The sequence below is a fragment of the Cryptomeria japonica genome, chromosome 10 (genome assembly GCF_030272615.1).
Source record: "Cryptomeria japonica chromosome 10, Sugi_1.0, whole genome shotgun sequence".
NCBI classification, from domain to species: domain Eukaryota; kingdom Viridiplantae; phylum Streptophyta; class Pinopsida; order Cupressales; family Cupressaceae; genus Cryptomeria; species Cryptomeria japonica.
This window is the reverse complement of record NC_081414.1, coordinates 334,503,930-334,648,108: the sequence shown is the minus strand read 5'-3', so window position 1 is coordinate 334,648,108 and position 144,179 is coordinate 334,503,930. Positions and strand designations below refer to the sequence as shown.

The 144,179-nt window shown below is 36.8% G+C and overlaps 1 protein-coding gene across 1 annotated transcript; it reads right to left on the bottom strand.

The window, feature by feature from the left end:
* Positions 1 to 73,967: 73,967 nt before the first annotated feature.
* On the bottom strand, positions 73,968 to 142,314 carry LOC131076138 (protein TORMOZ EMBRYO DEFECTIVE). The gene is made up of 14 exons (XM_058013201.2): positions 141,858 to 142,314; positions 141,297 to 141,482; positions 140,939 to 141,088; positions 114,792 to 115,012; positions 114,318 to 114,603; positions 113,794 to 113,925; positions 104,320 to 104,438; positions 77,269 to 77,431; positions 76,893 to 77,139; positions 76,671 to 76,747; positions 75,732 to 75,851; positions 75,334 to 75,464; positions 75,071 to 75,245; positions 73,968 to 74,935 (listed from the first exon to the last, which is right to left on the bottom strand). The coding sequence occupies exons 1-14, from the start codon at positions 142,155 to 142,157 to the stop codon at positions 74,414 to 74,416; spliced, it is 2,829 nt and encodes a 942-aa protein (XP_057869184.2). The 5' UTR covers positions 142,158 to 142,314; the 3' UTR covers positions 73,968 to 74,413.
* Positions 142,315 to 144,179: the final 1,865 nt, after the last annotated feature.

Genomic DNA, 144,179 nt, shown 5'->3' with positions numbered 1-144,179 from the left:
AAGGGATGTTTGCATCAGATTGCTATTGGGTTGTTGATATATTAATAATGATGTTTCAAAAAAATTGATAGTTTTAGATGGACGTCTCTTTCTTTTCTGCAACGTCTGCTTTCCAACATTCATATCCTCTCTATTTCATTGGATGACAATGTGGTCTGAGTTGATTCTCTAGATGGTCACTTCTCTGTGTCTAATTATTTTAAACTTAAATTTGAGGTGTGTGTGCCCTCTCTTTTTTGGGTGGTGTTGTGGAACCCTAAGCTTTTTCCTAAAATCAACATCTTTTTCTTATTGCTAGTGTAGAACAAAGTGTCGACCATTCATAATTTATGCAAGAGGGATTTTCTAATTCCTAACAAATGTTTTTTGTGTGAGGTAGATGCGGAAAATTCCTTCCATATCCATGTAAATATGATTTGAATATTTATATAGAACTAACAAAGAGGAAGAGGATAGGGGCGAAAAATGACAATCTTAGAGGAGGAGCAAAAAGGGGTAAGCGACTTGGAAGGCAGAGGATGGAGCAACGTAGCAGACATTGAACTACCAACTGGAAACCACAATCGGCCAAAACACAGTGCAACAAAACATGGGCATATCTCACAATGGGTATTCGAACAGGGTCGCTGGATGGACAATTGCCTTCCAAGGAATCAACCGCAAGATGCATGGACAACTGGAAATAGGAGAGGGCAACACATGCGATGAAATTTTCAGTGCAATAGACTAAGGCAACAAGGGTTTGTTCGTGGGTACAACAAAATCCAACGATGGGAAAAATCAAGACTAATGGATCACCAGAATTGGACAAACCCTAGTTCAAGGGTGAGGAGGGTGAAGAAAAGGTATGGCCGGTTGGGTCAAAAGGATCAAAACAACGCAGACTCATCCAAAAATTGGAGAATCAAGACCCTAAAGAAACGAGGAGGCGATGTATCAGATCACTAGTTTGCAACCGAACTTTGGGCAACACAATGGTGAGTCAAATGCAACACATAAGCCCTCAAATAAGAGCATTCCATTTTTTTAAGAAAAGGAATGAATTAAGAATTTTATAAATAGATTGAAAGATGTTGGGATCGTTGTCAAATGGGAGGCAGGGGGTCGGCCAACAGATGGTAAAATGAAAAGATGGTGTGAAAAGCAGTGGGGACCTATCATTAAATTGAAATAATTACCCAATGGCTTATTCATAGTAGAATTCCCTTCACAAAATGAAAGATACATTGTCCTCAATCATGGACCCTACATGCTAGACAACACATGGACCTACATGCTAGAACACAAATAATTTTGACCCCTACAAACAAAGATAAAGGCATGCTCAGTTTTGGTTAGGCTATATAATCTACCTGCAAAATAATAGGAAGAGGGAATACTCAAGGAGATTGGACAAAATATAGGACCTCTCATTCAAGTAGATATGAAGTTGGAAGAAAGAAGCTTTGGTACTTATGCACAGATGTGTCTAAATTTAATGTTATTTCCCTTGATACCACAACAACTAGAGATATACCTGGAATGGGGAGAGTGGAAACAAAAGGTAGAAAGAGAGGACTAATTGGTACTATGTCTAAAATGCAAGTCTAAAGGACATGGGCAAATGGAATGTTAGATCTCTGTATCAACCAACAATGATGAAACATATGGAGATGTTAAAATGGGGTAGCCAGAAGAAACAAAAGGTGATGTGGTGATTGGGGATCCCTCTTCTAACAAAAATAAAGAGCAAATAGGAAAGGAAGGTGAGTTAGGACTAGCAAAGGTAGAAACATGGCATATAGATGTAAGAATGACTACTTCCAATAGAAGCAAGGAGATAGAGAGCTTAGAGAATGATCAAAGTGTTGGGATTTCAAAGATATCTAAGATACATCCAACACAAAATGTAAAGGAGCCGAACTAGGATGCTACCGTGATGCATATAGAATTGTAGGAATAGAGAAAGGACACAAAAAGAGAGGATGAGGCAATCAAGGCCAATGATACTTATAATTCACCAAACTATGAGATGGTAATAGTAAACACAAAGATGCAAGAATTAGGGGATGTTATTTAAAACATAGAGGATGGGATTTGTGACATGATACCAATCCCATAGAATAATGACCCAAATCTAGTATTTGAAGGGGAAATGGTAGAAGAAGACTCTGATTTAGGAGAGAAAGAAGGGTGGGAAGATGAGGAGGGTGATATTTTGGAGGAAAGAATGTTAGAAAAAACTAAATCAAAATTGAAAAAGGCAAATATTAAAAAGAAAGGCAAACTAGGTCCCAAAACAAACAAAGAAAAAATGGAGATAGTAGATAATACGACTAGACAAAGAAAACTAAGATTAGGGAAGGATATCCTCCTTCTTGAGGGACAATGAGGCTCCTAACGTCGAATGTTAGGGGCATATCCTCCTTCTTGAGGGACAATGAGGCTCCTAACGTCGAATGTTAGGGGCATATGCCCCTAACAAATGGTGCTTGGTCAAGCATCAAATAGATCAAGCAAAAACTAGTATTGTTCTAATACATGGAATCAAGTGTTGTAAGGAGGAAAGTGATAAGAGAATGAGAAATTAGAGACAATGGTGTAGACATTTCGTAAGCTTGGAAGGAGCTTTGAGGGGACTGAGAGTCTTGTGGAACCCACTCAAGATTGAGGTTTGTTTGATTGCAGACAATAGGAATTGGATCATGCTAGGGTGCAAGTCATTACAAAAAAATGAAAAGTTTTACATAGTTAATATGTATGGACCAATATCTAAGAGTGGTAAGAGGGAGACTTGGCAACAAATATCCAGTATTCTAATAAGATTAAGAAAAAAGTGATCATTGAGGGAGATTTCAATGCCACTCTAAATAATGGAGAAAAGAGAGGGGCATAACAAACATGTTGAACATTTAGATGGATTTTTTAGGCATTCGTGTATGGCAATCAGTTAAAGGATATAAGGACAAAGAATGGGTTTTTCACCTCAACCAATAGGAGAAAAGGATTTACCAACATTATAGAAAGACTTGACAATTTTTTTATTGCTAGTGAGTGGGATAGTCAAGTTGGCATATAGGAGGCTGAGATACTTCCTTTCAATAGCTCAGACCACTACCCAGTGGGACTAACCATCAACCTAGAAGAGCCTTCGACTGGTAGCCCATTCAAATTCAAAAACATGTGGCTTAGAGACATCAAGTTGAAGGATCTTATTGAAGGATGTGTTGGCAAGAGACATTGCACAAGTCATTTGGTGTTGTCATTGATGGCAACCCAAGTCAGTGATCCCATTCGCAGTACATGATGTACTTATACCAGAAGTCTGAGTGAAGATTTGGTTAAGTCCGGCAAGCTAGAACAAAGCATTTGGCAAAATTCAGTATTTTGGTCTGGATTACTTTTCAGGTTAAGATTTTGTGTTGCGGATCTAAGGGAAGGTAGTTGGATGTCTGGGACATCTTATTTCCACAGTTTTGGTATCCGGTGATACTTTTTGTGCAAGCTAGAAGATCCAATGTACTAGTTTTTGGGTTGAATAGTGAAGGATGGCCGACTTGTGTAGTTGATCATTGTGAAGATTTGATGGAGCAGTTTTGGTGATTATTATTTTTTATCGAGGATGTTTAGCCAACATTTGGGAAGCGTGTGGACAATTCTTTTTGGTTCGCATTGGTATTTGAGATCGGATTTTGCCGACGGGGTGTACACGTTTGGAAAATGTGTCAAGTCTTGATGAGCTAACTAGTGATGGATATGATTTCATGTTGCAGATATATAAGATCAATTTAATTGATCATTTTGAGTATGGAAAAAGTGTTAGCGATTGATTATGTGCAGTTTCATGTGTGTAGGGCAGAGATCTATGCTCCAAATTTGTGACAGAACAGTGGGATAGAGCAGAATGAGATAAGTGTGAAAAGTGTGATTAGTGAGCTTAACCAGAACTATTATCAAACATTTGTAGATGCTAATTTTTAGTTCATATACTTCAGTAATCTATTGTAATATATTTTTAGGCAGTGAACCTTCTTTGTTTGAGAAGTGAGCTGTAGGTAGTGTGCTTGAATGCATGTGCATTCCCCATTGTAATATTTCTATACTTCTACGAAGTATATTTATATTGTGGGTTCATCCCTACTATGGTTTTTGGACCTTAATCGGGTTTCCATGAACACAATCTTGGTGTTATGGTGTTGTGGCTTTTGCTTTATGTTCCCGCATCTTTCTTTTGCTCATATGCATTAAGTGGTTGAATGAACAATTTAATAAAGTTAAAGATTGCATAACACTGATTCAACTCCCCACCCCACCATCCTCTCAATGTTCCTTGATTCGAGTAGGATGGTAGATAGAGATTGATGTTGGAAATCATTCCAAACTTTATCAAATAATAAAAAAGCTCAAGAACATCAAGAACAATTTGAAAGTTTAGAACAAACAACATTTTAAGGACCTATTTGCCGAAAGAGAAAGTGTGGAAAAGGAGTTCGTCGCCCTTAATGAAATTACCATTGAAAGAGGCATGAGGGTAGAAGAATGAAATTATCATTGAAAGAGGCATGAGGGTAGAAGAATATGAAGCAAAAAATTATTTGAGGGAGGAGCTTATGGGGTTGTAGGACATAGAAGAATGCAATTGGAGGGAAAATTCAAGGGAAATATGGTTAAAGGAAGGAGATAGAAACACCAAATTTTTCCATAAAATTGCGATATAAATTAGAAACAGAAAAAAGATTTGTGAAAATTAGAAAGGAGGATAGTGTTTTGGTGTAATCAATTGAAGAGGTCAACATAGAAGTGGTGAGATACTTTGAGTCTATCCTCAATAAAGATGTGTAAGGACATGGGGAAGAAAAAGAACATATACTCAGTGCCATTCCGTCCCTAGTTAATGAAGAACAAAACAATGCCTCATACATGCAAGTTTCCAAGGAGGAGGTTAAGATTGCAGTATTACAGTTAAATCCCGACAAGGCACTTGAACCTGATGGACTCTCCATTAGCTTCTTTCAAAAAATTTAGGATATTGTGGGGGATGACCTAACTAGTGTTGCAAAGGAATCAATAAGGAAGATGACTATGTTGGGAACTATGAATCACACTTTTTAGGCCCTCATTCCTAAGAAGGAAACATTGACCATGGGTGAATTTTGATCCATTTCCCTATGCATTAATGTTTATACCGTCATCATAAATATTATTGCAAATAGGCTAAAGCACATATTGAAGACTATCATTTCTTAAGAGCAAAGTGGTTTCTCTCAGAGGAGGTCAATTGTGGAAGGTATCATTGTAGCTCATGAGACAATCCATTCAACAAATAAATCAAGATCCACCAATATGATTCTCAAATTATATATTCTCAAGGCTATGATTCGTTTGATAGACAATTCCTTGTAGAAATTTTTGAAAGATTTGGTTTCGATGATAGATGGATTAGTTGGGTCAGAAGTTGCATTTCTTCACCAAAATTCTCAGTCCTAATGAATGGTGTGGCACATAGAATTTTCCCACAAGAGGAATTAAACAAGGCGATCCCCTCTCACCATTCCTATTCATAATTATGGAAAAAGCAATGGGATGGGATATCAAACAGGTAATAAAATTAGGAAGATGGAAAGAAATGATTATAGTGGATGGGCTGGAACGTGTTAAACATCAACAATTTGTGGATGAAACCATACTATTTCGCAAAGGCAAGAACAATCAAAAACTACCTAGATAGGTACTACAAAGGTTTGGGACAAGATACAAACTGGAATCAATCAGAGGTATTCTTATTGAACACGTAGATAAGATTGTAGAGAGACATAACTAGAATTCTTGACCTTCATAATGCTTCCCTTTCGGGAAGATTTTTGGGAATGCCTTTGTTTGCAAAGATAAATAAAAAATGTTACTAGGAGAGCCTAATCAATAATTGAAAAAACAAGATGGATACGTGGAAAGGGAAATGGATCATCTCTCTAGATTCAGATGAACCGACAAGAATTTTGAACACAAGGGACCCCCTAGAGGATCGTCCATTTGAAATTACATTCTAGAATATAGATATATCATGTCACATCATGTAATGTGGGAGGTTTGAAATGGTTGTAGGGTCTCATTTTGGTCAAACTTATGTGAAGGGGAGAAATCAATAGATAGTCACCCCATCTTGGAAATCATCAAACAAGAAATGATCAAATTATGGGGAAGGAAGATTTATGACTATGGAATGCATATTGAATAGAATGGGGTAAAGTAGTTGATATGGAGATCCTTTTGAGAAATCAACGCTCAAAATAAACAAACAGAAGCTCTAATTGAAATACTGAGACAAAGACACTTCTCACCTTTAGATGAGGAAGACGCTATTCATTGGTGTGGGTCAAAGACAAGAGTATATAAAGTAAAGATGGGATACTAGGTGAAGGAAGCTACTCTTGCTAAAAAGGATTGGCCTACCAAGATACTTTGGAATAAATATCTCTTACCCAAGGCTGGAGTTTTTTCTTGGATAACAGTCCAAAAGAAAATCCTAACTGAGGATCGTCTACATAAAATGGGAATCCAAGGATCGGGTAGGTGTATCCTTTGTCAGTTAGATTGTGAAACTGTCAACCACATACTTTTAAGCTGTCCATATATGGAGAGATGCTAGGAATTCTTCATGACAAAACTAAACCTTCAATGCCCATTGCCATGTGACATTGGGGACTGGTTTAACATGTAGCCTGTTGTCAGAAGAAAGACCTTGTTTGACAGTCTATGGAGTATACTCCTATCAACAATTATCTGGGAGCTATGGAAATAAATAAATAGAAGAATATTTCAAGGAAAATCAATGTAACACGAGAACTTATGTTAGAAAATGGAGGAGATGACCATAGAATTGGTCAATAATGCGACTTGAAACAAGAATTGAAGCACAACATATATACAAGCTGGAACAATGAGATGATGAACGTCTTTCAGTATCTCAAGTTGCCCCTGTTAATGGGATTCAGAAGGTTGATCTTCCCAACAACCCAAAAGAGGTGGTGTAGTGTGTTGCCCTAGGTAGTGGATGAATAAAGGTCAATTTTGATGGATCTTGTAAAGGAAATCTGAGACCATGTGGGATTAGATGTGTGGCTCGATATCATAGTGGAAAATTCCTTGTAAAGAAGTCTATACACATTGGAGAGGCAACAAACAAATGGCAGAATTTAGGGCGGCATTGACAGGGCTGCAAATGGGGAAGGAATTGGATGCTAGGTAGATTTACCTTGAAGGGAACTCACCAATAACTGCTAATGCCATTATATAGAACTACATGCCTGATTGAATCTTGACTCATTGGCTTCGGTTGATCAGGGAGGTAATTGCAAAACTAGGAGAATTCAAAATTTTACATATCTACAGAAAGGGCAATACTGAGGCAGAGAGACTTGCCAAGCTTGTAGCTAATGCAAAAGATGGAATTGATACCCTGGAAGGGGATCTGTAGATTTAAGGGGGGATAGTCAGTGAAAGATACAGATCTCCACCTTCCTTGAAGAATAATCATGCAGAGGTGATATAGGGCTTGAAGCACAATTCACCTAAGGAAGAATAGTTTGCGACAGAGGGAAAAGTTTCACCAAATGGATGTTTCGTATGAAGGATATGATTCGCACCATCAAAATGAGGTCTAGATAACATCATAAAAAAACACGAGGGGATGTATTCAAGGGATTGAAGGTGTGAGGACACTTGGGAACCGAAGAGGAGAAGAGAGTTAGATGCATAATGGGTGGCTGATACGCACCCTTATGCGTTGGCATGGCCCGATATGGAGGCAAAATAGCAGTACCAAATTCCATGAGTTGCACGTAGAAGTGTGTGAACCTTTAATTAGAATAAATGAATATCTAAGAGATGGATTTAGTACTGTCTGGTTGCATCATCATTAATTAGAAATGCCTTGATATAAATGATGAGGATGAATGGCGTGCGAGTACATACAGGCTTTGGTAGCATGGTGTGACTCATTATGTTATGACACAACACTTCTGATAATGAAGGTTGCAATGAACACACCGCTTTTGCTTGAGTCCACCAAGAGTCAAATGTCAATCTTTGGCGAAGTCACTGATAAGCGGACGACAACCATACTTGCAGTGGGTCATCCTTTGGTCTCTCATGCTTTCAAGGTTGTGCTAGGACAAGAATTTCTCATGGCGTATAACCAATACAGGATCAACAGAGATAGAACAAAAATGTTTCTGGCTATGGTGTTGTATATGGGAGTGTCAAAGGCTAAAGCTAAAAAGATTTACCAAATGATATTCAAGAACTCGTTCCTAGGGGAGATTGATTTAGCTTTGGACAATGTAGACAAAAGTTTTCTTGTTCCTCTACTGCATAACTACTACATTTTGAGGAGATGAGAAGAGGAAGTTAGGAAATTTCCTATCGTGTAAACCTTGGAACTGGAAATGCTCACGGGAAGGGAATGACATTGAGTGGAGCATTGTATTTCTACAATGCTTGACTAGGATAATGGAGCTCCTGGGTGAAGGTTGGGTAAAGGAGTATATGCAAGAGGAAGAATTGTTGGAAGAAGGAGAAGAGGATGAGATAAGGCTAGTGACCTGGGTTGGGGACCCTTTGCGCAAGGAGAAGAGTGGATTGAGGATGATGGACGAGACATTGAAGAAATTGCAAAGAGCTTTGCCCATGATGCCTACAGCTCGAAGTGTCCAATGGTGGAAAAGGCACTAGAAATTAAAAGGCTATGGAAGATGGAGAAGGATGGGGTAGAGGATGGAGAATATGAAGGTGTCATGGACTTCAAAGAGGGACTAGTTGTGGAGGACATTGTGGTGGATGACGATGGTGTTACAAATCTGAACTGTGGTCCTAGCCGCCTAGTGGGCAAAAAGGCAAAACATTTTTTATATTTTTTGTTATGTTAATATTTTGTTGATAGAAGTCATGGATTCACACTGAGCCAGTAGGAATATCAATGGTCAGATAAAGAATGATATGATAGAAGTTTGAATATAATTCTTTGGTGTATGTTTTGTTCGTTGCTATGGGACCACCAATTTTGGGGTTTTGGTGGCACATTTTGATGTATATGAGTAGATAGGTCTGGGTATGCATCATCTTCTCTTTTGAACTTGGTTATCAGAATGGTTAAAGTTGACAATGTATACAAACGTTTTGAGATTAATACAATGGGCGCTGGTCCTACTAGCTATTAGTTTACCAAAAAAATAAATGTTTTGAGGATTTGGTCACTTTTTTAAATCTCTAGAACCTTTGTTGGGTCTTTCTGGACTCTTTTTGTGAGGGTTGGTTGCAATGGGTGGCTCCTACTCTTAACCCCTCTCCATGTATTTTGTGGTCTCTTTTCATGTCTCATATCACCTAGGGTGTGTGGAAAGAAAGAAACAATAGAATTTTTAGAGGTGTGGCCTATCCCACTCACAAATTGGCCTTCAAAATTTGTTTGGTCATTAAGGAGAACTTTCTTGCTAGTCTACCCATTGTGCTCCATTCTATTCCTAAGGTGGTTGTTTTCAATTATGATAGGTAGGTTTCTAGAAACTGGCACCTTCCATGTGATATTTCAATTCCTCTAGGGCATTGTTGTTTGGAAAGCCCCTCCTAGGGGCCGGATTAAAATTAACTTAGATGGGGCAGCCAAGGGTAATTAGAAGTCGGCTTTTTGTGTGGGAGTGGCTTGTGATCACAATGGTAGGTTTGTTTCAACGGTGGCCATCCCCTTGGACAACCAGACAAAATATTTTGCCGAAGATAGAGCTACCTACATTGTTCTCAAATTGGCTCTCTCTAAGGGTTGTAGAAAGGTGTGGATTGGGCGACTCCATGAACGTCATCAATTGTCTAAGAGGGATTCAAAAACCTAGCTAGACAATTAAAGGTATGATTTTGGATTGTTTAAAAAATTATAAATTCTTAAAATGAATGTTTGGGAGGGAAACCATGTGGTAGCCTATTTTCCCAATGTTGCTTTAATGTTTTTTGAGGCTCATGAACGCTAAGGTGGTGGCATTATGGCTAAGTATGATTACTCATTACCCCCTAGATTTTGTTTTAGAGAATTGGGGTATTGGGGAGTCTTCTCGATCCTACAATCATCTATTGTTTGGATGTTTAGATGGCATTGCCTTTACTATGCATGATTATCACTTATCATTTTAACCTTTATTCCACACAAATTGTGGGTATTTTATTTATTTCTTTCCTTCTGCCCACCACCGTTCTAGGTCACTTTCTCCTCAACTTTTTATTGCCTTTCTTTCCCTATTGCAGTGTCATTTTTCTTTTTGGGTGATCCCCTTCAACCCATGGGTGGGGACAAGTATAGAATGAAACCAAATTCTTGTGAGAAGTGGTAGAAAGACCCCATTATTTAGGATAATCTCTATACGAGAGGGGTTACTCCTTTTTTGGATAAGGTCCATGGTCATGATCCGCTAGTTACCAAGTCCTTTCGAAAAAGGTTGGAACAATGACACTATCCACATAACAAATCCATTATGGTCTCTAATACTTCCTACCAATCATTTCTTGATTATGTTTAAAGATTTGTTAATCTATAAATTATAAAAAAATGGTTTCAATTTAAATTATTATTTGATCATAACAATTCATTGAGGGCAAATGTGTCTTTCTACCTTATTTATGTGATCAATTTATTTTATAATTTTTAAAAATAATATTATATGAATATTTTACAGTACAAGGATTCCCTAATTTCTTTTTCTTTTTCTAAATATTTAATATAATAGAGAAGAACACATGTTCCTTAATCCGCCAATATGAACTTCTTTTATTCCTCGTACATAATAATTATATCACATTGCTTAAACTTTATCCAATGCATGCATGACTACCAAGGGAAAAAACTATGAATATGATATAAAGAATTATCATTTGGAGCCAATTCTTCTTGAAATATCTTAATTTAAAATATTCCAAAATAAAAAATACACAAAAATTTAGAAAAACATTATTTATCAATCTATATATAATTTTACTAATCCAAAAAGTGATAAATGATTACTCTATTTTGAATTAGGAAAATATTACTTTTGATGATTTAAAATCTCTAAAATAACTTTTGAGTGACCAAACCTTTTGTAAGATTTATGATGGAGCTTGGAAACCACCTAACAAATTTTATGTATCCTTTATTTATATAGTAATCTACTAGAATATAGAAGTTTGATTTTAAAGTATTCTCATTTATTTATGTAGATATTGGTTGGGAAACTAACACATCTATAAAAATACCTTAAAGTTGTGGTCTGAAATCATATTAGTTATCAAATAAATTCAAAGAATTTTTTCTGAGTTGGTTAATAGTATACGACAATATGATATTTAGAATTATTATATAAAAAGATATAAATAAAATAATTATTTGAAAGGTTCTTATTCAACATATTCCTATTATTTTATGTATTTCCTAAAAAAATAATAGCTCAAAAAAATTATGTAAAGAAAAATAGGACATACTATCACCACACACTTTAAATCAACACCAATTGTTATCCATGTTGAAAAACAAGGTGAAAAAATCTTGCAATATTAACTTTATAATGTGATTACAAATATACAAAGATTATCCAATCTTAAACTAAATCTAAAATGAACATTTGATTGCACCATTCAACATAAACATAAAAATCAATCATACCAAAAGAGACACCAGATTTACGTGGATAAATCCTTTCAGTAAAAAACTCCACTAGAGAACGAGGGCAAGTACATTATTAATCTTCAAAAGTGAGACTACAATAATAATACACTTCACTTTAGTTCTCCAAATGATCCTGGAACTACTTGGAAACTTTAACGAAACTATGATGAAAAAACTATGCCTTGGCTCCAATTTATAACCAAATGGGAGAGGAAAAATCATTGTTGTTTTCCCAAAACAAGGGGCCAAAAACCCACACCTTGGAGAATGAATAACCAATAGACTTAATAAAATAATAAAACTCTTTTAAGTGAGTCATCTTTGGTAGCCAAACTCAAATCTCTTAGACTTTAGACATTTCAAGTGCTCTATAACTTTCGGTGACTATTCAGATCCCCAAATGGACACCTTTTCTCTTCCCAAACTTGATCCCTTTATGCGTAACCCTTTGTGTATCAATATGGACGTGGGAAAGAGTGTATTTTATTTATTTTAATTTATATTTATCACCTCTTCATGTTCACCTCTTGAAAATGCAATCACAAATAGCCATAAAGTATAAATATTTCATATTTTTCTCACATGTCATAGGGAACACTTTCCAAGGAATATGGAGACATATGAATGACTTGGGATTGCAAGGTTAATGTCACCTTATCCTATCATTCTCCCACCTGACATATTCATTTCAATTACATCCATGAGATACAATAGTGCACATCCTTTGTCAACTGAACCAAAGATGCCAAACTCTCACTTCAATCTAAAGGTAGAATCCAAGAGCTCCACATAACACCAACACCAATTGCAAAAGATCATCCATCTTCTAATCATATATTTTTCATGGCTCACCACACACTACAACCATAACAACTTGTAGACACCTAAAATTAATATTTAATTAATTTAAGCCTATCAATATAATTATTTAACTTAATTGTGTTATCCTCATTCCTCTCAGAATCAATTAAATCTAATTTAATTAATCCTATCACTATTGTCCAATAATTAATTTATCAAATTAATTATTCCCCTATTCTTCCAAAGTCCCCTCCAATAATTATTTCCTCTAAACCCACTCAGTTAATTAATTCTAATTAATTAATCTAGTCATGTGATTCCTACAAATCACTTTTCCTAATCCCACTCAACCTAATTAATCCTTCTAGAATCTCTCATAATCATGCTTATCATTATCCCTCAATTTTTAATTCCCACTCATGTCACATCAACATTGAGTCTCTCAAAGAAATTCAAATTTCTTTGAATCCCTCAATGCATCCAAGTATTTTGGAATTTTTAATTCTTCATATTTGAAATTCAAATTTCTCCCCCCTTTTTCCAAGGAATTTAATATTCCTATTTATTTTCCCAAGGCACCCTTGATCCATGCCTTCTATCTAAAATCAATCTCAACCCTTCATGATCAAATCAATCTTGGCCCTCCGTTGACCTTCTCCAATCTATAAATTGGAGCCTATTATCCTCACAAATCATCCACTTCTCATGCATTGTCATGTTGCGCTTTTCTCCTCTCTCTTCTTTCTTCAATATTTCAATTCAAATCAATCCAAAATCCATACAATAATCCTATCAAATCCATTATTCTTGTTGAGCAAACGAGATCAATCCACATCCAAATCAAGTGGAGCATCAAGGGCGCATCCTCATCATCCATCCACTTCATCAAGCTCAATCTAAGGAAGAGGTAAAATAACAAGGTATAAATGGTTATTCTTTGTATTTTATGTGTTTGAATGTTTCATTTGAATACTAACCATTAATCCCGCATTGCACGTTTCCCCCTCTTCATAACTTAGAACCAAAATTCTGAAACAAATAAGATGAAACATATTATGTAGCTATATAAAGCTACCACTAAAAGTGATATCAAGTTATACATGGCATCGTGAACAATATCATTACCAAAACTCCACTAAAAGTGAATAGAGCTTCTCGTGCACCAAAATATACTACTAAGAATCAATGAGAAACTTCTAAGTATCCATGCAAACCTACAATTGTCTTCATCTTTGTAAATCTAAAATCCACTTAAACATCTAGACATTCACATCATACATGTCATTTGGACAATAGAATAAGAACAAATCTACAAACATTCAATTAAAAAACCAACCCAATATGTAAACTAATTTATCCAGGAGCTTATAACATATGAAAGATAACAACTCCACAACTCACAAACAGGTTAGTGACTTATCTTCCAATGCTTTCATGTAACTATGGGCTAGAATCATGAATCCAATATAAGCACTGCAATATGTAGTCAAAAGATCAAGTTTTTCTCCATGTATCCGGGATGTCAAAAACCATCCAACATGAATACCTTTTTAGTGCACATGACCACAAGATAAAGAAACAAAACCACCAAACAAGAGGATACACATATATATTATCAAATGATAGCTCTAGGTTACCAAACCATAACCAACTCCATTTAGATCCACAATCATGAGCTTCAAATTCCCAACAAAGATCACATTGACAATATCCATGGATTCCAATCATTTTCTCAAATCTGCAAAACTAAACAACAAAATCTCTCACTCCAATAAAAAACCTATAACACTCAAAGAGAAAGGTGTCCCCCTCTCAGCAGAACCATTAGCTTTGATACCAAATGTTGACAAAAAAGGTGAATAAATCTTGCAATATTAACTTTCTTATGTGATTAAAAATCTGAAACTAAATCTAAGATTAACTTTTGATTGCACAAATTCAACATAAATATAAAATCAATCATGTTAAAAGAGACACCAAATTTATGTGGAGAAATCCTTTCGAGAAAAAAATCCACTAGAGGGTGAGGGTGTTTATATTATTAATCTTCAAAAGAGAGACTACAACAATAATACACTTCACTTCACTTATCCAGATGGTATTAAAACTACTTGAAAACCTCAAATAAAATATGATGAAACAACTATGCTTTGGATCCAATTTATAATCAAATGGGGGAGGAAAAACCATTGCTATTTTCCCAAAACAAGGGACCAAAACCACTTGCCAAAAACCCACACCTTGGAGAATGAATGAACAATAGACATAATAAAATAATAAAATAATAAAACTATCCAAGTGACTCCTCTTTGGTAGCCAAACCCAAAGCCTCTTAGACTTTAGACATTCTAAGTGCTATGTAATTTCGGTGACTGTTCAGATCCCCAAAGGGACACCTTTTCTCTTCCCAAACTTGGTCCCTTTATGCATGACCCTTCATGTCTCAATATAGATGTGGGAAAGAGTGTATTTTATCAATTTTAATTTTCCTATCACCTCTTCATGTTCACCTCTTGAAAATGCAATTACATATAGCCATAAAGTACAAATCATTAATATTTTTCTCACATGTCCTAGGGAACACTATCAAAGGAACATGGAGGCATATGAATGGCTTACGAATGAAAAATTAATGACACCTTATGCTAACAATATATTTTCTTGTAGGCGACATCATCACATATGCTATTGCAAAAAAACTGATGCAAAGATTCTCCTCATGGTGCACAAAATTACCTTGTTAAACAAGAAAATGTTATTTGTACAAAAGGGTCACAATCCCAAGAATCACAACTATTATAGAAGCAAAGAAAGCCACATTATCTACCACAAAAAATAAATTGAAAACAAAGGTTTACCCCTTAACGACAATTCCTTTATTTTGACCATGATCTAGGTATCATATAAGAGATTATGTTAAGTGTGATGAGCTCAAGTGTGATAAGAAAAGATAGAACCAAGGGACCATTAGGATTAAAGTGACATCTACCTTGTAAATCCTATGGCATGGTTCCAACATCCATGAAAAGTGTCCTAAGACATTTAGGGTGTATTGGGAAAATGTTTTGTATCATTTATTCTCATTATTGTTTGTAATACATTCATAAGGGGTCATGGGTTCCACTAGCAATAGTAAAAGGTGGGTTGTGAACACAATCATTTAATATTATTTTTCCCACATATGGATGCCTAGAATAGGATAATTGATGACATGGGAAGTGGATAAATGAGTGACATTTGGGATTTTCCAAGTGGGCACTTGGAAGAGGAAACAAGCGTCTTGGTATTTTGTCATTATTACATTGAATGGAATGTTTATATTCCATGTTTGGGCACCCAATTAGGGGAGAAAGTATTCGAGCCAAAAGAGATAATCCAAGGGTTGAGGATATTTTGAATAAAGAGCCTTTGAGGATATTTTGAATAAAGAGGCTTCTTTAGACGCCTTCTTGGTGGTTTTGGAGCTCTTGTCATTCTATATTGTAGATCAACTAGAAAAGATTTAGGAGGTTAGACAAAATCAAACCAAAGCATAATCTAAAAGAAAATTGGAAACTTCTAAAACAATTATGCTGCTCTATCCTAATCCTACCAATAGAGACGCTGAAACAAAATGTAAATAACATGGAAAATTAAATGTAAATATCACCATTCTTTCAGCGTGGCTCCATTGTTCTTTCTTTCTCCTCTAATTGATGTCGCTCTCATTGTTTAGGTGTAAGGATGACTCGAAAGTGTGATTTATTAAGATAGATGATTAAGATGATTCAAAAGTTAGTTAATTAAACAATTTGATAGAATAAGATTACTTGAAAGTTAGATGTTTTGACAAAGAAAGAGATCTCAATTTATAGAAAACTCGGAATTCAATGATTGAAAAGATTTTTGATTAGATGGATGGACTTGATTAAGCGCACGACAAAGCTATCATTCGAAGAAGGATGAACATAACAGAGATAAAGAAGAGGAAATGGAAAAAAGCAGGTTTTCAAATGTGCTTATCTCATTTTTGAATTTAAAACTTACAATTAAAGAGATATTTCCAAAAAGATTGATTTTCAAAAAACAAAGAAAGATATTTGTTTCCAAATTCAAAAATTAGGAGGATATTATGAGAAGATTTAATAATTAAAAAATTATTAAATATCTCCACATAAGAGGATAAAACAAAAGAATAAAAAAATTAAGAAAAAACAGGAAACATCCTCACATGAGAGGATACATAGAGATAATTAATAAATAAGATTTTATTAATTATCTCCTCACAAAAAGAAAATAAAGATGAATTAATAAATATTAATTATCTTTATTTTGGAGGAAGATTAATATGATTTATTAATTTATTATTCACATTTATGAATTAGTTAATTAAATAAAATGGATTTATTTAATTAATTGACAAAGGGGACAAATAAATAAATTACTTAAAAGAATTGTTAGTAAAAGGGGGTTTAATTAAGTAATTAAATCTAAGAGGCCAAATTAGTCAAACTGATATCCAAAAACCTCAATTTGGTCAAATTAAGTCAAATTAGGTCAAATTGGGTCAAATTTGGAGGAATTGAGAAAATTGGGTCAGTAAAGACCGCACACAATATGTTAAAAATAAGAGACACATGCGTTGACAAATTTTTAGTGTCTACATATATAAATAGCTCTTTGGATGTAGAATGTACTAGGAACATTTGAATGCATAGTTACTTTACAGGAACAAGGACAATTGGGAGGCATAAAAGGGTTGTTCATACATACTTGGCCTCTCGTCTTGGAAGAGTTTTTCTCTACAAGATTCTCTCCACTTAGATCTTGTGTTATGTGATGTTATTATGTTGTTGATTTGTGCCTCTTTGCTTCTATCTTATGGTGATGTTATGCATGAATTATTCCTATTATAATTAACATAAGGTAGTGTTAATAAACATGATATGAAGTTTGATTTGTAGCATCATAAAGAAGAAGGATCTAAGCATGGATTTTCTACATTAAGAGAACTTAATTTCAGATTTGCATATAAGTTTTAGATTTTCATGTTGTAATAGTCCAAGAATTCTATCATATTCTTTGATTAGTTATTTGGATATAGATTAAATTTTATAACCTTTGGTATTAGAACATGTATATTTATCAACAAGGATTTCATATCACATTTGAAAACCCTTTATCTATCACCTCTTATTTAGGGAGAACAAAGTAATTAACTTGGATCACATCTAAAAAGTGATTACTATAAATGTTTAATCTTCCATATTGGCCATTAAATATCTTTTAACTTTAATATTTGCATACCTGATTGCAATATATACGTATTTATGTTCTTTAAATAATTTAGGAGGTAATTCCTAGAGTGCATGAAATTTTAGTCTATCTCGGAGAAGAAGCTTTGTTGTTGAAAGTAATTCTTTGGGAGCAATAGAGACATCATACTTACTAGAAAGAATGTCATCAAAATTTCTAGCAACATCCTGTGTAGGTAATTTATGCAAAACATTGTCAATAACCATAATATTAGATGGCTTTCTACATATGTTAACTCCTTGCTAGTTATATGTTCATCAATGTCACAAACCATGGGTTAAGTATAATCAAAATGGGACTTATGGACAAGAGAAGCATGCTAAAAAGGAAGGTTGACGACTAACCAACTCAACAAAAGGAGGAAAAAGTGAATGTGTCAATTGTAAAAGAATACCTCTAGTGACAATACATCCTCATCCATAATTAAAATGTTAAATTTGTATCAAAGATGGAAGGGTGATATGTTTTTTTTATTATAGGTAAAACATGTTTTGAAGGGACCCAAAATTATTTACAACATAAGACATCTAACACATAGGTGAGAAACAAAAAAATGTAGCCAACAAAGACATGCTACCACAAAACAACCAAATTGTTAAACACCAAGATGGAAGGGCGACATGTTACAAAAAAATAGGGAAGTATAAAAATGTAAAATGTATGCATGTTTATCAACCAAGAGAAGTGACTAGAAGGAGCCATAAAATTAGATTATCCAAGGTTGGGAGGGTGGGTGAAACATGTTTAACATTGTGTATACCCAAAACTTTAATCAAAGTATTGCAAACAAAATTAAAGCAAACCTTATATCAAAATTATATCTGTTTATGGTGAAAATGGATAACAACAATATTGAAAGACTAAATGAATTCAACCACAAAACCCTAGCCTAACAACAACAAAAATCCACCATAACATATGAAGATTACCTAAGACAATGCAAATCAAATGAAATCACGAAGATTATACCATCACATGTCCAATAGGGTTTGGATCTCCATTCTTCCTATCTCCATTGATCTTGCTTGATATATTTGCTCTCAGATTTTATATGTGCACAAGAGCTCAACAAAGAACGGAAATGTGGTTGCAAGTAGGCTTGATTGCATATGCAAGTTCGAAAGCGTAGTCGGGGCTGAATGCATAGTGAGGGTTTGATAATGAAGGAAGTATCTCCTTATATAGAAGACACTATAAGAAATGGAGGGATAAGATTGAGAGTTGTAAAAGATAAATGACCGGCTATGATTAGAGGGTAGGTAGAGAAAATAAGAAAATAATGAGAGGGGTAGGTAGTGTAGGAATTAAGAGATGAATGACATGTGTCATAGGTAGAAAAGGCTAATGAATTGATTAAATAAATAAAGATTCATTTAATAAATAGAAGAAGTGAGATCAATTAAATAAATAAGATATTTATTTAATTTAGGAAAAGGATAATTTAAATAAATAAAAATATTTATTTAAATGAGAAATAAGGCTAGAAGAGGATAAATGAATTAATTAAATAAATAAAGATTTATTTAATTAATAGAAGAATTAGGCTAAGATAATTAAATAAATAAAATTAGATTGGACAATTTTAGGTGTCTACATTTTTCCCCTCTTTGAGACAGTGTAGCTTGTCGCGTTGTTTCAAAGAAGATAAGATGAACTGATACAAAGTTGCCCCAAGATGGGAATGATATGCCCCCTCGAGAGATTGGATGAAAATGTCTGAAAAGATTGTAGACAATCTCTTGATAAGAAAGAAAGGCTAGAATGGACTGACCGAATAGGATAGAGTGACAGAGTCACAAGATAATGAAGACTAACTCGGGAAAAGAGGGCTAGGGCTAGGGTAGTCTATAAGATAGACCACGAGGGGAAAAAATCCTCATTGTCATCCACACATCCAAGAGATCTGAGTGCAAAGAGAGAATAGAGCAGCAGCAGTCAGCAATGATTCCATTGGTGCATAGATTCGATCGCGTTCGCCGATTTTAGAGGCCAGCAGATGCAGGGGAGCCGGTAAGTACCACAAAACCTCCTTGTACTTTGTCACAATAAATGTTGTCATTAATGCATGCTAGGTAGCGCATTTAATGCATTTTAGAATATGTCAGACAAGGTCAAAAAATGTTTAGGCACGTCTGTGTTTGTGCCAGGCGCGTCTGTGCAATATGTAAGCGCATTTATGTAATGAAAGCGTGTTTATGTCTTCTAGGTTAAATCGACAGTTCTGTGATGAACATACGCTGTCGATTGGATAAGCTACTGAGAGGATACACTCAAGAAGGTCCTCTAGGGAAGACTAGGATAGATCGAGGCATTTTGTGATGAACAGTGAGTACTAAGACATAGTACTTTGTGATGAAAAGTGAGTGCAAATATAAGTAACACTTTGTGATGAACAGGGAGTACCACTAGGATAAATAGCAACACTTTGTGATGAACAATGAGTGTCACTAGGATAAAGCGCCATATGATAGATATAAGCACTAAGATAATAAGCAACATTTTGTGATTAACAGTGAATGCCACTTTAACTGACACAGTTGATTTGCTTGACTGCAGGAGTACCTACCTGTGTTGGAGTCACGAGAGAGATTCCCTTCAACTCAAAGTTTGCAAGCAGAGCTAACATTTGAGGATAGGGTAGCGATTGAGGTTATGGGTCTGCGATTTATTTTGTATGTGCCTGAGTTTCGGGTGAACATGGGTTTGCTGACTGCACTGGCTAAGAGATGGCACTCAGAGACATGTACGTTCTATTTGCCGATGGGTGAGATGATAGTCACCTTAGAGGACATATATAGGATTTTGAGGATACCGATCGATGGGGAGTTAGTTCCTTATGATCGAGAGGGAGACAGGGATGCACTAAGACGAGTGTTTCAGGATCCAAGACTAGAGATGAGGGTTGGACACGTGGCATGGGACACGATGACACAAACAGGATTGGCGCTAGCAGCGGTGCTGGTAGGAGTGATTAGTGGGTTCCTCTCTCCGGATAGGGCGACATGAGGGGTGGCTGCAGAGGACACAGGGGCCAGGAGAGATGATCTTGGGGTGGGTCCTTCCAGGGCTCAGACTTTGTCGAGGCCAGCCGGCTCCAAGGGAGGGAGTTCATCATAGCCATAGAGGGCTCCCTATGTATCAATTTTGTACCATTTTGTATGATGATGTAGACACCTTCGGGTGATTGTAGCCATATGATTTTGACATCATTGTATCATGACACTTATGATTATATATATGACATGATTCATCTTTGCGGAAGCTATATGCATGCGTACCTATGTGATGCTTTTATATTATTCATGATGTATGCGTCTATGTGATGGTTTATGATATGTTTAATGATGACGATTATGATGATGGATGCAAATATGTACATGATGAAATGCAATATTTTTGGTCTTTTATGTTTTATATGTTATGTATGATGCAAATGTGAATATAAATGTATGAAATGCAGATGAATATGATAATGCAAATGATTATTTACATGATGAAGATGTAAAATGTGCTAATATGTGTTGTGTGCAGGATGTGATGCAATTGTGATAGCTATATGTATGTATGAAATGCTAACATGTGATAATGCAGGTGCAACTACATGAAATGCAAATATTTTTGGTGTGTCATTATACTCAGTCATGTGATAGCAGGCTACACGGACTCAAGAAGGACGATGGAAGTCAATCAAGAAAGGGGGATGGAAGGTAGAAGATATGAAAGTGAAAAGAGCTTCTTGTGTGTTATCATCATTGAGCTTTATTATGGCAAAATAGGTTATGACAATCGAGGCATATGTTTGACCCAGAAAGTCATTGTACCTGTTTGCATGGAGATAAGACAGTCACAAACAAGGAATGCCCCAGTTTACACTAGACTCTTAGTGTCCTCATATCCTTGGACAAGTCATAGCATTACTAAGAGACAATCCACAGACAACAAAGAAAATAGGTGACGATACCCCATCCTCGCCTTTCTAGTCAAAGACATCTTGGAGATAGAATCTCTAGTCAAAGACATCTCGGAAAAGCTAAAAGACATGTCACCAAAAGATAAAAATCAAAAGAAAACCAAGACTCGACACCAACATTCACTGTAGTCCTCAAGTTTAGTGTCTCTTGTCACTTGTATAAGTCTTGTTTGATTGTGGTCACAATGTTTACTTTCACAAAAAAAGATAGATAGCATTTAACCATAATGTTGTCTGAGTCTGTTGAAAGATTTGATTTGTTGAAGTCCATTGTTGCTGTTGTGTCTCATCTGAAATTGACTGAATCCATGAAACTGATACTTTATTCCGGAGAAGACAAAACTTTATTGCGGATTGGTGATGTAAGTGTTGCTTTATTGCGAATTGTGTGCAGATAGACTGAAGAAAAGTGGAAGAAACTGTACTCCTCGAAATGTGTGATGCTCTTAGTTCCACACCCATCACGAGATGTAGGATTTGCCTTAGCCACAGATAGGAGTTGATTTATTATGGATGGAAAGGGGTGAAAAGGGAGGTTTATTATGAATGGCTAACCAATCTTAAGTAGATCAATAACAAGCCATGATGGGAATGGGTATGTTTATTATGCATGGATAGATTGTGAGTGTGTGCAAAGTGAAAGGATGAAGTGGAATCCTGAAGGAGGGAGGAGCAATGTCTCTACACATGGTACTGGTGACCCGGTTTTCACCATGGTACTTGCCCAGGGCAACACCGAAGTGGTTTTCACCATTGGACGAAATATTTTTCTTTACTTTTTTGATTTTATTTTATTTTTTATTTTTTTTATTTTTTTGTGTCACGAGGTGCCTGTTTGCCAGGTTTTCAACAAGTAATGATTTTTTTATTTTTATGATTTTTTTTTGTCTTTTTTAATTTTATTTTATTTTTTTGTGTTTTTGAATTAGGATACTCTGAAGAGCTATGTGTAAAGCCTATGAAGGTGCATGTTGTTGATAGGATCCTCCAAAGGTTTGCCATCTGGAGTTGAAAGTTGATATGCATCGGATCCATAGACTGTCATAATGATGTAAGGACCAAGCTAGTTTGGTTCAAACTTGCCCTTCTTCTCTTTGTATTGTTGATTTTTAGGATTTTCTCTGAGAACCAAGTCACCCACCTCAAATGTGCGAGGCTTTACCTTGTGATTGTAGCTACATTGTTCCTTGATTGAATGATGTGTAGCTTGAGTGTCTATCTTCCTTGATCAAGGAATTGAGATAGAATTACTAGCGTGTGGACTACACAGGCCCGTATGCGTGTCACCTAAACAAGTTTGGGCATGCCTGACAACAAAGTCCTTCAAGAAAGTTCCATTAAAGGTCCATGATGTATCTCCAAAAGGGAAAGTATGTGTGGAAAAAGTGGATGAGTTATGAAGGCTTATGATTGCGAAAAGAAGTGAAAGTAGGATGGCATGATGAAGACGTAGGATCAACAAGTATTCTTTTTGAATTGAAATTGTAGAACTTTTGCCCCCAGTTATTTTGATATTAGGGGAGATCAACTCTTTCTCTTTTTCCTTTGTAGGATTTTTAACCTTGACTTTGATTTTTTCAGAGTCCAATAGCTTTTGATTTGGATTTGGACTAAAGGACTTTTCTTTATTATTGACTTTTAGATTTTTCTTTTCAAATCTTGATTTTTGATCCCCAATAAGTGAGGGCTTTTTTGATTCTTGTTGATCCAAGTCTAGGAGCAGACTGGAAATGGAATGAGTGGATGAAATGGTAAAGCTATGTGAGTTCTCAAGAGGGTTGGCGATACACTCAATAGATTCTTTGTTGGATCCACTCTTAGGACTATTGATATCAAGAGTTGTTTGCACCACTAGAGAAGATTTGCATTCAGACTCAGTAGCCACAACACTCGGTGGTTCACATCCAATTCCTTGCAAATTATTTATAGATTGTTCTTGTTGACTTAATCCCTTAGGAGATAGTGGGAGTTGATCAACATGAAAAATATACTCACCACATCCCATGTATTTAAACTTGAACTTTTCTTTGAGCTCTACTTGCTTTGATGTAGAAGGTTTCAAGGATTCTGGATCCACATATGTTGATGAAGGAATAGCTTCTCGATTGACTGGGATTGTTATTTCTGATCGAGGTTGCAGATTGTTGCAATATATGAATGGGTTTGGGTCAGCTTTGACGGTCACTTCAACTCCATTGTGTGGAAACTTGATACATTGATGATATGTAGATGGGACTGCACTCATCTCATGAATCCATGGACGTCCCAAAAGTATGTTGTATGTGAGATCTAAATCAAGGACTTGACAAACCACATCCTTTGTAACTGGCCCAACTCTAAGAGGTAAGGTGATTGTGCCCTTGGATGAACGTTCTTCATCATCATATGCCTTGATGGTAATTTTGTTTCTAGAATTCACAACTTTATCAGAATATCCCAATTGTTTAATAGTGCTCAATGTACAAATGTTTAGACCCGCTCCTCCATCTATCAAGACTCATTTTATTCGATGTTTGTGTAGGAAGGCTTCAATGTGTAATGGTGCATTATGTGGCTAACTTACAGAGGCGTCGTCGGCTTCTGTGAATGTCAGGGAGTGTGGAATGGAAAGGTATCCCACCATGGCTTGAAACTAGTCCACATTCATATCAATAGGGATGGAAGTGTCTCTCAAGATTTTATCAAGAATGGCTTTATGTGTAGGGGATATGCATAAGAGCTCAAGGATGGAGATGAGTGCGGGTGTCTTCCCTAACTGTTCTACAAGGTCATACTCAGGTTTGGTTGATGAGTAAGAAGTGTTTTTAGCTGGAGCACCTTGCAAGGTGAATTTACCTCGATGAGTTGTGACATTACATTCAGAGGTAGGTTCGGAAGAAGATCCAATGCCTTTTAGGACAATCTTGGGTCTTTGGGTAGAATTCTCAGGCATTTTGTCCTTGATGATAATGGTAGAGGCATAATTGTCCATTGAAATGTGATTGACAGTTGAATCATAGTTAGAGGATGCTCTGGTATAGTTGGTTTGGTCATTTGTGGCTTTAGACTTTCCCTTGTCATGCTTTGGGAATGGTTATTTAAACATTTCATGTTCTTGATTGGATGAATGCCCTTTAATCTCAATGTCACCTCTATCAATGAGATCTTGTATGATGTTCTTCAGTCGATGACAATTTTCTATCTTATGACCCTTTCTCTTATGAAATTCACAATATTCATCATCATTCCACCAATTTGGTTTAACCTTTGGTTCATATGGAGGAAAATCTGGAATAGTGATTACTTTGTTTGCCACTAGTTTCTTGAAAACTGACTCAAGTGGTTCTCCCAATATAGTGTACTTCCTTCATGACTTTGAAGTTGTTTGAGTATTCACTTGATTGTTTGTAGAGCTTGATCTAGAAAAAATGATTTTTGGTCGTACTGTATTAGCATCCACAACACCATCATTGACTGTGTTCTTGTTTTTATTCCAAAATCTTGGCTTATCTTTTCCTTTAAAGTCATCTTTATTTTCCTTGAATATCTTAATGACTCCTTGTTCAATTAGGACCTTCTCTGTTGCTAAGCCTTTTTCAATGACGTCCTTGAAGGTGGACAAACAAGCTTTTCTTAGGTCATAACCAATGTCTTTGTTGACATTCTGGGTGAACATCTCTACCATTTGTTTTTGTGGAATTTCACAAGAGCATCTGCTAGCTAGATTTCTCCATTTTTGTAAAAATGATGAAAAAGATTCTCCATCCTTTTGCTTGGTATTGCACAAGGTAGTGATTGATATGTTTGCCTCTATGTTGTATGAGAAATGTTGGATAAATGCCTCTACTAGATCACCCCAAGACTTAATTCTAGGTGGGAGTTGGGAGAACCATTCCATAGCTTGATCACCTAAGCTTTGTGGGAATAATCTCATCAAATATGTCTCTTTTGTTGCTACCTCAATGCAAGCTATGAAAAACTATCTTATATGTGCCTTAGGATCCCCTTTTCCTTTGTACTTATCAAACTTAGCCATCACAAAGTGTGTAGGAAACAGAGGCATTGGAATGCTCTTGTCAAATGGATAAGGACATATGTCTCTCATTGTGTATGTTGGCTTTGGTGTATTTATGTCCTCCATTTTCTTTTGTAAGTCCTTGATTTGCTGTTCCAAATTTTTCTTAGGTGGAGACCGACTTTTTGGACCATACCCCATGCTTGAGGCACTGGGTGGAGGAGGAGCATGTTGCATATATGGATGATATTGATCATACACATGTTCATATGGAGGAGGTCTATAATGATGTTGCGTATATGGACCACTTGGTATAGAGTCATGGTGAGGAATGGAATATCTGCTTTGTCCATGTATACCATACTCTACAGGCATGTCATGAGTTTGTTCTAATGTTTTGCCCCCAAATTTGACGCGGGATTTCCTTGTGTCCAAATTTTGAGCATGCCTTTGGATATCCAATTGCTTTGGTGGTTGATCCTTAGCATTGGTATGTGATTTAGTATATTTTTCTGCATAAGACTTCCATAATGGTCTGTGAAGGTGAGTATCATATGCTTGACCATGTGTATGTGGGACCTCTGGTTTTTGAAACAAATATGATGGTGATTCAAGCACCATATGTGGTCCTCTATTGCCTCCACTATTAGGCCTCCTTTGATCCATGTTGAGGTGAGGTTGTTGCAAAGGTCGATTTTCCATTATTTGAGACATGTCAAAATCATGAGGGATCTTGGCTCCACTTTGTGCCATCACTTGTAAGAATATTGTCTATCTCTCCTCATTATTTCCTCAACCAATCGATTGAAACGGGGATCCATAATGGAGTCTTCCACTTCTGCTGAATGTATTGAAATGTTGTCCATATTGTCATTGTGTGTATCATTGTTGTTTATAGTGTCCATGTGCTCAACATTTGGAATGTTTCTATAGGCATCCATGTCAGGTAATGTAGTATGATTAGAATTGAAAAAGACATCATTTTCATACTCATAGGAACTCATGTTTGTAGACTCTTGAGCCTCTTTAGCTTCTCTCCTAGATTTTTGGGAACGAGTTTCAACCATGAACAAGGTATTGACCAAGATGTGTGAGATTAGATGAAAATGGAAAGAGTATGGAAGACCAAGAGTTGGATGGAATGTAAATGAATCTGAAGTGTAATTGCAATGTCCAAAGTGTAAGACCAAGTATGTATGTAGTAGAGTAGGTGTGGCTTCCAAAGAGATGATAGTTTCTCTTGATGAGGTAAGTTGACCTTAACTCTAAGTAAGACCAAATGAGACCCAAAGGTGATAGACCTTGATGAGGGACCACTTAGCAAAATGTTGTTGTATGTAATGTGTTGACCAAGTATGATGAGGACAAGCAAGTGACCTTTTGACTCAAGTTTAGAAAAATGTGTATGTAATGTAAGGTGTAAAGCAATGATGGACTTTGTGAGACCCAAAGATAGGTTGAATTTTAGATGAAAATCTAGAGAAATAACCTAGGAAGCTCAAGAATTTTGAAACTGATTGCTCTTGTTTGCTGGACTGTAAAATTTTCCAATTTGTGAAGTTGTTTTGTTGTAACCCAATCTGAAATTTTGACTGTATTTCCGTGACAAGAGGACATAATGTTGATGAAGACTCAATGTTTGCAAGTGTTTAGACTCAAAATGACTTAAAGAAAAATGTGTTGTTTGATGTAAAATTGTTTTGCATACACTTGAAGACACAAAAGACACAATGTTTTTTATGTTTGGTCTTGAATGTTTGATTGTTCAAAATAAGACAAGCACAATTCTTATGGCTGGCCAAGACAAGAGTTGTTGATCCCACATGGGGTTTCCCCTGAGGCTACGCTATTCAGAGCGGATAATTAGATGCTTGACCCCATTGGCTCCACCCTCGGCACTCACTTCTCGGGGCAGCCAAGCATCAGTCCTCATGAAAACTCCCCATGTCGAACTTTGTATCTCTACTAAGAACCGTATGTGTGTGGGCCGCTACCAAAGGTCCGACCTCCTGCCCCAACAACTAGAAGGATTTTGCCTTCTAAAACAAAAAGGTGCTAGTAAGGGCATCCACTCATATGGCCATACATGCGGCACTTTCAGCTCTATAAATATAGAAGGCTCCTAGCCGGTAGGGGTTATGCCTTACAAATGATCAAATAAATTTGATCAAACGGGTTTATGGGGAGACATAGTGTCAGTATGAACTAATTAGCACACGTTATCCATAGTTTTCACCATGGATACAGTTGTTTATAGTGGTTTGGAAGAGGTGGGTTTTCCTCACTACCACTTGGGTCATTCTCTCCTCACTAGTAGTCCTAATGACCACACAGGGAGATAGGCCCTCTAGAGATTAAATAAAAAGAGCCTATTGCTCAAGACACAAAAGACACTGGTTCAATTTTAGTGCACCAATTGAAGTGTTTGCTAATCTATGAAAATAAGGCACACAATGAAAGATCAAAAACCCTTGCCAAGGTCCAAGAACAAAGATCCATTAGTAGTTTGGATTGTTTCAAATGATCACCCCTTCCTGCAAGCACACAAGTTAGGTAAATTTTAGATCCAAAAGACTTTGTGAAATAGGGGCCTTCAACAATGCATATTGTTGACCAATTCAAATATCTGATTCATCATAGAAAAAGACCACCTGTAAAATTTCAAGAGATTTCCAAAAATGTAAGAAAATCCAAAACATTTGCTAATTTGCTCCAAAAATTAACTTTTTATGAAAAATCATAAAAAAATCATATAAAATGCAAAATCGATCTAACAAACCTGAAATTTTTACTAGAGAGTCCTAATGGTCTTCCAAACCCGCATAAAAAAATTTCTACAACAAATCCAAGCAGTTTGTGAGATATGAGCAAAATAATGCAAAACCCTAATTTTCCAAGATCCGATTTTTGAGGAATGATTTTGCATCAAATTTAAAATCACAAAGAACAGATCCAAAAAATCTGAAATTTTTACTGAACACCTCTGATAATTTTCCTGACCTGCAAAAAAAATTTTGATGCCAAAATTCAAAGCCATTTGTGAGATCAGATCAAATCTCTCCAAGATCTTGATTTTGTGTCCAAAACCCTAGCTGCACAAGGTTATTCTCCAAATTGTTTTACAAAACAGCAATATAGAGTTAGAAAAACCTGCAAAAAACACAGATCTAACAAAAATCCATGTCCCACGGGGCGTGCCAAAATGTTTATGGTGAAAATGGATAACAACAATATTGAAAGACTAAATGAATTCAACCACAAAACCCTAGCCTAACAACGACAAAGATCCACCATAACATATGAAGATTACCTAAGACAATGCAAATCAAATGAAATCATGAAGATTATACCATCACATGTCCAATAGGGTTTGGATCTCCATTCTTCCTATCTCCATTGATCTTGCTTGATATATTTGCTCTCAGATTTTATATGTGCACAAGAGCTCAACAAAGAACGGAAATGTGGTTGCAAGTAGGCTTGATTGCATATGCAAGTTCGAAAGCATAGTCGGGGCTGAATGCATAGTGAGGGTTTGATAATGAAGGAAGCATCTCCTTATATAGAAGACACTATAAGAAATGGAGGGATAAGATTGAGAGGTGTAAAAGATAAATGGTCGGCTATGATTAGAGGGTAGGTAGAGAAAATAAGAAAATAATGAGAGGGGTAGGTAGTGTAGGAATTAAGAGATGAATGACATGTGTCATAGGTAGAAAAGGCTAATTAATTGATTAAATAAATAAAGATTCATTTAATAAATAGAAGAAGTGAGATCAATTAAATAAATAAGATATTTATTTAATTTAGGAAAAGGATAATTTAAATAAATAAAAGTATTTATTTAAATGAGAAATAATGCTAGAAGAGGATAAATTAATTAATTAAATAAATAAATATTTATTTAATTAATAGAAGAATTAGGCTAAGATAATTAAATAAATAAAATATCATACTTGGAAACCCTAAAAGAAGTGAAAGCGTAGCCCCAAGGTCAAACATTAAGGGGTGTAAGAGTAGATATGTTCACAAAAATGTAAGGGATAATACTTTCCCTAACAGTAGCTAGACCAATTAAACAAATTCACAGAATTGAAGTATAAATTAACTTAGAATAATTAATATTATTTGAAAATTGGTAAATCTATAATATAAATGAATATTCAAGATTAAACATGAAGGATCTTGGATTTTTTTTATAATTAAAGCAAAAAATAAGGGTGCTAACCCTTTATAAAAATAACCCGTAGGCCTCTAAAAGATAATCAACAAAATAAGGGTGTTAACCCAATATAAACTCAAGTCGACCAACCCATTAACAATGGTCATGAGACCATTGTGCATAACAAAGGCCAAACAGACCTTCAACAACACACTAGTAGAACAACTAGGAACCCAACTTAAGAGTGAAAATAAATTTCACCCACAACTCGAGGAAGAGTAATGTGGGAGGGGGAGGGGGAGAGTTACCTTTATGACTACATCAAACAATAGTCCAAGCAATATTGTTGTTAGGAACATCTTTACAAGTGGGATCAAGGGGTGAAATCCCAATAGAGGGTCTATTTGCATCAACAAAAGGTTGTTGTAAAACAAGAGCAACAAGATTAAGAACCACAAGGCATGAGGAGTTTGAAATCCCTTTAGAGGGTCTATTAGAACCAGTAGAAATTTTCTATAGAATAGGAGCAACAAAAGTAAGAACCACAAGGCTAGGGGAGGGCACATCGATAACATGAAGAGTAGGATCCACAGACATAGAGGAGGTCACAAAAACAATAAGAGTCACAACCTCATCTTGGGAGGATTCATCATCAACATTTGAAGAGTCATTAAAATTGGAAGCCTCAACAGTCAAATGATCCCCATTGGCATCTTCCACCAAGTTGCAACACCTTCATAATGCAAGAGAGAACAATCTATAGCTAAGTGACCAGTTGAGAAGCATCTATGACAACAAAAGGGGAGGCCCTCATAATCCAACAATTGAGTCCATGGCCTATCCCCAACCATAAGAACCACATCCCCAAGGAGAGGCATAGAGATGTCAATGTCGATTAAAATGTGAGAAAAGGTAGAATGGCCCATGAAAGAAGTGGTATCATCAACCTTCAAGAAGCAGATGATAGAGTTGCCAATAGCCTCATAACAAGAATGCTCCCAAAATTGAAGAGGAATATTGGGAAGGCGAACCCACACTAGGCGCACATTGAGTGGTTCAGTAAGAGGATCAAAATAAGCTATCTAGGGTTTGACTGAGAGAGAGTTAACTCCCCAATCCCACCACTTGATCAACACCAAGTCATGAGCATTAGAAGAAGCAAAGGAAGCAATAAAAAAACCCTTATCACAATTGAAAATCTCTATGCTACCAACAACCAAAGGCTTCCAAGAATCACTCACTCAACGATTTAGATCTGGGAGGGAAGGCCAGAGCCCAACAAATTTGCACACCAACCCACAATGTTGGTAGAAAGAAATATTTTCAACTACATATTGGCCACAAACCACAATAGGGGAGGTCTTGGCATAGGAGAAAGGATGATATTTCCCCTTGGGAGAATGAGAAACAACAAATTTGGCAACAAGAGCAACGGTATGACCACCAATAGTATAAAAAGTTCCAATACATGGAACCCCAACACTCATAGTAGCTCTGGTAGGACCGTCATCATCAATAGCAACCCCTGACCCACCCATAATTAGGGGGGCATGAGAAGTTGGATCCACAACTTGAGATCAATACCCACATCCACAAGAGAAGGAACACCCAAATGTGCAAGAGGAGGGGTAGGAAAAGGAGCTAAATAGCCAACATTGCCAAATAAATTTTAAAGAGCCATTATGGAGGCATCAAGTAGGAGAGCCATTGCGCAAGCCATCTAGAGAAGTGAGTATTTTTTATCTAGGATATTTTGTTGTGGGAATTGTGATGAATAAAATAGTCTAATGTCATACAAAACCTAATTGATGATAATGATACTCAAATATAATAAAATCAATGTGTTTTCTACTTGAAAGCTATGACAAACCCAAAATTATATGTAAATCAAATATGTGTTTTGTGTAACTAATCCCACATTCTATGAAATTATCCTAATTCATGGATTCCCTTTGTAAAATTGCAAGATTGAGGTAGTGAAATATTTTTTGTGCAACTAAATTTTTACATATGTAATATTTGATGATGTTTATGGACTTGTAGTATTGAAAAACACCTTGGGGAGATCATTGGATCTAGATGATCACTGGATTTAGAAGGTTGTGTTCTTCTAGATTAACCTTCTTGATTAGACTAGCTATACTTTAGTGAAAAAATATCAAAGATAGCAAGCTTAGGCACACAAGTGTCTTAGGTGAATTTAATGTAGATTAGATTCCTTTTAATGCTCCTATAACAATTATCTTTTAAATCATTTGGATCCTTACTTATAAATTAATTTTACATTGAGTTCTTTTATATACCATGATACAGTAATTAAGTGTGCAATCATTATCATGTTGGCTCATAACGACTATGGAAATAAGTGGAAGACAACAAGATATGAATTGAAATTTTAAAATTTCAAGCAATAATTAGGCATGAGTGAACCCACATGTCACCAAATAAACCTATGATAGTAAAGTATAAATATCAAGGTGGATAATCAATTTATAAGAGAGTGTGATGGTAGGAGTAATAAATTATTGAAAATGGTGAATTATAAAAATACTTGCAAATAGGGATGAGATATGGTTAATGTGTGAAAATATATGTGAATAAAGATAAATAGAAGGTTAGAGAATAAACTCTATACACAAGAATATGTCATTTATCTATATATAATTATATTAAAACATTCCATTGAACTACATCTAAAACTAAGTGAAATTTACACAAATATATCGATTTAACTATTACAAACTAGAGGCTTCTTCCTCCTTATTTTGTAAATTATGTGTTGTATACATCATCTACAAGTAGACTTTCTACAAGGTGACCTTGATTATTGCATCAAAGGACTCCCTCCTATCTCTATGATTAGTTGAAATAGATAATGGTATCTCTTGGATGATTGCCCAAAGAAGGAAGAGAGGCCTAGAATTGAAAGGAAGGGATCAAACATGGTGTAAGTTGGAAAGGTTGTTCTCCAAGGAAAACTTAGTTGTAACTAAAGTGTTGAACAACTTTTGGTTGTTGTTGCTTGTTGTAATTTGGTTGTTATAGGTCAGATGAATTTCTAAGGACTTTAAGAGCCCATTAAAACATGTTCACCCTTTTATCAAAACCTAATACAAATATATAATTTTAAATAAAATATAAAAAATTAATTGATCTTATTCTATATAGTAACAACTTAATTATTAACTAATAATTATATGGTATAATATAAAAATTATAGAAAAAATATAATATAGAAAAATGCCAAATTAATTTTAATATCTCACTAACAATCAAATATTACTATATAATTTTTCTATAAAAAATGAATAAGAGATATCACTTAAGTAAAGTAAAGAAAGACTAATTTTAGACTATGGGTAAATGCTCCTAATCAAAGTTCAAAATTAGATAGATATAAGAAAAAGAGGGTCCAAACACTTGCACGTGAAATTAATGGACTTATTGTTCCCACAAACAATTTGTGGCACAACTGGCACTATCTAGTTGTTTTCATGTCACATCTTTCGAGCACTTTCTCACTACAAATCACTTATGAAACAAACACTAAGATATTCATTCACTGTTAAATTGTCCTAACAAGGATTTGAATCATAGTCTCCAACAAGATAACCAAATGACCCAACCACTTAACCATGCCCCATTTTTTTAGTAATCTTCAAATTTTAATTTGTCTATCTTTTATGTAACGCCCCGCCAAGAAACCCTAAAGGATCTAACTAACAAACTATAAAATGAGAGCAAATAATTGTTTTTTAAACAACTAACAAGTACTCAACTACTTTAAAAGGGTAAGATAAAAGTTTAATGCACAAGAGGAAGACTTTTACAACTTTCCCCTAGGGTTTTTCTACGTGGTTACTTAATCTATTCATTCATCATTTAAGAATATTAATCTATCTAAGATTATACCTAGTGCATTCATGTATTTAAGAAAATTAAATTAACAAAAGTAAATCATTTCAACAAGATAAAGATTCTTACAATGCACTACATAACATAAATATTTTTTGAAATAAATGAAACATTAAGTTGTTAAGAACCATTGCTTTCAATTACAAAAATAAAATCCTATCTACTAAGTTTCATTACATTTACATCAAATTACATCATGAGTACATCATATTACATCATTTGCCATGTAGGCATAAATATACATCGATTACTTCAATACATAAAGATACAACATGGTAGATGCATAGAAACAACATCCGAAAATACTGAGCTAAACAAAATCCATGAGAACAAGCTGGAACAAAATGAAGCCACCCACGCATGACTGGTACAAAATCCTTGATGTAAGAAAAAGCACTACCACCCGACCATGTGGACCAGATAGGATCACCCCATCATGCTAGGAGATAGACATAAGGCCCTCAGGCAAATGACAAAAATAAACATCACATGGTATGAACACATTACCACTAAGTTGATGATATGATGAATCAATAAGGATCCAGATAACTGCTGAGAGGGGGGGGGGGGGTTGTGAATCAGTAGATAGAATAACATACAAAACTTTCACCCAACTCCAAAAACCACTCATAAATCAATCTTTGAGCTAACTAGTTCAAACACTTAATAACAAACTGCAACTGCACTGTCAAGTTAACCGGTTTACTGGCATAACAAAATAACAGTGTAACAACTCTAAAATTATCAAACCATTAAACCAAAACATCAAACCACTTTACTAACAATAGTAAAAGCTCATTTCATATTACTATCGGTCATCTTAACATAACTAAGTGGATTTAACAGTTAAGCAAATTAACCATATCAAAAACATAACCACAAAAACTATTCACTACTTGACACAATGATTTTTGATGTGGAAACCCAAATGAGAAAAACCGCGGTGGGGATGAATACCCACAAGTATTTTGAAGTTCATCCTATTAGGAGCCAAGCCTGTTAAAGCTTTACAAAATGTCCTGTTAGGAATAGATCTGGTTAAGGACCACACGGTTAAGGGATTGACTATAATAGATCCTCCTTCACACATACTGCAGATACTCCTTCTGGTTCGACAATCAATCACACTGACACAACCAAAATTGCCAACACTACAACAAAATAGCTCATCAACCTTATAAGCAAAATAATAGGTCAGTAACACATCACAAACCTAAGATCTCATAGAGATTACAAACAAATCGGTTCAAACATGACCATTAGATTATATAGAAATCATTGCAAATTGTTCAAGACAACCTCAACCGCTCCTTGATCACCACTTAATTGAATCTTGTAACTCATCACACGGTTTCCTCTCCATGCAATGTACTCGCTCATTCCCAAGATACAACCGCTTTCTCTACGTGCCAAAACAACTTTGAAACTCTTCATGTGCATCATGCATACGTGGCATCATCACCTCTGATCACCATTTGATCATAGATCAACACAATTGATTCACCAAGCTCCATCGGTTAGGGTTTGACACATCAACAGGTAGGGTTACTGGTTGATCTCACTACTTCTAAAGTAATATATGTTTCCTTCATTGGCTCAACTACCAGTTGCATAACAACTTCCATTACCGGTTGCAATTGATATCAATGACAACATAATAGTCCATCAATGCAATCATCATGCAAATGCCAACAATCTCCCCCTTTGGCATTGATGGAAATAAAAATATCAATACCCTTTGCTTGTGATGATTGAGAGTAATGCACATACATAGGTATAGGACTTCTGGTTTATATTTTTCCATGTACTCTCCTTCAACTGAGTCTCCATGCCTTCAAGTAGTAACTAGTTATAGTTCTTCTCCCTATCAATCATACAGTTCTTCTCCCCATTTGACAATAATGCCAAAGTGAAAGTAAAACATACAGTGTCATACTTCACTATTTTGCATCAAGGATATGCAACTTGATGCTCCCCTCATGGAATAGATCCACTCTACACCAATCCCGCTTCAATACTTCAATTAGCTCAGGAACTTATGTCTTTCACATCAGCTTAATTAACCTCATGTAGGGGCACAACCCCTAGCTGACCTCTAAGATACTCAAAAGTAGTCTTAGGTAGAGTTTTAGTAAAGATATCTGCTAGTCGTTCCTTAGTTGATACATGCTCCAGTAACACATCTTTACTCTGCACTTTCTCCCTCAAGAAATAATATTTCAGCTCAATATGCTTGGTTCTAGCATGCAACACTGGGTTCTTTGAAATATTTATTGCACTAGTGTTATAACATACAATCTTTACCGGTTTTGTGATCTTCAACTTGAATCCTTCCAGAATGTGTTTCATACATATTGCCTGGGTACAATTCATATATGTTGCAACATATTCAACTTCAGTAGTAGACTATGATATACAACTTTGCTTCTTGTTGCTCCAGGATACAAACCTTCCTCCAAGAAAGAATGCACCTCTAGTTGTGCTCTTCCTGTCATCAACATCTCCTGCCCATTCTGCATCTGTATAGACTTTCAAATCAAACTTACCTGCATATGGATACCATAATCCATAATCAATAGTACCTTTCAAATATTTGAATATCCTTTTAGTTGCAATCATGTGTGTCTCCTTTGGGTTTTTTCTAAAATCTGGCAACTAATCCAACTACATGAGCAATATCTGCTCTGCTGTGAACAACATAATGCAGTTTCCCTATCATAGACCTATACTCCTTTTCATCAATGGATGCATAATCATCTTCCTTAGACAATTTACATCCTGTAACCATTGGTGTCCCAACTGGTTTACATTCTCTCATTCCAAATGTCTTCAATACCTCTTTCACATATTTGGACTGTGTGATAAAAATACCACCCTTCATCTGTTGAATTTGCAAACCTATGAAGAATTTTATATCTCCAACCAGAGACATTTCAAATTCACTTTTCATCTCATTTTCAAATTCATCACTCATGTCATCATTTCCTCTGATGAATAATGATGAACAACAAATACCCTAATCGGCACTAAGAGGGGGGGGGGGGGGGGGGTGAATTAGTACATACAAAAACTTCTCAACAACTTATCAAGTTAAAACAATGCTAATCGGTTGTCTTCATCACTGAACTTAACCATGGCAATACCGGTTAAACACAGTAAGACTTCAAATAGCTAAACCAGTAAAACTGAATACTTCAAATAACATTCAACGCTTGATAACTACTTCACCAATATGCTCATGCATGTGTTGTATCAGTAATACCATAACCATTAGCTTTGCATGCATATTCACCTAAACAAAGACTGCTTAATCATCACATGAAAAATGCACAACTCATGACATGGATTTTTCACGTGGAAACCCAAATGGGAAAAACCATGGTGGGGATGAATACCCACAAGCTTGTTTTTGAACTCTTATGAAGCTCGCTCTGTTAGGAGCCTAGTCTGGTTAAAGACTTTACAATAAGGTTATGTTAGGAACTGATCCTGTTAAAGATCACCCGATTAAGGGATGGCTATATACCCTGTTAAAGGTTATGTCACTAGAGGATTTGAAGAACTCAATGATCTTGAGTCACCTGGTTAGAGGATTTGCAATAAGCATGTTAAAGCTACCTGGTAAAGGTATTTTCCTACTGTTGAAATGGTTAGAAGACAACAGGTAAAGCTCTGATCTGATAACAACACTAGATGCTAAGGCAAATCCTTTTCATCTCCTCTACTCTGCAATCACACTCTATAGTTTTCCACTCACTGGTCTGGCAAGTATCTCATCACTCGGATACAAACACAACATTTTCCAACACAAACAATAACAAACATCATCAACCTTAAAGACAACAATTAGGTTGGTAGCATAAACCCTAAAACCTAAACATTTTAGGTTTACAATTACAAGCGGTCCAATCCTGACCGCCCAAACACTTTACATAGAATAAAACAATCTCAACCAGATCACAAGTCATTCTGCATCATCCATTCTTCACCGCATATGGAAATCAATAACCCATCACACTCTCTTCACATTCCGCTAAGAAGAATGTTCATTCCTGAGGTAGACATTTAATGCAATCGATCTTCACATGTAAGATCCTCAAGGAAATCCTTTACGTGCACAAAACTGACGTGGCATCTCGATCTCATCCTTATCTCTTAGCTAACTCATCACAGAATGACACTGGCTGCATCACACAAACTAGTTTGCCAAACTAGAAACCCTAGAGCTGAGACTACCAACCAGTAGTCACACTTACTGAAACCCTGACACCGGTCCACTTCATCTCTTCATACCAGTTCTCCTACTTGAACATCAATAACAACTTCTTCCAATCTTTGTACCGGTTCACCTGTACTTATTGACATCAATGACAACATACATTATCATCATATCGGTTCATCATATGCCAACAATCTCCCCCTTTGACATTGATAGCAATACTCAGTGTAGCATTGCAACTATAAACAACATAGACTAGTGCAACTATAATATATATCTTCTCCCATATCATATATCTTCATCACTTCAGATATCTTCTCCCCCTTTGACAACAATGCCAAAGTGGAGGCACAAGCTTCCATTATCCATTATGTTGCTCCCCCTATAGAGTTGCATCCATCAACACATCAATCCTGGAAGATTTGAGACTGTAGTACCTGACTGATGTGGAGCACACATGTTTAATTTACTTCATGAAGGGGCAGAACCCCTAATTTACCTCTCAAATAGGTAAATGTAGTCTTCAGTAAGGGATTAGTGAATATGTCTGCTAGCTACTCCTTAATGGAAACATGTTCTAATACAACCTCTTTGTTTTGAACCTTCTCTCTCAAGAAGTGATACTTGAGCTCAATGTGCTTAGTTCTAGCATGCAATACTAGTTTCTTGGAAATATTTATTGCACTTGTGTTGTAACAAAATATACTCACCAGTTCAGATATAGGTACTTTGAAACCATCCAATACATGTTTCATCCGGATTGCTTGAGTGCAGTTCATAAATGCTGCCACATACTCCACTTCAGTTGTAGACTGGGAAATACAACACTGCTTCTTACTCGTCCATGAAACTAGTTTTCCACCAAGAAAGAACGCTCCACCGGTTGTGCTCTTTCGGTCGTCCACATTACCTGCCCAATCTGCATCAGTAAATACTTTGAGATTAAAATCACCATTATATGGATACCACAATCCATAATCAACTGTCCCTTTCAAGTATCTAAGAATCCTCTTGACTGCTACCAAGTGGGATTCTCTTGGACTTTTCTGAAAAATGGGCCACAATGCCCACTGCATGATCAATATCTGGTCTGTTGTGTACCACATAATGCAGCTTACCGATCATTGACCAGTACTCCTCATTCACCAATGCTAAATCATCTTCCTTAGTCAATTTTTTAGTCGATCACCATCGGTGTACTAACCGGTTTGCTCTCCTCCATGCCAAAGGTCTTCAATACCTCTTTGACATACTTGGACTGGGTAATAAAGATACCCTCTTTCATCTACTGAATCTATAGACCAATGAAAATTTTTATCTCTCCAATCAAAGACATCTCAAACTCTTTCTTCATTTCATCTACAAATGCATGGCTCATTTCATCATCTCCTCCAAATATTATGTCATCTACAAACACTTCATAGATCATAATCTGATCACCTTTAGATTTTAGGTAGATGTTGTTGTCCTCACTTGTTCTCTAAAATCCTATCTTCACAAGATGAGAGTGTAACCGTTCATACCATGCCCTTGGTGCTTGTTTCAATCCATACAGGGCCTTGTGTAATATACACACCATGTTACTATCTTTGATAAGGCAAACCCATCTGGTTGCTCAATATACACTTCCTCTTCTAGGATTCCATTCAAGAATGCAGACTTCACATCCATCTGGTATACCCTGAATCCCTTAAATGTTGCAAATGCAAGTAGCATTTGAACACCTTCTAGTCTAGCCACTAGGGAAAAGGTTTCTCCATATTCTTCTCCCTCTTCCTGAGCATATCCCTTCCATATAAGTCTTGCCTTGTTCCTTACAACTGTGCCTTCTTCATTTAGCTTATGCCTGAAGACCCATTTGGTACCTATGACATTCTTGTGTTCCGGTCTGGGAACCAAACACCATGTTGCATTCTTTTGTATCTGGTCCATCTCCTCTTCCATTGCCTTAATTCAGTCTTCATCTATAAGTGCCTCTCTAGTGGTCTTAGGCTCAAATTCAGAAATCATGCAAGATTTTTCTTTCACCTTTCTTCTTGTGAGTATCCATGCATCTTTATCTCCTATGATCTGCTTCGGATCATGATGTGGTTTCACATATCTAGGAATGACTCTAGCTAGTTCTGCTTGCTTTTCATCTTCTTCTTCTTCTTCTCCATCTTCTTCTTCACCTACTGCAACTTCTATCGGTACAGGAACACTGAGGTCTTTGCTTGTTTCTTTCTTAACCGGTTCCCAAAAGATTACACCCAGTTCATCTTCCACTTGCTCGATGCTGGTTTCCTCGGTTTTCTCAGGGGATTCATCAACCCTGACATTGATACTCTCAACAATTTTCTAAGTCCTATTGTTGTAGCACTTGAGAGCTTTGTTTTTCATGGAATATCCCAAAAATATTCCTTCATCACATTTAGCATCAATCTTGCTTAGATGCTCACCTCTCTTGATATAGCACTTAATGCCAAATAATTAAAAATAACTCAGTGGGAGTCTTCTTAGTCCAGTACTCATAAGGGGTTTTATCTTTACCTTTCTTGATGAGTACCTGATTCATAGTATAGACTGTAGTGCTCACTGCTTCTCTCCAAAAAGTGTGAGCAACCTTTTCTTGGATCAACATTGTTCTGGCCACTTCAACTACAGTCCTATTATTCCTTTCTGCTATGCCATTTTGTTGTGGTGTCCTTGGGGCAGATAGTTGTATCTGATACCGTTCTCTTCACAGTACTTGTTGAATTCATGAGAAGTGAATTCATCTCCTTGATCAGTTCTTAGGCATTTTATCCTTTGACCACTTTCCTTCTCTACCAATGCTCTAAAGGATTTGAACTTTCCAAATGCCTCAGACTTGTCTTTCAAGAATGTGACCCACATCATTCTTGAGCAGTCATCAGTAAGAATCTTGAAATACCTATCTCCCTAAATACTTCTAGTTTTCATTGAACCACACCGATCGGTGTGCACAAGATCAAGTAAGTTCTCTGCTGAAAAATACTTACCTTTGAAAGTTGAGGAAGACATCTTCCCAAGTTGGCATTCTCTACACAAATAATTCTCTGGTTTATTCAGCAAAGGCACTCCTCTTACTGCCTTGATCTTACTGGCTTTTACAATATTGTCAAAGTTTATATGAAAAAGTCTCCTATGCCATATCCAACTGTCATCAAACTTCGCCATCAAACACTAACTAATCTTGGCATTCAACTGAAACAAGTTACCTTTGGTCTTCTTACCGGTGGCAATAAGTTCACCACTCTTTCCAATTATACTGCAGACTCCACCTTTGAACTCTAAAATGAGTCCTTTGTCATTTAGCTGAGCAACACTCAAAAGGTTATGCTTAAGACCTTCTACCCAGTAGACATCATCCACACTCCTCTTTCCATTCAGTGAGATGGATCATTTACCTTTCACCAAGCATGGTGCATCGTTGCCAAACCAGACAACACCTCCATCATATTCTTCTAGAGACAAAAACTTTCTCCGGTCACCAGTCATGTGGTGAGAACACCCACTATCAATAATCCACTCATTAGAGTTGTCAATGCGAGAGACAATGGATTTCTTGTCAGACACTTCTTCCTTTATAGCTACAAACACTATGTCCTCATTCTCTTCATCCTCAGGTTCTTCATCAGTAACACCTTCATCCACTGCAACAAGACAATTTCTCCTACCTCCTCCTTTATACTTTCTAAACCTCTCCAGTTTATCCTTATTGTCATTGTTAGGATAGTTAATAGCTATATGTCCTATCTTATTACAGGAAAAACATTTTAAAGGAAACTTACCTTTGTATTTTTCGGTGCCTTTTGGAATTCTCTTGGCAAGAAGAGCTTCAAACTCCATCAGAATCTCTTCATGGTCCATATCTTTGCATTGCTTGTATTCATAACTGGTACTTACTTCTTTTCCTTTTCTGGTTGGTGCAACAGATGCTCTAAAGGCCGACTCAGTCTTCTGAACACTGGCATCATAGCTATTCAACTCATATGCAGTCAACTTTGTAATGATAGAGTCTAACGATACCTTGGTTTGTCAATAGACCTTAGCTCCTGAATAGAAGCAACTCTAATTGCATAGACCGGTAACAATGATCTCAAGACTTTATTGACAACAGTGGCATCATCAATTGCTCCACCAGTGCTCTTGATATCTCCGACCACAGTCTTGATCCTTATGCCATATTGTTGAATGGTCTCTCCTTCAACCATCCTCATGTCTTTAGAATTTCCTCTAAGGCTCTCTTCCTTAGATTGCTTGACATGCTCATAACCACCATAAATGGTTTCTAGAGTGTCCCATACATCCTTAGGAGTGTCCTTATCTTGTACATCAATGAACTCAATATCGGACTAGCTACTAATAAGGGCTTCCATGACTTGCCCATTTTCTCTAATCTCTCTTTTCTGATCATCAATTAGAGTGCCAGTGGGGATAACATAGACAGTCTCAACATAGCTCCAGTGTTGAGAACCCAAACTCTTGATATAAATCTTCATTCTATCCTTCCATATTTTGAAGTTATCTTTATTGAACTTAGGACCTTCCCTCTTCATCATTAAAGAAGGATCTTTTACCTCAAGCGGTTAAACTTATATCACTGAGGACCTGGAGTTGCTCTGATACCAATTGATGAATAATAATGAACAAAAAATACCCTAATCGGTACTAAGAGGGGGGGGGCATGAATCAGTACATACAAAAACTTCTCAACAGCTCATCAAGTTAAAACAATGCTAACCGGTTGTCTTCATCACTGAAATTAACCATGGAAATACCGGTTAAACACAGTAAGACTTCAAACAGCTAAACCAGTAAAACTGAATACTTTAAATAACATTCAACACTTGATAGCTACTTCACCAATATACTCATGCATATGTTGTATCAGTAATACCATAACCATTAGCTTTGCATGCATATTCACCTAAACAAAGATTGCTTAATCATCACATGAAAAATGTACAACTCATGACACACAAATTTTTCATGTGGAAACCCAAATGGGAAAAACCACGGTGGGGATGAATACCCACAAGCTTATTTTTGAACTCTTTTGAAGCTTGCTCTGTTAGGAGCCTAGTTTGGTTAAAGACTTTACAATAAGGTTCTACTAGGAACCAATCCTATTAAAGATCACTTGATTAAGGGATGGCTATATACCCTGTTAAAGGTTACCTTGCTAGAGGATTTGAAGAACTCAATGAGCTTGAGTCACCTGGTTAGAGGATTTGCAATAATCCTATTAAAGCTACCCGATAAAGGGATTTTCCTACTGTTGAAATGGTTAGAAGACAACAGGTAAAGCTCTCATTTGATAACCGAACTACATGCTAAGGCAGATCCTTTTCAGCTCCTCTACTCTGCAATCACACTCTGCAGTTTTCCACTCACTGGTTTGGCAAGTATCTCATCACTCGGATACAAACACAACATTTGCCAACACAAACAATAAAAAACATCATCAACCTTATAGACAACAATTAGGTCAGTATCATAAACCCTAAACCCTAAATATTTTAGGTTTACAATTACAAGCGGTCCAATCCTGACCGTTCAAACACTTTGCATAGAATAAAACAATCTCAAATAGATCACAAGTCATTTTGCATCATTCTTTCTTCACTGCATATGGAAATCAGTAACCCATCACGCTCTCTTCACATTCCACTAATAAGAATGTTCATTCCCGAGGTAGACATTTAATGCAATCGATCTTCACATGCAAGATCCTCAAGGAAATCCTTTACATGCACAAAACTGACGTGGCATCTCGATCTCATCCTTATCTCTTAGCTAACTCATCACAGAATGTCACTGGTTGCATCGCACGAGATAGATTCCAAATCGAAAACCCTAGAGTTGAGACTACCAACTGGTAGTCACACTTAGCGAAACCCTGACACCGGTCCACTTCATCTCTTCATATCAGTTCTCCTACTTGAACATCAATAAAAAATTCTTCCAATCTTCATACCGGTTCACCTGCACTTATTGACATCAATGACAACATACATTATCATCATACCAGTTCATCATATGCCAACATCCTCCACAAATGATATCATCCACAAACACTTCACTAACCATTATCTTATCTCCTTCAGTCTTGAGATATATATTGTTGTCTTCACTGGTTCACTGAAAACCTATCTTCATCAGGTGTGAATGTAGTCTTTCATACCATTCTCTTGGTGCTTGCTTCAAATTGTATAGTACCTTGTGTAGTCTACATGTCATATCATTTACATCTGTCAAAGCATAACCATCAGGTTGTTCAATGTATACTTCTTCTTCCAGTATTACATTTAGAAATGTTGACTTCACATCCATCTGATATACTTTGAATCCCCTATATGCTGCAAATACAAGTAGAGTCCTAACACCTTCTAATATAGCAACTAGTGCAAATGTCTCACCATAGTCTTCTCCTTCTTCCCATGCATAACCTTTGCATACCAATCTTGCTTTGTTTCTGACTACTACTCCATCCTCATTCAGTTTATTCCTGAATACCCATTTAGTACCAATTACATTTTTTTTACCGGTCTGGGTATTAGGGTATTGTTCTTCTCAATTTGGTCAAGCTCCCCTTCCATAGCTTTGATCTAGTGATCATCTCCAAAGGCTTCCTTCATTGTTATACGCTCAATAGTAGAGATCATACAAGAATTATCTCTTATTCTTCTTCTGGTTAACACTCCAACATCTTTATCTCCAATAATCTGGTCAGGATCATGATTGAGTCTTGCATACCTTGGAATAACATGATCATTATCTTCAGGTTCTTCTTCCTCATTATCTTCATCTTCTACAAAATCTACATGTTCTGGTTGAACCAGTACTGCAATAGTATTCATTTCAACAACTTCTGGCTTCACCGGTTCTGGTTCCAAAATCACAATGTAAGGTTCATCTTCCTTTTTCTCCTCACCAGTTTCTCCTGTATCTTCAGGACACTCAACCACTCGGACATCAACACTTTCAATGATTCTCTTTGTCTGGTTGTTGTAACATTTGTAGGCTTTACTCTTGGTAGAGTAACCAAGAAATATGCCTTCATCACTCTTAGCATCAAACTTACCAACATAGTCACCTCTCTTGATAAAATATTTAATGCCAAAAATCTTAAAATAACTGACATTAGGTGACCTACCATACCAGTATTCATAAGGAGTTTTATCCTTACCTCTTTTAACCAATATCCAATTTATAGTGTATACAACTGTGCTGACAACTTCTCTCCAGAAATTTTTCGCTACACCTCCTTATATTAGGATAGTTCTAGTTGCTTCAACAACTGACCGATTGTTCCTCTCTGCAATACCATTTTGTTGCGGTGTCCTAGGTGCATAAAGTTGCCTCTTAATTATATTGTCTTCATAATATTCAGTGAATTCATCTGAAGTAAATTCACCACCTTGATCGGTTCTCGGACACTTTATCTTCTTACCACTTTCCTTTTCAGCTAAGGCCCTGAATGCCTTGAACTTGCTAAAGGCTTTGGTTTTGTCCTTCAATAATGTGACCCAAATCATTCTTGAGCAATCATCATTGAAAATCATAGAATACCGATCACCTTAAATACTTCTAGTCCTTATTGGTCCACAGAGGTCTGTATGAGCCAAATCTAGCAAATGTTCTACCGAGAAAGATTTGCTCTTAAAAGTTGAGGATGTCATCTTTACTAACTGACATTCCTTACATAGAGCATTCACTGGTTTGTCCAACTGACTTTGACAATGTTATCAAATTTATATGAAAAAATCTTTGATGCCAAAGCCAACTATCATCTACTTTAGCAATTAAACAGTTGTTGACTTTAGGATTCAGGTGAAACAAGTTACCTTTTGTCTACTTGTTGGTTGCAATTAGTTCACCTTTTCTTCCATAGATTTTGCACATTCCATTCTTGAATTCCAGTGGATAACCTTTGTCATTGAGTTGAACGGCACTCAAAAGATTGTGCTTTAATCCTTCAACCTAGTAGACATCATTTGCACTGCTCTTTCCATTAAGAGAAATGATTCCCTTTCCTTTTACCATGGAGGGTGAGTCATTTCCAAATCTCACAACTCCTCCATTAAATTCCTTAAAATTAAGAAATTTACTTCTATCATCGATCATGTGGTGTGAACAGCCACTTTCTATAATCCAATCATTAGAACTATCCATATGAGAAACTAATGCAAGTTTTGATCAAATGTATCTTTTTTAATGGAAACAAAGACAATGTCTTTATTTGCATCTCCCTTAGATTCCTTATCAGTGATTCCACCATCAACTGCAATGAGGAAATCTCTTTTACTTTTTCCTTTGTACTTCTTGTACTTCTCTCGTTTATGCTCATTGTCTCCATTAGGACAGTTAGCAACAATATGTCCAATCCGATTACATGCAAAACACTTCAAAGGTAATTTACCTTTGTACTTATCGGTACCTCTGGGTAACCGTTTGGCCAACAATACTTCAAGCTTGATCAGACTGTCTTCATCATCAACTTCTCTGTTGGATCTAGACTCATAACTATGACTGGCTTCTCTACTTTTACTCACAGGTGGATTAAAAACTAAAGCTCTAAATGCAAATTCAGATTTCTAAGCACTACCATCATATCCATTTAATTCAAATGCAGCAAGTTTACCAATGATGGAGTCAAGAGTTACCTTTGTTTTATCAATAGACTTTAATTCCTGAATGGCTGCAACTCAGATAGCATAGACCAGTAGAAGGGTTATCAACACCTTACTAACCACTATGGTATCCTGCACTTTACCACTAGTACTTTTGATATCACTGACAATCTCCTTGATCCTTTGACCATACTGTTGAATATTCTCACCTTCAGCCATCCGCATGTCATCAAATTTACCTCTCAGACTCTCTTATTTGGAAATTTTCACATGCTCATCACCGCTATAGATATCCTCAAGTTTCTTCCACACATCATAATAAGTCTCCAAACCATGGAAATCAACATACTTTGAATCAAACAAGGAACTTGTAATGGCCTCCAATGCTTGATTATTCTCTTGTTTCTCCTTCTTTTGATCATCAAATATAATCCCACTAGGTAAGGTATATTTGGTAACAACATGTTCACAGTATTGACTTCCTAGACTCTTGATATAGATCTTCATCCTATCACTCCATATTCTTCAGTTTTTCCTATTAAACTTTGGACCTTATTTCTTCATCATGTTCTTTTAGATCTTTACCTCAAGTTGTTAGGCTTAGACACTAGAGGACCTGAAATGTTCTAATACCAATTGATGATATGATGAATCAATAAGGATCTGAATAACTACTGAGGCCGGGGGGGGTGTGTGAATCAATAGATATAATAACATACAAAACTTTCACCAAACTCCAAAAACCACTCATAAATCAATCTCTGAACTAACTGGTTCAAACACTGAACAACAAACTGCAACTACACTGTCAAGTTAACTGGTTTACTGACATAACAAAATAATAGTGTAACAGCTTTGAAATTCTCAAACCATTAAACCAAAACATCAAACCACTTTACTAGCAATAGTAAAAGCTCATTTCATATTATTGTCGGTCATCTTAACATAACTAAGTGGATTTAACAGTTAAGCAAATTAACCATATAAAAAACATAACAACAAAAACCATTCACCACTTGACACAATGATTTTTGACGTGGAAACCCAAATGGGAAAAACCATGATGGGGATGAATACCCACAAGTATTTTGAACTCTTCTAAAGTTCACCCTATTAGGGGCCAACCCTGTTAAAGCTTTACAAAATGTCCTGTTAGGAACAGATACAGTTGGTTAAGGACCACACGGTTAAGGGATTGATTATAATGCCCCGTTAAAAGAAAAACTCTATTAGGAGTAACCTCGATAAAGGATTTGAAATATAAGCTAATGGATCACCTGGTTAGAGGATTTAGATAGCACTAAGCCTATTAAAGCTTACCCGGTTAAGGGATTTAACTGTTGTAATTGTTAGAGAACAACAGGTTTTTGTTGATCTAGTAAATAACACAACTCTGCTTGATCAGATCCTTTTCATGCTCCTATCTGCCTTCACACATACTGCAGATACTCTTTTTGGTTAGGCAATCAATCACACTGACACTTAACCAAAATTGCCAACACTACAACAAAACAACTCATCGACCTTATAAGCAAAACAATAGGTCAGTAACACATCACAAACCTAAGATCTCATAGAGATTACAAACAAATTTGTTCAAACATGACCGTTAGATTATATAGAAATCATTTCACATTGTACAAGACAACCCCAACCTCTCCTTGATCATCGCTTCATCGAATCTTGTAACTCATCACGTGGTTTCCTCTACATGCAATGTATTCGCTCACTCCCAAAATAAACCATTATCTCTACGCACCAAAACAACTTTGAAACTCATCACGTGCATCATGCATATGTGGCATGATCACCTCCGATCACCATTTGATCATAGATCAACACAACTAATTCACTAAGCTCCATCGGTTAGGGTTTGGAACATCAATAGGTAGGGTTATCGGTTGATCTCACTGCTTCTAAAGTAATACCGGTTTTCTTCACTGGCTTAACTATTGATTGCAATTGACATCAATGACAACACAATAGTTCATCAATGCAATCATCATGCAAATGCCAGCATGGGTAACCACGTAGCATACATACATACATACAACTCCAACAAGAATGTTCCAAGTGCTACAACACAAATTGGACACTAGTGTACACAAGGGAAGAGTGTCATCACATAGCTTGATATGGGTTATCCTGACAGGTTTCCATATGCTCCGACCCCCATCCTGGGTTATCCTGGCAGCCTCTCCCGACCCTCGACCCCCATTAAAGTCTCATGCAGTGCTAACTTACCTTTCAAGAAGACAAGGTAGTTGATCATGTCATTCCAAGCCTTCCCACTGCATCCTAAGTCTATACAAGCACTCAACCATGAGCGGAGTACAATTAATCTTGTTTAATGTTATAAGCTATCCAACCCCCTAATACATTATTATGTTATCACTTATTAAGCAAACTTCCAATGGGTTATCCCGGCAGCCACTTTGGGCCCTAGTTCCCACTTGGAATCCACTCTCCCTTGATGACACTAACCTACTCCAAGGTTACCTAGAAATAACATAAAATCCACATAGGCCAATAATCACCACATAGAATTCCAAAGGACATCTGCTATACACTTGGCCACTTACAACCTCTACAAGGGAATGAACAAACTAGAGGTTTACAATTAATAGCACGGGTCAACTCACTCAATGGATCCATAAAGATAGAAAAGATGAGTGCATACTTCAAACAAATTCATAACAAACTCATAAAATAAAATACAAGTTTATCTTTCTAAAAATCCATGAACATAATTAATTAACATTAAAATACAAAGAAAATAATCACATTCCCCTTTAACCATTTTTCAATAAAAACTTTGGATAGGTAACTAATAAATCAAAACAATACCCCATTATTGATAATTACCTCAAAACATTTCTAAAATAATAAAATACTTAGTTATTCGACTTACACTTAAACAATAATGTATTATTCTAAATACATTCATTTTTATATATTTGATTCACCAAACGAAAATAGCATAGCAAAAATGAAATTTTAATAGGAGGATACATCTAACTATCTGCAGGAATAAATTTTCCCATGGCCGTGGGCTTCCACGACTGTGGGGTACCACAACTATGGGCTCCCTTGTTGGTCCATGAGTTGAGCCTCGACTCCCCACGACCAGATCAAAACGGATATATATATATATATATATATATATATAACACAATCAATATTATATATAAAAAAACTTGATGAAAACCAGAACTCCAATAATCAATTTAACGGGATTTATGCAATCCATTCAAAACTCATATATTTGTATTTTGCACAACATTTCATCAACAAAATATATAAATAAAAATTTCCAGAGACAAGGATTTTTGAAACATAAAGAAATTTCTTTGACTCTAGATAAAACTTTCAGAATTAAATCAAGGCATTCTTTTAACTCTAACATTAACAATAAAATCACAAACCAAACCCCCATTCATAGACTCAATTTTTACACAGGAAAATTTTCCAGAATGAAATCAACTTCCAAAAAGCCCAACAGGCAAGAATTTGATTCCAAAAAATTAAATGCACACAACTATGGGTTTTTAAACCCCTACCTTCAAACACACTCTTGGTAGAGAATTCTCATAGATCAAGCCACCAAGTCCAACACCCGACACATAGCAACCCAAAAAGCCAACCAAAACTTCTACCCAAAAATTTTCTCTTGCCGAGAATTTTCTTTTCCCCCAAAACAATCAATTTTCCAGAACCAAACAACAAAACCATCCCCCTACCCATAATGCATGATCTCCCTTTTCTACAAAATCTCCCCCCCAAAAGATAATCTATTACATTCCCCATTGTAACTCCTGGAAACACTCCCCGACAAAATCTTAATTACACCCCAAAATAATTTTTCCCAAAAATCTTTTTCAATAAATTTAATTTTGAATACATCACAATAATTTCATGCATTAATTTATTTCTTTAATTAGAGCAACTTAATTTTTTTTTAAATGCTTTTATATTAATTTAATTATACAAAACACTAATATTAGTTTAATCCAACAATAAAAGCTTTTATCCTACTTTATTAACTTAAGCACTAATATTAAATTAATTTATTAAAACATTAACATTAATTCATTAACAATTATAAAAGTGTGTATATATATATATATATATATAATTCATAAGCAAATAAATAATTTAATCTCTAAAAAGAATAAAACTTTAAATAAATTAACAAATAAATTCTACCAACACAAAAGCACAATAAACCCCCATGAAGACCAACAAGGGCATAACACAACATACCAAGGTATCGGATTTTTTTGCCTATGTGGCAATCTGATTGGGTTGACACTATACAGAGAACATTGCCCTATGACCGAGCAGAACTATGGGTATGGGCATCAGGCTTTATGCTATCTCCCACAACTTCCATCGGGATCATGTAGGCACGCTTAGACCTGAGAACTGGGTGGATTCTATGCCTTGTACCTACAATCCTACATCATCGAGAAAAGCATATATACCAACAACATACATATAAGCAAGAAATACACACACACCAGTGAAGGGGAGAATCATGACATTATGTGTCTCTCTGAAAAAAGTGGTAGAAGATCATCCCCTCGCACCCCATACAAAATCAAACACATACATCAAAATCTGATACCTATTACATCTCATAAATATTTTAGTCCATGGTCAGTACATAAGCATAAAATCTAACATCTAAACATCCATAAAAAAATAATGCATAACCAACATTTATTAAACCAGAAGATCATAGCATAGTATCATGATAAAAGTCATCACAACATAGAGTATCACCCAATCACATAACCAACTGAAAAAGTCAACCAGAGTCAAACTAGGTAAAAATAAAATAAAATATCATCATGAGAGAGGTATTACATTTTAACAATTATACATTACTACATAAAAGGTGATTTAAAAAAATTTAAGCAAGATTACTAATCAATTTAAACATGATATCAAATGACTTAAATATCTATTTAACGAAAAATCATATGTTATTGTATAAAAAATTGATTAACTCTAACAAGATATGAAGAGCTAAAGTATCTGTGTAGAAGTAGTTATGGTTTCACATTTAAAAATATCTATGAGATAATTATCTTTGTTTAGTAAATGAAAATTTAAATATTATTAAATTTAATTACTAATTATTTGATCATTAAATAAAATGGCATTTAAATAAAAAAATTATATACAATCATATATATAAATTAAATATATTTTTATCTCAAATTAATAAATTTTAAATTTATATAACTACTAGCATTCATTTTTATACACAACTTGGTGAAGGGCCTTTGGGTTATGGTGAATGTTTCATTAGAGGAACAAAAAAGTAAAATTTGACAGTAATATAATTTTTTAATTGAAAAAATAGAAATAATAAAAAATTATCTTGAAAACTGATTGTAATAGATCTATCATTTTATTTTATTTTAAATTACGAATACTTAAAATAATTTGGCAAAAGTAGATTCCATATTTCTATTAAGAATTGCTTACCAATTTTTACCATTTTGGAAAATGGTCACATATGAGAAGGCAATTGCCCTCCCTTTTTTATTTCTTTTAGTTGACTTCATTTGGAGTAGAAAATTGTGTTCCTTTGTCACGATGCCTATATTCATTGATAGGATTCTTATTTTTATATTTTTTTTTACATCATCAAAAAAAAAAATTAAAATAAGTTCATATTTTTTAAATAGAATAATGTTATTTGTATTATTTAATCTTTCTATTAATAAAATAACATTAAATATAATAATGTTACTTATATAAAATATTCAACCTTCTTCTATTCTATTCAAATAAGATGACAACTTCTAATCACAACACATTCATCATCCTAAATATATTATATTTTTGCTTGTACAATTCCACTTGATCACTTTGCCTCCTCTCACATGTAAGAAATTTTTTAAGTACAACCAATTAATACTTCACGCGTGCATATCATCAAGTTCTAGACCATTCCACCAACTAAAGATAGCATTTCAAGATAAAACACAAAACAATATTGATACAAGGGCCGTCATTGATCCTTATAATGATGTACCCTTCTCTTCTTCACATGATATAGGACATTAAGAATCACCTCTACCTAGTTCATTCTATACTATGTACTCTTTTTCTTCCTTTCTATACCTCCTCTATTATGACATTAAAACTACTTATATGGTCATATTAAGGTTGCCTATATTGTTTTGATTAGTAATGCATGATATTGAGATTACCTCTATCTTTCTCTCCTACTTGAGCATACTTTCTCAATGTCTTTGGAACCATCTTCATCTATTGTGTTATTACCCATTGTATAATACTTGTGCAACTATCATATCATGGGGGAAAATTTTTCAAGTGCTACCATAATCCATCTTCTTTTGCAACAACACAACCATCTCCATCTCTTTTGTCCTTTCCTATATTCTAGGGATCATGGCAGTGTGCCACTTACATAAGTCAGTGGCACACATCTTAATGATTTCTCTTCTCTCTTTTCCCTTCAGACTACCTTAAAATATTTGCATAATACATGTCAATATTTAAATATTCTAATCACGTGTGCAAATGCACACTATTAATGTGCTTTCCAAATTAAATTGCCAGTATGGTGATTCATTAACAAGAAGTGTTTCATCCACCACTATGTATCTTGGATCTCCTCATAATAAAGTGTGCTAGTCTAAGTGATCTTTCATTTTGTCAATTATCATAATCCCTTGGTAACATAGCATATTAATATAATTGATATGTTGATTCTCATGATTCCTATTGATAGAGAAAGATAGGCCTTTAATCATGCATTCTCTTCTCATGATTTCTAGCTATAGCGTAAGATAGATTTTGAGTCACACATTTTTCATACATTAGTTTGTTCTTTCTAAATCAAATTCTCTATTCATTCTTCTCATCATATAATATATTCCTTTATTTTTCTTTTTTTCATATGTATGTTTGTGACATAACTCAATTTGTTTTCTAGGTTTTATGTTTTCTTAACATCTTTGTATTACAAATTTTCTTTGTTTGTGTAACGCTCACCAAGAAACCCTATAAAACAAAGCCAACTAACAACCTAGCTAGACATCATAGAGATAAAAAAAAAAAATTAAAAGACATAAAACATCACATTATTCTTAAAGGAAATACATACATTGAATTAACATGACTACAAATCATTAATGCACAAGCGGAAATAAACTCCTAATTACTAACTTATATCCTCTAAGATTTCTCAACATCATTACTGCTAAAACAACAACTTAAGATACATGCACCTTTCCCCACTTAAACTAATTGTTGGCAATATAACAAGGATATTGAGAAGGTTGTTGATGATTATGGACATAACTAATTAAAGATGTTTTACTGTCTTGATATTATTATTTTGTCATTGATGTCAAGAAATTGATTTTCTAATTCAGTATGATGTTGCCATATCTTAAGAAATATGATATGAAGATCATAAAGAAGTTGGTAAAGACACAGGAAAGAATATGATGAATAAAGGGATAAGTTATTCAATGGGCAACTCTACCGAGTCAGACAATGATGAGATCTTGATGTTTTAGATTGTTTTAACATCATACATATGTTGTAAAATGTAAAGGTTAATACTACACTATGTTATCAGCCAAAGGACCTAGTCGGTAAACCCTAAGGAACCTAGTCGGTAAACCCTAAGGTTATTGCAGTCGGTTAATGAAGATAGAATATCTACCGAGTAAAGTTTAGTATTCACCGAGTTGTAACCGAGCTATAATAGAATGCATTAAATGTTTACATGTGATATTTAATGAAAGAAGCTGATGAGTTGGAGCAGATCAATGATTGGAAAGTCGTGGAAGAAGTTTGTTAACAAATCTAAGGCAATGGAAAGTCAGCAAGAAGATCTACAACTCCGATTGAACCGCATTACCCTAACACAAGTTCCAAGATGATTGTGCAAGTTCTGAGGCAGGGTAAAATGTTTTTTAGATCGTAAGATACAATGAACCTGGACAAGATTGAAGATCTGATGGCTATGATTGATCATGGGAAATGTGATCAAGGAGATTAAGTGATTAGATGATTGTTTATAAATAAGTAACTGTTGATAAACAGTGTATGCGGGCAAGTGTATGCACAGGGATGCTACATAGTGATCACCGAGCACAGAAGCTTGAAGACCTGTTGGAATAACAAAGTATTGATGCCCAGCAAATAGACAAGATTAGTTCTATGTCTAGATTGTGATTGAACAAATAAGAATCTACTTTAGCATTTTAGATGTAAAGTTGCAGATAGATTGTATTACTGTTAGCTTGTGAAAGTAACGGAAAATCTCTTAACCGAGTGGACTTAATAGTCTTATAAGTAAATCCTCTAACAAGGTGACATTCAAAATGAGTGTTTGAAATCCTTTGACAAGGTCACTTCTAACAAAGTGAAGATCCTAACAGATCTGAGGGAAATCCCTTAATCGGGTCACATCTAGCAATGTGTTTTGTAATCTTTAACAGGATTGGCTTTTAACCGGGCATACTCTAGAAGAGTATATTTCTTAGTGGGTCTAAAATCCCACAGTGGTTTTTCCCTATTTGGGTTTCCAAGTTAAATCTGGTGTTATGAGGTTTATATAGTTCATATGCTTTTGAGTTTGCATGTTTGACAGTTTTATTCTATGATTGATATATGTTACCGAGGTTGAATCTGATGTTTTCATTGATGATTAAATTTGTATGATTCACCCCCCCCCCCCCACTCTCATCTTGTTGGCTATTGGATTTGTACTTATATTAAGTATCAGAACTATCAATTGGTATCAGAGATTTGGACTCCTACAGGAAAGTTTAAAGGCACTTGAGTTAAAGATCCAAAGATGTATAAGAGGGATGCACCCAAGCTGAATAAGTCAAGTTTCTCTACATGGCAGAAAAGGATGAAGCTACATCTATCAAGAGTTGGAGAATATGCTATATACTATTTGGAGAATGATTTTGTTACACCGAGCACCTATCCATTGACTATGGAAGAGATAAAGGAAAAGCAAGAACACATTCAAGCAATGATTGAAATAACATCTGCATTGACCGATTCTGAGTTTAATGATCTAGAAGGCTGCAATGATGCGAAGGCTATGTGGACTAAGCTCATATCTGTATATGGAGGAGATGAACATGTTCAAAGAGCAAAAGTTGATAGGCTAAGAGGACAACTTGAATCTATGAGGATGAATGAAGGTGAGAACATAACCCAGTACAATACAAGACTAAAGGAGATTGTAAATCAAATCAAGGGAGCAGGAGGAATTATTGAAGAAAAGGATGTGACAAGTAAGTTGTTAAGAACCCTTCTACCTGCTTATGCAATCCGAGTCTCTGCAATCAATGAATTAAGGTCTATACCTAATATGCCAGTTTCCTTGGATGCTACTATTGGTAAGCTACATGCATTTGAGTTAAGTAATTTTGATAACAGTGGGTCATCGGTAAATAAAGTTGAATCTGCATTTAGTTCTTTTCATTTGAATGAATCTAATGATTACAATGAAAGAAAGTATAAGTACTCTGGAGGAGATCATAGTGGAGCAAGTGAAAGATTTCAGAAGAACATGAAGGAGGTACACAAACTGTATGAAGAAATCAGAAAGCAAGAAGAGTTTGAAGCACTATTGGCCAAAAGGTTACCAAGAGGCAAAGGTAAGTATAAGGGAAAACTACCCTTGAAATGTTTCAATTGTGATAAGATTGGACATATGGCTTCTAACTGTCCTGACAAAGATTTCACTGAAAAGAGAGATTACCGAGATGATAGACAAAAAGATAATCATTACAGAGGTCACCGAGACTTCAGAAGAAGAGATAGAAAGACCTACTTAATTGCTGATGAGGAATCTGAAGATGATAAATCAGATGAGACTAATATAGAGGAAGTTGTTTATGTGGCTATCAAGGATGGATCAGATGAAGAAAGGTATGAAGAAAAAGCCCTAATATCTCACATAAACACTAATGATTCTTGGATTATAGATAGTGGATGCTCACATCATATGACAGGAGATAAACACAACTTTATTATGTTAGAAGATTATGATGGAGGCTATGTTAGATTTGGTAATGATGCACCATGTCCGGTAAGAGGTAAAGGATCCATAACACTTCTTGATAAAGCAAGATGAAATGATGTTTATTGGGTTGAAGGTTTGAAATATAATTTGTTGAGTGTAGCACAGCTAAACAACACAGGTTACCGAATAGAATTTCATAAAGGAATTGTCAAAGTTCATGACAAAAATGGAAAGTTAGCTGCTACCGAGACACAAACAAAAGGTAATACATTTCACCTTGACTCTACTCACAACAAGTGCTTGCATGCAAAGATTGATAACACTTGGTTATGGCATAAAAGGTTTTGTCATGTTAATTTTGATAATCTGATCAAGATAAGTAAAAAGCACAAAGTAAGAGGTCTACGAGTCTTGAAAAACCTGAGAATGCTATATGCTGAGGATGCCAAATGGGCAAGATGACAAGATCCAGCTTTACAAGTAAGTCCTACACTTCTAAGGGAATTTTAGATCTTGTGCATACTGATCTTTGTGGTCCTATGAAAGTTCAAAGTTATTATGGTGATAAGTATTTCATATTATTTGTGGATGATTATTCAAGGATGATGTCAGTAATGTTTTTAAAAGAAAAATCAGAAGCTTTTCAAATGTTTAAATGGTACAAGGCTAGAGTTGAAAATGAAACAGGAAGACAACTAAAATGTCTTAGATCAGATAGAGGAGGAGAGTTCACATATGATGAGTTCAACCTATTTTGCAATGATTATGGTATTAAAAGACAAGTCTCTGCACTGAGGAGTCCATAGCAGAATGGAATAGCTGAAAGAAGAAACAGATCTATTGTGGATTGTGCTAGAACACTGATGATTGAGAAGAAGGTTCCACAAACATTTTGGAGAGAAGCAATAAGCACAGTTGTTTACACCTTGAACCAAGTTCAATTGAAGAAAGGTACTCTAAAGACACCTTATGAAATCTGGTATGGCAAGAAACCTAATATAAGTTATTTTAAGATCTTTGGAAGCAAATGCTATGTTCATAAAGATGATAGAAATGGCAAGTTTGATCAGAAAAGTGAAGAAGGAACATTTCTAGGATATTCTTCTAGAAGCAAAGCATTTAAATGTCTGATCAAATCATCTAACAAAATAGTAGAAAGTGCAAATGTGAAAATTGATGAATTTGCAGAAAGAACTGATGATGGGAATTCCAAAGAACCAGAAGACTATGATGAATTTGCCTATGTGCAACCGAAAAGTCCTACCGAGATAACTATTGAAGGAAATGAGGAAGATATCCAGTTATCGAGTGATGAAGAGGATCATACAGAGCCTACCGAGCCTGTATTAGCCAAATATGTCAGAAGACATCATGCACCAAGTCAGATTATAGGAGATAAGGATGATCCAGTGATGACAAGGAACAAACTGAGATAGAACACATGTTTAATATCTGAATTTGAACCAAGAATAATAAAAGAGGCATTTAATAGTGAAGATTGGATAAATGCTATGACTGAAGAGATTGATCAAATCAAGAAGAATGACACATGGACACTAGTCCCAAGACCTAAGGACAAAAATGTAATCGGTACAAAGTGGATCTTCAGAAACAAGCTAAAAGAGAAAGGAGAGGTCATTCAGAACAAAGCAAGATTGGTTTGCAAAGGTTATGCCCAAGAAGAAGGAATTGATTATGGTGAAACTTTTGCACCTGTTGCCAGACTTGAAGGAGTTAGAACATTGTTGGCATATGCTGCTTTCAAAAACTTCAAGGTATATCAAATGGATGTCAAATCTGCATTTCTGAATGGAATATTAGAAGAAGAAGTTTTCATTGAACAACCTGAAGGATTTGTTGAAGACAATAATAAAGATCAGATATGTAAATTGAACAAAGCTTTATATGGTCTGAAACAAGCACCTAGAGCATGGTATAAAAGACTGCACTCTTATTTGATTAAGATTGGTTTTATAAGGACAAGTGAGAACAGTAACATGTACATGAAGAATGATGAAAATGGAATACTAATCTCAACCATATTTGTTGATGATATCATATTTTGTGGAAATGACTCCTTCTACAAAAACTTTGGTAATGAAATGAGCAAAGAATTTGAGATGTCATTAATCGGTGAGATAAAGTATTTTATAGGCTTACAGATACTGCAAATGAAAAATGAAATTTTCATTACTCAATCCAAATACATAAAGGAAATCTTGAAGAAATTTGGAATGGAGGATTCAAAGCCAGTAAGTACTCCTATGACTACAAACTGCAAACTATCAAAGAATGATGAATCAACATCTGTTGATGAGACACTCTATCGATCCATGATTGGAAAACTACAATATGTTGTTCACAACAGGCCTGATATAGCACATGCAGTTGGTATTGTTGCAAGATTCTCTGCAGATCCTAAGGAAATACACATGACAACAATCAAAAGAATTTTCAGATACTTGAAAGGCACTGAAGATTATGGCTTAGTATATTAGAAAGGAAATGATTTTGATTTGAAAGTCTATACTGATGCTGATTGGGCAGGCAACATTGATGACAGGAAAAGCACAAGTGGAGGAGCTTTCTTCTTAGGAGAAAGACTAGTGAGTTGGCTTAGCAAGAAACAAGGATGTGTTTCTCAGTCAACAACCGAAGCTAAATATGTTGTTGCAGCACTGAATTGTACCAACATTGCATGGATCAAACAATTGTTGGAAGGTATAAATGAGAAAGTTACCGAGCCAGTAACTATATTCTGTGACAATACTAGTGCCATTAATATTTCAAAGAACCTTGTTATGCACTCTAAGACAAAGCACATATCTATCAAATATCATTATCTTAGAGAAGAAGCTCATGAAAAGAGAGTGGTGTTGGAATATGTTAACACAAAGGAACAAATAGCTGATATCTTCACCAAACCACTACCAAAGGATATTTTTGAATATCTCAAAAGTAAGTTAGGGGTCCTACCCCTATCTTCTACTCACTGACCGAATTCGGTGAAAGCATCACTTCGATGAATCTATTGAATATATTTTAGGGAGCTGATGTTGGAGTGTTACACTTTAAGAATGCTTTTTTGAAAGTGTACTGGAACAATATTGAGATAATACAAACAATGATATAGGGAATAGGAATTGTAAACAAATGCTCTGACCAAGACTCAGTTGATACACACCAGCAGCGAATAACTTCTTACAAAAACAACTAATGTTTTCGTTCTTTTCTTTTTGGCATTGTTGTCAAAGGGGGAGAAGACTACCCAAGGGGGAGAAGACCTACCAAAGGGGGAGAAGACTAAAGGAGGAGAAGACCGGAGAAGATTGAGAGAAGTTTGATGTATGGGGGAGAGCATTTCAGCATTTCAGAATCACAGCAATCCGAATTCTTAATGATCAAATCAAATGGTTTTGCCATCAATGCCAAAGGGGGAGATTGTTGGCAATATAACAAGGATATTGAGAAGGTTGTTGATAATTATGGACATAATTGATTAAAGATGTTTTACTGTCTTGATATTATTATTTTGTCATTGATGTCAAGAAATTGATTTTCTAATTCAGTATGATGTTGCCATATCTTAAGAAATATGATATGAAGATCATAAAGAAGTCGGTAAAGACACAGGAAAGAATATGATGAATAAAGGGATAAGTTATTCAATGGGCAACTCTACCGAGTCAGACAATGATGAGATCTTGATGTTTTAGATTGTTTTAACAGCATACATATGTTGTAAAATGTAAAGGTTAATACTACACTATGTTATCAGCCAAAGGACCTAGTCGGTAAACCCTAAGGAACCTAGTAGGTAAACCCTAAGGTTATCGCAGTCAGTTAATGAAGACAGAATATCTACCGAGTAAAGTTTAGTATTCACCGAGTTGTAACCAAGCTATAACAGAATGCATTAAATGTTTACATGTGATATTTAATGAAAGAAGCTGATGAGCTAGAGCGGATCAATGATTGGCAAGCCGTGGAAGAAGTTTGTTAACAAATCTAAGGCAATGGAAAGTCTGCAAGAAGATCTACAGCTCAGATTGAACCGCATTACCCTAACACAAGTTCGAAGATGATTATGCAAGTTTCGAGGCAAGGTAAAACATTTTTCAGATCGTAAGATACAATGAACCTGGACAAGATTGAAGATCTGATGGCTATGATTGATCATGGGAAATGTGATCAAGGAGATTAAGTGGTTAGATGATTGTTTATAAATAAGGAACTGTTGATAAACAGTGTATGCGGGCAAGTGTATGCACAGGGATGCTACATAGTGATCACCAAGCACAGAAGCTTGAAGACCTGTTGGAATAACAGAGTATTGATGCCCAGCAGATAGACAAGATTAGTTCTATGTCTAGATTGTGATTGAACAAATAAGAATCTGCTTTAGCATTTTAGATGTAAAGTTGCAGATAGACTGTATTATTGTTAGCTTGTGAAAGTAACAGAAAATCTCTTAACCAAGTGGACTTAACAGTCTTATAAGTAAATCCTCTAACAAGGTGACATTCAAAATGAGTGTTTGAAATCCTTTGACAAGGTCACTTCTAACAAAGTGAAGATCCTAACAGATCTGAGGGAAATCCCTTAACTGGGTCACATCTAGCAATGTGTTTTGTAATCTTTAACAGGATTGGCTTTTAACCGAGCATACTCTAGAAGAGTATATTTCTTAGTGGGTTTGAAATCCCACAGTGATTTTTCCCTATTTGGGTTTCCATGTTAAATCTGGTGTTATGAGGTTTATATAGTTCATATGCTTTTGAGTTTGCATGTTTGACAATTTTATTCTATGACTGATATATGTTACCGAGGTTGAATCTGATGTTTTCATTGATGATTAAGTTTGTATGATTCACCCCCCCCCCCTCTCATCTTGTTGGCTATTGGATCTGTACTTATATTAAGTATCAGAACGATCACTAATAGCTTATCATTAATCATAGCATAAGGAAGTAATCATAGTAATCATAGAAATATAGCCATGATATATAACTTATTAATGTCTTCTAAGATACTACATTCATTTAAACACCAATACCAAATGTTCCTATGCTATTAAATATTGCAATCATGATGGATCTATTCATTGCTAAAATATAGTCGGTACCAACTTCGCATAGATTAAACATATGATAACAACATTACATTACATATTACACCCTAAGCACAATTACATTACAAATATACATCAATCTTTTCAATGAGAGTATAAAGACACATAGCTCATATAAATGATATCCAATCACAAAGTAAATAGATGAATCTTTTACATATATCAAAGAATACATATGCATCTTAAATCTATAGCACTTGAACTAAAGAGAAGAAGAACCATGCACTATGCTCACGAATAAACCACCAAAATATCCCAATGGAAGAAGGCATAAACCACCCAACCATGTGGAACCAAAAAGGTCCATCCCCCGTGCTTCAAAGAATAAAATAAGGCCCCACACACATCACAAGACCTAGGTCGACACCTATACATCCAAAGGAACATAAACATAAATAAGACAAAAACAAAATGAAATTTTGAAGCACCACAAGACATAGGCTCAATCACAAGACACAAACTCACCAGAGGCTTTCACAACTTCACATAGGATTGAGTATCAAGCTACAAAAAGAGAAGAGTGTCATCACATGGCATCAACATGAGTTTCCCTGGTGGTTTGACCCTCTCCAAACTCCAAACTCCAAAACCCATTTGATTGCACATGTGGATCTGAACAATCCTTCCATGGAGGCAAGGAAGTTCGATTTTTCATACAAGCCTTCCCAATCTCATCCCGAGTCTAAGCGAGCACTCCAAGCCATGAGATCTCATATTTTGTCTATGCGAGCATACGAGCATGAATGAGGCACCAACAATTATCTTATTAATGTGTGTTTAACCCACCCCTTAGTTTATTTAATTTAAAGTTATCACTTTATTAACCAAGTGTCAATGAGATTCCCTGGCAGCCACTTTTGGGCCTCAACACCCACTTGAGACCACTCCCCTAACTTGCACCTGGACACCACTAACCTATGGATACAACAAGAGGATCAAAACAACTTCATAAAAACCATGGTACACATAATGAATCATCACATCACCATCTCATAAACAAAGATCTCATAAATCGAGATGAAACTTCCATAAGGACCCAATCAACAAAGGGGTTAAGTCCTAAATCAACATCATATGCATAGACGTTGATTAATTATCATCAAGCATGGGTTGGGCCTATGATCACCAATCCAAACCAAATATCCATACATAATAACGTGAAACATCATAAAATCATAAATAATTGGTTTCATAACATAATCTCAACCATAACATCATTTCTAATCCACAAATCATTCCTTTAACCAATTGCTCTCAAAGTGCCATCATGAACACAAAATCAATGAACCATAATGAACATGTAATATCCCCCTTTTATCCTAACATGAGGTGATTCGTCGTTATCCTATCTTTCCATGGCCTCGGGGGCTAACTAGGACTTTACATGGATTTGTGAAGGATTTGGCCTAGGCAATTTCAGTTTCAGGCCAATCAGAGGTGTTTTGACAGGGTTTCCAAATACTTGCTATTTGTAGTAAGTCAGTTGTGGCTCGGTGACTAGTAATATTTGAAACATTTTTAGATGTCAGTGTTTTGGTGCATTTAATTCTTCATCAGATTTGCCAATTTAATGAGCCATTAATTTAGTTGGGCAATTAAATTAAAAGTTCCTAAAGTTAAATTTAAATATTTAACTTTAGTGATTAATAAATATTGGGACTAATGTTTAAAGGGAAAAATTAAAAGTTCCCTTTTATTTTGGAGACATAAGGGATTAATTGTTTATTACAACATTCTTTTATCCCACATTTATGATGCATTCGTAATTGTGCCCAAATGGAGTTATAAATAGGATCTTTAAATGTTGATTGAGTTATCTTGGAAATTGTGTTTTATTGGGAATTGTTTTTTTTCTAGAATAGTTCTGTAAATCTCTTGGCTCTTGAGGACGAAATCTCTCTTAGGTAACTTTTCCTACACCTGTGCAAATCAGGCCTATTAAAACAAAATCAATTTACAGTATCGAATTTAGTGGCAATATCTTCTTTGGTGGTAGTTCATTCAAGGGAAGAATCGCAAGAGTATGTGGAATCTACTTAACATTGAATGATTGGCATGCCATTACACAACACTAGAAACATAGGTATAATATCTGTTGCTGACAATTTGAAGATGCCATTTCTCTGGTGTACGCAGAATATAATGTAGTCGTGGTGGCTCAGCCTAGTTACGCGACTTAGGTGATGGTTGTAGCACAAACATAGGACACGCAGTATACTAGTCTAGTCTTTACTATTATTGTGGGAAATTCAAAGATGTCTACAGCTACGTACAACAACAAAAAATGTTATTGTGGTGTGGAATAAATGACAGAGTTATGGCGGGTATGAGGAGGTAGTCGTAGATACAAACATGATAGTGACCAACAGCAGGTTACACGACACCAACCTTTGAGCTTGTTGATTCTACAACATTATAATTAGGTCCTTCAAGTTGGTCTTTGAAGTTAATATAAACTATATCTAGTTGAGCTAAGTTTCTTAAATGTTGTTGGAAGTTCATTGTTTGTGCTATATTACTGTTAATTTAAATCCAATAATGATTTTCAATGAGTGAGTGTGTTATATTTATAATGTTATCCAATAACATGTCAAAATGATGTTAGCTTGAAAACTCAAAAAATAAGAAAACACTCTAGGTATCAACATAACTATAGTTCATACATTGAGAAGGAAATTTCAGTACAAGGGGTGTATGCAAGACAACTGTTTGACCAAATTCCTCAAGACTATTTGGGAAGAAAATTGTAGCAAATAGGGGTAGTCGATTACAATGGTATTAGAGCTACAAATCTTGCCATCCTGTGAGAGTTAATGACTGATAGAGAAAGAAGGTATTATCAATATGAGTTGATAAAAGTGTGGCAACCACCACCAATTCCTGAAGGTGAAACTATTTCAAGTATTTTGGGCATCAATCGAGGTTCATCTTCACAACAGGGTGACCCATTCTCAACAGAAAATATGGGTGATAGGGATGATGAAAGAGCAGAACCAAATACTAAGGATGTGCTTAATGATTTGGCTAGAGGACAGCGAGAGCTTCACATGCCATTACAGTGGATGAAAACTCTTATGAATAAGCATTTAGCATTAATAAATGATGGAAACAACCAGAATCAAGGTAATTTAAATCCAAGTGGATAAGGGAATGATGGGAACAATGGTAATGTCAGGAACAATGACAATGATGATGACTTGGTTAATAATGGGGGTGCAAGACAACAAAATAGAGTAGGTTCAATAAGCACTAGGCCTTTTATGCCTCACTTTCCACCAAGACAAGATGATCAACACAATGAACCCACACAACATGAGGTACATGATCAGATTCTAAATGATTAGAGGAACTCTAAGTTAGATTTTCAGGCTTAAATGTCATTCAGAGATTACATGGATGTTAGAATGAGACATTTACCTTTTAGGGGCACCAGGCAACAACCTTATGACCTCGAGAGGAAAATAGGACAATTCACAATACCTTTCTTTGATGGTACAAGAAAGACTACAACAAGGACTTGGGTTCAAAAACTTGACAAATAATTTCATCTTAACCCAATGCCAGAAGAAGATGTCATCAAATATGCAACCTTACACTTAGATGGTAGTGCTCATGAGTGGTGGCACTATGGTATGGTGACCTTGGGACATGCACAGATTGTCACTTACAATGAGCTTACGGAGAAGCTAATTGAGAGGTTTGACACTAAGGACCTTGAGTTGAATTTTAAGGAGTTGGCAAAACTTAAAAAATGGGGGTCAGTTGGTACATATATTGTTGAATTTCAAAGGTTAGCAGTGTTGGTGACTGATATTTCAGAGAGGAGACTGGTTGTCTTATTTGTGGATGGTCTTTCGGATCTATTGTGAGGTTGGGTCAAGGGTCATGATCCTTTAACTTTACAAAAGGCTATGAAAAAAGCTAGAGACTTGGCACCATCATCCTATAAAAGTAAATTTCAGTCTAAGGACTCTCATTTCAGGAAAGACAAAGATAAGAAAACGTTTCAAAAGGACATGCAACAACCACATGAGGGTGCTAAGAAATTGGATAATGATCAACTGAATGAGCTTAGGATGAAAAAACTATGCTTGCATTCCAGGGAGTCATAGGACCCTTCACATAAGTGTCCTACTAAGGCCAGGGCCAAGCAGATTGAATACTTTTTAGCATAGGATACAACTTTTAAGATTTCTGAAAATTCATCATCTTTTGGGAACAGTGAGTGGATCAACAGCTGGAGGGAATTCCAGTGAGGACGTGGTGTTAGCACGTTTGATAGGTACCCAGAAGGCAATCACCTTCAAAGTTTGTGGAGTGATACAGGGGCAATGTGTGATACCTTTGATTGACATTGGGGACACACATAATTTCATTGATACTCAAATGGTAGAGAAACGAGGTCTACATACAGAGGAACATGATGGTTTTAGAGTCATGGTGGCTAGTGGACATAAAATCCTTCGCACACATAAGATTACTAACTTGCATATGTAGATAGGTGATTATGAGTTAGTGGATGATTTTTATGTGGTTGATATGGGGGACTATGATGTGATATTAGGCATGACTTGGATGGCTTCATTGGTGGAGTTCACATTTAATTTGGAGAAGGTGAAAATGAAGTTTGAGAATCTGGGAAGGAAGGTGGTACTCCGAGGCTTATTTGATGGGGGACTTAGAGTGGTATCGCTTAGAAGGATGGAGCATTTGATACATCATGATCAACTTCAATGGGTTGCTAAGATTTTGGTGATGCCAGAGGGAATGGGACAACAGAAGAAGGAATATCCTACACAGGTGTAGTCATTGTTGACCAAACACTCCAAAGTATAGACTATGATTGTGACAACGACAGTGACAGTGACCATCAACAGGTTACGCAACACTACCCTTTGAGCTTGTTGATTCTACAATATTATAATCAGGTTCTTCAAGTTGGTCTTTGAAGTTAATAGAAACTATATCTAGTTGAGCCGAGTTTCTCAAATGTTGTTGGAAGTTCATTGTTTGTGATGTATTACTGTTAATTTAAATCCAATAATAATTTTCAATGAGTGAGAGTGTTATATTTATAATGTTCTCCAATAACATGTCAAAATGATGCTAGCTTGAAAACTCTGAAAATAAGAAAACACACCAAGTATCAACATAACCACAGTTCATACATTGATAAGGAAATTTCAATACAAGGGGTGTATGCAAGACAATGTTTGACTAAATTCCTCAAGACTGTTTCGGAAGATAATTGTAGCAAATAGGGGTAGTCTATTATAGAACAAACACATGCAACTTAAAGGAGACACATGAAACCATTGCAAACAATCATGCAGACTTTCGAAATGTGCAACAGAGATTTATAGACCCAAAACCAAGCCTTTGGATTGACTTGGGTTGACATGGACTCCCAAAACTGATCGAAAGAGCAAAACAGTGAATTAGCACATTTGTCACCTAAAATAGCACATATGAATCTTAAAGTGGTACATTTGCACTTTGTTTTCATGCATTTGAGACAAAAGCAAAGCAAAGGCCCCGAAAACTGATCTAGAGACCAAAACTGGGAAATAACGCATATGACAAATCTTTTAATGCATATGACAATTCTTTTAACACATGAAAAATATTTTAATGCATTTGAAAAGTCTTTTGGTGCAAATACCCTCTATATTAGCACTTTTGCAATAGAAACATGACTACAAACTTGGGTTGACTTAGGGCTCAAATCCGGACACCTAGAAGGCCAAAAATGCAAAAACTAACAAAGACCCATTTGAGATGGGTGATTTTCCTACACATGAGATTAATTCTATAGACATTATGATAAAAAATCAGATCACAAGACATCAAATACCAAAAACAACCCTTTAAAAGAGTGAAACGAAAGCACCCGAAACATCCATTCAACAAAATATCAAATCAAAGACCCAAAACTTTTCCAACACATTTAAAACACTATACAAACATAAAATAAACATTTCCTTTCATTTTCTTGAAGAAAAATTACATGAAATAAGAGAAAATCAAGAACTCCAACCTAGAAAATGAAGAATGGACTATGAAATCGAAGACGCACACCTCTCACATGAATAGTGAATCAGAATGAACCAGAAAGCCTCCAAGATGAAAATTAAATGCAATCCAAATATTCAAAAATAATTTCACGTAATGCCCTTTGCAATCTTCACAAAAACCCTTCTAAAAATTTCATCCAAATGCACCCCATACACATGCAAATCGAAAACACTTCTCTACATTTCCCATTTTTGGAAAAAAAAACATCTTCAAAACCACCATACCCATAATTTCCCCAAAATCACTCTTCATAATTACCAAAATACATTCAAAAACCAAAACAAAACTTTCCTCTAGCATCGAGGACCAATTTAGTAACCCCAACTTGAACATAAGTTCACTCCCAAAACAAATAACTAAATGAAATAGAATTAAAATCAATTACCAAATACAACCCCCACAATAAATATAAAACATAAATAAATAATTAAAGTCTACATATAACATAAATGCTATAATAATATAATCCACAGATCAATATAAATATTATAATATAAGAACCACAATATTTTCACATAATTAATCATTCACACTTAGGATTGCACGTTATAATTTATTTATTATTTAACACCACTACATAAAACACCAAAATAATCAAAGAGAATAAATGAAATACAACATACATAAAACCATACAAAACCTAATAAGACAACTCTAGCCAAGAACACTGGAGCTCACATAGGACATTGACTAGGTTAGAATGTGGTAGGGCCTTAGCGTCAGCTCTAATCAATTGTCATTGGGATCAAAGGCACACTCTATTGAATTAGTTGAATGGACCAGAATATTGAGAGGGGGGGTGACTTAGTATTCCCACTCTTTTTAAAACTTTTACAGCTATATCAATCTCATATATTAATTCATTAACACGAAACAACAAATGCAAACAAATAACACAACCACAAATTGAACACCGTATTTTATATGTGGAAAACCCAAATGGGAAAAACCACGGAGTGTTAACTCTCAAGATAATATAACTAGTTACATGATGTTTACAAAAAGAGGTGGCTCACTGCTAGATTACAAAGTGACTCACTATCGGAATGCTCACTACAATAGAAAGTAAATGAACTGAAGAAAAATGCATCTCCTAATGCATAAGGTCAATTCCAAATTAAACTCGGATAACTGAAGAGGGGAAAATGGATTAGAAGGGAAAATGATCAAAACATGATGAAATAAACATGAAAATGCTAAAAACATCAAAGAATAACCATTTCACCTTGCTATTTTACCTTCTCCTTCGGATTGAGCTTGATGAAGTGAAGGCGCCCTTGGATGATGTTCCACTTGATGTGCTCCTTTGATTGATTTTGGATGTGGAATGCTCTCCAAATGCTCAACAAGATGGATTGATGGATTATGGGATTGTTGGATTTGAGTGATGGATTATGAATTTGATAGATTTGAGAGAGGAATTAGAAGAGAATGAGAGGAAAATAGAGCAGCATGAGGATACATGAGAAGTGGATCCCTTTTGTGAGGAGAATAAGCTCCAATTTATAGATTGGAGGAGGCCAATGAAGGGCCAAGATTGATTTAATTATGAAGGGTTGAGATTGATTTTGGATAGAATGCATGGATCAAGGGTGCCTTGAGAAAATAAACAGGAATATAAAATTCCTTTGGAAAAAGGGGGGAGAAATTTGAATTTCAAACTTGAGGAATTAAAAATTCCAAAATAAGGATGCATTGAGGGATTCAAAGAAATTTGAATTTCTTTGAGAGACTCAATGTTGATGTGACATGAGTGGGAATTAAAAATTGGAGAATAATGATAAGCATGATTATGAGAGATTCTAGAAGAATTAATTAGGCTAAATGGGATTAGGAAAAGTGATTTGTAGGAATCACATGACTAGGTTAATTAATTAAAATTAATTAACTGAGTCGGTTTAGAGGAAATAATTATTGAGAGGACTTTAGAAGAATAGGGGAATAATTTATTTATTTGATAAATTAATTATTGGACTATAGTGACAGGATTAATTAAATTAGATTTAATTGATTCTGAAAGGAATAAGGATAACACAACAAAGTTAATTAATTATGATGATAGGCTTAAATTAATTAAATATTAATTTTAGGTGTCTACAATAACAACTCACAAAACATACAACAGATCTGGTAAGGGATCACTATACCACTATCCACAATCCCCTGTAACAAGTCTGATAAGGGATTACTACACTACTCTATTGAACCAACTACTTACAACAAATCTGGTAAAGGATTACTACTACACTGTCTACACTCTGAATCTCCTTCACACACCTTCACTCATATACTACTCACACTTGTAATTTGCTTCTCTTACTGCAACTGCTCTGTTGTCCACAACTTTGTCACTCGCACACTTCTTACTCTGCTATACCACACACACTCTGCTTTCTTCTATCTCGTACTCTTCTCATTTACACCAACTAAATGTATGTATATGTATATGTATATGTATATGTATATGTATATGTGTATGTGTATGTGTATGTGTATGTGTATGTGTATGTGTATGTGTATGTGTATGTGTATGTATATGTATATATGCACTAGTAAGCACATACACTAAGATACTATGTCGGCCAAGCACAAATGATTTACCCAATAATGCACTCCTCGGATCAACATGTTATACAAAACATGCCTTCACCAAAAATAGGATAAACAAGTCAGCCTTCACCAATCTTCTACATGCTTCCTTCACAGACCTCATTTACCGAAACACATGCCACAATTACGGAAACAAAACAAGGGTCGACTGGACCCATAAGCACAAACTCCAAGCACACCAACTCCCAACTCCAAGATAAAGCATGATGCAATATAATCATTCGGATAGCAATACAAATTGATATGACTAATATAGCTAATACCAATACTAGAATTCACATAGTTGATATCGAAACTGGAAACAAACCATGATAAGCACAACACAGGATTCTGGAAAAGTAGATCTTCCGAAAATGACTCTAGTAGATCATGTATGTCTTACTACTTCATATCACATTCCTAGCACATACATACCTACCTTCCACTGATGCTCAACCAACACTATATCAAAACTGCTTATGCCACATCCGGTCCTAACCGGATCACCAAGTTTGACATCAATGACAACATTCACACAAATCCAACACGCTCAAACCTGTAGACCAAGTGAAGTCGATGTCTAGTACCTGCATCTTGTTGATATTAATTAGGGAAGGGCGGATTCATATTGCCTTGGGCAACATTGGAATCCGCCCAAATAAGGTTTGGCCCCTCTTCCCTCCAACATGGCCCTATCCCCCATGCTATATCAAATAAACACTCAACGCACTACCCAATAGGGCCGACCCTATTAACAAGGCAAATAAAAAGGAAATAATTAAAAGTTTAATTATTGAAAAGCCGACCTAGTCAAGGAGCTCGCTCCATATAAATAAAAGATCAAGATTCATTTGTTATACATTCAAGTCAATTAAGCTCCTTCATCTTATGCGAAAATATTCATACTTGCCTAAGTGCGAACTTCAGCCATCTTCAACTACAGCAACCTGCATCTATCATTAGGAGGTGCGAAATTCATCTTGAGGTGTTGGCAAAATTCAGTGAATGCACAGCGAACTGATTGGAGGTCTGCCATTCATACACACATAGTGAATTACTAGAAGGACTACCATTTATATATACCAAGTGAACTGCTTGAAGGACTACCATCCAGGTTATACACGGCGAATTCTTTGGAGGCCTACAATCTAATGGAGCAGCAGCATCTATCCTTCATATGACAGCAAGTGATTGTTGAAGGCAGTCACCTCATACCTCTTGTGACAGCAATATCTGAACCTGCAAATACATGAGATAAGTGTTGTAGTGATTACATAACTATAATCCATAATCAGATCTAAGGATCTTTTCTAGCTGGGTTTTTCCTCCTAGGAGGTTTTCCCAGGGTAACTGTGTCTTGCTGTTAATTTGTTTATTTCTATGTTGTCATTTTCTTTCAGTTAAACAAACTAATTAAAACTAAATCTAAATTTCTATGTTATGTCAATTTGAAAGTGTTAAAATTAACACATCTTACATAACACCAAATGTCTATACACAATATATATATAAACATAAGATACACAAGCAAGTGAAAGATAATCACAACATCACACCCCGCTTATATATGAGTGATGTGACATCATCCCTTTCACATCCACAACAGTAAGACATCATGGCAAAGATATAACATAATAAATGACATCAACATCATTCACATCTAATGTAAACACTGAATTATGGTTAGCACATTATAAATCATCATAAGCAATAAACATAAACTGCATCTACTAGATAATGAATAAACACGAGTTAACCAAATATAAACCCTAACAACATCATAGTAATCATAATGAATCCACTAACATCAAATAACATATCCATATAAAAAGCCAAACAAAAACAAAAGAGTATCAAGAGCATATAAAGAATCCACCAGTGGCTAACATAACCCATCATAAAGGATGAATTAGAGAAGGCCACTATAGTTTGACATGCAATTTTGTAGATTCTTTGTCTAAAGGCATGGTTCCCTTACTTTAAGAATTGTAGTGTATCCTTTCTAATATTTTTTTATGATGCCATTTAAAGATTTTTAATTTCTACAATTTTAGCATAGCTTATCACTTAACATCATTCTATTTTTGCAAGGTCAAAGTGTAATGTCAAAAACCACATACCTTGTCATTATCATGTATTGTTTTTGGCTCATTTTGATGTACACATCTCATAGCATGTTCTAGGATCATTATATCCTATCCCCAACCTTTTACTTCTTCATAGTGCCAAGATCGTGTTTTTATCTGTTCAACCTTATATGTGTTGTGTTGTTCTATGTTTTTGTTATGCTTTGCTCCAATTGTATTAATTCTTCAACAAATTGTACATGGATGCTAGTACAACATGTAGGCATCTACATGATGTGCTCCCATCATTCAACCATATAGTTGTGCCTTAGACAAACATATTGAAAGAGAAAAATATGGAGCTGCCAAGTACCAAGAACTATTAATCCAATAAACAATTTTCTTTTAATTGAAATCTGAATCTTTGAAATTTTCTTACAGCCTTGCTTTGGGCAATTGTCACAAAATGATCTTTTTTTAATAAGTTTTTTATAGAACAACTTGACTATCTCACTTGGTGTGCTTGATTTGTAGTTTGTCATATAACCTCATCTTTGGTCGGCCTTGTATTACCATAAAAATGATTTCATTTACTACCAAAAAAAAAAAAACCATGATCAACACATCCAATATCTCGTATCCACTATTAATACTAAGATCATCTAATTTGATCCAAACTTATTAAGAATCACGAGTTTTCCACTAATGATCTCCAACACAAAGTAAATATTACAGATCTTTTTAATCCACCACTAATACCCAAGGTTCTCTAATCCACCCTTGTAATTCACCCACATAAGGAAGCCTTAAAATATGCATATGGATGTGTGTTTACGTGTGTAGATGTGGATACATATATGCATCTACCGTAACACATATGACCCAAATTGAAATATATTTCGATATATACACATCCACATATGTGAGCATGTATATATGTATCTATGTGCATCTACATACATAATTATTCATACATTTATGTACTTACATGAATGAGTACATGTATCATGCAACAAAAATAGGAGTGCAAGAAAAATTGAGTGAAACGCGCAAAAGCCAGAGAGTACGAGCGTACATGTATTGTTGTGGAGCTTGTAGTCCACGGTGAATGTCTACTTACAAATATAAAAATTATATTAACGGTATGATCATTATTAACTCCCCTTTAATCAGTTTTCATCCGTAGTCATTTGTTCCCTATTTCAAAGACTATTGTGAAGCATTTATTATTTAGTAAAAGAAATTTGACTCCAATTTTCGTATAATTGAAACGCCTCGAGATTGAATTACATGTATGTAAGTACAAGAAAATACAGTGATTGCATTGCCAAGTTACATAAGGTACTACATAAATTTGAAATCATCCTTCCAACCTCCAGTTGTTGAGCCTGACTTATATTGGATAAGGAATCTTGAAAATATATCTAAACGACATTGCTTAAACTGACCCTATAAGGCCAATTTGAAGATTACAAATTCTGCAGGAAAAAATTGTATATTGAATATACAAGGAAAACTTGTGCTTCAATGACTGATTTAGACCACCACGACAAAAATGGAGTCCTTTTGACTCTTTGAGTATTAAGAAAAAGCTATGAATAAAATTAGATAATAATACATGCTTTGGAGCACTGGATGCCATCAGAGGCAACACTCAAATTTCAACAAAACATGATGAGAACAAATGTAAGGCAACAAGACTAAGGTTACACTGATTCTGTCTGTCTTGCAACTTTAACCCGTGCATGCAATTCCTTCTCTTTCAAGTCAAGCATGAGGGATTAGTTCTTTTTAAAATAAAAATACCGCTATTTGGTTCTGAATTTATGTTACCCAGTTCAAATTTTGATATTGAGTCAATGGCAAGCAGAACATTGAAGTGCAATAGTGGTTGAATTTGCACTCGTACCATTTGTTAAATCGTCATTTACAATTGCACTAGATTTTCTTTTTCTTGAGCTGACAGACTTACGCTTCTTGGATGAACCAAGCGGTGCCACACTGGGCTCACAATTAAGATTTCCTGTATAATCCATTTTATAATCTCCATCTGTAGTTTTGTCCATATGATTACGAGACACTTTTTCCCTGTCGAAACTTGCCATTACAATTTCTGCAGATTCAATTTTCTCTGATTCCAAAATAGGCTCCACAGTAGTCAAATTTGCTTTGGTGACTGAACATTGATGCTGTTCTTTTTCTGTAGATGTCCTAAATGGTAAGTCAGATGGCAAAACTGTCTCTGGAGGAGTGAGAACAGACATTGATGCAAGGGTGTAATCCAACAGAAATGTGCTTCTCACAAACCGATCTATTCTGCTGTAGTGTCGTTGTGAATATGGTATAAGACCCTCCAAGAGTTCATTAATGCCTCGCACCTAAAATAAAATGAAACAAACCAAAATATGTATATGATAAAGAATATATATATATATATATATATATATATATAACTCAAAAAAATAAATATAAATGTACACCCAAGATAAGTTATAGCTTGAATACATAAGTACCTCCATGATGTCTGATGGAGGAAGGACACTAAAAAGATGAAATAACACAAACTGGGCAACATGACAAAATTTTGGCTTTGTATTCCATTCTCGAACATATTCTAAAAGCAATCTTTCTTCTTCTTTCCCAAGGCTACTTATCACAGTACGCATATGATTCTCTTCATGCCGTATTCTGAGAAAGGTAGACTTCAAGTCAGCAAAATTATTCAAGAAATATGAAAAAAGATAGGAAACAATCAGAAACAAGATCCAATTCCCACCTCTGAAGTTCCGTAAAGATATTAAGGAGCTTATATGGTCTCCTTAGTTCAAATGCAAGTTGAATTGCTTTGACATAATTAGTATCTGCTAGAGCATTTGCCAAGTCTTGGTCTTTCAGTGTTTCTTCAGCCTGTATCATAAAAGTGAAAAGGCATGGATCTCAAGGCATATATGTCAACATACAGAAGGCATGTAACTAAATATGTCAAGAATATGTAGGGCTCGAAAAGAAAGGCCAATTCTACACAAGTAGTCATAAAAAACCAAGGGATTATATATATATCTTGAAGACCAACAAGCTGAACAAACTCATTATCAATATGATAGCCATTAGAATTATAGTACTGTCCAATTCCTTGCTCGGTACTAACATCAAACTGAAACTCATGAAGCATACCTCTTTGAGAAGAGCTTCCTCCTCATCTGCAGCAGTACAATCATGCCACAGATTTACAAGAGAATCGCTGCCACCACTTGCAAGCATTTCTGTCTTCTTGCCAACAGCCAAGGCCCAGATCTGCATAAGTATATGATTAGAAATTTAATCAATGTAGCTGTAAGGCATCATCAGAACTGAAATAGACACTCTTTTTTATTAATAAATGAAACTATAGGCCAGAATCTTTAAATCCAAACCAATTTTAGCTAAATGAGATATAGAAAGTACACTAAAACAGTGAAATGTAGTATAAACACACAAAATAATGCTATGCACAAGGAGATACTGATATGTAAAAATATCATAACGCAGGGATATAGCATGCATAGATCAACAGCTTGCAATCTAGAGTGCTAAACTTGAACAATAAGCAAAGAAAGTGAAAATAAAAATGATCTTGCCAACAGCCAAGGACCAGATCAGTATAAGTATATGATTAGAAATAAATCAATGTAGTTATCAGGCGTTGTCAGAATCACAATAGACAAACTCTTTCTTATCAAGCAATGAAAGTATATGCCAAAATCTTTACAGCCAACTGAATCTTAGCTGAATGAGATATACGAAGTACACGAACACAGTGAAATGTAATATGAACACACAAAATTATGTTATGCACGAGATAATGACATGGAACAAAATCTTAACACCAGGATATAGCTTACATAGATCAACAGCTTGCAATCTAGGGTGCTAAACTTGAACAAGAGGCAGAGAAACTGAAAATAAAAATGAATTGAAGCCTCCAAAACATTAAATGTAGTTTCATGTGTGTAATGAAAACAAATCTCCAAACAAAGTACATACGAGATTAAAAACATAGAAAAGACACCAATCCATGAAAGCATTTCATATTATGCACGGTTAAAGGCTTGAAAGAGGCAAGTTGCAGTTCACCTTGTCCTCATGCTGGTCAAAAGTTGCAATACATTCATTTGACTTAACTGTCCACAACTTCAACAAGCCATCAGCACCTGGGAACAAGAAAGTTTCAAACAACAGACACAATAATTTTATAATCAATGATGAATATATGACAAATGAAATACAACCATTAATGTTAAAAAAAATACATTTAAAATTAGATGAGGGACTAAGAGGATGAACAAGCGATTCTACCAGAAGAGATAAACTGTGTCCCACGAGTTAGGAATGAAGCTCGCAATACACTTGCAGTATGTCCTTCAAAAGTCTTCAAGCATGACCCATCTGATAATGCCCATATTTTGATTGTCTTGTCACCAGATGCTGTCATCACACATTGGTCTACAGGAGAAAATTCTACACACCAAACTCCCCTTTTATGGCCTCTTAAAACCATCAATGGTACTAAATGCGGAAGCCTCCACACACGAGCAGTTTTATCCTGATAAAGGCACATCAGATATGGCTCTAGCAATCAATAAATCCCTTTTAGCAAAGATGTCATTACCAATATTTGCTCTAATTCAATAATGTCTAGCAATATATAATCAGAAGTGTTTGACTCAAAAACCTGAGACCCAGTACAGACAAGACTGTCATTTGGTGCAACTGCCACAGAATTTATGTCCTTGTCATGAGCTGCAACAGTTGCCTGTGAAGTGAGCTTGGCTGGCTCTTCAGCACCATTAGATTCTAGCACATTAGCTAGATTCCACAATTTGATTGTGCGATCACTGAAAAAGAAGAATAAATAAATCCCCACTCATTTCAATTCTTGCCTGCATTTTTTTGTATTCACTAAAAATAAAGTGGCCTAAATTTTGACAAACTCACAAATACAAATTGAACCACACATAATAAGGTACACAATTTTGAACAAAAGACATGTGATTCAGAATCTTCACAAATGTGTGTCTCAATGTTGGGATTACCAACAACTCCTTAACATGCATATTTCTGTTTCAGAGCATTTTACTTACAGAACTCAAAAACCTGTACAAGAAAATTTTCTTGTTAGTAGTGTTCCACAAGGACCTGCACCTCCTCACCTCTCCCCCTCCCCCTCCAAAAAGGTGGTCATTCCGGAGACTGGAATGCCCCTAGGACGGTAGGACACCAAAGGTGAGGCACCCCCACCAATCCCAGAAAACAGGTCATTGCCCCAAGGCATTCCCCTTAGAGAGGGGACATTTCTGAGACTTGGCTCCATCGCCTTCCCCCTAATGGGGAAGCTAGGGGATGTCCAGGTGTCCCCAAGACTTACAGTAACCTTCATCACATCCTTTGAACATCCCAAAAACTTGTAGCTGTCCCTTGCAGCTGGAATGTCAAAAAAGCGAAGTTTTAAAGGAATTTTTTTGAATAAGTGGACCACTAGCATTAATCCTAAACATTCTGTTGTCCCCTGAACCGCACCCTAAGCACTTAAAAACCCTATATATGACATCCACCCTCAATCCAAATCACAATCAAGTTTTTCATTGAATCAAGCAAGAGTGAATTGTAAGAGTAAGGCTGCAAGAGTGAGAGGAGAGAAAGAGCAAAAAGAGGAACACATAGCAGGTCTTAATCAATCAAATATTCATTGTTCAACACATTCATCAAGCCTTCAAGGTGAGCCTTGGCTCTTCATACTTTGGCATTTGCATTTACTATTTTCAACATTCAATCCTAAATCATGTTCATCAAATGACAGTTTTTTGTTTTCAATTTAGATAAAAAAAATTATTGTTGAAAACTTTAAATAGGCAAACTGATAAAATGTTGTTTTAAGGGATGTTGAACTGTTGTTTCTACTCGACAATCCTGAAAAATTAACAAATAGTATTTATGGGTTAAAGTTCTAAATTCACTTTTATAGAAGCAGTATTTTAGATATTTTTACTTATTTATTAAAGTTTTTATTGGTAATCAATTTAGGATTTCATCTTTTGTGTGTCCTTTGCTTCTGTGCTTCATGCAACTTAAAGTAAACCTTGTTATTCAACTACCATCGAACAAGGGTTTATTTATTCGAGTTATTATTGGTAACCAATTTAGGATTTCATCTTTTGTGTATCCTTTGCTTCTGTGCTTCATGCAACTTAAACTAAAATTCTTGTTTGATGGTAATTGAAGAACAAGGACTCTTATTTTTGTGTATCGTCTACTTATATGAAATGTGTGACTTGAAACAAGAAAAAAGAGAAAAAGAAAATCCTTGTGTCTTGAACCCTTGCATTATGTATGGCTTAAAATTTAAACCATAAATCTTATTTCTTGTATTGTCACTAGCATGAATAACAAAGAGGGTAAATCTATGGGAGTTGAAGGTTGGTCTGAGGATCTGAGAATAGATAAGAGGGGTGGTTTGGGCCAGTGAGGTTGTTCTTCCACAGTGCTGTAAAAAATTGCCAACGGCCCCTTAAATAATAAGTCTGAGGCAAAAGCGTTGAGATATGTGGCACCTAGTCAATCAAACAGAAGGCTGAAATATATAAATTGTGGGGTTGTAATGAAATAAAGTCACCTACAATGTAATGTCCCCACTTTGAAATACAATTTAATGATAAATGAAAAAATAAAATTAAAATTAAAAATATTAAAGAATATAGTTAAATATAATTAAATTTTAATTAGGTTAATGAATGGTCAAAGGCATGAAATGAAAATTTGACTCCCTCAAACATGAGATATAAAAGGGAGAAGAGAACCTCATTTGAGGGGGATAATTTGGGAATCAGAAATGCAGATCTGATTTAAATAAGAAATGCAGATCTGATTGTGAAAGGTTGTGTCCCTTTCAAAGAGCAGAAGTAATGAAGAGTTGCACTCTTTCAAAGGGTGCTAATGGTGAAAGGGTGTGTCTCTTACCAAACGGCATCTATAATGAAGAAGTGTGACCTCTCCCTCACATTGAAAGATATGAAGAAAAGGAATCAAAAGCATCCAGTGACATGACCATCGATCAGATAAGATCAGAACAAGCATGAAATGGATCACTATCAACGGGTCAATTCTAGGCACAGATCATCTCACACATAACCCCTGTCAAAGAAGACACTACAGATCGCATGAACAAGTAAAGAGTCTTCTACATCATAGTTGGACTTGGATTTGGCCGAGTCTGGCCGGGTCTTGGCAGACTCGCCGACTCTACCAAACTCAGCAGACTCGCCGAGTCCGCGAGTCCCAAGGCTTGGACTCTGCCGCCCAGGCAACAATAAAAAAGCCAAAAAAAATTTAAAAGTCTTTATTTTAAGTGGACTAAACGGTGAATATCTCCAAGGATGATGTGGATGTTAAAAATTGCATGTAGAAAATATCAATTAAATGCAGATAAAGATTAAACAGAGGAATGGAATAAAAGTCTTGGGGGCGCTGCCACCAAACCCCCGTTGAATAATTTGGGGGGAAACTACGCGCAGAAAAGTGGGGAAAATTTAACCTCCGAGTCTGATTAGGCTCCATATAACAAGAGTGGATGAGGATGTTGATGTCACTGAGGTTGAGGCTGAGCCTGAGCCTGAGACACGGGCAGATATCATGGCTGCAGAATGTTCTAGGACCTATCTTAGGCGCACACGTAGGACGGTTGCGGGGTCAAGTGATCAATGATCACTGATATTGGCTCCTCTGAGCCTTAGACTTCTAGGCTCTAGCTTTTATGTTGAACTTGATATATGTTTTGAACTTTTGATGACATGGATTTCACATTCCATGAATTTTGTAGACATTTGACACTGTCTATATTTCTAATGTGTTATTTAGTTTATAGCTTATTTCCTTCAGCGCAAGCCTAAAATTTGCATTTATACTTATGTGGTCAATGTAAACTTGTGTATGTGCTTCTATTTGATGAGATTATTGTGTCTTTAATGTTTATTTGTTTAAAAATGCATGAAAGAAGTTTAAAATCATTAAAAATCTTTGAATTTCTTGGGTTTTTCAATTTGCCGAGTCTCAGCACTGAGTCAGAGTCCAAGTCAAAAATCAGCTTGCCGAGTCCGAGTCTTGTAACTATGTTCCACATAATCACTGTAAAGGAAGTAATATAGATTGACCCCCAAACAAGAGATTATCCTCTACCTTATCGCTGTTCAAAAAAGGAGAATTCTGATTTGTGTTAGTTAATTAACTAATAACAAATTAAGTGAAAAACAATAAGATTGATCAAAGGATGATTAGTTAAGTTAATAATCTGACAATTAAAAGAAAAAGGTCAAAACTGTTAGGAGTTTGCTTAGTTTAAATTGTTGAAAAGACATGACTGAGGAGATACAACCCCTCACATCATGACCGCTGGAAGAGATATTAAAGGAGGATCATATTGTAGACAAGGGGCATGGATATTTGTTAATTTTCCATAGCAGAGAACTAAGTCAGCCACATGAAGGTGGTGTATCCACCAGTTTGCAAGGCCATAGACGCATGTCCAAAAAAGATTTAACAAGCAGAAATAGCGTCAAGTTTGCATGCTTACAAGAAGACATAATGGATAGAGTGATCAGAGATCAGAATCCTGATTCAGAGACATTCAAATCGCATGATATAAAGGAACGAACCAGACACAGCGATCTTATTATTAAAAGGTCAAAGGACATATTTTGTATCAATAATGAAGGTGGTGACCATAGCAATCACAGATAAATCTGCATACATCTATAATTATCAGACCTTTTATTTGATCTCACAACAAATTCTTTTGAAACATTATATTAGAATCTACATCAGATTTGAAAGGTTATATTATTGACAAGAAGAACATCTAATATTCATCTTGTCTAGAGTAATAATGCAATTTCGATCGAGTCCATAAGCATCATGAGTATAATTATCTCATTAAATAGCAAAGTTAGTGGAAAGCCCAAAAGGGGCCATTACATACAACTGCTAATATGCCAATTGAGGAGTATTGCTAGTACTATACTTTCCAAGAGCCATGATTTCCTAGTTTTCCATCTAGTTCAAGGGCAGAAAAGCCTGAAGGGAAACATAGGGTAATAGTGATGCTCCAAACCAAGTGGCAGGGTTATTTAATGTGCAAAATAAAGATAAGGGCAAACGATCCCATTAGCAAATTCTTCTCTATTATTGGCATTCCATTCCATGTGGCCAACTCTCCTTATTGTAAGGAGGTTGTGACAAAATAAGAGTAGGTCCTTCATGTAAGCCATCAAGGGAGACAAACTACATACAACAATCTTGAATAAGAACTATTCCAAGATTAATATTCTAATGAAGAAAATGAAGGCTACCCAAGTCATTGGTGAATGCAACATAATAATGGATGGGTGGACAAACATTAAGAATCATCTACTCATCAACATTATAATCACATATACAAGGGGCTCTTATTTTCTTAGGCTTGTTTATTGTTAAAAGGCACCACAAGGATGCTTATTAGCAATTCCAAATCCTTAGAGATGTCATTGAGGAGGTTGGGCAGAAAATGTGGTGCTAGTCATCATAGACAGTGCTACATGGAAGTTGATTGAAGTGGCCTACAAAGATATTTGGTGGACTCCTTGTGTGCATTCCATTAATAATGCACTCAAGTACATGGCAAATTTGGTTGGATCAAACAAGGCATCTATGATGCTAGGGATGTGCAGATGTTTATTTGCAACCACCACACTTTCACATGCACTAATCCAAACCTTCTCCAATAAAGAGTTTTTGAACCAATAAAAACTAGATATACATTGTACTCTACTCTCTTGAAGAAGATTCTTGAGTTGCAAGAGCCATTGCAACTAATGGTCATGACACAAGAGTGGAATCAATGGCCTGATACTAAATCAAAGCAAGGGAAGAGAGTAAAGGAGGTGGTGAAGAGCAACATTTTTGGGGCTGACGCAATTTTGTAAATACATTTTCTCTATTAGTATTATTGCTCCAGTCTTCACAGTCAACTGATATGGGGACAGGAATGCACATAGCCTTGGAGAAATATACAAGTGCATTGATAGTATGCTTGGCAAAATGAATGTTCCTATTCACATGGGCCCAAATGTGAGAAAGACTCAACACTCCCATGCACCCATGCACTGAGCTGCATAGAATTGAGCCTGAAATGGTATGTGCAAATGTAATGTCCCTTTTTGGGATATTCTTAATTCTTGCCCAAAATCACAAGTTTAATAAAAAATAAGAAATTTAGTTCATTGAAATACAAACTTACCAACTAACAATGTCCTTTCCAACATAAACTTTGGTTTAAACCCTGCAATAATGTTAGTCAACATTTGAAATGTGATTCATAAGGCCAATTATTTCCTAAGTTGTAGGGTTTGCCAGCCTGAGGGCCTGGTACTGATCCGGTTCGGGTCTGGGTCCGGGTCCTAGTCCGGTGCGCCTGTGGGTTCGGCCAAGGTCCGTGCCCGGACAAGCCAGTTCGTCCTAGGCGAATCTGGACGCCTGGGCACCCAAATTTACGTTTTTTTTTTAATTTTATACAATCACCAAATTTTTTTTTGCAAAACTGACTACAGACATTTTGAAGAAAACGAATGCTGATCTGAAAAACTGAAATTTGTAATGAGGAATGACAATATTAGTCATATAAATTTGATAAATTAAAATAACCATGTGGATGGGTAACTTGGTTGTAGCAAAAGGACACAACCTGCTAAGCATAAATCTAAAACTTTGGAACCAAGCAGAAATTTCAGAAATTCAAAAGGCTTGAATGTTTGGCAGTGTGTTAGACATACATAGGGACTCTATCAAAGGTTGAGCAATCTGAAATTTACAAACATGAAGAAAATTCAGAAATTCAAAGGGCTTGAACATTTGGTATTGTGGTGGACATACATAGGGACTATATCAGAGGCTGAACAATCTGAAATGTACAAAAAAGCACAATAATTCACATATGGGAAGGTCTAAGACTCTAAGCAATTGTGTTCAATATACGAAGTAAATCAAATGCTAAGAAATCTAAAATTTGAAAATATATATAAAATTTCAAATATGAAAAGGCCTAATTTACCAGATAATACCAGTTAATATGACTATATTGCTGAAATTAGTTTTCCATGTTTTCATTTCATAGGTGAAGATTGTATGTATATACAATGTTTTCTTATTTATATGATGCTATGTGACATTCTAATCTTAATTCAAGCTTCTAGGCTGCATATATAATTTTTTACATTGTTTTTGTACTGCAGAACCAAAATGAACTATCATTTATAAGCTTCTTATGCTGGTCAGCCATAACAAGTTAGTTGCCTAGGAACTATCATTTATAAGCTGTGTTTATTGCTGTGAGGGCTGCAATTTGTAAGGGCAGTGCTAATTTATTAGGCTGTGACCCCTTTCAGATTGGCAGGGGCATGACAGCAAAGGCTTGGTAGAGTTACCCCGATGCAAGATAATGATGTTGAAACAAGGTTCATGAAGGCTATTTAGAAATGTACAAAGTTAGGATCCCTTCATCATTAATACTAACTAAACAAAACTTGCCAATTTTCGGGGACATTCAAAAGAGGCCAAGCTAGGTAGAGAGACTCTGGCACAGGAGGATACAAATCTAAGTGTACTTGTAAGGGCTTCATTCCTTGACAACCACACCAGCCATTTGTTTGCTGTCCCAAGTATCTAATTCTTCTGTTATTAAATAGACCTAATCTACTTATAACTTTTATCCACCTTATTAAGTGAAATAGGCTTACCTCTAGGAAGTGGTGCAAGGGCACCCCTTCAACATGATCATTCAGGCTCAAAGGAGGAAGGATAAGACCTTAAACATGTTTTAGGATGTTTTCCTTGTGTTTTCAATTATGCATTTTGTGTTTGTAATAAAAGACCCCATCTTGTGAGCCAAACTCCTATTTTGGCATCTTGATAAGCCAATTAGTACTTTTGGACAAAAGGGGACAAAATATGCTTAGGATAGGGTTGTCCTAGTGATTTTAGTTGTTTTATGTGCTTCTAGGGTGTTTAGAGGTGTTAGTCTTGACCCAAGTCATTGGGGTGCAAGAAAAGACATTTTCGACAACTTTGTCAAAAGTTGTCATGAGCAACTTTTGTGCAACTTTTTGAATTTTTGTTGGTTTAACTCCTCCAACGGCTCTAACCTCTTGTTTTCGGTTGGGAGCAGTTGTAGAGGGGTATAAACACCTTGAGGACACAATTCCCAAGGAGAGACTGTACAGAGAAAGTATCTATGATTGCAAACAATAAGAAATTCTGAGTTTTTCCTGCAAACTGTGAGGTTTTGGCACGGGGTACGGAGTTGTACGGATTGGGACCAATCCCCAATGTTGTGATTTTGTTAGTGCAGTGAGTTACCAATGATTTGGTCTTGATTTGAGGTCTTGATCGTTTGTTTTGCTCCAGATATCCAAGTTTTGTTGTAGGTACCCGAAAAACCAGGGTTTTGCCTAGGGTTTTGCCTTCCCATGGCCATAACTTGCAACCTGTTCATCTAGAACTCATGGCAGTGGATGGGGTGCAAGTGTGGCCTATGTATTCTATGATTCCAAAGGCATTTTGCAGGAGGAGCAAGGGAGATGTGCATTTGACCAGTCCCTAGGTAGACATCTCTATGTGGCTACCTAGCCCTTAGACTGCAATAATTACCCTAGAAGACAATTGGCGATGATTCTAGGCGTGTAACCCTGGAATCTATAATGGTTTATGGTTCCCCACATGCCCATGGGGTTGTGGTTGTAAGGTGTTTTCATTCTGATATAGCTGCTTCACAAATGGAGGCCTAATTAGCCCTTTAGGACAGTTGGTCATCATCGGGTTCAGACCTTTCCTTGCCAGATCCTGACCTCTCCTTTTGGGGGATTGTGTAAGACCATAAAGGGTATCTGAATCTGTGATTTATTTGTCAAGGTGTTTGGAAAAGTTTGGACTTAAGGTCCCATTACCCGTCTCCAAGGGCTACAAGCAAATAGGCCTAATCGTGAAGAGGCCCTAAGGATTTGGGTTGAATCCTTCAAACCAGTGTTTGGTTTGGTCCATGTGAGTGTTGTATGATCCAAAATAGGTGTTGTGAAGGTCAAGAACCTTAGGAGGCTTCATGATGCACATTGGAGCAAATTAATCAATTTGAGTAGTATGAATCTTGGAGTGAGATGAGGAATTGGAACTAAGATGGTAGAGTCTTGCCTTGTGGGATCCCATTGGTGTGTTGAGGAGTCAGTGTCATACATCCTGAAGTGTTTGACAAGATACAAGGAGGGCTCTGCATCAAGTGGTATCAGAGCTAGTAATGGCTTAGGTAAAGAGATAGTGATTTTGAGAAAATGGCAGAGGGAGAGGAAGAAGTCCCTAGGGGACCAATCACCAACATGGAATTGGCAAAGATTGTGAGAGAGCAGACCAATGCTTACAAGGCCATGCAGAAGGAGATAGAGAGGTTGAAGGGTAGAGTAGATGGAAAGCAAGATGGAGGCACTGGTAGCGGTGAAGAAGGGGATGAAGATGAGATCCCTATGCTAGAGGAAGAGGCGATTCCACCTGACCAGAGGCACTTCCTTAATGCCCTCAAGTCCATAGAGAGAAGAACCATGAAGCAGAAGATTGATTTGCCAACTTTCACTGGGAAGATGGAACCAAATGTAGTGGTGGATTGGATAGACTCCCTGTCCAGTTTTCTTTGAATGTGAAGACATTGGCACCAGAAGGTGAAGATTGCTAAATCCAAGTTGAAGGGAGCCGCCCTAACTTGGTGGAACTTTGTCCAGGAAGAGAGAGAAAAGGACAACAAACCCAAGATTGTTTCTTGGAATAAGATGGTTGCCTTAGTAAAGGAGGCTTATGTACCCAAGGATTATGAAGTTCAACTCCACAAGAGGAGGCAAAATCTCAAGCAGAAGGAGATGGATGTGAACAAAGGATATGTATGAAGACTAAGACAAAGGAGGAGGAGAGTGAAAAGGTTGCCTAGTACCTAAATGGATTAAGGTACAACATCCAAGAAGAACTAAACCTCCTGAGCCCGGATACAGTTGGTAAATGCCATCAACTTGCCATCAAGGTGGAAAAGAAAATCAAAAGGAGACAAGAGCAGAACAATAAAAGAAGAGGAAGACAACAAAGGGGTGGAAGAAATTTTTTCAGAGGTAAGGGAAATGGTTTTGGAAACCAAGGTGAAACAAATCAAGAAGGCACTAAAGGAGAAAGTAGTCAAAGTAACAATGGAGGATACAATCAGATGGAAAACTTCAGAGGAAGAAGAACACCATTTGGGGAAGATCTCAAGGTAGAGGTCCAATCAGATGCTATAACTGCAATCAAGAAGGGCAACATGGCCAATAGGTGTCCTGACAAGCCTACTAGTTCCATGGGGAAAGAAGAAGTAACTCGATCCAAGAATTTGATTGCCAAAGTGTGGCAAGTGCAAATACATACCAAAGTGTCAATACCCCTGATAGCTATGGTTACCCTGAAAGAGGTGAGGCTTTGATGATCAAAAGCGCAGTAACTACCATGAAGATGGCTGACAAAGAACCCCCACAGAGAAAGTCTATATTCAAGACCACTTGCAAAGCGGGTGGAAAGGTATGCAAGGTTCTAATAGATTCCAAATCAACTGAAAACTTTGTGTCTGTAGAAATGGTGGAGAAGCTAAAATTGAGAAGACTACCTCACCCTTGCCCCTACAAGGTCTCATGGCTCACCGAAGCAAGCTGTTGTGGAAGAGTAGGCTTGGGTAGAATTCCAGATTGGAGCCTATAAGGATAGGTTGTTGTTTGACAATGCAAAGATGGATGCTTGCCATCTCCTATTTGGGAGACCATGGCAATTTGATTTGAAGGCACAACATGATGGTGCTAGGAACACATATTCAATCACCAAAGATGGTAAGGTGATAGAGTTGTTACCTTTGATGGAAAGTGAGGGAGAAACAAAAGCAAAGGAGGCCAAGGTGTTGGTGGTAGGAGGAAAGCAATTCTTGAAGAAGATAGCAAATGAAGGCATTGTTTGTTATGCTCTTATTCCTAGTCCCAAAGTGACAAAAGTGGAGAAGTTTCAAGACAAGAAAGGAGACAGATTGAGGTTGGTTGACCCTACAGTGCAGCAGTTACTAAACAAGTACAAAGGTGTCATCTCTGATGGCATGCCAAGGACACTACCCCTATGAGGGATATAAATCATTGCATAGACCTTATACCTGGATCCACCCTGCCTAACAAAGCAGCATATAAGCTCACCCCAAATCAAAATGTTGAGATGGCAAAACAGGTTGAAGAACTGTTGGAGTCCGGACTGATTGGCAAAAGTTTGGCACCCAAAAAGGAAGACACTTGGAGATTTTGCACCAACTCAAGGGCTATCAACAAAATTACTTTCAGGTATAGATTTCCAATGCCTAGGATTGAGGATTTGTTAAATTGCTTGGGGGGTTCTAGATATTTTACAAAAATTGACTTGAAAAGTGGCTACCATCAGATTAGGATTAGGCCGGGAGATGAATGGAAGACTGCATTTAAAACAAATGAGGGGTTGTATGAGTGGAAGGTCATGCCCTTTGGCTTATCTAATGCACCTAGTACCTTCATGAGGTTAATGAATGAAGTCTTGAGAGATTTCATAGGAAAATTTGTCATAGTTTACCTAGATGACATTCTTATTTTTAGTCAAATCAAAGAAGAGCACCTAAAATATGTAGACCTGGTCCTAAAGAGATTGTATGAAGAGCAATTAATGATCCATTTGGAAAAGTGTTTCTTTATGCAGTAAGGGATCATTTACTTGGGATTTGTAATCTCATACGGTGAGTTGAAAATGGATCAAGAAAAGGTGAGTGCTATGTCTTGGCCTACACCTAGAACAATGAATGATGTTAGAAGCTTCCATGGTTTAGCCACATTCTATAGGAAATTTATAAGCGATTTAGCCATATTTGTGCTCCAATGCTTGACACCATAAAGGGAGGACAAAAGTGCACGTTCAGTTGGACTAAAGAGGCAGATAACTCCTTTGAAACCTTGAAGAAGAAAGTTGCGGAGTAGCCGGTCCTTGCCCTACCTGATTTCAACAAACTCTTCCAAGTGGAATGTGATGCTAGTCACATGGCTATTGGGGTAGTGCTTAGTCAAGAAGGAAGGCCCATTGCCTTCTTCAGTGATAAATTAAATGAGGCAAAGAGGAGGTACTCATCCTATGATCTAGAGATGTATGCTCTAGTGCAATCCTTGAAAAGGTGGAGACACTACCTGCTACCAAAGGAATTCATAGTTTTCACAGACAATCAGGCCCTCAGTTTCATAAATAGCCAAGAAAAGTTGAACCATAGGCATATGAAGTGGGTAGAGACCCTACAAGCCTTCACTTTCACTCTTAAGCATAAGAAAGGCGTCAAGAATAAGGTGGCAGATGCTTTGAGCAAAAGAGTATTAACCACAAATCAGATCCAGTTGGAGAGTGTTGGAATAGACTCCTTGAAGGCCATGTATGGGGATGATGAAGACTTTGGAGAGATTTACAAGGTTTGTGCATCTTTTGATGAGCAGTTTCATGTTGATTTCTCTAAATTTATGATACAAGATGGACTATTGTTTAAGGGTGCACAGTTGTGCATACCCAAATGCTCTATGAGACTAAACATAATCAGGGAGAAGCACTGTGGAGCAATGGCAGGCCATTTTGACCTTGACAAGACACTAGACTTGGTGAAGAGGCACTACTTTTGGTCCAAATTGCAGACAGATGTCAGGAGATTTGTGGAGACATGTGTGATATGCCAAAAAGCAAAGGGGAAGTCCACCAATGCAGGCTTATACCAGCCTTTACCCATTCCTTTTAGACCATGGGAAAGTATAAGTATGGATTTTGTTTTAGGATTGCCTAGGACAAGAAAAGGTTATGATAGTGTTTTTGTAGTGGTGGATAGGTTTAGTAAAATGGCAAATTTCTTGCCATGTAAAACCACTTGTGATGCTTCTTATGTTGCAGACTTATTTTTCACAGAAATTGTCTAAATACATGGTTTGCCTTTCACCATAGACTCTGATAGGGATGTGAAATTTATTGGACACTTCTAGAGGACTCTTTGGAAGAAGCTTGGCACAAATCTAGCCTTCTCCTCAGCCTACCATCCCCAAACGGATGGCCAAACTGAAGTTGTAAACAGATCATTGAGAAATCTGCTAAGATGTTTAACTAGGCAATATGGAGAGAAGTGGGATAGCATACTGTCTCAGGCAAAATTCTCTTATAATGATACAGTAAATAGAAGCAATGGTAAGTCACCCTTCCAGGTTGTGTATGGCATCCACCCAAGGGGTGTGTTGGAGTTAAGGGAACTACCTCAAGGAGAAGCCATTAGTGCAGATGGAGAAACCTTTACCACCGCCATAAAGGAGATACATGACCAAGTTAAATCTCACCTTCAACAATCTGCAGAAAGGTATAAGGCTCATGTTGATAAGAAGAAGAGGGATGTCCAGTTTGATGTGGGAGACTTGGTGTGGGTTCACTTGAAGAAGGAAAGACTTCCAAAAGGCAAATACACAAAGCATATGCAGAGGAAGATTGGACCCTGTCAAATCTTGAAAAAATGTGGACAAAATGCTTATGAACTTCAACTCCCACCTGATCTTGGTTTGTCACCCATTTTTAATGTATGTGCCTTAACTCTTTACAAATGTAGTGTTGCTGCAAGAGAAGAAACCATTCAGGTTGTAGCAGATGATGACATTCCCAAACATGAACCACCAAAATTGCATAAAGTTTTGGACACCAAGGTTGCAAAGAGGGCAAGGAACAAAGTATATATGGAGTATTTGGTGGCCTGGCAGGGACAACCAAATTCTGAAGCAATCTGAATGACAGAACAGCAAATCAAAAACCATGGTGCAGACCTGCAGACTCTCATCTCAAGTGGACTTGAGATTTCTTTTTCCGGGGAGTATGGTGCAGGGGCACCCCTTCAACATGATCATTCAGGCTCAGAGGAGGAAGGATAAGACCTTAAACATGTCTTAGGATGTTTTCCTTGTGTTTTCAATTATGCATTTTGTGTTTGTAATAAAAGACCCCATCTTGTGAGCCAAACTCCTATTTTGGCATCTTGATAAGCCAATTAGGACTTTTGGACAAAAGGGGACTAAACATGCTTAGGATAGGGTTATCCTAATGATTTTAGTTGTTTTATGTGCTTCTAGGGTGTTTAGAGGTGTTAAGTCTTGACCCAAGTCATTCGGGTGCAAGAAATGACATTTTTGACAACTTTGTCAAAAGTTGTCATGAGCAACTTTTGTGCAACTTTTTGAATTTTTGTTGGTTTAACTCCTCCAACGGCTCTAACCTCTTGTTTTCGGTTGGGAGCAGTTGTAGAGGGGTATAAACACCTTGAGGACACAATTTGCAAGGAGAGACTATACGGAGAAAGTATCTATGATTGCAAACAATAAGAAATTCTGAGTTTTTCCTGCAAATTGTGAGGTTTTGGCACAGGGTACGGAGTTGTACAGATTGGGACCAATCCCCAATGTTGTGATTTTGTTAGTACAGTGAGTTACCAATGATTTGGTCTTGATTTGAGGTCTTGATCATTTGTTTTGCTCCAGATATCCAAGTTTTGCTGTAGGTACCCGAAAAAACAGGGTTTTGCCTAGGGTTTTGCCTTCCCATGGCCATAACTTGCAACTTGTTCATCTAGAACTCATGGCAGTGGATGGGGTGCAAGTGTGGCCTATGTATTCTATGATTCCAAAGGCATTTTGCAGGAGGAGCAAGGGAGATGTGCGTTTGACTAGTCCCTAGGTAGACATCTCTATGTGGCTACCTAGCCCTTAGACTGCAATAATTACCCTAGAAGACAATTGGAGATGATTCAAGGCGTGTAACCCTAGAATCTATAATGGTTTATGGTTCCCCACATGCCCATGGGGTTGTGGTTGTAAGGTGTGTTCATTCTGATATAGCTGCTTCACAAATGGAGGCCTAATTAGCCCTTTAGGACAATTGGTCATCACCAAGTTCAGACCTTTCCTTGCCAGATCCTAACCTCTACTTTTGGGAGATTGTGTAAGACCATAAAAGGTATTTGAATCTGTGATTTATTTGTCAGGGTGTTTGGAAAAGTTTGGACTTAAGGTCCCATTACCCGTCTCCAAGGGCTACAAGAAAATAGGCCTAATTGTGAAGAGGCCCTAAGGATTTGGGTTGAATCCTTGAAACCAGTGTTTGGTCTGGTCCATGTGAGTGTTGTATGATCCAAAATAGGTGTTGTGAAGGTCAAGAACCTTAGGAGGCTTCATGATGCACATTGGAGCAAATTAACCAATTTGAGTAGTATGAATCTTGGAGTGAGATGAGGAATTGGAACTACGATTGTAGAGTCTTGCCTTGTGGGATCCTATTGAGGGGTTAGTGTCATACATCCTGAAGTGTTTGACAAGATACAAGGAGGGCTCTGCATCAGGAAGGCAAAGAAGTGTGTAGCCATACAAAGCACCTCATATCTCAATGGTTGTGACATGTTTACATTCAAGGAGAATGCAACAACTGGATGGAATGTAGAGCTAGAGAGCTAAGTCAAGTTGATGATGACATGGCATAAACAAGGTTGGTTGGTATTGGTTTTGTGGAGCTTGACATCAAGAATTGAAGCAACTCCAGTAATGAGGAGTTTAGCAGAGATTTTGAGTTGATTACATCCATTGGGCCATTGGGCAATTGAATGTAATCATCATTTTGAATACAATATATTGATATTCAGCATTTTCATTGCTCAATACAATGTGTTTATTTACAATTTCAATTGTTATTTCTTATACATTTTTTATTAATAATTTTTCATGCACTATATTATATTTGCACTGCCATCCTGAAATCGAAATCATCGGTCCACGAAATCCATACACCCACCCCGAAAGCTGTGAAACTATGCCTATTAGCCTAATTTCTTGTTTTAAGAAATTCAGTTCCTAGTCTGTTTTTTCATGGGTATTGTACCTTGTGGATGAATACACTAATGATAACCTCCAACAAAGCATAAACAATGCAGAGTTTCTATGCTGTTACATAATGATAAAACACATATTGGACTACAAACTCCAACAAAGCATATACAATGCAGATTTTATACACTGTTACATAAAAGACATATTGGACTACGCATTTGAATACAACACATATTTGGTCAACCAATTGGCAACTACCTCACGTTTTACAATTGTAAATGAATGGAAGATAAAAAGTGTGATACAACTAATGCCATCTCCAAGTACTGTGCATTTTCTTTCAAGTTGATCGTTTTGTTTAAATTTATGTTCATCAATGATCATGTATATTTGTTTCTCTCAATTTTACTTTGCTGAGATCTTACTCAATTTGCATTTTGTGTACACTTATAGTTTCACAAGTCATGTATTGTGTCTTTACATACCTGCACATTTAGAAATGCACATGCAGACATTTGTAAATTATAGGCATACATGTACCTATTGTTTATGCATATAAACTATGTATATAAGCCTATCTAAGATTCAACAGGGTATAATTGGGAATTTTAAGCAATTCATGGTTTACATGGTTTGAGATATCTAGCAATAGCTTGACTTCTTGAGTACTGTTTGAGCACTCCAGCAGCGTATGGAAGGTCCTAGGTTCGAGTCCTAGCTGGTCCATGTCTCAACAAGTACAATCTGGGTAATGATGGCCTAAAGGTATCATGGCCAAAACAAAGATCACATATGGGGAAAATTTCATGATTTTCACAATTCCATTGCCAAATTTAGTGTTAACAGTATAAGTGATGTCCTCAATTAAGCGGGCTTTGCCAATCCTCTGTCCTCAACATGTCTACACCTCAATGTTGCTTGCTTAATATACTTGAGAGACAAGATTCGTCATGTTAAAGTTTTAAACTAAGTTACCTGATTATGTATTTGGGTACAGGATTCACTTTTTCTTGTTGGTCCCAGGTTTGGCACATGTTGAGTACAGATATAGAAATATAAATAATACTTTTGTTCCACAGCATTTCAGGGACAGGGGATGGGGGGATGGCAGAAGATACGTCTCAAAGATAACTGTCTGAGGGCCATTTTTGGGGCACAGCATGGGACAGCAATATATAAAAAAAATTCAATACACATACATGTGTGTATAAGGTTTGAGAAAGAAAAGAGTGAGCCATTTATGGGGGATAGCAGGGGGTTTCAATATATGAAGTTTTCAATATATATATATAGTTTAGAGAGAGAGACTAACTCATAAAAGATGATTAACTTTTATATGGTCAAAAGGGGACCTTTTTCAACTTAGAGGTTTTTATGTGACTGTGGGTAAAGACATCAAGGAAAAAGCATAGTTCAATGACAGTCAAAATGACAATGGTAAAAGCATGGTCAATTACTCACATTTTAAATGGGAATGCACATATTTCCCATTTCCCCTATTTTTTCATTTGCTTGCATTTTAAATGAGTTTTTCTCATTCGCATGGAATGTTTTTGAAAAACTTAGGTCTGAACCACCTTTTTTTAATAAAAGCTGTGATTGCATTAAAGTAGGAAAAGCTGCTCTTGCAAATTTCCATAACCAATTAAAATAGTCAAAAGGCAGGAAAGCAAGCCCAAAGTCAAAAAAGGGCAGCCATATCTAACACACAGATGAAATAGATTGCATTATATACTCAAAAGCAGAATTAACTATGAAGATGACAGCAATGTGTTCTTAACAGCAGCAATTTGGACCCACTGCTTGAGGACTGAATTATATATGGATGCAAAACCAAAAATAAAGCAAAGCATGAACTAGCATGTTACTTGTTACATTACTCTTTTGGGCCTCGGGGTTTGAGAAATCTATTCGGCAAATGCGGTGAAAGGGTGCCCAGAACATCAGATTTGCTAGCAAAACCACTATTTTGGCAGCGCTTTCTTGGAGTTGACAAAGGGCTTTTGATTGCTCATCTAGGAGACTGACCAATATCTTCATAAAGATTGAATGATCACCTTTTTCTTTGACTTGGCATTCAATAGCCTGGATTAACTTAAGGATAGCAGCATTGGCTTTTGTGAGTATTGCAATCAGTTGGTCCTTGACAGGGTCACTAATATGATGGAAATTGGCATTTTGAGAAGGCGCTTGTGGAGAGGAATAGCAAAAAGGACCGTTGTTAAGAAAGGAATTGGATTAGATCCAGCAGTAAGATTCAGATTTGAGTTTGAAGTGAGATATAGGTTGTGACTGCTCTGGAAGTTGGTGACAATGTTAAAATATAAAACTAGCTGAGGCAGGGATGGACATAACTCTTGCAGTAGGAGGGTGAAAAAATTCCCTAGGATTTTGAAATTGGTTAGGTCTCACATAATCTCCAGAAGATCTGAAAGCATGAAAACCAATAGCAGCACTAGTACGGGGTCTTAATAGATGACATTACCTAAAGCATGGAAGAGATTCTTGAGTTAAGGATTAATTATCTGAAATAGGATTAGTAAAATAAGATAATTCGCTAACTTAGCTGCTATTAATCATTCTTGAAGAAGGTTGAGAAAGTTGGAGAAGACAAGTAGAAGTTGCTTGGTTGATCCAGACACTCCGGCCGACTTTCCTCATGATGGGAAACTGGTACTGATGACAGTTTCAACTGGGGTCAAACATGTCACTAGCACACAAGAAAGTGTTATCCACAGCCAAAACCGTCCCAGATAAGACCAAAACACAAAGTATACAGACAGATAAGGAGCTGACGCATTTGAATTCTGTCTTTTTCTATTCTTAAAAAAGTCAGGCTTCCCTTCAAGGATATCGTTGGACTTGTTGACAATATTGTCCCTAGTTTGTAATTGAAAAAAGATTCCTATCATGTTGTAACTCACTATAACACTACATGGTTTCATTATATTCATTGAGATGCTTCTTATTTATAGAGGTTGGCAACTTGGAAGGCATTTGAGAACCATACATCTTTCTGCTATGTGTTCATTTCTTCCTTTTGTAGGCTTTGTCAGCAGGAGAAGGGAATTGAAGGCAAATGCATCTGTAGTACAGCATTTCTTGTTTTATAGATGCTGCAAGAAGCCTGTTGCTGCTCCTTTTTGCCTTTGGTTTTTGGATCTTTTTAGCAAGCATTAAAATACCAAAGTGAAATTACCTTTTGAAACTATGGTAATTACTGCAGAGCTATAAGCTTCCCCTTAGACATAAGATAGACAAGATCAAATCTGATGTGTTGATGTCATTTGTGTGGAAATTATTCTGTGCTTTGATAGCCTTAGTCCTCAACAGCTCAACCATTAAAGGAGTATGTTGAGGAACATCTACCAAGGAATAAGAATACATGTAAATATCATCACTCTGACTATCCACTCTCTCATAGCATGTCTTCGTCCTAACTTCTCTCTTCCACTTTGACATTAAGACCATGATCTGAAAAATGAGACTTTGGGTATTGAAATGTTTTTGGGCATTTAAAACCTGATTTTATTGGACTTCATCATTGAAAGCAATTTCCCTTACCATACAACTTTTTTAATAGGAAAGATCTCAAAATATCCTTAGAAGGAACACCACTGGTTTGCAGATTGCTATGTTTAGAAGTTGAAACAAAGAACAACTGTGCTGAGTAGAAAGAGGGTTATGACAAGTATAAAGGGTGCAATTTAGGTTTAAAGATTTAAGGGTCACAGTGATAGTAGAAGAGGGATGAGGGTCAGAAGATATGTAAAGGTGAAAAAGAGAGTAGAAACAAGGAAAGTAGGATTAAAGCTAGGAAAGGAGAACATGATAGGGGATAAAGACAGTGGATAGTAAAAAAGAGGTGCAACAATGTTCAATATACTTTTAAGGGTAGTGGAAATGTGGGAAGTAGGGCAGATATAGGGGATAAAGGAGAAGTTTAGGGAGGGGCCTAGGAAATGCACAGGGATTCATGGGGTTCAGACGGATTGAGTACCTTGCCTTGACACATGGACCATCAACACTAATTCCCTTCATCAATTCAAATGGAAATGAAAACTGCAATTGTTGTGTAATGTCCCCTAGTAGGTTTAGGCCTGCTTTAACCATAATTAATCTATTTCAATATACTAAAATTGATTGAGATACTAATCATGAAGCCAGTCATTGATATTCTTCAATTTATTAGTCAATATCAAGTGCGTATTTATTTTCCTCATTAGATGATTAATTTCATTATTCATAGTTCTTAATATAGTTATCAGACCCTGCTACTACTTCAGTTTTAAGGGAGAAGGGTCTATGTATGTTACCAAAGTGCATAGAGACCAAATACAATAGGTTCCCTCAAAGTTTACAGATCCAAGCACTTACCTATCTTGGGTCTATACCCTCAAGGCTTATGAGTCATTGATCTCCACCCTATCTTGGGACTTTACATATTGCTTGGATTTGGACTACCCCTCTTTGGAACATCTCATTCCCATCTTCTTAAATACTGACAGTAATAACATGATTTAGACTATAAGTATACTAATTTCTTATGTATTATGAATATATATGAAGTTAAGTATGACTGTCATACATATTGCAGTCCATATTAATATTACTATCAATTTTGCATAAAAATATTATCGGGCTTCATATATTAAGCATACTTTTTAAACACATCCCCATGTATACCACGAAGAACAAGGATGTTACTGCCTATAACTCAATAACAGTTCTAATCTGATCTGATCCATGGTGATGTTACTGGATGCTTTTGATTCCTTTCCTTTATATCTCTCAATGTGAGGGAGAACTTCATCATGTATGCCCTTTGGCAAGAGACACGCCCTTTGAGAGAGTGCAACTCTTCATTATTTCTGCCCTTTGAAAGGAACACAACCTTTCACAATCAGATCTGCACTTCTCATTCCCAAATTATCCCCTCTTCAAATGAGTTCTCTGCTCCCTTTTATACCTCATATTTGGGGGAGTCACAACTTATCATTTCATGCCTTTTGACCATTCATTAACTTTAATCAAATCTTAATTATTCTTTTATATTTTATTTTTATTCTTTTGTATTTTAATTTTATTATTAAATTATATTTCGAAGTGGGGATATTACAGGTTGAGAGAGATTGACCTTAACATTGAATATCTTTGTTTGTTGGGTAAGAAAACCTTGAGGGATTTGAAATTGATCAAATTCAGATGAGGGAACAAAAGAACATTGATTGCTATCTTGAAAGCCATCATGTTGAGATTTCAAGGGATCTATTTAGCTATTAAGTATTGGAAGATGTGACGAACATCATCCACTATTGGGTCCAACCTTTAATCTCAAGACTATGGAATCCGAAGTTGCCCACAATTTGCAGACCAAAATTGATAGCAAGAAGTTTATCAAGGTTATGAGAGTGAAATCTCATGTATCAGTTGAAGGAAAGTAGGTGATTGCCCCAATTGGCTCAAAATTTTCCTCATATGCTTGCTTCACCCAGGTTTCACCTAGAGGGTCCATCACAATTAAATTTTCTGTAGCCTTGAACTAGTGGTTCCTAAAAGATCATGTAGTTTTAAAGATGGAATCTGATCCCTAGGAACCAATCCTTTGCTATTGCAAAAACTTGCATGTTGCTAGAGTGGATAATAATTTTGCATGTTTTTTGGATCAGTATTGTTTTCCAGATTTTTTGTTGTGTTCTTTTTAGAATTCAGATGGTTAAGTGATCTTCATTTGTTTATACTCCTAAAATGCTCCAAAAGACATAAAAGGAACCAATGTAACTAAGCCTCTAAAGTGCCATTACTCAGCGCGCTTGGCCAGGCTTATCCATTTTTCGACTTAGCTTGAAGTTTTTGGATTTGACTGCATGAGCATTTTTCCATTCATGTTTCAAATCATACTCCATGATATATCATCAAGATACAGATAGCAAGCAAAGAGAATTGATGGATCATGGAGTATGATCCAAAACATTAATGGAAAAATGCTCACATAGTCAAATCTAGAAGCCTTAAGCTAATATTATAGTTTGTGGAAATTTATGACATTTTTTTATTTGTTTACCATTCTTCAGCTGTAAATTGCTGCCTTAAAGTATCAATGAGTTTGTGCCATAATTGTTGGGTGAAACTATAGTTGGGACAAAGATGTTAAATACTTTCTTCCCTCTTAAAGCATAAGGGGGAAACCTAACACCACATTCATCCCTGTTTCTTAAGGATTCATAGTAGTCAGAAACTTTCCATGGTTAACCAACCACAAGAATAAAGTTGCTTTTGGCCAATCATGGACTTTCCAGATTTCTCCCATTTTGGGTCACAAATGGTAGATTGACTTGTTAAGTGTTGATGGAAAGATGCCACGATAGAGCATCATATGTTTGTGTTTGCACAAAAGCATGGGTCTGCATCTGCCATCGTCAAGATAAGTCACTGAGATGGTTTAGACTTGACAACAAGAATGCTGGACCATTTTTTTTTCATGAGGCTGAAAAATTCCAACATCCCATTCTTTTTCCATATTCTTATAGAGCTCCTCTTTGCACAGGGAGAGGGCCCCATTGCTGCTCATGTACCAATAGCTTCCCACCTATCATGCACCTAAACCCCCAATTAATTCCTTTACAATAACTAATAAATGAAAATTAAAGGACTAGTAAAATATTCCACATGCACTAATACATGTTCACTTGTAAGATAACCTAGGAGATGAAATAAATAAATTAGGGCAGAAATAAAAGAGCAGCAAGGGCCGACTTAATCAAAGGGAATTATTAGCTACAATTCTTCAAAGGGAGCCCAATTACATTATTTAAGGTAGGGATTACTTGGCAGTGACTCCTTAATTAAGAGCCATAACAGCAAGTTACCAAAGCCACAAATTATTCAAGGGATACTTCTTTTAAAGGATGTGATGATAACAAAGGTTGTGTTTTTTCATCCCACCATGGAGAATATAGGAGGAGATCGACTCATTTGTCAAGGCTATTATGGTAATTTTTATAATTAACATTAAAGATGAAAGCTCTATTTAAAGAGATTACAAAGACGATGTTTTTTAAGGAAACAATCGTTAACTTTAGACAAAATTAGAAACTATCTAACTTAACTAAAGATTACAATATTGACCATTAATAAATAAAATATCCTAATAATATTCTAAATTTCTAATAAAGGCATCAAATGAAAATGAAGAATAAGAATGACATGAATGGAGCATAAATAAGAATAAATATCAATGAAGGAAATCAAATAATCAAGTTTACATTAGAAAAGAATTCAAAAATAAAATAACAGCAGTCTATAATATAAAGGAAAGTAATTGGTATGCAAGTATTATTGTATTAATCTCCATATAAATCTGTTAGGAAGATGCAGAAGTACTGGCCTTCCCTTATCAAGCATGCCACCCCAAGTTGGATGGAGTGGAGGTCCTGCCATACTTGTGGGCCAAGGGGCCGAATGGTTTGGAGGCTCATTCTGTGCCCTTGGGCTTGGTTGAGGAAGATAGTCTCCAGGTGTCCTAACAAGAAATATAAGATTTGTAATTATATATCTGATTTCTACCAACAATCATATTTTGGATCCATGTGAAACATTTGGTAGGGAGATGCAGCAGTACCAGTTCCTTCGTCAAGTACACCAACCCCAAGATGGATGAATTGGCAGGTGGATGGACATGTGGTCCTGCCATTCTTGTGGGCCAAGGGGCTGAATGAATCAGAGGCTCACTCCGTGCCCTTGGGCTTGGTTGAGGAGGACGGTCGCCCGGCGCCCTATCAAGCCTTCCCATCAGATTCCTAATATGGTTGGCTATTGGAAATAAAATGAATCCAAATGCATTTAGGTTATTTTGTTTTCGATAGGGTTAACTAGTATAATCATAGATCCTTGATATTAATGCTCGATGATTATAATTTTATCTAAATTGAATTTCAATTATTATAGAATACTATTTGTAAATAAGTTGTATCGTTGGCATTGTTATTTTGGGGCAAAATCAGGTGTATCCCCAACAGGGGACATTACATCTTTGTTTCTCTAAAGGGCAAACTTGTGCTAGATGGCCACGCTTATGCCACAATCTGCAGTGAAAGGGGATGTTTTCGTAATCAAGTCACTACTCCCACTCAATCCTGCCCATCTTTGAGATAAAGCAATCAGGGAGAGTCTGGTTATTAAATTTAGGTAAATGAGCATGTGAGAATGGTTGAGAATTCCTAGCCTCTATATTGGCTTCCAAAGACGTGATGTATTCACCAATGCCATTCCCCATTTTCTGTAGAGTATCAGAGAGGACCCTTGCCAAAATTCACTTGGAAGGATGGGTAATCTAACCCACACTGGAACCATGCTTGAAAGATCTTGGCAGGTTTGAAGGCAGGAGACTAGTGTCTCAGGAAAAGGAAACATTAAGAAACTAGAGTCGCCCTTGAAAGATTTGATCTTTCTTTTACTTTCTAGTTTCTACTAATCCATTGAACTTCCAGTTTTTCTTGAACCCAATATTTGAGGGTCTAGGAAAAGACTCCATGGATCAGTAAATCATAACCCTTTCCTTGAGCATCAAGAACCTTTGTTCCTTTTCTTCCACTAATAAAAAGAACTCGAGGATTATTATCTGTTCGAGATAGAAGCCATTCACTTTAGGAAAGGGTGTGCTGGATTTGGGTGTGCTTCTTTGTGCATGTTGGGAAATAAAGGAATGAAGATCCTCCTTATGAATCTGGGTGGCTCCCTGAGTAAGAGTTGATTTGAGTTCTTACTAGCTTGTGCTGGATTCCAGAGGCCATGGTCCCCTCCCATGAGAAGGAGCTACATACTTACCCAAGCAGAATTGAAAAGTACCGTCCCAAAAGAGAGAGGCACTAGTTTGCAGCTTAGGGAAGTGATTCTAGAGGACAAGAAAATTATCTGTTTGAGATAGCAACCATCCACTTTGGGAAAGGGTGTGCTGGATTTTGGTGTGCTTCTTTGTGCATGTTGGGAAATAAAGGAATGAAGATCCTCCTTAGAATCTGGGTGGCTTCCTGAGTCAGAATTGATTTGAGTTCTTACTAGCTTGTGCTGGATTTCCAGAGGTCATGGTCCCCTTCCATGAGGAGAAGCTGCATACTTACCCAAGCAGAATTGAAAGTACCGTCCCAAAAGAGAGAGAGGCACTAGTTTGCAGCTTGGGGAAGTGGTTCTAGAGGACAAGAAAAACCTGTGCTGCAGTAAAATATTAGATAAAGAAGTCCATGATTGATTCTGTTCATTGCTTTAAGATAGTGCATGAGAAAGCTAATTTGAGCATTTTGTGTGTATTCTATTCCATTTTAAATGCATCTCCTGCTAATATGGGGTAAATCTTCAACCCTTTTAAATTTAAACTCATATAATCTTAATACTGCTTGCTATATTTATGGAAAATATAGTGTTCTCTATTCTGGTTATGTTCAAAATCACAAAGCCACATGACAAAAGGATGGCTACACGTGCCATTATTTTTAACTGTGAATCCATGTCTCATTCTCTTTGATTCAGCCATGCATCCATACCAAGCCCTTCGAGTCCTATAAAATAAATACTAGCTTAAGTATCTTGTAATTGTTGGTATAGCCAAGCCAGTGGCTTGACCTCTGCCTCAAGTTCAAAAGTAGAATACCTTTACTTTTGAACTTAAGGCAGAGATCAAACCACTGGCTTGAGGTATATTCCAGTGACTTTTGAGTGGGTTCTGATGAGGTAGTCATCAGAACCCACTCAAAAGTCACTGGAATTTACCTGCAATCCCTACCAACAAAAAATGTGTTTCTATTACAGATGAATAATGCACCTGGCATCAATGTAGGATAAACCAGATCCCCACAATCATTAATCTCCCCCTAGAAAACCTAAAATTTTGCTTGTCCCAGAATAGAAACAGACCATCATTGTTGTAGACCAACACTAATACTACAGAACTCTTAAGAGACTGAAAGGATTTTCTATCAGCTAGATAAATTACAATCACAAAACCTTTTCACACTTTTTATCTGGACAGAAAGAACCCTGGCAGTAACGGATCCATTTAAAAGTTCCTAACCATTATAATTAGTAATTGCATCTTTCTTCTGGCAATGGGGAAACTTGTTAAGGAGAGAACAACAATCAAATCCAACACCGTAGAGCAGCATATCTTAACAACTACCACTATCAGTTCTACTTCAGATGACACTAACAGGAATAGATTGCAAGGACCTAACCTAGCTGCTTTTTCATGCCAAAATACATCATGAACACAAAATTTGTGCATGCTTTTCATCTCGACAGAAAGAACCTTGACAATAGAGGATGATCCATTTGGAAGTCAAAAAAAACTCTCACATCTTTCTTCTAAACATGTGGAAAATTGACAGGGAGAAAAACTCACAATCAACTCCAGCACAGCAGAGCAACACAACTTAACAAGTACCACTATCAATTCTACTTCAGATGTCAGGAATGGGTAGCAAGTGCCCAACTTAAGCTATGCTTTCATTCCCATCCACCCCAATGTTCCCTTTTTACTTAAGGACTTCTACAAAGAATCTGCATTTTCCATTTTTGTTAGCTGTGTATTTTGTTTTATTATAATGAAGTTGCATAAAACATAATTGGAAAACCCCCCAAGTATGCGGGGAGTACTCACAGGGGTAGACAGTGTTAATTTTCAGCTTGTGGCAACTGTAAAAAGCTTTTACAGTCACCACTCACTGAGTTTTGGCAAGTCTCAGAAGGAAACTTACAAGGACGCAGATTTGATGTGCTACCACAGATTGGATACATTTTTTAATTTTTTTTCTATTTTAATTAAACCCTACATGCCATAGGTAATCCACACACAGCAAAATGGCATCCTTGAGAGCAAGTTGTTTATTTGCCTTTTTGAAACATTATGAAAATCATGTGCCATGAATGCCTATGTGGTTTCAAATGTCTTAATTTGGGCTTGGTTTTGGGGGCTCCACCCCTTGACCTCACCCTATACCAGAACAGGGGATGAATCAAGGGTGCTTCCCTTAGCCCCACAAAGGACATCGTCCCCAAACCCTCATCAAACACATTTAATACATTTTATTTAAGTTGTCGAGTATTTGCCTAGTCTGAAATTTTTGGATTGCCAAGTCCAAGTTGAATTCGAATTTGTGAACTACAGCAAAGAACACTCCTATGTCCTGAGTCATATGCCATATCTATAGTCCCACTAACTTTTCATATATTAGCATACCTAAACAAATTCTAATTTTAATTTCACCATCATACAGCTGAAGAGGCAACTGATTGGAAAATTTCTTTTCTCATGGATATCTACAATATTTGAGTGAGGCTGGATTTTTCAGTGAGCTTGTTTATCCATGAAAAGCTTCTTATTATTCTCAAATCAGCTTGACAAAATGCTTGGTTAAAAATCCGAAACATTTCCTTAAGCATTTTCAATGCAAATTTAAAGAAAACAGTGCGTTAGCAGGTGCAAATTTAAACAGTTCATGGGTGCAGATTTATGATTCATATATTTGGCAAGCTTTACACTATGTAGAGTTTTTTGAAAATATACAAACATACAGCTTAATTCAAAACATGTGTTTATCATTCTTTTTTACGTTATCTGACATGAAAAGTTGAAACCACTTCATCTCGTATCTATATTAACTTTAAAGTACATCCCAATATGGCATCCTCTTTAGAATCCTTCAGTATATTCCAAACAAGTTGTGCATTCAACTGACTAATACTAATTCAATGCAATGTCATTGCAAACATCTACTAACCTGCTTCCACTGACAAAAAAGTTCTTGGCTTTTTTTGAGAAGGCAACAGCTCCTATGGCACCCATGTGGCCTGTTGCCACACATAAGCACGATCTACTCTCTGTGTCCCAGACTCTTACCTGCAAGAAACTTGTTAATGTTTATCTGGAAAGATTGCATAATAAGAAAAAGAAGCTACCCAGAGTAATACAGAAATTATCAAAAAATATAACGACTCGTAGGCAACCACACAGATGATACAAGAAATCATAATTCTTTATTACTTATTAAGGTACTTGCAACATTTTCAATCTGAATGATTGTAATTGATTTAAACGCTAAAAGAAGATAAGTTTTGCTTACAGTACAAAGCTAAGGTTTCTTACTCTTCATCAAAATTTAACATCTTTCACACATTGTATCTTATAATCATTATGAGAAAAGGAATAACTAATAGCAAGAACTAAAAAAATTGCATTCAGCATTTTAGGAGTCAAAACCTTCAAAGGTGGCAATAATAAATCTTTTTCATTTAAAAACTAATATTAAGATATTATGTCAGAATATACAAGCTTTCCAGCTCACACTGAAACTGCCACAGAAGTATCCATAACTTTTAAATTTGAATTTATTAAATTAGCCCATGTTCCCCATTCCAATTAGCTGTTACGAGTGAAATAAAGAGTAAATTATTTCAAATTCCATGCTAAGGTGGTGTATTTAAAGAGTAATTCTAATTCATTTGAATCATCTAGGATCATCAAGGAACATTCACATAAAAGCAGCATAAAGCATTATAACTGCATTATCAGTTTGTAATACAGATGCAAAAGCATATGGATTTCAAAGAATCAATGTTGTTCAATTAATGGAGACAAAGCTCCTTTAAATAGAGTTACAAAGATGATGTTTCTAAAAGAAACAATCATTAACTAGAGGCGAAATTAGAAACAACTTAAATGACCATTAATAACACAAAGAGAAAGATATTATTCTAATACCCTCCCTTAATGGTCATCATTCTAACTACCAAGAGAAATAACAGAGAAGGTTGCCCCCTTCTTCTCAAAACACGCTGCAACAGAAGACAAGAGCCTGCCACCAACCCTCCCAGAAACTGCAGAACTTCTGGAGATACCCAAAACAACACCAACCGTCCAACCTGATGTTGGAGAACTGTCCCTCCCTGTAACCAGAGAGACACCAAGAACAGCTGTCACGATTTTGAGGAAAAAATCGGCAAACCCTCCAAACTATTGCAGATGAGCAAGATGCCCGAAAATAGACTGCAAATGAGAGACTAGTGCAGATGTTCGCACAACAACTCCAGGTGCGATGAAAAACAGATTGCAGCAAAGTACAATTTTTGAGGAAAAAATCATAAACCCTCCCATGATTTTTTTTTACAGGGACAAAATATTTAAAAACCCAAAGACTTTTTTTTAAGGGAAAAAAATATTAAAACCCATCAGAATTTTTTTCAGGTAAAAAATATTAAAAACCGAAACAAATATCGATGCCCGTAAGCCATCTTCATGCTTTTCGAGGCACGAAAAATGAGGTAGTGAGAAGATGCTAAGTGCACAAAACTTGACTGCCTTCCAACATCAAGTTGGTCAATGACGCCATCTTGCACGTTTCCCAATGCACAGAAGACGAAAAAAGTGAGAAGAGGCGCTGGCACAGAATTTAAAAATTTTAAATCCCAATGCAGAAACAGAGGCAGATGAAGGTACGGACTTCAAAAAAATGAAGTATGACGGGCACGAATTTCAAGAAAAAAATTCTAGCTGACCCAGAAATCCTTGCGAAAAACCCATAAAGAATCTACTATCGGAATCTGGATCTGCTGGCACGAAAATCGAGGCACCAGAAAATTCTGATGACGACCCAGTTGAGATCTCAAAAAACCCACCACGAATCTATGCTCAAAAAAAAATTTAGACTGAAGCTGGAGGGTCAAAACCCTAGCCGAAAATGCAGATTTCCGTCCAAAAATGGCAGAAAAAAAAATCTGCAGGAGGGAAACAAACGCATCGCGTGGTTGCGCGAAATGCAGGAGAGGTGGGTCACGGGAGAGGGCAGAAAATAGCCAGAAAACCCTATTAGCTACAGCCAAAACGAACTGCCAAAGTAGCAATTTCGAATAAACAAAGAAATTTTTCAAAAAAAACTGTTAAAAATTCATGACGAATTTTTAATTGAAAAATTATTTCGAAAATAACCAAGGCTCTGATACCATAATATAGATGCAAAAGCATATGGATTTCAAAGAATCGATGTTCAATTAATGGAGACAAAGCTCCTTTAAATAGAGTTACAAAGATGATGTTTCTAAAAGAAACAATCATTAACTAGAGGCGAAATTAGAAACAACTTAAATGACCATTAATAACACAAAGAGAAAGATATTATTCTAATAGTTTGCATCTTTGTTCATGTCATTCAATCAGCCTGTCCAGGGTCTTATATCAATGTCTATCTTCCTAGGCCATCATGACTATTTGACATTATTGATAGTTCTAATAGTGTACCTCCACATAGAAGTGCGCACCTTTGTCATGACCCTAGCTATAACACAATGAATCAATCCTATTCTATTTAAATAAACTCAGACGATTGTCTTATCACATAAGACTTCACAATTTTCTGAGTCGCCACCTGCTAAGACACTTGATCCATTAATCAAGATACTGAAGGGAGGTATAAGAAATGCAATTGGTTTCCTTGCATTTGATCGAACAAATGTTTTCCTTGCAATTGGCGATGTGTAAGAGGAATAAAATAAAAACAAACTAACAAAATAAACGACCCTTTGAAGAGGCATGGGACAGCATGAAAGGACATAGCCTTGGGAACGGGTGTGAATTTGGAAGAAGACATGACTTTCCATCCCAATTGAAGAGGTATATAAGGAAAGTCAATATTGGCATCAGGGTATCGAACCATCTAAGAAAATCAGCAAGGAAAAGCATCAAAGGAGAGAAAGAAGGCAATCAGTTTCAGAACTAATAAGAATAGTCAGCAGACTTAAATATTTTCAAGTATTTGGTATGATGCAGAATGCATAAGATTCATGATCTTGCTGACTTGTTATCTTGTCTTCCACTTAATAATATGTGGGAATAATAAGTAATTAAAAATTGTTGCTAATATATATTCATATGTTTCTATTATGATATATATGCATAATAAACTATATTAAAGATTCCTTAATACTTTAACCCACCAACCGTCTTGTTGTGGAGGGGAGAATGAAATACATAATAAGGATTGCAAGTAGCACATGAATTCCATCAAGTACACCAAGCCCAGGTGGGGGCAAGAGGTTGAATGGCAGGTGTCATTCCGTGCTCTTGGGCTTGATGGTAAGGGATAAGCTCGAGGCGCCTTATATGATTTCCCAAGGGACTCCATAATGTGGATGAGTTGTTAGGGAAAGTCTTATTGAATCCCACATGCTCTCAGTCATAAGAGGATGAATAAGGGAACAGGTATAGGGGGTGCAAATACAAGTATTCCACTAGATAGACTACTCTATGCTGGATGTCCAATGTGCCTATCACTTGGAGCCAAGAGGGTGAATGTCCACTCTTGGCATAGTTCCAAGACTCACTAGGACTCGAAGAGTCCTAGCGAGTCTCGAGCTGAGTGACCCTAGTTGAGTCTCAGGGATTCGAGACTCTCCAAGAACTCGCTTTAGGCGAGACTCAGTAGAAACTAGTATTTTGCCTTGTCTTGCTGAGTTTTGCCGAGTCCTACCGAATTTTGCCGAGTCCCGAGTCGGGTCAGCCTTGCCGAGTCCGTGCCAAGTCCGAGTCTCGTTTCTATGGCTCTTGGGCTTCGTGTGAAGATTGCTTTGGGCCGATCATGTCATGCTCCTTCATTCAAACTCTATTGTGATTAGACCTGACTAATGAATTATGATTATTATATGTATTTGTAGTTATATGTGTGATTACTAACCGAGGTGGAAATAATTGAGATTTATGAATTATATAAATATATATATTCAATATTGTTTAATATGGTTGTAGGACTTCAATCAGGATTTATCTTGTTAAAGGGCATCTTAAATGATAAAGTTATACCTGTTGATGTGTCTTTTATCACACCTTACAACACAAAATAAAATACTAAGTATTCTATCCTCTCTTGAACAAAATCTCCTAAAATGCTAAACTTTGTGATGAAACAAGGTGACTCCAAGGTTCCCATAGTTAGGTCTTGACTTTATATGTGGATAGACTCAGTGTATAGATGTGATTGTTGGTAATCACAAGGGGACTTACGTTTTGCTTGAACGTCATGGAACATGGATTCTAATTGACTTTAAAAATAAAATGCAAAAGGATAAAGGGTTGAGAAAGACTACGCTACTTCTAAGATCAATGATGACACTAAATGTTACTTAGATAGACAAACTCCCTCAAATCAAATCCTGCTTCGCCATGATGACAATAGCTACGCAAACACGATGCAATCTTCAAAGGAAATGGAAGATTTTCATATTGTGAATATGATCACCCAAATACCCAATGCTAGTGCAACTTGAACAAGTATCCACAATCGAACTTAACATAATAATGAGGTTCAGGCTAGCATTGCATTATGACTTACAATCAACAAACCACAAAAACTATGAACCATGGAATTCATCACAATATCTTCATAAGCATCCATCATGATCAATGAACTCTAATCTAATTTGAGGATATAACAAGAAACCATGCAATATGTAGAAGAAACACCACTATCCACCATAAATTTAATGAAAAGTATGTTTACATGCCTTCGCAACAATTTTTGCCTTTTCCTACTCTACTCTACTTTCTATCTTACTTCTATTAACTATTGTTGCTATTAACCTTTACATATGAGACTAAGAGTTATATAGAGAGCTCATTAAATTTCAATGGCTCAAATTGATTCTCAAATCGATGGCCAAGATTACAAAATGAAACCCTAATTAGGGTTTGTTACAACAAACTCCTTCTCGACCAATAAGAAAATTACAATGAATAGGACACATGACCTTTAATGTCGACCAATGAGTGATGAGGTTAGGTACACTAAACTTTGTGGCTCCACATGTGGTAGTTATCCTCCTCGTTGGATGAGTCAAGTACATTGAATCTGGATGCTTTGACTTGTTATGATGTGATTGGGTTGAAGATGAGTAGGCACCACCTCAGCTTTCTCATCATGTAGATCATCACAAAGTGGTAATGATGGTGGGAAATATTCCCAAATTGTATCCTCTTATCTGATTTGATCACTTTCAGCTATCCTTCTTCATACTTGGGAATTCCGCCTTTGTGTTACAGATGATGAAGACTTTGTGACGTCTATGCTTGGTGTACTTGACCTTCTCCTTGTATTGGCGATTGATCTGCCTTGCCTTGCTGAAGTGTTCCTTGACCTTCTCTCCTGTGATGAAGTCTTCCTTCATGATTTTGATGTAGATTCCGTGATATTTATGCTAGATCCCCCCTTTGTTCATGATGTGTTTGGATAGCTCGCCTTGATGTGGGGAAGTATCTCCATATGTATGTGGTGTATTTGCATGTAGAGTCTCTCCTTATAATGATAGTAACCTTGGATTTCCAAAGGAAATTCCAAGTTGTAAAGCCTCCTCATCTTCATTGTTATGTCTTGAGTCCGGGCATGAGCTGCACTTCTTCACTTGCTATAACTTAACTTCTTCACATTGTTGGGGTATTCTTTATTGTATTTGTGAAGTCCTCCTCCATCAGCCCCTTGTATGTTGCATTGTTGATGAGTGTTAGAGTCTTCTTCTTCACGCCAAGCAACCTTCTTGGATCACTTGACCCCTCACTCAGTGTTGCGGAGTCTTTCCTTGTTATCCACTTGCGAATCTTGTGAGGTCCTGTCCAAGTTTGTTGCCTTTTCTTCATCATTCACCTATGTATTAAACCTGAAAAGCAAACACATCTTGCATCATACACCATAGATTGAATGAAAATAACGCAAACACTTTACAAATCAGAACCCTAAAACCCTTTCAAAATCTGGAAATGCATTTTTGCCGTGGAAATGTGTGATGCTGAATCTATTTTCCCTCCAAAAGTAGGTTAATTAGCTTCTCCCTTGGATGGAAATTTGACTCCTCTTAGGTCTGCATTGAAAATCAAAATTTGGTCTGCACAACTCACAATAGGTCTGCATGAATCTGCTTTGAATTCAAATTAAATTGTCTTTAAAATTGTATTTAATTGTGAGAAAATGATTTCTCGAACCCCTCCTTTATATGTGCTCTATGTCAACTCATCCTCGAGATGCATGAGGCCGGCCATGAAGAGTTTCTTGAATTACCAAATTTCCTTAGTCCTTAGTCAGGTTGGCCAGATCTGATTGATGAATTTGTTGCAAGTTGGCCTTTATCTTTCTTTTTGTCTTTGAAGGTATAAATAAAAGGTTTGAATGGTTCGTTCAACACATTTCTCATTGCAATTCTTTTAAATCTGCTCTGCCTTACAAACTTGGGTCTGCTGATTAATTTTGCTTGGGTCTGCTCTTCCACGATTTGCTTCTAGTGAATTGAATTGGCGCTTGTGAAATGGAATGTTTTCACTTTATATGGGTGTTTTGAGTCATAACCCTTGGCCTTACACTTTTCTAAGTGAGCCAACCTTTCAGCTTTTACCCCTTTAAAATGTTTCACTTTCAATGCAAAGCTGACCTTGTTTATTTATTTACTTTGGAAAGTGGCAACCTCCCATGAATAGGGCCGACCTCCTAGAGGCTTGAACTGACACAACCCTTTCCCTCTCTAGCACATGCCTCAAGTAGCCTATAAAAATAATGGAATTCAACAAGGCAAGGATAAATTTTACATTTCATAAGAAAGTTGTGGATTCCTCCAACCCAAGGAAAATGAGAAGTCATGGATTCCTTCAACCCAAGGAAAATGAGAAGTCGTCCCCTAAATTGATGAACTAAGTTAATCACTTCAGCTCTTCCTTGCCTTCTTCATCAAAGACATCTTGTTTACAAATCTGGAAATTTTTAAGGACGAACTTGATATTGCAACTCCCATTCAGAGTAACCTTCATGACCTCCATGTCATGGATTCCTTGAGGTCAAGGAATTTGAGCACTCAACGAGGTCATGGATTCCTTGAGGTCAAGGAATTTGAGCACTCAACAAGGTCATAGATTCCTTGAGGTCACAAAATTTGAGCACTCAAGGATAAATAGCTTGATTTCCCTTAAGATCACTATTGTTCAACTCATTGATTTCGCCAAGTAAAGGAATTGTTGCAAGGTTGGTTTGGGGTGATCTCTCCTTTGGAATTACTTTGAGCGTTATGTCAGCAAACCTAGTATTTCGCCCAACCCTCGTAAAGTTGATCATGTCATGGAAGTCATGGATTCCTTGGGGTCAAGGAATTTGAGCACTCAACAAGGTCGTGGATTCCTTGAGGTCAAGGAATTTGAGCACTTGTAAATAACTTCCCACTCTTAAGTCTTGGATCTTTGCATTTGATCATGATTCTTGCGTTTTCTTCTTTCATCATTCAATCTTGACTTTGTTTCTTTCACTCTCACATCACTTCTTGTCCCTCGTTCTTGCTTCACTTAGGCGTTCATTTGCTAAAACATAGGATATTTTACTCATCCTCACAAGGTCATGGATTTTGAGCAAGTTAAGGACATATGTTGATCTTCCACCCTAGGGTCATGGATTCCTTGGCCTCAAGGAATTTGAGCACTCACCCTCTTCATGAATAAAATTAATCACATCAGCTCTTACTTATTTTCATCATTAAAAGCACTTTGTTTGCAAATTGTTTGAAGATCCAAGGATAAACTAAGTCAAGGTAATTCTCATCTCACATAGCCTTTAATACTTCCAAGTCGTGGATTCCTTGGAGTCAAGGAAATAGAGCACTCGTGACAAATTGCACTTCTCCCTTCATGTCTTGGATTTTGGGGAGTGATGGGTAAATCTTTGCATTTGATCGTGAAGACATGGATAGATTTGTTCATTTCAGCTCTCACTTAGTTTAAAAGATAAAATTGATTGCGCAACCCATGGATAAAACTAGCCCTCAAGACCCTCAAGTCGTGGATTCCTTGAGGTCAAGGAATTTGAGCACTTTAACTTTCATCCAGACTTGTAAATTTTTTTTGACATCCATTCCTCATCCACCTAGATCTTTGATCGATTCTTCTCTTCTTCATCTAGTCCTTGAAGCGCTTCTACTTGCTTGAGAGTTGCATTATGAAGCCTTGCTCAATGAAGCCCTTGACTCCTATCTAACACTTAAGCACTAAAGCTAAGAGGACATCAAACTATCCCCAAGGAAGATCAGATTGCTACTAGGCTTCCTAAGACAACTAAGACTCGCTCCACCTTGGACTTGCAAAACCAAACCCTTTCATAAGCAAAGGCTAAAGACTTGAACTATTGCCAAGCTGGACGACTAAGATAAAACAACTATGCTATCAAGCAAAAGTGGGGGTCCCCATTTACAATGGGGTGATGTGTGAAAATGTCACAACAATACCTCTAACAATCTTACATTACTTATTTGAATAAAATTTGTGATTTAGGGCAATATTTAGGTCAATCCGAAAAAGGGGACATTACAACCTTAATTATTGGGGTAAGTAGTGTTATTTCCATCATATATATCGTTCTTACTATATTTCTTTGTTTACTAAGTATTTGCAGTTGTTCTTGCAATATGTTTGTTGCAAAAATTACCTTCGGTGTGTAGCATCAGAGTAAAAGGACCAATTTATTAATTACCATGACAAGTTTATCATACAATAATGAGTAGGCATATAACAGTGACCCACATCCATCAACTAACAAACAATTAAAGGTTAGCCAATAGCAGGCTTGATTTTAAAACACATATTTGTTTTCCTTCAAAAACTGTTGAATCCTACATTGTTATCCCCATTGCCAATCAATATTTATCTTTATTTATCATAATCAAATCTACAACCAGAGCAACAAGCAGTCTGAGTTTTATACTGTCATTGTTTACTTTTTCTATTTTTTAGATGTCAATGACAATAAAATCTGGTAAAATGAAACTGTCAACTTTGCTTGAATTTCACTTTTGTTCACTGAACCAATCTGCACAAAAAATCTCATTTTGCAGCATATTTTAGTGTAATTTATTATTAGTCACATTTTCAGGCAAAATTTGTTGAATTTTCAATTCATTTAAAGAGAATCTGAAATGCTTTTTGCCTTATAATATTCTTTTTAAAATTTCGTTAACATTCTGAACCTCATAGTACAATGAAAATGCTACTTACAAGGATACCATATATGACACTAGCATACTAATTCAATATAGTAAGCATTCCTTGTATGATTTACAAAGTGGCAAACAATATCCAGCACCAAACTACTGAAAAAAATATGCTTAAATGTCAATTACTGCTAATTACACAACCACTCAAATAAATTGCTGAACCAAAACAGGCCAAGTGTTGTCAGATCAATACTTACCGAGTGATCTTGGGCCCCTGAAGCTAAAAGTACTTTTCCAGAAACAGCAACACTATCAAGACAAAGAACTATGCCTGTATGCCCTTTCAATTCATAGGTGCATGCCATGGAGGCCAATTCATACACACGCAGCTGCAGATTCAATTGCAGTAAAGAAGATTTAATTGTAGTCAGATGGTTATTTAGTACAAAACATAAAATATTAATTTTTTTAGTTTTTAATTCGCAATCTAAGCATTGTGAAAACTTGCATTACAAGTTACAAAGAATTACAAAAACACAGTAAACACCAACAAGTTATGTAAGTTTATGATTGATCTACTCAAGAATCTAGAAGCCTGACAATTTCAATCACAATTTCATGACTTTTAAGTTTTCAATATAGTAATCTCACATAAAACTTCTGGATGGACCTCAACATATAGCAATATCAAACAAAGCTACAAAACATCTAGCAGAAATAGTTATAGTTCACACTGCTAAAGTAAAAAGTTATATAGCTCTTTTTTCCCCAAAAACTGCACCTGCTCCGAATTTGTTGCCACTGCAAGGAGGTTCTCCTCTTCTCCAACAAACTTCAAGTCCACTACCTCCTCATTGTAACCTATAAGCTGTTTGGTGAGCCTCAAGTCACATTCATCTTCATCACTCTCCACCAAGTCATAGAACAGAAAGCGCTGATCAGCAGTAACACACAAAACTCCTTGGGCCGAGGGTTGCAAGACAGCAGATACAAAACCTCCCTTCAATTCATCTTCATTAGAACTAATAATTGCATCTGAAGACTTCTGCTCATATAAGCATATGGCACTGCAAAAATTGATAAGATCATTGAGATAATTTACAATCACATACCAACATATAAGATGTCTAAAAGAAAATTGCAATTTGTGAGAGCAAACGGTAAAAATACTAAGAATTGCCACTCACATTTTCAGCAACATAATATTGATTTACAATGAGAAGTTAAAATGATTTAATGTAGCTAGACAACTTACCCTTCAGAAAACCATATACGAATAATGCCACGTTCCCCAACAGTCAGAAAGTGCACTGGATATACATCACTTTTCTTTTCCTTTTTACGTGATAATTGCTTTTGGCTCAGGCCAGACACCAGCTTAGATACACTTGGAATCACACACACGGTTTCTAATGGTTCATATGTCAGTATTGTCTCCCTGAAGTGATAATCATGCAGGTCCCATATGTTCACCACCTAAAATTCCAATGCCATCCTCCATTCTAGTTAACCATTGAATTACAAAATAATAAAATGTTCCTCATAAAAATGAATTCCAAAGGCTCAGAAAATCTCGACATGCACAAAAACAAGAAAGATTAACATCTCAGTTTGTTAGTATTTATCGTTTACTACTTTTAAGAACAATTCAAGATACATCCAATAAGCACAATCCATCAAACACTTAAAATTTTGTATAGAAGAATAACTTATGCTACTTTGTAGAGAATACATTAACATTGATGATTTTATGATTACATCTTTAAATGCTCCATTTACCTGTTTCAATCCATAAAATTAAGAATTCAAGAATTTCAAAGGTACAAGATTTCATACGCCAAAATTTGTTATCAAATTTACAGTCAAATAGAAGGACAAATGTCAATAATTAATCAACTCTTTCCAGCTAGTGAATTGTCATTTCCTAAGTCACTGAATTTCATTTCCCATGTTGTGGGTCTGTCATGCCCTACCTCATCAACTCAAATCTTTACAACTAAGGATGTTATTGCCTTAATCAGTTTGATTCGTGTGGTTGCTTCCCAAGCTTGCTTTGTGGGTTTGCTGCTTCAACGAAGAATTTGCTGCTCTGCTGCAACTCATGAGGCATGTTATTAGCTTATATATTTCAAATTAGGTTCTTAAGTTCTATTCTTTTTAATTCTGGATTGTATTGTGTGCTCTATTAGAAGTATATTTATTCTGGATTGTTGCTTCTTCTATTTATATTTTATTAGACCACTTATTTTCCTTTATTCAAAAATATATAAATATTTATAATTTTCAAATATACAAAAAATTGGATTTTAATTTTTAAATACTTGAAAATTTATAATTCATAGTGCACATTTTATAATGTGTGACTTATTAACTATGCTGAAATTTATTAATTCACTAAGTTATTGGGTTCGGCTATATAGACCCCCTGTATTGCCTAAATACGATTTGGGTACGGGGTTCGTATTCGGTATGGCATTTGGAACGCTCAGGGTCCACCTCTCACTCCAATTCCTCTGTCTGCTTCTGCGACGTGACATTTCGTGTCTTCAGCATCAGTGCTTCCTGTCTTCATGTCTTCAGCATCAGAACTTCTGCTCAGATATTGTTTCAAACAGCTCTGCAGTGGTATATTTGGAATTGCTGCAGCTCTTGGTATATATTATTATATAAAATATATTGTATAATATATTAATTTATAATTATATTATATAATATTATATTATAAAATATTATAATATCCAGCGAACTGGGTTCTCGAGCCCGAACCCAAACCGGCAACTTAGTAAATTCATGGTGAACATGGTGGTGGCTACCCCCACACGTTAACCTCCTAAGAAGATCAAAATCACTACCTCAAAGGTGTGCATAGACTTCTCATTCTACAACAACAACCAAAACAAAAATCCCCATATAAGACTTTGGCTGTAAAGATTATGAGTCATGACAATAGGCAAAAGAAATAAATGGCAATAATGAGTTGGACCTGCGAAACTGTGAAGAGAATGATGCTAGACCCAGAGTAATCTATGGGAAATAAAAATGATAGGATATGGTCAATAACCCTGTTGAAGCTAACATTCTGTCAAATGCTGGTGGTATATACTTATTCCATGAAGATCATAACAATATAGATGTAGAGAAATCCACAGGGAGTGGAAGTGCAAGTGTCTAATGGACCTTCGACCAGGACTAGGAGCAGGAGCCAAGAGAAAAGTGCTACGAGGTTCATCATGGAGGAGCTCGAAGAAATAAACAAAAACATAAGTCAAAAAAATTCTGAGCTCATGAAAGCTCTAGGTTAGTCTTTTGACTAGTTTTTTTGGTAGTTTGGCCATGAATTCTCTGTCTTTCATGTCAGGCTCTGAGGGGTGTCTCCCCTATTTTTGTTACCGTCTGGCTGTTGGTTTCTCTTTGGTTCGCTACTGGTTAATTATTCTATTTTTGGGTTTCGGTTTCGGGTCCCTGTAAAACCCATTTATCTTAATCAAAAACAACATAGATGTAGAGGTTCAGCAAGTAGAGGAAGAAATAAGAGCACATTTCCACACTCTAGCATATGGTCTTCATATATTGAAGCAAGGGAATACCGAAATGGCAAAGATTGGACCTGAAGCTATCAGCTCAGGCCAAAGAGCCTATTCTCCCTTGCCACCCTCCATTGATTTTTGATGAAGATGATATTGTTGACAAATAAGTTTTGTTAGTTATTGTGTTTCTAATCAGACCTTGTAATATAAGTATGTATTTTAATATTAATATTCAGATGCCCAAATATGAAAACTTCTTACAACTTCTATGTCAGTATAAAGACATAATTGTAGAATTTTTGGTTTTGATTTACAAGAGAGGTCTATAAGGGAGGAGAAGTGAGGCAAGGGTTGAATGGTTCAGTTGATTCCCTTCTCTACTAATTTGGTGTGAAGATTCTCATCACACGTGCTTTTTTGCTTTTCTCTGTCAAAACCTTTCTTCTTCATGACAATATTTGATTAAGAGTGAGATTGATAAAGAAGAATCTTGACTCGATTGACTATCTTTCAGTGAACCACAAAAACGTGTTCCCCCTCCCAAACTCCCACATTTTTGAGACAGGGACGTCTTCAAGACACAGGGACAGGGATGGGGCATCCCCCGTCATCCCTCCACCGCCACTGGGACGTTTGGATACATCTAGAAACATAGGGGACATCCAAACGTCTCCAAGACATCTCGGGAATGCCCAGGTGTCCCTCGAGCTTCTCAGGGATGTTTGGAAGTCTCCCATTCTAGGATGCCACAAAAAGGCATTTAAAAAAAAAAACTTGTTTTTTGTGCTAGGGTCGAACCCAAGTGGGATGTGGGCCCCATCCATGCCCTCTACCCTTTACCAAACCCTCTCAAATGCTACGACTTCAGATGCAGGGCTGGTTGGTGTTAGTTTAGCGGATCTTGACTATGAGGAGTCCAGCAATTCCAGTGATAAGGAGTTTCAGGATGATCAGAGGCCTCCCTTCACTGCATTTTGACATTTTGTAGTTTGTACTTATTTTGATATCTCATCTTTATGATATTTTCGATATAATAGAAATCTCCAATTTGACAATTTCATTTGTCAGATTTTATTTAGTATTCAAGCATTTAAAATTAAGATGAAAATCTTAAATCTTAGTACTTAGTATTTGCAATTTTGCTATTTTACTAATTTGCCAAAGTTTCATTTGAAATGTAATTCTTATACATCTTTTCATAACTAGGTTTTCAAGTACTATATGTATTATCAGCACTGCCCCCCACCGCTCCCGCCGCCATCCCCAAATATAGGCCCTTGGTCCCCCCATCCCCCATCACGAAACTCTGTAGAACACTGCTATCTTTGCAATGAAAGCTGGGATGGAGTTTTATCATGGATCAGTTCATTGCAACAGAGTGGAATGTGAGACATAGATTTTATCTTCAGAATTTGGGTGAATGTGACAAGCAGAAGATTAGAGGGAAAGAGAGTAGATTGTTTTCTTTTAATCTTTTTCAGTAATTGAAGATTCTTGCCACTTTCTTTCAGTAGGTCCTATCCTTTTATTGTTTATCATGTATGCATGTATTGGTTTGCATCAATTATTCCAACTACTCCGAGAAATAGAATTCAAGTGACTGAAAAAGGAACAAAATATCTTGATAGGAATGATCATTTGCCTTCTCTATTTTCTTTCTCTACCAGCAGTGTGTTTTGAGAGGTTTGTATGTGAGTCCGAGTTGTTTCCTGAAAGTATTCAGATCAATTTTGGACATGAAGATTGGGAAAAATGCTGTTGACTTACTCTTATTCAAATTTTGCTTGTTAGGGTGATCCTTATTATCGAGAACTAAGTTACAGAGTCGGCCATAGCGTAGATGTTTACAAGCATAATTCACCTTAGAATTAGAAATTAGTTCAACTTGCTTGTGGATTCAGCCAGGGCAATGATTTTTTCACCAAATTTGTTTGGAACCATACCTGCACATACCCAGGCAATTCCAGCTGTGTTAAGGTGATTCCAGGTTGAATGATGAAAAAATACTTTACAGTTTTATTTTTCCATAAAACATAATGATATTCACTGCAAAAACACTCTTGTGGAGGTGGTTGGCTTCTTTTATCTTTTGTATCCAATGAGAGGGTTGTTTTTCTGCTACCTGCTGCCATTTCTTCTTCTTCTTTTTCTTCTTCTTGGTGGCAGCTGAGCAAATCATGCAGTTCATTCATCTTAACAATATCATTGAAAATATTGACTTGTCTTGCCCCCGACCCTAAGCACGAAATAACAAATAAAATAGGCAAACCCAGCGATCAGCAAAATTATTTTCATAACACTCCCAATACAATCAGTGAGATGCCAATTATCAAGAAAATCATCATAGTTTAAGACTTCACAATTTTCTAGGAAACAATATGTTAAGACTATGGAGAAGGTAGCGATTATCAGTAATATATACAGAAGCGATTGAAGAAAACAAAGTAAGTGATAATGCTATAACAAATAAATCACAGGAGTAAAGAGATTGACTAATGTTATTAGTTCGAAATTAAATAAAAATTAATATTGAAGGGCAGCGACTTATGAGAAAGGTTGTGTCCATTCCTGAAAGAGGAGCAACTTCCCAAGAGTTGTCCCTCTTCATGAAGACATTCAAATATAAAATGAGGAAAGCCACGATGGGACAAGGCATCACGCAATGCAGATCAGAAAACATATCCAGCGATCAATTGGAAGGAGCATCGATCCAGAACAGAAAGATCATATTGAGTAATAAATGCGAACAGAAATCGGGCACATAATCAGAGCAGATAATAGCACTGTTAATTAGCTTTGTGGTATGCTTAGAATATATGTTTAATATATGCACTAAAAAAGATATCATTTAGCATAGAATTTCTTATATGTTGGTATAGATAATAATGTGAAATGCATATCCTACAACATCAATCCATTTGTAACCCTCGCACAATCATGTAGAGAAGGGAGGGAGATGTAGTAGATACGAGATCACCATCTAACTAGGCCACCCCATGATGGATGTTCAGTGTGCCTGCTACTTGGGGCCAAGAGGGTGAGTGTCCACTCTTGGGCTTGGATAGGAGGATTTCCGGGCACCCTTTTGCAATTTCCTTCCCACCTCTACAAAGGTTGACTATAGTCATAAGATGAATAAGAGACATGAATAGGGAAGGCGGATACAAGCACCCCACTAGGTAGACCACCCCATGCTGGATGTCCAATGTGCTTGCCACTTGGGGCCAAGAGGGTGAGTATCTGCTCTTGGGCTTAGTGTGAGGATGGCTTTGGGCCAACCTATCATGCTCCCTCATTCAAACCCTATTGTGATTGAATACTAGATAGTAAATATAGATATGACCTTTAGGATAATTATATGTAATCATGTGTGTTTTTGATTAAGGAAAAAGCAGGTTTTGAAGGGGCCCCGAAACCCTTTACAAACAGAACAAAAACAGCATAAACAGCAAGAGCGACGAGAAACAGAAAAGATCAGAACCACAAAAAACCAACGGATAACCAGAGAAAACCCAAAAAAGCCCCATTAAGCCAGCAGGCCTTCCAGAATTCAGATTTTTTCCAGGGCTTTTGCCAGGGTGTTGCTAATTTCGTGCAGCTCCTTGATGTTGTCTTTGAGGTTAGGGGGATCCTTAGCGGAAGCAGCAACAGCTTTCTTGACGCTGGCCTGGTTCTCTTCGCAGCACCGCCCACCTAAGTAGCATCACCGCTTCCAGTCTGGATGGTCTCATGATCCAGGTCAAGATCCACAAACGGATTCGGAGTGCAGGTATGATCAAAAACCTTGGCTATGTCCTCCAAGTTTTTAGTGACAACAGAGAGGATACGTGGGATAACACCCATCAGATTTTTCATCGCTTCTTTTCCCTCTTCCAGCGATTTTACCTTATTCTCCATTTCCTGCTTCCATTTAATCTGCTCTCTGTTTTCATCCTCCCTCTTCTCATCCAAGTTTATTCCCTTTTTTTTCAGGTTTTTCAAGCTCTCATAGGTCCATCTATCGTGATCCATTCTCGCCTCAGAGTTTCTTGAGGTTATCCAGGATAAGCCCTTTACAGGCACATTCCTTATCCTCGCTATCCCTATCCTTAGTCAGGTCATTCTCAGAATCTTTGTTTGTTTCCTTCTCGAAATTCACTTCGGTTTCCTTGTTATCCTTGAGATCCACTTCTTCCATCAAATGGCTATTGTCCTTACCAGGGCATTCGCTAAGGATAGGGCTTTCGTGATCAGGCTCATTATCCCCACTTTCTTCCTCATTACCCAGCTCCTCATCTATCCAGCTGTCTTCACCGTTGGAGTCGTCCGTCTCCATTCCGCTGCTTTCCTTAACCATTTCCTCTGTTTCCAGCCCAAGAACATTTTTCCTTTTTTTGCTGGAGGAAGCCTTCTCCTTGCTGGTTTCTCCCTCTTCCATCTTTCTCTTGCCCGGAGAGGCGGAAATCCTCTTATTTTCCAGCAGTGCGAGGGTTTTGCAATGCTCATAGATGAGCAGCAGAAGCCCGCAATGGAGAATCGGGCTAGAAGGGTTGTTCCTGTGTTTATTGAGGGACCTGGAAAGGGACCAAAACAGGTAGTAGGGCAGGGATACTTTCTTGTTGTGTCTGAAATGGTTTAAGAGCACGAAGTGGTAGGTGTGGGCCATGGAGAAACGGCCTTCAACCGTGATGTATTCCATAATTGCATTCAAGACCCAACCCCACAGCTTCTTGATGTTAGCAGCTTCGTAGTAGCCCCCAGTGGCTTTGCCGATTTTAACCCTCTTTTTCTCTTTCCGCGAGAACAGATTGACCGTGTTGTTGGAGACTTTAAGGTCTCGAAGGAAATTCCCAATGTGGGGCATTCCGGTCATAGTGGATATGAGCCCAGCGTCTAGCTTGAACTTAACTCCATAAATTTTAAAAGAGCCATTAGACCAGTTTTTAGAAATCTTAGAAACAGCTAGGTTAACCCTACCTTTGTCATAGTCCACGAGCTTCTCCATGAAACTGGTGAGGGAGCCCTTCTCCAATTTCGCCCAGACTTTTGGCATCGCTTTCCAAGTCGACGTATTGTCTAGTTCTTCCCGCCTTAGGTCTCCTCCCATCTTCGTAAACGGGCTATCTGCTCTGTTTCTCTGCAAATTAAAACCTCCTTTCCCGATGTTGCTCAAGTTTTTGAACTGAGTAACCCACAAAGCGTGCATCAGATTATTAAAGGTTGTTGAAGATCTGCCGCAATGCAAAGTAATGATGGCCTTTCCAGCAAGGCGTAAATGATACTTTTTACTTGTCATGATTAAATTGTCCTTCTCTCCCCATATAACGGTCCTTTCTAAGGAGCTCTTTAATGTTTAAATTGAGATCCTTCTCGTGCCAAATCATTTGGGAGTCAGAGATAACCCCAATATTCGCTAAACAATCCGCAACACTATTTTGTTCTCTGAAAGCATGTTGAATAATAATTTCTTTGAAACTTGCAATGACCTCCCTAGCTTTCATGATGATATTTTCAATAGACCAAGAAGGCTCCGATTCCCCCTTTAAACACTTAATGATATTAAGTGAATCTCCCTCAAGCCATAATTTATCATAATTTAGATTTTTTGCTATAATTAAGGTGTCAACAAAATGGCTAGTTTGATTCCCCAAAGATCTAGCCACCGCCTTAAGCCAACTTCCAGAAAAATTCCTGACAATGCCCCCGTATCCAGCTTTACCCGGATTCCCTTTAGAAGCCCCATCAAAGTTAGCCTTAATCCATCCCTGAGGAGGAAAGCACCAGACCAGACCTTCTCTTCTAGTCTCCTTGCTAGAAGAAGTGGTAGAAAGGTTCCATCTGTCTTTAAAATCATCTTTAGCAGCAGGTCCCTGATTAGTGCAATAAAGGCATTCAAAAATACTCCTGTAGATTTTATCTGCAACCACTTCAAGAGTGGCCCTTTTATCCCTAAAAATCTTGTTGTTGCGCTCTTTCTAGATATTCCAAATAACAATCGGCAAAGTAAGTCTCCAAGTTTCCACAATTTTAGGATTAGAATTAGGGCAATGCCATTGCTACCAAGAGTCCCCAAAGGAGTTCGGGAAAACCCAGCTTAGGTTCCACCTGGTTAGGATGATTTTCCAGATATCCTGGCTAAAAGTGCATTGATTGAGAATGTGGCAAGCCGTCTCTTCTTCCCTGAAGCAAAGAGAACACCTATTAGGAAAAATAATACCTCTTTTATGAAGATTGTCCAAGGTTAATACCTTGTTTTGGATGAAATTCAGAAGAATATATTGACCTTTGGAACTAACTTCTTGTTCCAAACTTTGGCCCATATGGGAATTTCTTCCACCGGGTCATTGTGAATAGCCACAGCAGAGGAAACAGAATAAGTCCCATCCTAGGTTTCCCTCCATATCAATCTGTCATCTTTGTTGTCTCTAGGGATATTAGCAGAGAGAGCAATCTGAAGGAACTTGAGCCCCGGACACTGCTGGCTAAAATTAATCCAGTTCCCATTTATCCAGTAATCTCTAACCTTTTCCCCATACCTGCTTTTGAACCGGTCTTTCCAATCTTTAAGGATTGGAATTTCCTCTAGAGGTTTATCCATTATCCATCTATCTTCCCAAAATTTTATTCTCCTCCCATCCCCAAGGTTCCAAGTTCTGCCAGCAGCAGCCCAGCTTTTAGCGGATTGCACAGCATTCCATATAGCGGATCCTTCAACAATGAAAGAGTTATCAAAGAATTCTTCCTCAGAAGATTGCATATAGAGATATTTGTTTTTCCAGATAGAGTTCCATTCTCTTTCCTCCCCTTTGAATCTCCAAATTTGTTTGGCTAATAAAGCTTTGTTCATAGAACCGATGTTCCTTAAACCCAGCCCACCAGAGGCCTTAGGGGAACAGATTTTATTCCAGGCAATAAGGGGAATTCTGTTTTTGACTTCCACTCCCGACCAAAGGAATTTTTTTTGGATTCTTTCAATGGCTTCCGCAAACTTTGTGGGGATTTTGAACAGGCTGAGAGCATACACAGGGAGGTTTTGGAGAGTGGCTTTGAGCAGGGTGATTTTGCCCGCTTGACTAAGGACAGCCCCTTTCCAACCAGCAAGTTTCAGGTTAAGTCTATCTATCAGCTTGTTCCAGAAGGAGTCCTCAGGCTTAAGACACAGAGGAAGCCCCAGATAAGTAGAGGGAAACTCAGAGATATTGCAGCCAAGAATCCTTCCAATCCTTAGTTGCCTTTGGACTGGGGTATTGATGAAAAACAGAGAACTTTTATCCCAATTGATTTTTTGGCCAGAGGCAGATTCATAAGTATTCAAAATATTCTTCATATTATTAGCTTCCATGATGGTGGCTTCCCCCATAGTAATAGAGTCATCGACGAATTGTTCATGAGAACAAACAACATTGGAAGAGGAAGGTTTCAGACCCTTAAGGTTGTCGTCTTCCACATTTTTGAGAATGAATCTGCCTAGGCATTCAGCAAGAATGGTGAACAGGATAGGGGATATGGAGTCCCCCTGTCTGAGACCTCTAGAGCTTTTGAAGAAACAGGACGGGGAACCATTGACAATAACAGCAGAGGATGAAGTTTCCATAAGTTGAGAGCAGAGCTGAATAACTTTGTAACCAAAACCAAACGCTTTCATGATCCTAAGGAGAAACTGCCAATTCACTCTATCAAAAGCTTTAGCCATGTCTAGTTTTAGGACGAATCCCTGGTTATTCGCCACTTTCAAGGAGTGGATATTTTCATGAACGGAGATAATGGAATCCAAAATCTATCTTCTAGGGACAAAGCCATTCTGTTGGACAGAGATAATCCTAGGAAGAATTTCCAACAATCTAGAAGTCAGAACCTTGGATAAAATCTTGTAAACAGAGTTACACAGGCTAATAGGTCTAAATTTGTTGAGAGAATCAGTTCCAGGGATCTTTGGGATAAGGACAATGAAGGTGGCGTTCAGCTCCTTAAGAAGTCTTCTGGAGCCAAAGAATTCTTTAACACCATTGTATATGTCAACCTCCACTATGTGTCAGAAATTTTGGAAGAAAAACATAGGGAAGCCATCCGGTCCAGGGGACTTGTTGCCCTGAAAGGAGAACACCGCCTTTTTGATTTCCAGATTAGAGAGAATACGGGATAAAAGGTGGTTATCAGCTTCCGTCAAGATAGAAGGAATAGCTTGTAAAAGGATGTTTTGATTGCTGAAATCCAGGTTATCCACTTCACCCAGCAGGGTACTGAAATGCTCGAGAGCTTCCTTCCTAATGTCGCAATCCTCTGTTAGGATACCTTTATTGCAGGATAGTCTGGATATTCTGTTGGCTGCCCTGTGCTTGAGAGCAGTTAAGTGAAAGAAGCGGGTGTTTTTGTTGCCTTCCTTCAGGAACAAGGCTCTGGATCTTTGTCTCCAGAAACTCTCTTCATTAGAGATGATGGTGTGGTATTTTGATAAGAGATTATTTTCAGCCATCCTAAGATCTTTAGTCAGCCCAACCTCTTGGATTCTATCCTGAACATCCTTTATTTCAGCTTTGACTTGAGTTTTGCTCTTGAATATGTCCCCAAAAATCTCTTTGTTCCAGGTTTTAATTTTAGCTTTAAGAATGTTGAGCTTTTTGGCAATTCTAAATAGAGCCTTACCCTCCACTTCAGAGTTCCACCATTCAGCAATACAAGCTTCCAGAGAAGGATGGGAGAGCCAAGCTTTTTCAAATCTAAAAGGGAAGTTTCTCTTGGCCGAAAAAAAATTGGCAGTGAAGGAGATAGGGTAATGGTCAGACCCAATTTTGATAATAGAAGCAAGGGAGCAGCTATACTTAGAAAACTAGTCAAGAGAGATTAAAGATCTATCAAGCTTAACTTGAATCAGATCAACTCCGGTTCTTCTATTGGTCCAGGTGTAGTTGATACCCTGAAGATCCACATCAATGAGAGCTTGGTCATTAATGAAGTCCATAAGGTCTTGTTTTCCATCAAGTTGTAAAGGGATACCTCCCATCTTCTCATCATCTTTGAGCGGGGTATTGAAGTCTCCCATGATAATCTAGCTTTGATCAGCAAACTGGAGTCTGTCAGCTGCAAGGCTTTTCCAGTATTTAGCTCTCCCAGATTTGGTATTAGGAGCGTAGACATTAGATAACACCCAAACAAAGTTATCCTTAATATGCTCAAGCTGAACTAAGTTCCTATTAAGAGCAGAGATGATTTCCTTTCCTGTTATTGTTTTTTTATTCCAGAAAATCGCGGTTCCTCCAGAAGCTCCCTCCGAGTTAGATCCTATGACTCCATTTTCCTTGAAAATTCTGATCTTTTCAACTTTTTCTTTAGACATTTTGGTTTCCTGAACAAGGACCACATCCGGTTTATGATTTCTGATGATGTTTCGTAACACATCCTGCTTATGAGGGGCGTTCAGCCCTCTGATATTCCAGGATATTATCTTCATACTTTAACTGGGGATAGGGCTGACTCAATGGAACACTGTGTTCCATCAACACGGTTCTTCCAGCTTTCCTGTTCCCTTTGATGTTTTAGGGATGGCCTTCCCTGCTTTTTATTCTAACTTCCAACATCTGCCTTTTTCTTGATCTTGCTTCTAGTTGAGATTCCTCCATTGAGTTCCTCCTTGTTCGATTTTCCTTCTCTCGAACAAGATATCCGGAGATTCCCATCTAGCATATCCACACTTTGAGAAGGGGTTTTAAATAGGAGAGGCTTTGGGCTTCCATTAGTTAAAAGCAGTAAGGGCTCAGTATCATAAGGGTCTTGAGCTTCATTAAAGTTTTCCTCAGCCGATATAGAGAGTGAAGAGGCTGGAATGGTTTCTTCCTTCTCCTGACTAACTGATCCATCCTCCTGGTCTGGATAGGTTTCTTTCTTCTCCTGACTAACAGATCCATTATCCTGGTCTTCTGGGTTTTTTTTATTGTTCATCTCAGTTCCTTGCTCTGCTACTTTAGATCTCTCTGGTAGGTCGTTGGAGCAAACACAATCATGTTTATCATTATTGCTACTCACAGTCCTCTTGACTTCATTCATAAGATCCATTGCATCCTTTTTTTGGTTACACTCGAATGTTGATGAGTCTCCTTTTTTATTTATCGTTTGCCAAATCTTTTTGTTCTTAGTATTGCTATCAGCCTTAATTTCCTTGCATTTCTTGAGCGGACATGATTTAGCCCAATGCCCCCATTTTTTGCAGTGGAAACAGGCAAATGGTAGAGATTCATATTCAATAGCTTGAGACCATTTTCCTAGTTTAGATATGATATCTATGGATTGAGGCATATCTGTCATTTGATTAACATTTACGCAAATGCGAGCAAAGACTAACCTTGATTTAGCCACCGTCATCGGGTCAATCGACAAGAGTTCTCCAAAGGACTTTGCAATGCCCTTGAAAACTTCCTCATTCTAGTATTCCAACGGAAGACCCGGGAGGCGCGTCCAGACTGGCGCAGAAACAAAGAAGGATTCATCAAGAACAAGATTCGGGGCCCATTTCTGAAGAGCCAGGGATGACTTGCCAAACATCCAGGGGCCTTCGCAGAGAGCTTTATTCATGTCTTCTTCAGAATTAAAAGCGAAAGTAAAAAACCCTCTAGGTAGAGCTGCCACTTCCACTTGTCCTTTTACAAGCCATTTTCTCCTTACAAAATTCCTAACATCATCAATGTTAGGTCTAAAGCCAGAGAATCGTCCCACTAATGTCATAGATAGTCCAGCTACAGTCAAATCGACCACTTTGTCCGGAACGAAAATAGCGACCAGTCCAGAGGCAGGGTCTGAAATGTTTGTTACTTCCGGAAGCCCAGATTTAACCAGCGGCTTCACTCCAAAGAGCGAAGACCATTTTTTGCCTTTACCTCTGTCGTGTGGGTCCCTGGGGTTCGAATCTTTTTCCTCTCCCGGTTTTGTTTTTTCCTTGTCCTCTTCTGACCCTTGAGATGCCTGACCTCTTGCCTGTTCAATCCCAGAAGAGCTGCAATCTCCAGGAAATCCGCCTTCCCCAGGAATTCGTGTTTACTAACCCTAATAATTGAGATATATATTATATATATATGTATATATCAAGTGTGGTTGCAGGACTTAATCAAGGTTTATCTTGTTAAAAGGGCATTTTACTTGGTAAAGATATATCTCTAACTATACAACATCTTTTCCTTTTATTGAACTTGTGATTCTAGGGCAAAATTTAGGGTAATCCCAAAGGGGACATTACAGACATCTTCCAATTTTTGGAACACAACCATCTCCCTCTCTACTTTATCACATTCACTATTTTACTCAAGATGGCAACCCAAAATTTGCCAACTACAATTTGTGAGGTCAAGAAAATTGCAGTAAGATTTTGCTTTTAATTTTCATTCTACTACAGACTTCTTTACAACGTGTTAAATATACTACCTATGCAATCTACCTTTTCAGCACTCATTTTTATTTTTATTTTTATTTTATCTTTATTTATTTACTTGAAAATGAGTGCTCATATTCTTTGGTTAAGCATGTCCTAGCTAATAGAGGTATTTTTATGTTAGACTACTATATGCACTTTGGAAAATTTTAAAATGTATAGACTTACTAATCACCTCTGGGGATGTGTTGACGTGTATTTTGTACACCATCATACACAGAATAAAATACCGATAGGCATCTTATCCTCTCTTGAGAAAATAGTCTCTAACTGCTGAAGATTCGCATAAAGGATCAATTAGGAAGACTCCAAGGTTCTGTTAGTAGGGTCTCTACGTGTGGACAAGCTTCCAGCGGTATGATGTGATTTGCTGTTTCCTCCAAGGGGCCTTACGCATTCCGAAAGTTCAAAGATTTTACTAAAACTAAAGGAACTTTTCAAAAAATAACAAAAGAGTAGGGTTTGAAAGAGGTCTAATCTAATCTAACCCTAGGAATGACTTCGTATGGACAAGATTTGGCAAGATTCAACCAACTTCAATTTTGCCATAAGATAACAACTCAATTGAAATTAGTGCGATCTTCTAAGGTAATAAAATGATATTCAATGCATTAAAGATCAAAGATACTACCACGAAGGTACATATCCAAGATACAATAATGATTGAAGGTTAAGGGACTCAAAGTATTCTCCAGTCGACCACACAAGGCGTTCCTACAATCAGCAAGAAGCTAGTGGTTTGGATTACGAATCCTACCAAAGATCAAGTCTCACACAATGTCCTTCAAATTAACACACTACTTTGATTGAGCATGATTCAAGTAAGTTAAACAACCATGAAGATAACCAAGGAAGTTGCAACAAAACACCATAACTTCAATATTTTATTGATTTCCAAGTCATCATGTACAACAATTGCTTGAATTCCTCTCTTCAAAACTCAATCTTGCTACAAAATAAAATTGCTTCTAACTTCTAATCTCTTAGCTATCTCTCTTTTCTATTACATCAACTATTGACTATTAACTATTATCAAATGAAATGAAAAATAGGGGTATAAATAGCATCCCCAATTACAATGAAAGGTCCAGATTGAAAGTAGATCAACGGACAAGATCATGACACCTAAACCCTAATTAGGGTTTGTTACAAATGGCCTCCTTTTTACTGAACAATATTAAATACATAGCCAAATATTAAATTTGGCACAAAAACCTAGGAGACATAGACCAATGATAAATAAGATGTCATGTCATCTGTAACAACCTTTCATCTAGAATCTTATTCCCTTTCCAATTCTCTTTCTTAGCATATGCAATGAATCTTGATACGATTCCTTCGATTTCTGCAATTGGAATCTCGGGAAGATTCTTCATACTCTCTTCCAAGTGGATGACCTGATCGAATGCATCTAGAAGAGCTGCGTCCCATGAAGGTTCAAGTTCCTTCGTTCTTTCAATCAAGAGCATGGTGGCAAACATCTGATCATACTGCTCATCTGTAACATTTGCGTCCTTGCAAAAGATGACCTTGATTCTATCCTCTAACTCCTGCATATCCACATCTGTCTCGACCTCGATCCTTCTGCCAAGAATGGTACGAAGTACCTCAAATACTCTGTCCTGGATCGGATTGATCACCTCCTCAACTTGGCCACATCTAACACTGATGTCCTCAAAGAAAACACTCTTCATATGGAGTAAGGTTGACCAATGAAACAAACTGTGAGATTCTCCCTCCAAGATCTTCTCCTGCGCTAAAATCTTCCTTGAAGTATGTCTAATAACTTTCAAGACAGGAATGATAACATCCTTGGTATGGGCGAATGCAGCTACTGTTATCATCAAATTGTGGATTATCTCAAGAACTTGGATAGCTTGATGAATAATCTTCATCATCCTTGTAACAAACTCTATGGCCACTGTATGAGATCTATCCATCCAATTACTTGTACGTTGGACCATGTTCCTGAATCTTTCTGCTTCATTGATTGATTGAAGCGGCAATGCTTGTACTGGTGATCTAACTGGATCCTGACGTCCCAAAGGTTCATTGATGTGACTGAAATATGTCCTCCATGCACCGACCTCTCTCTCAAGCTTTCTGTTCTTCTCCATTTCTTCTCTAAGCTTGTCTTTCAATGCTTCAAATGAATCGGTAGCATCATCTAAAGTCTGCTCTGCTGTGGATGGTCCTAACTCAAAAGTCTGTATATCATATTCTTCTGCTAGGATCTCACCTTCATATTTGTCTGCTGCCGGTGTAGCTATCTGCAGTTTTCTGGATCCAGTCTCATCTCGAATCATCTTGGACATCTTGGTAGCCTTCTTCTTTTCTGTCACTTCCTGTGAATGTCCAACAAGGCTCTCTAAGTCGATTGCATTGTCCTCGTCCTCTACTACGATCACCTTAGTTAATCTTTCCTTCAACCAATCTGGGATATTCGATCTTGTCTCTTGAACTTGAATCTCTTTATGCACTATTTCTTCTTCTCTGGGGGGAGATGTCATTTCATTATCTTCCTCTAACTCATAGTCCTGGAGAGATCCATCGGGTGAACCATGCTGTGCCTGTCCTTCTTCCTGCCTGTCGTTCTGTACCATAGACTCCATGGATTCTTCCACTTGAATTGTTCTATTTTCTGGTCTAGAAGAAGTACCGGATGATCAATCTTTGTTGGCCCCTTGCTTTCTCTTGGAAGACTCTTTCTTTTCTGACCTTTCTTTTCTCTTCGAACCTCTTAGATGGAGATTGCCCTCACTGGCACATCGAAGGTTACCTTCACCTGAATTCCTAGGATTAGGATTGCCTTCACTCACACTAGCTCCACCTTCGGCTGGTTTCTCTTCCAAAGTGAAAGACATAGCTATGCCTTGTTCTCTCAATTTCTGATGCTGAACGTCAACCCATCTGCGAGTACAAGACAAAACTGGTGCCATCAAAGTATCTAAATCCATGACCTCGGGCTCATTCCAATCCAACCTTATTGTTTTGCTTTCTCTATCATAGGAAGACTGGATATGTCTGCCACTGTCCTGAGCTTGGTCGGCCACTCTGTATATCCTGCATTTCCTGATGAAATCCAAAGGCAATCTAGAATGCATTTTTCGTTTCACTTCAAGATCATCTAGGAGGTTCATCATAAAATCTTCTATTTGGTACTCATGTCTAAATTTCCTACCGACTGTCTCCTCTAAATGTCCATGTGGATCAAAGCTTTCTCTCAAAGCAAAAGATGAAAAAGAATACAAGGCTAACTCCTTCTCTGCGTCATCCATGGCTAAGGCATTAGGACATACCTCAACTGAATTCCCCAAAATAATAGGTACTGGAACTCCATTCTGATGTCTGTGTCTGAATGCCTTCACATATGCTGCCAACTGTCTTGTTACTTCAAGTAACACAATTCTGGCTGTCGGATATCTCGGCAACATGTACGGAGGTAAAGGACATCCATGCACTCTAATGTAAGTGAACTTGGGAAACTGAATGAACCAAGCACCGTACCTCTTTATGAATTCCTGGGCATCCTGAGATAATCTATTGTAAATCCCACCTTGCAACGTCCTCGTGATGTTCATCGTGAAGGTATCATTAACTAACTTGTAGTTGCTTCCTGGCGGATGATGCAAGTAGGCATAGGATTCACAAGCTCTGACCTCGCCGGGTCCTCTTCCAATCACTCCTCTGTGAGGTAGTCCTGCGTACTCAACACTCCTGATCAAAGCATAGATGACGTATGAACTCATGTGGAAGGACTTAGTAGCCCTGAGTCTCCTCAACTGTACGTCTAAGCAATGGCTAATCATCCTAGCCCAATGTATCGTACCTTTCCCTTGAACAATCACCTGGATGAAGTAAAACATCCACTTCTCAAAATAGAAGGCATGAGGGGCTCCTGTAACTCGGTTGAGCATGGTAATCAAATCTCTGTACTCCTCCTGGAAATCAATCCTGTGCGGTGTGTTCAGGACCTTGCTCAGACGGGGACGGCTCTTAAGTAGCCAGTTCTTATTGATAATGCTTAGACAAGCATCTGGATCATCATCGTACATTGATCTGGCTCCTTCTATGCTCTTGTATATCATGTCCCTGTGCTCTGGAAGATGGAAAGCTTCACTTATAGCTTCCTCTGAAAGGTACGCCAAAGTGTTTCCCTCATTGGACACGATCGTTCTGGACTGTGGATCATAGTGACGAGCACACTCGATCATCAACTCATGGCACTGAATAGCTGGAGGAAAGCCGGCCGCCTTAATGATGCCACTCTCGATTATTCTCCAGGCGACAGGTGATGGCTTACCAATGTAAGGGACATCTCGAAACTTCTTCGTGCTGAAGTTGCCTAAGTTTGTATCTCCAATGTGGCTCCACTTTGACACGATCTTGGTCTCCACTTCTTCGGTCTTTTGATCTTCTTTCATGAGAGCTGAACGACTGGTGGATGCTCCCGCCTTCGGGGTTGCCATACCTACACAACATTTCATAATGAGAACTAGATTTTGCAATAAATAACATAGATTAGAGAGATGAATTTTAGGAAACTCCATGATAAGTCTTTGAGTTATCATTTCCTAAAATAAAACGATTGAGCTAGGAATTCAAAATTCAAAATTCAAAATTTAAAATATGACGATCAACAATAAAAAATTAAAACAATAAAATCAAATCGCCATACCTCAACAGAGAGCTAACTCTAGAATGCAAAAAGAACAAAATCGCCTAGGCAAAATTGACGAAAGATGGTCTTCTACGTGATCTCTTCTTCACAATATCAATTCCGCCACCTTTTGATATGTCCTTGATGTGATCTCCAATGTCTTAGCAAATTCGCTCAAATAGATCTTCAAGTTCGCACAAATGAATCTCCAAATTTCGCACCACCTTGAATGATATTAGCGCCACCTTTGGATATCAATTCGCACTTTCCTTTGATTGATAATTCGCACCACCTTGCTTGGAATGAAAACTCGCACTTGAATGGTAAAATGACAATGTAAAAATGATGGTTTTCACCTCCCTTTATAAGCGTTTCTCACCATTCACCCTAAGGCCGACTTTTGTAAAAAATATAGCAATTAAAAACGACTTTTACATAAATAACAAGGCCGACTCTCCAAACCAAACGTTCCATTCGATTTTTTAATTAATTAATTATTAAATGCCTTTCATTTTTAATTAATAAATTTCGATTTTTTACAAGGCAAAATATTTAAATGCTAATTTTCATTAAGTATCGATTTTCTTTTTTTTTAGCATTTTAAATAAATTCAAAAATGTATGTTTGAGCGCCAAATTTTGAAAATGGAAGATACGTACCTCATCGCCCTGGTCCCTTGGAGAGGGACAGGAGCGATCCATCAATTTTGTCATGATTCTTGCAATTTTGACGTCTAAAGTCTTCATCTCCATGTTCAAATCGACCATTTTGTCGGGTCCTTCGAGTTTGAGTGTCTTGCTTGTGCGAACAAATGCCTTTATAACCATTATCGCCCTGGTCCCTTGGAGAGGGACAGGAGCGATCTTCATACTTTCACGTTGATCTTGCATCTTCGAACTCCAATTTTCATCATAAGGCAAATAATAACATTGCTTGTTCATTCCATGCTCGTCCCACTTGCTTTTCACAAGACATTTTGATGTTTAAAGGATCATCGCCCTTGTCCCTTGGAGAGGGACAGGAGCGATCCTTGTCTTTTCTCCATTTTAAGCTCAAACTGGTAATATTTAACGTCTATCTCCCTTTGTATCGCCTTCCAAATAATGTTTAAAACATTGTGCAACTTTGTTTTGACGTGATCTTTAAAGGATATCATGTGTTTTGGCAAATATCGCCCTGGTCCCTTGGAGAGGGACAGGAGCGATCTCCATGTCCTGGCTCAAATTTGCAAACATTTGATCTTCGTTCTTCGTTCATTGCCTTCCAAAGGACGTCCTTTACTTCGCCAATCCTTGCATTGTCTTGATTTTGAAGGAGCATGAGTGTTTTTGTAAAAATCGCTTTGGTCCTTGTCCAAAGGACAGGAGCGATATAAGTCTTTTAGCTCAATTGATAACACTTTGACGTTCAAAACTTTTGCATATCACCTTCAAAAGACGCCTTGAACCTCTTACAACCTTGCAAAACCTTGCCTTAACGTGATTTTTGCATGAATTAGTCAATACATTCAATATCGCTCTGGTCCCTTCCTGAGGGACAGGAGCGAAGTTCAAGGTTTTGAGTTTGTTCTCATGTTCTTCAACTTGCCATTACCTTCAATGCGTGAAATGACATCCCTTGATTCCCCTTGGTCGCTTGAAACTTGCTTAACTTTTGAAATCTATGCCTTTATGGAAATATCGCTCTAGTCCCTCCCTGAGGGACAAGAGCGAACTGGGGGTCTTAGTGTAAATCTTTCAATGTCGATGACCTTTGATGCTTTGTGCTTGACGAAGATGCCTTAAGACGTCCTTGCCACCTCGTTTCTCATCTTGAAATGTCTTGAATTTGGAGGAACGGTTTTGAACTTGAAGAAAAGGCAACGAACTCATTGTATCGCCCTAGTCCCTTGGAGAGGAACAGGAGCGATCCTGCTCCTGTGGGCTTCATTTTACTTCGTCATCTTCAAAACTTATATTCAACGGATTCGTAATGTACCCCTTTATTCATCCATGCCTTGAGATCGATTGTAACTTGGCAAGAAAATCATCTATAACAAAAATCGCTCTGGTCCCTTCCTGAGGGACAGGAGCGAACTTAGGCATTTAGGGTCCTTGCTGATGTTTCATGATCTTCAATTTATCTTCAATGAGTTCATTTCACCTCTGTCCTTGCCTTCAAACATAAACTTGACTTGATCTTCGCCTGAATCTCGCCTTATGAAGAACATCGCTCTGGTCCCTGGGAGAGGGACGGGAGCTACAATGTATTTCGCCCTGGTCCCTTCCTGAGGGACAGGAGCGATTTTAGCATTCTGGGTCATTCTCCTTCATGTTTGCACTTCAAGTTATATTCATTTGATAAAACATATCTCCTTGGACCTCTTCAAATCGTCAAGTCATTAAAAATCCTGCAAGGACAGAGCAAAATTCGATTTGTAGCTCCGGTCCTTCACTGAGGGACAGGAGCGATTTTGCTCCTACAGGCCAAAATATCATGATTTTACACATTTTATCACTTCACAAGGCGAAAACAAATCATTTACAATGCCAGGGATCAAAAATCAAAAAACTCAAAATTTGGTCAAAATTGGTCAATTGGTCAAAATTCACATTTCATCTTCAACACTTAGACAAATTTAAGCTCTGCATTCAACATTCCAATTGAAAATAGACCACTTGGGCGAAATCATTGCATTCAAAATTTGCATTCTTACAAAAGAAGCTCAAAAAGCTCTCAAAATTGACTGGATTCTGGCCTGAAAAGACGTTAATTAAAACCCTAAGGGTTGACCCTAAATCCAGACAACTGACTGACTAACAAAACCCTAAAAAGCAAAGCGAAAGGCGAGCGAAAAACGAGCAAAAAGAGGGGGTCCCCATTTGCATGGGGCGATGTGTGAAATGGTCACAACAGGATGTTAGCCAGTGATCCATGTGGACGCATCTGCCCCCCCCCCGGGTCCACATCTCCGAGACAAGGATATCTTCAAGACTGGGAGACGGGGACATGGCGTCCCCCGTCGTCCTGCCACCGCCACCAGAGATGCCGAGACTTCTGTGCGTCGACGTCTCCAAGACTCCTTGGAGATGTCCAGGCGTCTCTCGAGGGGCAGGGAGACGCACAGAAGTCTCGGCATCTCTAAGACTCCTTGGAGATATCCAAGTGTCTCTCGAGAGGCAGAGAGATGCGCAAAAGTCTCCCGTCCGAACAATTAATAAAGCGTTTAAATTTTATTAAAAAATAATAATTTTGAGCGAATTTTTTGGGTTTGGGGGTTAACCTAATTAGACATGGGCCCCACCCATGCCCCCTATGCATTACAAAACCCCTAAAATTATTGATTGCACTCACATTTCTATTTCTGATTTTTTTACCAGCAGGGTGAAAAGGAGAAAAAACTCAGAAAAGAGTGATTGAAGTAGTTAAAAGAGTGAGTGCAAGTGTAAGAGGAGTGAAAAGGAGCAAGAAGAAGAGGAGGAAGAGAATTCTACAACATTTTGGAGAGATTTTTCGAGCGCATGGTAGGTTATTTCTTGTTTTCTGTTTGTTTGATTTTTTTATTTTCAATTTTTGTAATTTTTTTGTTGTTTAAAAATTTTTTTTTATTCATTTCAAAATCAGATTTGATATTGAATCTTGAGGGCAAAATGATGAATGAATCATTCCTCATTTTGCCCTCAAGATTCAACAACAAATTTTAAATTTTGTTTTCAAAATTGAAATTTGTTAAACTAGGTTGAAGCTACATGCTTATTGAGTTTATTTTTATTTTTATTTTGTGAAATGAAGTGTCACTATCACAATGAGCTCTCATGACATGAGTGAGGATGGGATGGAAATCCATTCTCATAGTGGAAATGATTCAAATTATGAACCCGAGGCTGAGGGAGGTGAATCCCGGAGCCCAATCTAGTTCCATGGCAAGTGCACCAGCTAGTACAGGTTGCCCTTCCGAGTTATTGGCACAATTTGCTAGGGGTCCTTATGATCCTAAATCTCCTCTCAAACAGTTTGCATCAAAAATAGCAAGCACATCAGGGACAGGTGGGGGCAAAAGGAAGTGGCAATGCAACATTTGTGGCCTTGCATGGTTTGGTAGCATGACTAGAGTCAATGCAAACTTCCTTTTTTGGAGAGGAAAAGGTGTGGATTTGTGTCTCTTTTTGGAAGAACCTAAAAACATTCAATATAAAATTGAGATCAACAAGCTTTGGGGCATTCTTGATGAGAATGTAGTTGCAATCCCTACTACTTGATCTGGTAGGGCATAGCTTCAGCAGAGATAGCAAGTGCAACATACTTCTTCTTGTACATTGCAGATGAGCGGAGTGATGTCTAGACCTTCATCCATTTCCACTTCCAGTGCCATAGCCCAATCACGAGAGATTAAGGGGATAGGGAAACGCAAGTTGCAAAGTAACCCCATAGCTGATTTGTTCAATGTGCAACTGAAGGATGATATAGATGATGCCATTGGCAAGTTCTTCTTTGCCAATGGCATCCCATTTCATGTAGCTCGGTCTCCTTATTATAAGGAGATGATGTCAATGGTGGCAAAGGAATAGCCATCATATGTGCCACCAAGTGAGACCAAATTGAGTACCACGATCTTGGACAAGAACTATTCCAAGATCAATGTGTAGATGGAGAAGATGAAGGCATGTTGGGTGGCCTTTGGATGCAGCATAGTTATGGATGGGTAGACGGACATTAGCCATCGTCCGCTCATCAACATCATGGTTACATGTCAGAGGGCCCATACTTTCTCAAAGCAGTTGATTGTACAGGGCATCACAAAGATGTTGATTTTCAGTTTGAGGTCCTCGAAGAGGCTATTGGGGAGGTTGGGCCACAAAATGTGGTCCAAGTAGTGACAGATGCAACCCATGTGTGCAGAGCTGCAAGAAAACTTATTGAGGCAGCCTATAGACATATTTGGTGGACTCCATGTTGTGTGCATGCCATGAACAATGCACTTAAGGACATGGGGAAGATTGACTGGATTAGAGGAGTGGTCAGTGATGTGAGACATGTGCAGATGTTTATCTGCAATCACCACACTTCACATGCACTCTTCAAAACCTTCTCAAAGAAAGAGTTCTTGAAACTACTTGAAACCAAGTATGCATCCTATTTCATTTTCTTGGAGAGAATGATTGAGTTGCAAGAGGCACTCCAATTCATGGTTATGACAACAGAGTGGAATAGGTGGGTCAAGGCCAAGACAAAGTAGGGGAGAAGGGTGAAGGAGATAGTGAAGAGTGATGTGTTTTGAGCCGATGCAATATACATAGTCTCCATCATTGCTTCAGTTTTCTAGGTCATCAGATATGGGGATGGGGATGCACCTAACCTCGGAGAGGTGTATGAGTGCATCGATTCTATGTTTGGCCAGATGAGGATTGTTGTGCGAGTGAAGGACCCCACTTTAGCATTCTAAAATGAGCACATTCGGCCAATCATTCAGCGCAAATGGGACAAGCTCAACACTCCTTCGCATATGGCTGCCTATGCCTTGAATCCTAATTGGTACAATGCTAGGCCCGGTAGAGTTACACCAATTCGGGATGATGAAGTGAAGGCAGGGTTCTTTAGGTGCATAGAGAAGATGTATGATTCTAAACATATCGGCATAATTTGCATTGAGTGGACAAAATTTGCCACTCTTAGGGGTTATTCAGATGGGGCAAAGATGGATATAGAAACTATGGCACAAGAGGACCCACTTTTCTGATGAAATTGTCATGGTCAGAAATCTTTGACTACCACTCTAGCAATCTGTATGCTATCCCAAGTTTCTAGTTCTTCAGCTGCTGAGAGGAACTGGTCTACATATAGCTTCATCCACTCTCTTAAGAGAAACAAACTTACCTCGAAGAGAGCAAAGAAGCTTGTGGCTATACATAGTGTTTTGTGTCTCATTGACCGCAAGACACTTGTGCACAAAGAGAGTCCAATGGCATGATAGGATGTAGAGCCAAAGGAGCCATCATAGGTTGATGAGGATGCAACCACTTCAGATGCAGGACTGGTTGGTATTAGTTTGAGGGATCTTGACCATGAGGAGTCCAGCAGTTCCAATGATAAGGAGTTTACAGATGATTAGAAGCCTCCCTTCACTACATTTTGATATTTGTACTTTAAGTCTTATTTTGATATCATGCTAGTAATTGTAATGCTATTGCTACTCATTGTAATGATGTAATCATCTTTATGATATCAGATATTCATATTTTCGATATAATATAAATCTCCAATTTGACAGTTTCATTTGTCAAATTTTATTTAGCATTCATGAAATCTTTGTATTTAGTATTTCAAATTTTGCTATTTTATAATTTTACTAATTTTCCATAGTTTCATTTGAAATGTAATTTCTAAACCTTTATGCATCTTTTCACAACTAGTTTTTCAAGTACTATATGTATATCAGCACCACCACGTCGCCACTCCCTCCGCACACACCCCTCCGCCGCCATCCCCAAACTTAGGCCCTTTGTCCCCCCATCCCCACATCCCCAACGGCCATGGAACATTGATATTAGCAACTTAAAGGTTTTGAATTAAATTTGCTGCCCAACGGAACTATCATTTCTTCCTTGCAAACACAAATATGAATTTCTAACTCCTCAAACTCAAGCAAGATTTATTAACTTATCTAGAGTTAGTATACTGTATTTCAAATTTGTAATAGTATTATATATATGGTAGTTTTGTTTAACATATGCATTATATGTGGTTTTCTCAACTTAATTCCTCTGTTTTAGGCTGCAGAGTGTATGTTTATTATTTTTATGTTTTTTTGTACAGACATACCCACAATGTATCCAGCTAAAAAAAATCACTAGCCAAACCTTTACCCATTCTCAGTTCCGATTCAGCAACTTTGATCTAGAAACAAGTGAAAGGGAAGAAATAAAAGGAATGGAATTCCTCTCCAAACTGCTCCATCTGCCTAACAGAAGAGTACAAGAAAATAAGAATTGTTCCACATCTAATCATTCAGTTACATCCATAACTGCTCTCACCAGATAGACGAGCGCTATGGAATGGTAAAAGACCCTTTTGACCACATTTTTATTTAAATTTGGCCAGATAGTGAGAATGCAGAATATTTCTGCTTCCACTTTATGGGGCTAATTTTCCCTTGATGGATGGTGCAGAAGTGATCAATGTTGACAATGATTTAAGCTGAATCATATTTGGATGACCATTCACTAAATTTACTTTTTATATATGAAAAGTAAAACCCATAGATGAATTTGATGTATCTTCTGGATTAGAGATTTCATATTGTTCTCGATTTGACTTAGTGTGTGAATACAATACAATATGGGTGGTGGCAGCTTGCTAACTTTTTTGCAGGTCTAAGCCCCCTGACCCTAGTTATCTTTAGCCAAAAGAAAAATCAAGTTCATCACCAAAAAGTTCAGTTCAACCCGAGCTTTTTCCTGGTGCTAAATATATTTTCAACATAATAAAATTATAAAAGAGATTTGGAAAAAATGCACATTTCGATTTTATTTCCTTCAACCTTGCTGTCAGCTTGATGAGCTACAATTGGTGCCAGAAACCATCCCAGCGAAAACTATTCTTGTAAAAAGGGACTAGTTTAGAGAAGCAAGCCTTCAAATGCCCATAATTTCCTAAAAAATCAAATCAATCAATACTGTGCACAAAAAATCCTCTAAAATTGTATGTAATGGCCTGAAGCAGTATGCACATCACAGAAATGAGTCATAGGCATAACTATAACTGTATCAAATAGACAGCGCCAAAGTTTTATTTACTTTCAGGTACACATATAAATAACAACATACACTTATATTAAAGAGTACCTTATCTCTACTAGCACTAAGAAGAATCCATCCATTTTCAGAGATTGCCAAGCTAGTCACAACGGAAAAATGTTTTTCAAGCACAGCAATGCACTTCTTAGCTTTGAGATCCCATATTCGTACTGTGGCATCTGTACTTCCAGAGATCAGCTGTAAATCACAGAATCAGTTTATCAACCAGATTGCATAAAACTAGGCGTTTGGCAATCATGAGAAGGACACTTCAAAAGAAGATACATACAATGCTAGGATTTTCAATCCACAACAATTTACACTTAGGGAGGCACTTGTGTTCTCACTCAAAAAATTAAAGATGCTGAAAAAAAAAGTCATGAATGCTTTAGTAATCACAACATACCACAAGGCGTCCACGAGGATCCAGATGAAATAGAACCGTTGTAACACCCATTTGGTGGCCTCTAAAAGAATGCGTGCAGAAACCTCCATCCACATCCCACACAAGAATATTTCTGTCAGCACCAGCAGTTGCAAGCAATCCTCCAGAAGCATCACAAGTCATGTCTGCCACGGGACCACTATGCGCCTACAGAATTAAAAGAAGTAGTTTCAATATGAATTAGAAGAAATTAAAAATTAATTAAGACATCAATTAAGTTAGAAAGCCTTAGTAAGACAGGCTCTGAAGCTAAATAATCCCCGACTTTTCTGTATGACATTATAGTTCAATATTGGCATTCAGGAAACTTAAATTTCAGATACCGCTTATTTATCAAAGTGACAAACATTTAGATGCACAAAACTGAAATCTTCTTTCAATCCAATCAATTTTGTCTACATCCGAAATGTACAAACAAATAAAGAAAATAAAAACCACATATCAATCAAGGAATCCAGTGCAAACAGTGAACAAGCGAAAAAATAAAATATAAACAGACTTGTAAAGAAAGGTATGAATTACCTTCCACGATCTAATGCAGGTGAAAGAAGATAAATCCCAGAGTTTAACTTGCGCGCTTCGACTGGCGGCAAAGAGTAATTTATCGTCAGGGGTAAGTGCCAATGCAGTGATAGGCTCGGAATCTCCCTCCAAAGTGCTTCTGACGAAGCCATTCGCCACCTCCACAATCTTAACTTCGTCGTCACAAGCGCACACTAGAAAAGAAGCATCTGAAGAAAGCCTGTAAGGTCCCCCCGTGTAGAATTTTTGTAGAGCAGGAATGCCTCGAAAGTTTTTCTTCAAATTTACAGAACTGCCCATGGCTCGCTAGACGTTACGAGCTCACGGGAAATCTACAGTTTACTCTGTTTTGTGTTGTGCTTCGCTTTGGTAGCCTCTGAGTATCAGCAGCTAGGGCTTTTAAAGGGTTTAAGAAAAGGGAAGATACATTTATAAAAGATACATCTGTAGAAAAAGAAGTGGTGTTTTTCCTTAGGTTTTTTATATAAGAGGCATCCGTTTTACAAATTCAAAAAAAAATTATGGAGAAAAGAAAACATATAACTAGTATACTTATATTTAAAAAATATATGTAAAATATGCTAGAGATATCTTATAATAGAAAAGAATCATCTTCTAAAATACTAAAAGAATACAAATTCATTAAAGCCAGCATGCAAAAAGATGTGAATCTAACACAAGACAAGAGGGTTCTATTTTATTTGGAGTAATAAAATAACACCTCCACAAAAGCTGAAACATGGCATATTTTATGCATTTACCTCTCATTTGCATGTCAAATTGTTTCAAAAATGATTTTTTGTTTACATACATTTTGATGTCATTGTAGATCCTCTCACATAAAAATAAAATTTTGTTCTTTTAAAAAACTAAATATTATTTTGAATTTTAAAAATAAGATAGAATTTATATGATAAAATATTAAAATAAGATTTTTAAGATTTTTTATGTGATTAGAAAATAAGATAAGATTTAAAAATAAATAAAGAAATTGATATAATAATCTTATCAATTTAGAGAATAAGATTAAAAATTTATGATTTTATTATAGAATTAGTGAATAAAATAAGATTTAAATTTAAATTAAAGTCTAATTAGAACTAGAATTATAGTTTCATTAAGATTAAAATTTAAAATTTTTTAAAGATTAGGGTTAAAGTTATAATTATCAAATTTATTTGATTCTAGGATATGTTTTGTTGATTTTTTATAATCATATATATGTTTTTTGAATTATTAGTAGATGTGGATTCACCCTCCAGGGACTAGTCTCACCCCAGGCTCGCCCTCAAGTGGAAACATTGGGTCGGGGCTGCAGGGATTGGAAATGCACTAGGTACCAAAAAAAAAAAATTATTATAAGATAATAATATATTGTTTTAGTTTATAAGATATATATTTATTTATTTTGGTAAGCTTCTACCACAAGGGGTAGATCCCTTCATATTGTTCTCACATAAACAAATTACATCCAGTTTGCAAAATACGAGCCCTTCACTAAGTACATTAACCCTCTCAATCTAAGAGGTAGAGAACAAGTCTCCATGATTACCAACAAAATTAGTAAAGGGCTCAGTTGTGTTTTGCTCCAAACCTTCCCTATATAGCACAATAGCCTCAACCATCTTTTGATTCCTTCTAACTACTTCTGCTATATAGCCTTCCTCGGGCTGAGGCCAAATGGATTGAATCACCACCCTCACCCCTTCCTTATATCTTTCCTACAGGAATTTGTTTGCCACTCGCATAGCCTTATAAATTTTCCCCATTGCCTGAGCCACCAACGTGAAGAACCTCTCCAAAATCACCCCATCATGAACATGCCCTGCCAAAAGAAAGTCCTCCCTCGGCACGTTCTTGATTGCCCACAGCATTGAGTCATTTTCCACCATGAACATCCTCCTCAAATGGGCATCCACCTCCTCCAGCCCGCACAGACAAGATACCACAAAGGAAATTCTACCAGCCATCCTCTTCAAACGTTTGCTCAAGCATAGTCTGAAAAGCCAACTTCGATCCTTAAAATGAATGCAAAATGCTTTGGACCCCAACCTTATCTCTGTTGGGATCCAATAACACTGAAACGGGGGGTGAATCAGTGTTCTACCGGTAACACAAGATTTTAACCTTTTATACCATACACATATAAATTGGTAAACAAATAAACATATAGCATGAAGCAAATAAACCATCCACATAAATGAACACCATAACACACAGAGTTTGTACGTGGAAAACCTCCGAGAGGAAAAACCACAGTGGGATTTGTGACCCACAATATCAGTTCACTGGCCATATGAAAGGATAATACATATAATGGGG

Bases quoted from the DNA above. Each gene is read 5' to 3' on its own strand.
- LOC131076138 (XM_058013201.2), bottom strand. From the start codon at position 142,157: ATGGGCAGTTCTGTAAATTTGAAGAAAAACTTTCGAGGCATTCCTGCT. The intron at 141,089-141,296 runs GTATGTTGTGAT...TGTGATTTACAG, and splicing joins ATCCTCGTGGACGCCTTGTG to CTGATCTCTGGAAGTACAGA. The intron at 104,439-113,793 runs GTAAGTATTGAT...AGTTTCTTGCAG, and splicing joins CAGGGGCCCAAGATCACTCG to GTAAGAGTCTGGGACACAGA.